Here is a 144,179-nt window from a genome sequence, read left to right on the forward strand (position 1 = left end):
CATCAGGGACAGGTGCAGGCAATGGCTGCGGCAGCGGCACACCGTTTGCAGCGGCGGCTACCGCCATGAGCTCGGGAAACAAGGCCCGCAGTTCCCCCTGCGGACCCTCCTCCACCGACCCCGCATCCCTCGCATACAGCAGGCTGCGACTGGTCAAGGAGCCACAATCCGATGCGGCTGACAGTAGGGCATCCTGTCGATGAGGCCAAGGTGGTTCCCCGACATCCTCGAACAAGGCGCCCCGTGGAGCCATTTCTCCCCCCTCCGGGGTCTCCGGAGGAGGGATACTCCCCTCCACGGGACCATCATACAAGAACCCGTCCGCCTCCTCCATGAAGTCTTCAGTTTCCATCAGAAATCCAGAGTCGGACGCGGCCTCGCTGGTCTCCAGCAATTCCCCAAACCCAGGCCGTTCGCGTCTGCACGCCACCATGTTACGACGTGAGCGAGCAGACGCAAAAAGTTTTCGTCGCAAATCCTCTGGCTCTAAGACAATCCCCCGTTCATCAACGGGCGATTCCCCAGAAACAGAGGAACCAGAGTCGAGATCAGGCCATCGCCGGAGCGACGGCACCGAACCCTCGGCTCGTCGGTGAGAAAAACTATCCACCGGCAGTCTCCCGGGCTGGGTCGGCAACCACGAGAGCGGCAACAGCCCAGCACCGGAACGCACGACGGAGGCGGGAATGGAGAATCGGTGGTGAAGAGTAGGTCTAGCGGGTCTACTCTCCGCGGAATACATTATGACCCAAACCTTTTTCTTATATAAACAAGTGAGAGAAGAAAAAGGTTAGGCACAATGTAAACCTAGTCACAACTCTTTTCAACTATCAACGACACGTCAAGTGGGGTACTACCGAGGCACTTCCTTGTGGTGAAAGCGAGAAGGAGGAGAGCAGGTGACCACACACCTGCTTATGAAGGTAAGCTGATGAGGGGTGTGGTCAGACTAATACTGGTATTAGAGGTACATTTGTGGTTTATTCAGTACGCGTGCACGTACGCGAGATAGTGCAGTAGGTGATGCCAAGCTAAGCCACTAACGATACAGAACCTCACAGTTTTAGATGATAGATATATGTCCTGTATTTGTAGTTTCTGTATATTTATATTTTATTCATGTTTTATATACATAAAGTTATTTGTTTTAGCATAACTCTTTGTATACTTTAACATATATTTTTCAACATTTCTGTCATTTTTCATTCCTATTTAGGAATTAACGTTTCTTTTTGATTATTGTACCATCTTATGAGAACATTTTTAAAACAGTATAGCATGACATTCCATTTAGGTAATTGTACATGTATTAGTCATGTTTAACTAGTTTAACCTATTTTCTAGATGGCACAAACAAGCAAACAGAAGACTGCTCACTACAGACAGCGGGTCAATGCAGACTATCTTGCCAGGAAAAGAGAGAGGTAAAAAAAACTATAGGTAACGTGCAGTATATCTTTCTCTGGTGTCTTTCAAACTGTCATGTTAGAAGGATTAGGAATGACCTTTTCTGTAATATCTTGAACTTAAGTTTGTATGTAATTTAGCCCACCAGAATTAGTATCACATTATACACTATTGTTTCAGTGAGAAGAAAACAACAGGGCAAGATTCCATGTGAAGTCAGATGAGCTATCGGAGAGGTAGAAGGCTGCATCCAGAGGTTACAGGGAGAAGGAAAAAGATGGAAAAGGCGATGCTGGACCTGACACCACCATCCATGGAGAACACTCCACCAGTTCTGGCTGGTGTAGAAGTAGAGAAGAGCAGCAGAGCAAGCTGTGGTGGATCCCCTACCTTTAAATGAGGATTTGAATCACTAACATTTACTTTGATTCTACAGTAGGTTTAACATCCCTTGAAACCATAGGTTATATATCCAGCTCATGATCAACAGTGACATATTTCAACAATAAATGTTCAGTGGATTGCACTGTGCAACATCTCCATTATAATCTGATCAAAGTTTGTTTCGTGTTTGATATATCTTTGGGGAATGTTGACTGTAGGAGCCAAAGCTATATTGTATTGTATGAATGTTAGAAGATGTCATAATAGAAGATTTTGATGTCATGACCGAACGTTCTAGAACATTTGTGATGTCATGATCGAACGTTCTGGAACATTTGTGATGTCACAGTATGATGTCATGACCGAACGTTCTAGAACATTTCTGATGTCACAGTATGATGTCATGATCGAACGTTCTGGAACATTCATGATGTCACCGTATGATGTCATAACCGAACATTAATCATTTAACTAAATGTAAAAAATATCAGTGTTTTGTTTTTTGGTGTGCTTCTTATTCTAGGTGTTCAGGTTGACTGATTTGTTAAAACATGCACATGTACCTCAATTTGAAATGCCTGCAGTTTACCATGAGATAATATAAAAGGAACTAGGGATTGCACCAATCCGATACTCAGTCTCGGTATTGGTCCGATACTGGCCAAATTCACAGGATTGGATATCGGAAAAACAGGAAGTATTTTCCGATCCGATACAGGCCGTATAGCATGCCATCACGTGAACAGTAGTAGCGTGACAACAACGTTAGCATTAGCTAAACGTAAGTCAACTTGTTAGCAGCGCGCCGCAATCATGTCAGCTGTGTGGAGTTATTTTAAGCTCAAAGAAGAAAAAGGCAAAACAGCCTGTGGTGTTATGCTAATGTGTGTGCATTAATACGACACAGACTACAGGCCACCATACTGGGGTCACAGACAGGTACGCAGGGCAGAGTAGACTAAGAGCGGATAATAACGGACCTGTATGGTGGAGCTAACAGAATGAAGACACGCACAAACAAATACAGAGGGTATACTTGTGGAATAACACGACACACAGCCAAGTGTAATATCTGCGACGCAAGTATTTCTAGGGGTGGCAGCAACACTGGAAACTTCAACACCACACAACACTTGCAGATTAATCATGGAAAGGGAGTATGCAGAGTTCAGTGCAACGAATGCCAAGAGGAAAAGTTTTGTCGCAGCAGCTAACATAGCTGGAAACCATTCAGAAGCGAGAGAAACTCTCTGCAGACAGTAACAAAGCAAAGCTGAAGAAAACCGAGAAAATAACCACATTTATTGTGCTGGACGACCAGCCCCTTTCTGTTGTTGAAAATGTAGGTTTCCGACGCTTAGCCTCACTTCATGTTGCCAAACCGTCATTATCTCTGACACGGCTATCTCAAATAAGTACAATGTTGTGTTTCTTTTTCAAATGTAGCCAAGAGTAAAGACCCTAACCCTATCAAAACAGCAGTCAAAGTGTATATTTTCAGCACTATGTTTGTTTACCAATGATTGGAAACTCTCCACGCATTGTACCGGTAAACAGACGTTTTAGACGTGAGGACAGGAAGCCGTCATGAAATCGCTGTAGTCTTATTAACGTATTAACTAAATAATTTGAACAAAATAAAAAGCAGCAGCACTATTGCATAACTGAGTCATGTGTGGTATGTATTTCTTCCTTTAGGGGAGTTTTTGATGTTTTATAGATGGCTAGGTTAAACACAGGTTTTTGTTTTTTAATGGAGTATCGGATGGGTATCGGTATTTGACAGATACTCAAGGCTGTGATATCAGTATCGGATATGAATAAGTGGTATCGTGCCATCCCTACAAGGAACTGATACAACTGTGTTGTAGTTGTTTAGCGTTGATTTCATCCATGCAACTATGTTGGTGGTTATTGTTTATTGACTATAGAACTGTGTTGGTGTTTAATTTTTATTCCATACATACAACTCTGTTTACCTTTTATTATTGACTTAAATTGTTAATCCCTGTCCAATGTGACTACCATCACAAAAGTGATGCTACTTAACCCACCTTCTCATTCTCATACATTGACAAAACCAATGATAATATGAGGACATGAAAATGGACATTTGTGAAATGTTCAAGTTCCTGAAGCATGTAATGTGTATTGCACTGTAACCAGTGATGGGCAAGCTACTTGGAAAATGTAGCAAGCTACACTACAAGTTACTCTCGATTAAATATAGCTCAACTACAATGGAAGCTATCCCCAGAGAAATGTAGCAAGCTACACTACAAGAACATGGCAAAAATAGCTAGCTACATCGGCACTACTTTTTTTTTTTTTTTTCTTCTTCGTGACCAAGTTTCCACCAAACAAATAGGCAGGAAAAAAATTCTCAGTTTGATTGTTTATTATAAAACTGAAACAAGCCCTCGGTCTGGCTTTTTGTGTCATCCTTTTAACATGAACTTGTATTACACACTTCTTCAATATCTGAATTGTTTTACTTCATTTTACTAGTATTATGCTACCATGTATATACTACTACCAACTATGCTAATATGTCTATACTACTACAGTATGTACTCAGAGTATAACACTCAAGCTTGACACTGACAAACAATACTACTTATCCTTGGCTGCTAGATATGTACCACTCCTACTGACTTGTTGTACACAATTTGTAAGTTGCTTTGAATGAAAGTGTCAGCTAAATGACCAAATGTATTTAAATATGTAACTCACAAAACATTCCATGGCCCCAAAATCATGTGGGGACCCCCCCCCCTGGGGGTCCTGTCCCACAGGTTGAGAACCACTGCTTTTCCCTCTTTTTTTCTTTTCTCCACCCCAATAATATTGTTCATTTTCTGCCTACAGTGAAACATCATGATAGCAGCTATCTTAGTTAAAGCTGTTGACAAAGTGTACTGACTTGTGTGCTGTTTGGGAACAGTTGATTTTCATCAGCTCACCTGAATGTGTCCTCAAGTTAGTGCTGGACGTGTTGAGAGAGCAGCATATGTTTTAGCCGTTTTTTCAGTCAAACTCATAAATGTGTCCCAGATAGGGCCATGGAGTCATTGTTGTTATTGACATCATCATCTTCATCAATGCCCTCTGCCATTTCGCGCAGACTGGTTCATGTAATCCAGTGGTCACCAACCCGTCGATCTTGATCGACTGGTCGATCTTTGAGACTGTCCCTGTAGATATTTCCATGAAAATTAAAAATTAAAAAAAAAAAAAAAAAAATTTAGATCTTACCCTGAGAGTCCACATTACAGTTCTACCTTTGTTTTGATGTGAAAAGTGATGCTGCACTTAGCACTGACTGAGAAAGTACACATACAGTTCTACTTTTGTTTTGATGTGAAAATGATGCTGCACTTAGCACTGACTGCACTTAGCACTGACTGAGAAAGTACACATTACAGTTCTACTTTTGTTTTGATGTGAAAAGTAATGCTGCACTTAGCACTGACTGAGAAAGTACACATTACAGTTCTACTTTATAAAATGCTAATTGTAAATATGTTTGTCGATGTTAATAATATGAGAAAGTCCACATTACAGTTCTACTTTTGTTTTGATGTGAAAAGTGATGCTGCATAAGATGACTGCACTTAGCACTGACTGAGAAAGTACATAATAGTTCTACTTTTCTCTCAACGCTTCAATAGGTAGATCTTGCCTTCACCAAAAAAAAAAGTGATCGTGGGCTTAAAAAGGTTGGTGACCACTGATGTAATCCGTTAAATTGCATTCATTCAATACGTCTGTGTTTTGATTTTCACTTCCTGCTTTGCGGCTGGAGTCCCGCCCTATCCTGCCTCTGATTGGCCTACCCGTAATGTTTTGGCCTACCATACCCAATCGTGAGTCGTCACTCATATCTAAACAAACCAACCAATCATAGTGGGTTTTTTACGGGGAGTTTTTTTTTCTCCTCGCAGATCTTCTAGTCTAGACTGTTTCTCCCGAAAGTAGCGTGTAACGTTTCTCGTCGCTATGTTACTACTTCGTTCTATAAATAGCTCCGCTACAGAGATCGCTACCCTGGTTAAAAAGTAGCGAGCTACCAGCACGCTACTGAGAATTGTAGTTAAGCTATGTAGCGTCGCTACTTGTAGCTAGCTACTGCCCATCACTGACTGTAACTTTTTGAATGTTTAATGTTTTTAACATTTGTAATATTTGAATGTTCCTGACGAAGCTTGTAACCTACCGTGCCAAATGATTGACGGAGCTAGAGCCCCGGGAGTCGGTGTTGTATTTGTACAACACTGTGTACTTCGGCGCACACCTCACATATCGGCATGTCACTCAAGAACCGCTGAACGGATTGTGTCACCTGAAATGGCTATCGACAGGCAACAAATAGGGCTTTAATTCGATCCATATATTGTATTAAAATATATGCACACCCGAGCCGGTAGAGGTTGCCAAAGTGCTGGTGGGAAAATCTTCCTCAAGAGGGCCCACATGTGGGCCCTCGCATGTTAACATGTTTTACTTTTGTGATATTTGAATGAATTGAAGAATATTTTTTTTGACCACTTGAAAAGATTGTAATAAAAACATTGTTCAGTTTTCTTTTGTCTGAACTGCATTGTGTAACATTTTAAATAGACTTTTAACTACTCTCATCATTTGGGGCGACCATTTGTCATGCAGGGTAACCAATGATTGTCAATAACTGTACTAAATTCAAAATAGAATATCCATCAGTTTTGGCTCAAATATTAATCACTGGTATACTATGCTTAAGTGGATACTATCTGTACACATTTTAAATCAGTTTTATGGGTTTTAGAGCAAATATGGGTATTGTAACTGCATTACGAGGGAGACACTGCCATTATAGAATATTAAACTTGTGAAATCATGGTTTACAAAAAATTTAAGGGCACACAAGCCTGTCTTTCTTAAGATGTATATTTAATTACTGATACCTGTTAAAATATTAGTAATGTTAAGGAAATATATTAATTTTGAGATAAATTACGGTCGCCCCAAATGACTTTTATTAAGGCCATGTTGTGAGGTTTGGTCCGCTCCCCACCCACACGCTCCGTTCCTTTAAGGTACTTTGTTGATTAATTGCATTCCCCGCCACACGCTCCGTTCCTGTAAGGTGCCGTGTTGATTGGTGCTTTCCCCGCCACACGCTTCTGGAGCAAGTATCAATTTCATCCCGCAGCTGTCACAGCTTGTAATCAGCGCCCTGTGGCTTTATATACTCTGATCCCCCTACTATCGATGTTGGATCGTTCTGAATTACTCCTGCATTTGCCTGCCTTCCCCGTCGCTGTTTCCTGTCTTTTGCTCTCCAGGGCCCTCATTCATCAACGTGGACGTAGAAGATGTTCTATTTCCACACGTAAGCACAGAATTTAGAATGAGTGTACGCACAGGAAAATCGGGATTCACCACACGTGCCTACGCAGGTTCTACGCACACCTGTCATGATGAATATGACTTTGATCCTACGTTTGAGCTCGTGCACTGTTTTAAGTATTTGCATACCAGAACCGCCCCGATTAACCATACGGTAATGGTATACGTATACCCCCATGAAATGTGGAAAAATGGACTAAGCCGAGGGAAGCGTGTTATGAGAACGGTGATGTCGGATATGATATCTATTAACCATTGCTGCCTGGGCAGCGCAAACACTAATAAAGACCGCGCTGGAATATGACTGCCTTTTCCCGTGTTGTTTGATTAATACCCAGGGATTAAAGTTCTCATCAATTTTATTCCAAATCGCGATGGATCTCCCGTCAATTTTCTACCTGCTGCATATGATTTCTAGAGGCATACTACAATCTATTTTGATGTCAGTATTGGGTAGCCTATATAAACAATAATACGAGAGCATATACAAGAACAATGAATCTCACTGCATGTATGATGTAGCCTGCCTTTCAATACATGAACTTGAATTCCATCATGTTTGTGTGCGGGACTCACAAGGCTGTTGTCACAATGGGTGGTACCGGTACAGTAATAATAACAGTCCACACAATATCACGATGGACCATGCCATAGCCTATGTTCTATTAGGACATGATCTGTGACGACAAATGTTCTAGAATGTTTGATTAAGATATCATACTCTGACAGCATGCCTATGATCAACAAAAACGCGAACTTGAATCCCATCATATACATAGTCTGTCCACTATCTGGTGTCATTGCAATGCGTTTTCTATTCTTTCTTATGCAGTAAAAAGGGGGAAGAACACTATATCGTGGGTGTTCATATGACTCTGCTTACAGCTTCGAAACTCCACTTGTTTCGTTTAACGTAAAGCCTTTTAAATATAATCAAAACGCTCCCGTGTTTCTGCGGTCTGTGCGCAAAATAATAACGAGTTGAGATACGCGGAGCGCAGTCAGTCAGTAGCCTACACCCCGTATATTCCGATAACGCTATAAACCATGCTGCATTCATTCTGAGAGAAAGATCTATTATTCCAAATGCTATTTATAGGGTTTTGACCATAATTACACTACTGTTGCTATTTTACAATGAACTATAATGAATTACGGTTCATACAGAAGTTGTATGAACCGTAATTCATTATAGTTCATTGTAAAATAGCAACAGTAGTGTAATTATGGTCAAAACCCTATAAATAGCATTTGGAATAATAGATCTTTCTCTCAAAATGAATGCAGCATGGTTTATATAGCGTTATCGGAATATACGGGGTGTAGGCTACTGACTGACTGCGCTCCGCCAGTGTTGAAACTAATGCACAGAAGCTCATTTCCTTGTTGTAATAATATATTCTACCACTGGGCGTCAGCTAAGTGTGCTCAGAGCTGTGCGTAGACATAAGCACAAAGTCAAGTTCAAGTTGAAATTGATGAATCCCACTCTTTGCTTAGAAATGATCGTACGCACAGGGTAAGCACAAATCTGTGCGTAAGACACGTTGATGAATGAGGCACCAGGACTTTCGTGGAGAATCCCTGTGGAGAACCTGGTTCCCCGTTCGGAGCTGCGCCTCGTTATCTGCCCGCTTTACGCGTTGCGCTCTGGTGAGTTTTTGGAAACAGTTCTTTTTGGATCATCAGTTTTTTGTGTGTTTGTGAAACACCGAAGATATCCCGTTTTTGTTTGTACTGTTCTCACCTATTTTTGTGTTGGATTTACACTTTGGATTACCGTATTGTTTTTTCTCTGGACTCTGCTAACTTGTGTGTGGTACACCGAAGATCAAGTCACTTGGATATATACTGGATCAGTCACCTCTCTGCTTCTGTTGTGCGCTGGGCTAACTCTGATTTCTCTCTCTCTCCGTTTCCACCGGGAGTGAAAGCTGGGAGGATCTGCAGAGCCGCTTCAGACATCACAAGCCAATTCCTCACCACCACCTACTGGGAGTATCTGCAGAGCCGCAACAATCTTCACATGCCAGATTCCCCGTTTGTTCGGTTGCTCAACTTCATTCCATCTTGTAACTCTGAAAATAAATACGCCCTTGCTTTGGCTAACTCTGAACAACTCTCTGTGCCGTTGCGTTTGAGGTCGGTTACAAACCCTAACATTACGATCCAACCATGACGACCTCAGCCGACACAGAGAGGGTCAGAACAGCATTGGCGGTCCAGATAGAGTTAACCAACGACCACAGCCTACAGCTAGATGCGGCTGCTGTACAGGAGCTCCGAGAGCAGCTCCTGCCTATTCAGGGGTCCCTTGGCTCTCTGGCTAGCCAGCAGTCTAATATTCTCCTCCACTTACAAGCGCTGAGTGAAACCGTTAACACCTTGCTTGTAACCCCACTTCCTTCAGGAGCTTCGGCTGGAGCATCACCCGCAGCCCTGGCAGGCCCCGCGCCTCCCGATCCCGCACCTCGGGAGCCCCGTCTCTCCGAACCACAGTTGTTCGATGGTAACTTCGAGGATTGTGCCACATTCATCATGCAATGTGAGTTGGTTTTTCGTCATCAACCCAGTCGATTCACTTCAAGGGGAGCCCAAGTGGCTTACATGACTAACTTGCTCTCAGGCCGGGCAGCCCAGTGGGTCACTGCCTCCTGGGCAATGGGGGCAGATTTCTGTTTTTCCTACCCAGACTTCGTGGCTGAGCTCCGCAGGGTTTTCCACCACCCAGCCCGTGGCCAGGACCCTGGAGCCCGGTTGGGTACCTTCCGGCAGGGCAGTGGCGGGGTCACCGACTACGTGCTGGAGTTCAGACTGGCGGCAACGGAGAGCGGTTGGAACGATCAAGCACTTCGTCTCACCTTCATGAGGGGGCTCAACGACGCAGTCAGGGACCAGCTCGCGACCCGTGAGGAACCTGAGTCCCTCGAGGATCTGTTCAGCCTCGCCATTCGCATCGACAGACGCCTCCAGGAGAGAAGACGTGAGAGAAACCGACAGGGACCTCCAGAGGTACTCCGGACCCCCCGTACTCGTGACGGTACTGCGGGTCGCCCTGCTCCCAACACGACTGGTGGCTCTTTCCCCTCCCGTTCGGTGCCCGGGGAGGAACCCATGCAGCTGGGACGTTTTCATCTTAGCCAAGCTGAACGGGAGGCGAGGTTCAGGTCCGGCCTTTGCCTCTACTGCGGTCGGGATGGACACCGTATCGTCAACTGCCCCACCCGGCCAAAAGACCAGGCTCGCCGGGACCCCGGGAGATCCTGGTGAGCCGTTTTTCTCGTTCCCAGAACCGTGCACCACCTAGCCGTCTGATGAGCGTCACCCTGGCCTGGGCGGACCAACGGGCCACGGTGGAGGCACTCATTGACTCGGGGGCTGACGAGAGTTTCCTAGACTTCGAGTTTGCTACCCGGGCCAACATTCCACTTGAGGACCTAGTGAGGCCATTGGAGGTATTCGCATTGGACCAACACCGCCTGGCTGACATCACTCAACGCACCTGCCCTGTCCTGCTCACCATTGCTGGTAACCACGTTGAGAGACTCCAGTTTTTTATCACCAGATCCCCTCTTGTCCCAGTAGTCCTGGGCCGGCCCTGGCTCGCGCTGCACGAGCCCCACATCGCCTGGTCCTCCGGTACCATCAAGGGGTGGAGCTCCTCCTGTCATGCCCAGTGTCTTCAGGCGGCGTCCTGTCCCTCGCCCCGGAGATCCGTTTGTGAGCCGCCTCCGGACCTCTCGACCATACCCCCCGAGTACCACGACCTCATGGAGGTTTTCAGTAAGTCCAGGGCTCAGGCCCTTCCGCCTCACCGGCCTTACGACTGAGCCATCGACCTCCGCTCAGGGGCTCCCCTTCCCGGCAGCCGCCTCTACAGTCTGACCGTCCCGGAGAAGGCAGCGATGGATCAATACATCTCTGAGTCCTTGGAAGCAGGACTCATTCGGCCTTCCTCCTCTCCTGTGGTGGCCGGTTTCTTCTTTGTTGGGAAGAAGGACGGAGACCTTCGACCCTGCATCGACTATCGCCAGCTCAACGAGATCACCATTAAGAACAAGTATCCTCTACCTCTCATGAACTCCACCTTCGAGCCTCTCACCCAGGCTACCGTCTTTACCAAGCTGGACCTCCGGAGTGCCTACCATCTAGTCCGTATCCGAGAGGGCGATGAATGGAAGACCGCCTTCAAGACTCCCAGGGGCCACTACGAGTACCTGGTGATGCCGTTCGGCCTCACCAACGCTCCGGCGGTATTCCAGGCGCTCATGAACGACGTCCTTCGTGACATGCTGGAGGAGTTTGTGGTAGTATACCTAGACGACATCCTCATCTTCTCCAAGACCCTCGAGGAACACATCCAGCATGTCCGCCGTGTGCTGGAGCGCCTCCTCCACAATCGGCTCTTCGTCAAGGCGGAGAAGTGCCGATTCCACTCCGACTCCGTTGATTACCTGGGCTTCATCGTGGAGAGAGGCTTGACCCGAGCTGATCCTCGCAAGATCCGGGCCGTGGAGGAGTGGCCGGAACCCACCTCTCGGAAGGAGTTACAGAGCTTCCTCGGGTTCGCCAACTTCTACCGAAGGTTCATCCGGAACTACAGTCAAGTGGCGGAACCGCTTACCAGACTGACCTCTCCCGCCCTGCCGTTCGACTGGTCCCCAGAGGCGTGTGCTGCGTTCCGCTCCCTCAAGAAGAGGTTCACTTCCGCCCCGATCTTGCTCCATCCAGACCCCAAGAGACAGTTCATCGTAGAGGTGGACGCCTCGGATACTGGACTGGGAGCTATCTTGTCTCAGCGGTCGGCAACAGACCAGAAGGTACATCCGTGCGCCTTCTACTCGCGTCGGTTCCTCCCTGCCGAGAGGAACTATGACATCGGCAATCGGGAGCTGCTGGCGGTTGTGGCTGCCTTGGAGGAGTGGCGTCATTGGCTAGAGGGGGCCGAGGAGCCATTTACCATTTGGACGGACCACAAGAACCTGATGTACATCCGTGCTTCCAAGCGCCTCAATGGCCGGCAGGCAAGATGGGCCAGCTTCCTCAGTCGGTTCGACTTCTCGCTGACGTTTCGCCCTGGTTCCCGCAACACGAAGGCCGACTCCCTGTCCCGGTTACACTCCAAGGGGGCTCCAACCACTGAGGACCCAACTCCCATCCTCCCAGAGGCCAGGGTGGTAGGAGTAGTCACCTTGGGCATCGAGGGGGTGGTAAGGCGTGCCCTACGCTTCCATCGCGCTCCAGGCAATGTACCGGTTCATCGTCTCTTCGTCCCCGACTCGGTCCGGTCCCGGGTCCTCCAGTGGGGCCATACCAGCCGGTTCGCCTGCCACCCGGGCGTTCATCGCACGTTCTCCTCCCTGGCTCGTCGATTCTGGTGGCCCACCATGAGGAACGACGTCAAGGAGTTCGTACTGGCCTGCGCAGTCTGCGCCCGCAGCAAGGCCTCCCACCAGGCACCCTCCGGGCTATTACAGCCGCTTCCCATTCCGAGCCGTCCTTGGTCACATGTGGCGCTGGACTTCGTCACGGGTCTTCCCTCCTCCCAGGGGAACACGTGCCTACTGACTGTGGTGGATCGGTTCAGCAAGGGGGTTCACCTCGTGGCCCTTCCCAAGCTTCCCTCGGCGGCCGAGACGGCGGACCTCCTGACACGGCACGTGTTTCGCCTCCATGGTTTTCCCCAGGACGTCGTCTTGGACCGGGGGCCCCAGTTCACTTCCCAGGTATGGCAGGCTTTTTGCAAAGGATTGGGGGCAACGGTCAGTCTTTCCTCTGGTTATCATCCCCAGACTAACGGACAAACGGAGAGGATGAACCAGAGTGTGGAGTCTGCTCTTCGGTGTGTGGCTGCCGAGAGACCAGCTTCTTGGAGCCGTTTCCTTCCCTGGGTCGAGTACTCCATCAACTCCATGGTCAGTTCCGCCACCGGCCTCTCACCCTTTGAGGTATCCCTGGGCTACCAACCCCCTCTTTTCCCTGCACAGGAGACGGAGGTGGCAGTTCCCTCCGTACAGGACCACCTCGACCGGTGCCGTCGGGTCTGGGAGATCGCCAGGACCGCGCTGCTCCGGTCATCAGAGCGCGCCTGTCGTGGGGCTGACCGGCGCCGGGTTCCTGCGCCGACGTACCACCCTGGGCAGAGGGTGTGGCTTTCCGCAAGGGACCTTCCACTTCGGTCCTCGGTCCGAGTCTTAAGCTTCCTGCGTTCATGCACATTCACCCCGTTTTCCATGTGTCCCGGGTTAAGCCTGTCTCTCTCAGTCCCCTGATGCCTCCTGCTCCGGAACCACCTCCTCCCGAGATGGTGGACGGTCACCCCCAGTGTCAGGTCCGCCGGTTGATGGGCGTTCGACGGCGGGGTCGGGGGTTCCAGTACCTGGTGGACTGGGAGGGGTACGGTCCGGAGGAACGGAGCTGGGTCTCCCGCCAGCTCATCGTGGATCCCGGCCTGATCACCGACTTCCATCGTGCCCATCCGGGCGAGCCGGGTCGGCCTGGTCGCCGGGTGGCTCCCGTGGAGGGGGGGGTACTGTGAGGTTTGGTCCGCTCCCCACCCACACGCTCCGTTCCTTTAAGGTACTTTGTTGATTAATTGCATTCCCCGCCACAAGCTCCGTTCCTGTAAGGTGCTGTGTTGATTGGTGCTTTCCCCGCCACACGCTTCTGGAGCAAGTATCAATTTCATCCCGCAGCTGTCACAGCTTGTAATCAGCGCCCTGTGGCTTTATATACTCTGATCCCCCTACTATCGATGTTGGATCGTTCTGAATTACTCCTGCATTTGCCTGCCTTCCCCGTCGCTGTTTCCTGTCTTTTGCTCTCCAGGACTTTCGTGGAGAATCCCTGTGGAGAACCTGGTTCCCCGTTCGGAGCTGCGCCTCGTTATCTGCCCGCTTTACGCGTTGCGCTCTGGTGAGTTTTTGGAAACAGTTCTTTTTGGATCATCAGTTTTTTGTGTGTTTGTGAAACACCGAAGATATCCCGTTTTTGTTTGTACTGTTCTCACCTATTTTTGTGTTGGATTTACACTTTGGATTACCGTATTGTTTTTTCTCTGGACTCTGCTAACTTGTGTGTGGTACACCGAAGATCAAGTCACTTGGATATATACTGGATCAGTCACCTCTCTGCTTCTGTTGTGCGCTGGGCTAACTCTGATTTCTCTCTCTCTCCGTTTCCACCGGGAGTGAAAGCTGGGAGGATCTGCAGAGCCGCTTCAGACGTCACAAGCCAATTCCTCACCACCACCTACTGGGAGTATCTGCAGAGCCGCAACAATCTTCACATGCCAGATTCCCTGTTTGTTCGGTTGCTCAACTTCATTCCATCTTGTAACTCTGAAAATAAATACGCCCTTGCTTTGGCTAACTCTGAACAACTCTCTCTGTGCCGTTGCGTTTGAGGTCGGTTACAAACCCTAACACATGTCCTATTAATTCAACTAAAAACACTAAAATCTCTTAATTTTTTTTTCATAAATGCATGTATACACTAAAAATGGCCAAATATATCCTTATTTTTTGTATTTTAAAATTGGCCTATTTAAAAGTCTTATCCGTCAATGACCCAAAAATGAGGTACTCAAAAAACTGAGCGCCCTCCAACCAAACAAGGCCACTGGCCATGACAACATCCCCTCCAAATTCCTCAGAGACTCAGCAGCAGCCATCACCCAGTCATCACACACATAATAAACCTCTTCATAAAACAGGGACAAGTCCCCAAGGACTTCAAAATTGCGAGAGTAACACCCCTGCACAAAAAGGGCAGCAAATTAGACCCGGGCAACTACCGCCCTGTTTCTATCCTTACATCCATCTTGAAAGTCATGGAAAAAATAGTATACGAACAGATCGAAAAGTACCTCACGGAAAAAAATCTAATCTACGAATTCCAATCTGGCTTCAGAACATCCCACTCCACTGACACATGCCTTCTCTATTTGAACGACCACATCAAACAAGAGGTGGACGCGGGCAAATACTGCTGCATGGTCATGCTGGACCTACAAAAGGCCTTCAACACTGTCAATCACACCATTCTGATTGACAAGCTAAAAGAAATTGGTTTTGATAGTCTATCAGTGAGCTGGATACAATCCTACCTGGAGGGGAGAGAACAGATGGTGGAGGTAAACGGTACCCTATCCCCCCCCCCTCACAGTGAGCTGTGGTGTTCCACAAGGAAGCATACTAGGACCGCTACTATTCCTAATTTATGCAAATGACATGTCGTCAGCTTGTGACTGCAACTTGTTCCTGTTTGCGGACGACTCAGCCCTGCTGGTCTCTGACAAGAACAAGTTACAGGTTGAAAAAGCCCTCAGCTCGGAACTAGGCAAAATCTGCATATGGCTCGCAGACAACAAACTATCATTACATGGGCAAAACAGAGTCCATTCTCTTCGGTTCAAATAACAAACTCAGCAAGACCGACGGCTTCTCGGTTACAGTGGGTGACAATATTGTCACAAGGAAAGATGAAATTACCTACCTGGGTTCCATCCTAGAGGCTAATCTTTCCTGTGACAAAATGGCATCCAATGTAATAAAAAAAGTCAACCAACAAACTCGATTCTTGTACCGGATCTCCTCTCTGGTAAACAAGAATACCCTGAAGACTCTAGCAGGATTACTCATTCAAGGGTACTACGACTATGCTTGCACCTCATGATACCAAAGCACCTCAAAAGCACTAAAAAACAAATTACAAACATCTCAAAACAATCTGGTCAGACTACTGCTTGACCTGACTCCTAGAACCCACCTCACCCCTGCCCACTTTGACAACCTAGGATGGCTTAGAGTAGACGACAGAGTACAGCAACTTGCAATGGGCCTGGTCTACAAGATACACTACGCGACCAAGGTACCCATGTACATGTCAAAATACTTCCCAAAGGTCAGTGAATACCACGATCACAACACCAGAGGGAGCTCCACAAATCATGTTGAACCCAGATTCGGCTCAAACAAGGGACTAAACACGTTTCGCAATTATGCCACATCAATGTGGAACGCCCTACCCAAAGCTGTAAAGGAATGTGAATCACTACCCACTTTCAAAAACACTCTCAAAAAACACCTACGGGAGACTGCAATTCGAAACTGGCCCCTACAAATGTCCTAACCTAGTTGTACAGTAAATGACCAAGTATGGCTTTGTCAGTATTCCAATGTACAGTGTACAATGTGTGTGTCCCCCCTACCCAACCCCCCCCCCCCCCCCCCCCCCCCCCACCTCCAATGTACAGCCCCCACCCACCCACCCAACCTCCTCCAATGTACAGTTTCTACGTCAAATGTATATACACTCTTTTTCTGGACACTTTTGTATCACAAACAGTACTGTATTTGCAAATCTGATTTGTCATAAATGTATAGATGTAGCAGTACTGTCTATCTGTATGTCATGTATGTCATATATGTTATGATGAATTGAAAATGGGGGACCCTGATGTAAACAAGACGAAAGTCTTTCTCTGGTCTGCATCCCCTTAACAATTGTATGTATTGAGCTGTACTGTACTGTACCCATTCTGCAATCTGTTAATAAACTTTTCAATCAATCAATGTCTTGTTTACATCAGGGTCCCCCATTTTCAATTCATAGTGATAGTGACAGTGAGATATCAATAGGATAAACCGACAAACCTTGTGACAAACGAACCCTACATCCACGTGAAGAAAAGTGTGTTGTTGGAAGAGAATGGGACGAGGCCGGGGGAGGAGGAGTCTAGAAGGACTTTCGCATCCATTCAGCCCTGTTCTGCTGCAGCATTGAACTTGCAGAGAGACCAGACCAGAGGGGAAAAACACACCAGACAGTCGCGTGGAAAATAGCACGATGCCATCTCCGTTTTTTGATCTCATTCGAAGACGACGAGACATATGCAATGTATGATATCAAACGTGGATTTCGTCCCCGAGATATTACCAAGACTGCCGATGAAGAGGAGGAGTGGTCCAGGGCGGATTTCTGTTGCAACACTTTGAGTTCGACGTCGCCTTGCGCACAGTAGAGAACGCAGTGCTTGAACGTCGCAGAATCTCAAGTAGGATAAATCCCCGAAGTTCCCTTTTTTTTGCTCGTTGCATCAAGTATACACCGTTAACGAGATTGTCAGAACCTGTAGGTTATCAATTGTGACAAGACCTTGACTCCTGCACCGGGATTTCACAAGCCACCCACCCATAAAGAAACATGTCATCTCACACGAAAATCAAGAAGGACAAAGAGATTATTGGCGAATATGAGACTCAAGTGAAAGGTTGGTATAATTGCATTGCTATTCGGTGTGTCCGCGTGCTGTTGCGTAGCCTAATAACTTATAGTTATAACTAAAGTTATAACTGTCAATGCACCCCCCCCCCCAATGCTGTGGGTGGGACAGATTCTGTCTTAATAGATCTTTAGCCGATCCCTCCGATATAGTCGCACTATATATATATATATTATATTCTAATCAGAATCAGAATCAGAAAGGTATTTATTGCCAAGTAGTTTCCACATACAAGGAATTCGATTTGGTCGTTTTTGGTGCGACAGACAATTACAGTAGAATACAATACAAATGTGGAATAGAATATAAAATGGAATATAACTAAATTAGAATAGAAGCATCAATAGAATAATATACTTGTAAAATAAAAAAGAAGTGCTTTCTATTAAGTTCACATTTCTCTCCCTTGCAATGTGCAGTTTAGGAAAGGTAGGCATTATTATTCCACAAGGCTGCAATTGAGACATTACCCCGACTGTCATAAGGCGTTTTATTGGCTCTTCTCGTGTGCCCAATGAAGACACGGGCATGATCTGTGACTGATAAGAGTATTAACCTTCAGCGAGAGCGAGCGTAGGCCATATGGCCACATGAGTTATTGGGGATGCATTATTTATTACAAGGCAATGTCTTGAGGAGCAATTCCAGGTAGTATATCTCCACAGACAGTTGTCTTTTGGACACCGGTGAACTGGTGGGTCACCTTGGGCAATGCTGTCACATAATGGATCTGGAGACATTGATTTGGATTGATGTGTCCAGAGCTTAACATACATATTTTTGTATAATGTGTATTAAGTGTATAATAATGTTAGACCATATTATTACAGAGTGTATATATACTCTCTTTTCAGACTCCTTTTGTACACATGATACGCAGACAGTACTGTATATTTATAGATCTGGTATGTCATAAATGTCTAGATGCAACAGTACTGTCTACCTGTATGTCATGTATGTCATGTCATATGTTATGATTAATTGAAAATGGGGGACCCTGATGTAAACAAGACAAAGGTCTTTCTCTGGTCTGCATCCCCTTAACAATTGTGTGTATTGAGCTGTACTGTATTGTACCCATTCTGCAATCTGTTAATAAACATTTCAATCAATCAATCGATCAGTATAATCAAACAATAATAATCATATTTGATTTCCCCAAACCCATCAGAACAGATCGCTGGGGGCGGGAAGGGACCGTTGGGAAGCTCTCACAGCAAATAGTACAGCAAGTTCATAAATAATCTACGCTGTCAGTATGAATTATGAACCATGAAAGTAGTTTACTGTCTGCTGCTAAATATGTGACTGAATGAACCACCCGGGGAGGGAGAGAGGGGCCAGGAACGACACTGTATTGGAACTGACATTGTGAAATGTTGCCACGACAAGGTGCCCTGCCTACTTGTAGAGACGTTTCTCACCTAACTTGTGTTTCCTGTAGTGTTACCATATGGTCTCATGTAAATCCATAAAGGTTTCGTAGACTGGGACTGGACCTATACTGAAAAGGCCAATTTTAGGCTGGACTAACTCCATGCTGTCATAGACAGCTTAACCCTTGCAGGGGTTCTGAAACCGTGTGAGATTAGAATTGTGGGGGACTGAAAATTCCAACGGTGATGTCACAATGGCTGACGGCCATCAATAGCTCCCAGAGTTGTATTTCATCTATATTAGGAGGTGGTGGGTTTAAAGTTAAACTCCACATGTGCTACTCTTATGATTTCAGACAGTTGAATCAATGATCTGTAAACGCAACTAAAGCTGGGACACAGAACACCAAGACACTAGAGACGAAGAAGAACCTAGCGTCATTTTTGTGGATTCCTGTGTTTGCTTGAACTTAACGTCCTCCCAAATTAGCTAATTATGCTAATTAACCATTGGGAACCATAAAATGTGCCCACGTTTCAGAACATTCTTCAGAGTACTGACATTGGCCCAATTCTCAAAGCCCATTTCTGGCTCATTGTCAACAACCCTGTTCCAGGCGGCTCCAGCCCCCCCCCCCCCCCCCCCCACAACATCATGGATCTTCATCCTGATCTGGTTGTGTGGACGTAAATCGGGCATGAAATAAATTGGCCTTTTTTAAGCATGACTCAAATCAGGCTCCACAACATTGGGTTTAAATAGTCCTGCTAGCTTTAACCTAGTCCCTAATTTAACTAATCTGGTTTCATGCAGGATAGACTTCATGCAATTTATATCCTTAAAAGGGGGGAGGGGGGGGACTCTGTCTTCAAAATACAAGCAAGTGTGAGTGAGGTCACTACGGATACCCAGAGTGGCCAATACTGGTGGTTGACTGTTTATGAACTCACAACGGGGCACACTCCTATGCAGAGCTGTCTGTACTCTATGCCTGTACGTCACAGCCTGAAAAACAGCTCTGCCCCAAGTGCCTTATAACTGGACCAAATCCAGACATTCGTGACCAAATCGGTTGAAGGAAAATATACACGGTTATAACTTTGAATTGGGTGTATGCCGAATATCACAAATAACCCGGAATGAAGCTCGCCTGAACATTATAAGTTACGCAGCCAGTGATGTAGAAAAGTAAACAGACTATCCCTCCTGCATAAGGGAACCGTACCTTTATGGCTGCGCTCATCATCGTTTCCATGGACACAGTGAATAAACAAGGCTGCACAATATCAAAATAATACGAGCACAGGTAGCATCGGTTTGTTTACTCTCTCTTCGGGGCAGAGATGTTTTACAGTGGAATAGCGTCCAACTTTCTGGGTAGGAATGTGGTAATGGCAGTATGTTCTTAAATTGAATACTTGTATGCATGGAATGAAGAGTATGACCGCATTAGCACAACACTTTTCTCTACTCTCTCTCGCTCCCCCCCCTGCTTCTGTGTGTGTGTGTGTGTGTGTGTGTGTGTGTTGATGCTTGTCTCAGTTTCAAGGAAAGCTTTTAAGCTGACATCTTAAGCTCATTTGCAAGCTGGGCTGAGATCAGTTGGGAGCTGTAAGGGCTCACTCTGGCGCTCACCAATAATGCTGAGTCGCTGACTACACAGCAGTTCAATCAGGCAGAGGCCCAATATGCTTTAGGCACAACAGAGTATTTCTCAACATGCAACTGTCGGCCGAACGGTCGGGCCTCGTTGGTGTATTTGTACACTGAGCTTCCAGTGCACACTAATGATAGGGGGTGTCCCGGTGACGCGGCGGCCGGGGGTCTGTAGTGTGTATCCTGTGCTATCAACATCATGGGTTCAAGTCCGGCTCATGAACTTTGTCACATGCCCCTCCCCTTCCTCTCCTATTTGTTGTTGGCGCTCCCCTGATCAATACAGCAGTGATAAACAGGATTCCCTGATATGACGACGATTCGTTCACGGACATGAACCGTAGCTCGAGAATCACAACCGTACCTCACTCATCATGATGTCATTATTGCCAGTTAAAGTACAACGTTTTTGTGACTTTAGTCTCGGTCTGTGACCACAAGCTTATGAGCACTTAGGCCATTGCCTAATGTTCCCAATGTAACCTGTGGTTATGCGGCTGGAAATAAAGAGCCTGAATAAAGAAGTCAGCCCAGCGTAGTTGAAATGTGTGGAAAAGCTTTTATTTCACATTTCAGGAAGCTGTTCGTTAGACTGGAAGTTTACCTTTTATAATAACCTTATTACGTGGCACCTGTTTTGTGGGTCTGTCCATATTTTTGTTTGCATTCCAAAGAATAAACCAGCCCTGACTGCAAGAATCACAGACCATTAGGGTGAAAGGCGCTAGTGTCTCTATTCCTACGCAGAAGGAAACCAGGACACAGCAGCAGAGCGAGGGTTGCCCTCATGTTTCATCATAACCCCAGCTTCAGGTCACATTGTAGTCTAGATTTGGGTCTTATGCCCTCAATAATGAAAATCCATTTCTTCCAAGTTATACTCTTAACATGAAAGCTCTGTGTCTTTTTTTGTGGTCTCGCGGTACATTTTCCCGGTAGAGAAGTATGTTTATATCAGGTAGCCACGAAGACCGAATCCCCCCCTAGGGGGGAGTGAAACTCCCTCCCGGGGTTGAGCGGGAAGAAGCCTGCTGAGCTGTCACTCGGAGCCTTGACACTAAGGGGGGGGGGGTAGTGCAGAGGGGGTAGTGCAGAGGGGGTGTTGGTGGTGAGGGGGGGAGGGCATGGCCTCGAAAAGCAACCTAGAATGACAGCAACGCATAGAAGGTATATGAAGGCCCGCATAATACATCTGTGATTAGTTCCCGTGAAGGCACGAGAGGAGGCGTGTCTGAGCTAGGCTCACCGATTGGGTAATTAGATAATATGCGGCAAAGACCAGTGAGTTAAATTCATCTCCCCCAAGTTTAAACTGATTGGATAGTGAAGTATGATGCAAGGTAGTCTTCCCTGATTGAACCTTTTCTGAGCTCTGTTGTGTTATTGCAAGTGCTGGTGTGCTGGTGTGTGTGTGTGGCCACTGCTCAAGGTACACAGGCCTTTTATTCCCTGTTTTGCGCCTGTTTAAAACGAAGGCCATTATTGAAGCGTTGTTTGTTTACATCATAGCCAGCGAAGGAGTGTAAAGGAAGAAGCGTCCTGTAGCCTGTGTTTTCTTTTCTTCCACCCTGCCATTTATTTTACTGCAGATCTGCATTCCATGAGGACTGGCTGGCCACGCCCCTCTGTGTGTGTATTCATCATGATGAAAGAATGCTTTGAGTGACTCTGTTGTGATGTCAGGGTTTCATCAGAACAGTGGAACAAGACTATCTCTGCTGCTCTTGTCTCGAAAACATACTGTAATAAACACGGTATCATCTTGCGTTTGCACTCGGCTATATACTGTATACACTACAGTATATATATATATATATGGCCATATATATCATATAAAATTTGTATATGAAATAATTATGGCCATTATATCTGGGATGTTCTTGTCCTGTGGCTGCCCAATGGGGGATGCCTCTCCTTGTTAAAAGTATTTGTTTCCAGAGACAGAGAAATGTGAATTCAAGCAAAGAGTGGGTATGAGGTCTACCATGGTCATTACTGCTCTCCCATAGACACGTGCTCACAGGGAACTGCCCTGATTTGTGCCAAATGATGCCAGCGTGTCAGGCTGGGTTAAGGCGACATGCCACTAGTCACGCATGGCTAACTACGGAGAGAGAGACCGTCCGGGAGACGGTGCCACTGGCTACTGCACTAGCTGGGTTGTCTGTCTGTCTGTCTGTCTGTCTGTCTGTCTGTCTGTCTGTCTGTCTGTCTGTCTGTCTGTCTGTCTGTCTGTCTGTCTGTCTGTCTGTCTGTCTGTCTGTCTGTCTGTCTGTCTGTCTGTCTGTCTGTCTGTCTGTCTGTCTGTCTGTCTGTCTGTCTGTCTGTCTGTCTGTCTGTCTGTCTGTCTGTCTGTCTGTCTGTCTGTCTGTCTGTCTGTCTGTCTGTCTGTCTGTCTGTCTGTCTGTCTGTCTGTCTGTCTGTCTGTCTGTCTGTCTGTCTGTCTGTCTGTCTGTCTGTCTGTCTGTCTGTCTGTCTGTCTGTCTGTCTGTCTGTCTGTCTGTCTGTCTGTCTGTCTGTCTGTCTGTCTGTCTGTCTGTCTGTCTGTCTGTCTGTCTGTCTGTCTGTCTGTCTGTCTGTCTGTCTGTCTGTCTGTCTGTCTGTCTGTCTGTCTGTCTGTCTGTCTGTCTGTCTGTCTGTCTGTCTGTCTGTCTGTCTGTCTGTCTGTCTGTCTGTCTGTCTGTCTGTCTGTCTGTCTGTCTGTCTGTCTGTCTGTCTGTCTGTCTGTCTGTCTGTCTGTCTGTCTGTCTGTCTGTCTGTCTGTCTGTCTGTCTGTCTGTCTGTCTGTCTGTCTGTCTGTCTGTCTGTCTGTCTGTCTGTCTGTCTGTCTGTCTGTCTGTCTGTCTGTCTGTCTGTCTGTCTGTCTGTCTGTCTGTCTGTCTGTCTGTCTGTCTGTCTGTCTGTCTGTCTGTCTGTCTGTCTGTCTGTCTGTCTGTCTGTCTGTCTGTCTGTCTGTCTGTCTGTCTGTCTGTCTGTCTGTCTGTCTGTCTGTCTGTCTGTCTGTCTGTCTGTCTGTCTGTCTGTCTGTCTGTCTGTCTGTCTGTCTGTCTGTCTGTCTGTCTGTCTGTCTGTCTGTCTGTCTGTCTGTCTGTCTGTCTGTCTGTCTGTCTGTCTGTCTGTCTGTCTGTCTGTCTGTCTGTCTGTCTGTCTGTCTGTCTGTCTGTCTGTCTGTCTGTCTGTCTGTCTGTCTGTCTGTCTGTCTGTCTGTCTGTCTGTCTGTCTGTCTGTCTGTCTGTCTGTCTGTCTGTCTGTCTGTCTGTCTGTCTGTCTGTCTGTCTGTCTGTCTGTCTGTCTGTCTGTCTGTCTGTCTGTCTGTCTGTCTGTCTGTCTGTCTGTCTGTCTGTCTGTCTGTCTGTCTGTCTGTCTGTCTGTCTGTCTGTCTGTCTGTCTGTCTGTCTGTCTGTCTGTCTGTCTGTCTGTCTGTCTGTCTGTCTGTCTGTCTGTCTGTCTGTCTGTCTGTCTGTCTGTCTGTCTGTCTGTCTGTCTGTCTGTCTGTCTGTCTGTCTGTCTGTCTGTCTGTCTGTCTGTCTGTCTGTCTGTCTGTCTGTCTGTCTGGGGGGCGTTTTCCTTAATGATAAGCAAGCAGTGCAAGAATGCGGAAGCATTCTACCGTAGTGTCGTGCGGTAATGCGCCTTTCATTTTCCGCCGCCCAGCGCCCGTGCGTGCACCGGCGGCGGCGGCGTGCTCGCTCAGGTGCGTGCGTGCGCCGGCGTGCTCGCGCGAGGTGCCCGCGCATGCGCATGAGATCCCGCCTTGGTTCGACACGAGCGGAGCTCAATATATATAAGTCACCGCCCCTTATTCAGTATCTAGAAATAGCTCAATTGGCAAGACTACATGGCTGTGGATCCTATGGCTCGTTTGCTGGCGAGTTCGAATCCCATCGAATATTTTTTTTTTAACGTGATTTTTTTTTTAACATGTATTCTTTCGCCGGTTAAGGTTAGGCATGGTTAAGGTTAAGGTTAAGGTTAGGCATTGTTTCGGAGTTGGTTAAGGTTAGAACGGTTAAGTTTAGGCGCTGTTAAGGAGCTGGTTAAGGTTAGAGTTTGTCAAAGAGAATGGCAATATAATTTCTATGGTTAAGGTTAGGCATGGTTAAGGTTAAGGTTAAGGTTAGGCATTGTTTCGGAGTTGGTTAAGGTTAGAACGGTTAAGTTTAGGCGCTGTTAAGGAGCTGGTTAAGGTTAGAGTTTGTCAAAGAGAATGGCAATAGACAGCCTATTTCCGCGCGACAGCTCCCAAAGCGGGCCTGAAAAGAAAGGCGCTTTACCGTAGTGGCGTGCAGTGACGAATGCTTCCGCATTTTTGCACTGCTTGCTTATCATTAAGGTAGACGCGTCTGGGGGAGGCTACCACTGCACCCTCTCTTCCTCCTCACTGGATGCGGTGTTTACTGCAGCAGCATGGCACCGGGGCAGAGCTGGCAGAGCTGCGAGGCAGCGGTGAACCCTAATGTTTGTTCACATTTCACCACATTTACCACACAGAGATCCAGGCAGGCGGCCTCCACAGACACCCTGTGTTTGAAAAAAAAAAAATTACACTTCTCCTCCCCATTCATCTTGGGGGAAGCCGGGGGGTGAGGGGGGGGTGAAGAGGTCGACTGCTTAGCAACTGAGCTCCGGCAGGTGCACGGCTGGAACAGGACGGACCTTTATCTAAGCCGGTGTCTGCGGCTTAAGACCTTTCAGACGGTACCGAAAACACCAGAGGCTGTTTTGAGCAATCCAAATTTCCTGGGGGAACCAACGGCTGCGATTGGAGGATCGAGAAAGGGGGGGGGGGGGGGTTGATGGATCAGTTTTTGAAAGCGCTTCTTTATTTGGGTTTGGCGTTCGTTTTTATTCTTTGTTGTTGTTGTTGTTGTTGTTGTTGTTGTTGTTGTTGTTGTGATTTCCCCTGCTGCTCGCTGCGCTTCTGTCATTGGGTCTCGGAAGACGTGGATGTCTGTGTGTTTGACTGTGGCTCTACAGCTGGAGTTGTGTAATAGCACTCCGTCATCCCAAGTGGCGTTGATTCAAACCAACCGGCGGAGCAGTTTTTTTTCTTCTTTTTTTTTCACAGTTTACTTTAAAGTTCCCCTCAGGTCTCTGGAAGTCATTAACTCTTGTTTAGTTTAGTACCAGACCAGACCGGGCTTTAACCGCGCTAGGGAGAAAATAAACAAGAGTAAAAGAAACTCTCATTAGTGAAATTTCCTCATGCCATGGGGTGTGGAATATCTGAATAACCCCCCCCCCCCCCCCAAAAATAAAAGAAATGCACAAAGTAGAGAGTTCGGTTTGGAGTGTGATTTAATGAATTTAATTTGAGGGGAGAAAAAAAGGGGAAATTCTTAGCGTTGCATTGTTATTAAACAGAGAGGACTACTATTAAAGCTTTCGCGGTTTTCCAGCATAACGATGCGCTGCTCCACAAAGGCCTGAATCATTCATCGCATGTAGTACACAGTCCCCCCTAGTAACCATTTATGTTCTAAAAATAGCCAGCTCATAACGCAGGGGAATGAAAATAATATCATAAGTCCATTCGGTGACTTGACGCGAGCCGCTCGTTTTGGATGTCCTCCGTGCAATTTTAGATTTGTATACTTTTCATTCGCACAGAATATCACATCACGGAATAAAAAATAAATAAAAAAAACATTTGAATACAGCTTGTGTCGCTCTCTGGTCTGTTTTTATTTATTTATTCACCCCCCCCCCCCCCCCTCTGCAGGGCCTCGCTGTTCAGTGTAATTTATTTAAATTTCTTGAACTATGATTGCCACTCAGCTTCAGCGCAGGGCCGTTAAGGCCTAACAAAAATAATGGTTGGTTTCAGGTTGCCGACCGACCCTGCCGATTTAGGTGCGACCCAATATATTTTATGAGTTTAAAAAAAAAATTATATATTAAAAAAAAAAAAAATCATTTTTTTTTTTTTTTTTTTTTTTTTTTTAGAATAAAGTTTCATAGAAATCTTAGTCAAACATTTAGTATTATGGATATTAAACATGCTGGCAGAGTACATGCATCCATGTTGTTGTGAACATTTTAACCCTTTCACTGCCACACGACAGCCGGTTAACCCTTTCACTGTGACAATACAGAAGGTTAGCCCTTTACTATCACACAACCGACGGCGATGCTCCATCATTAGCATCATTAGCTCCGCATCCGCGGAGCTAATGATGCTAATGATGGAGCATCGCCGTCGGTTGTGTGATAGTAAAGGGCTAACCTTCTGTCGTGTGGCAGTGAAAGGGTTAATTAAATAAAGAAATTCCCTATCCATAGTCGCCGTGGGAAAGAATAAAAAAAAAAAAAAAAAAAATCCCTACCTACCCATGGCCAAACTGACAACCAACCTGAAACCAACTATTATTTTTGTTAGGCCTAATTGTGTATTGGGTGGAGTGGAGGAAAGTTGCGTTTGTCCTCTCGGCCATTATGCTAAAACACGCTGGCTGGCTCTGTCAGAACATGAGACTGTGGCCTGGTCCTGCAGAGATGCCTCTAGAGGCTCGTATCCTGGCAACCGGGCAGCTATGGAGACGATGAGGGATACATCTATAAGCAGCAAGTGGCCGTACATTCATTCTCTCTCTCTCTCGCTCACTCTCTCTCTCTCTCTTGCTCCCTCCTGCTCCCTCTCTCTGTGTCTCTCTCTCACACTCACACCACATGCATGCACACACACTCACAGATTAATGAGGCATGTTTGCAATCCTTTTATTCATCGATACAGAAACGCCATTCATTCCGGAGTGAATAAAAGGGCTCTTTTCTTCTGCAGAGCCATCTTGCCCATTGATACGTTTCCACAGGCTTCCTCTCAGCCCATAGGAGCTGGATGCATGGTTGGAACACATTTCTCTGCCCGGCGATAAGAGTCTCTTCGAGGGTCTCTGTGTTGCTCAATCACTTCCTCTTGTGTTGTAGAGAGAGAGAGAGAGAGAGAGCTTTAGTCTTCTTCCCCTGCCGTGGCACGCGCGTGTGTGTGTGTGCGTGTGACACGTGCAGGCTCTGCATACTGTAACCGAGGTACGGTAGTAGGAAAATGTGAGGTCATTCACGAGTGGAGGCTGACTGCAGAACAGTACTGTATATCTGCCCCCCCCCCCCCCATCTTCAATACCGTTATCCTTGTTCAATTGTCACCCAGTCATTACTGTCGGGTGAAAATGTCTTATGTCCACTTTTTTGGTAATCTTTTGTGTTTTTACTTGAATTGAAAGTCTACATGGTTCTCTATGTTGAGATGACGTTTTTTTGTGACACCCGTTAAAACGCACTGTAGAACTTCAAAAATACCTGATTATCTCTTTTGGAGATATGTAGGTTTTTGCCTGACTGCAATGCTATGTATCAGTGTTTCAGAGATGAACATGTACTGTACGTGCATACAATGCTCAAGTGACTTGATGAACTACATATATACAGTATACTATATATATATGGTAATTCTCATATATGTGGTATTTCTCATCTCTTTCCTATGCAGCTTCACGTTCAGCGACTATAGCATTACATGTATGTTTAGTCTAGGGATGGGCACAAGTAATGTTTTCCCAGATCCAGTAGCTACTTGCATGAATTACTCGAGTAGCGCTTGAGTGTTCAGGGAAATCCATTTTTAGAATGCATCTTACTGTAAAGCGCATGGCAGCAGCAATAATGAGATATTGCGGGGAGTCACACACACACACACACACACACACACACACACACACACACACACACACACACACACACACACACACACACACACACACACACACACACACACACACACACACACACACACACACACACACACACACACACACACTCCGCTATCATAACAAGCATTATGCACAGCGACATACTCAATGCTTAATCCGTATTGTCAGTCAAAACAGTCAGTCACCATTTGCAACAATTCCATTAGCTCCACTCTGTCTGCGGCAGGTCTCTCTCCGCTCATGTCCGCATCAATAGGCCACGGATGCAAAGTGGGCGACATGTTGTTGGCACAACCTGGAAATGCATGAACTGAACTGAAACATGAACTGCTGCCAAGCTAGCCGTATTCCAACCAGGGTTTCCGTTAGAATTTTTTTTGCAGGTCTGAGTGTCCGGTAGATTTCAATTTTTTTGTTCCACCGAAACGGAAATCTCGCTCTGAGATCCCACGAGTCGTGAGTTGTTGCAGGAAGATGACACTGGAAGCGGCGGAGCATGAGAGCGAAAGGTTTGTTGCGTTGGAATCAGCGTTTCCGTTAGCCGGTAATTACCGGTATTTCAATCTACCGGACAAATGGGATAAATTCCGGTCAGAGTTTATTGAGCTTAAAAACAATTGATAGGCCTATATAAAGAATGACATCATCAAGGCATTTATAATATTTTAACTTAAAACTAGGCTACTTTTGCGTATACAGTCATTAATATATTCCAAATAAAATAAGTCCCTCGAGACTTCGTGCTGCTGCCGACTTGAGGTGTCGGTGGGCAGTCTGCCCGACATTAAACAGCAGTCTGTTATAATCACATTTTTATGAGCTAACGAATTCCGTTATATTGGACATTTGTATTAATTATATCAAGCGAAGAACTGAGAAATTTGGCAGAGAGAGACGGCAACATTATCGTGGGTTTGCGTGATGACTCCACCTCCCAACGACTTGGTGCTGGTCATAATGTCCTGTGAAAATAATTCCCTCTAAGCACAATTTGATTATTTGAATTGTATTAAAATAGACTAAAATTAAATAGCCTATGCGATGAACGAAACAATCATTACATTTGTTTCATCGTTGCTTCACCAAGCAGCCGGTCTAATAATGACACCGCTGGCTGTTAGATTTACGTGATGCATGGAGCTGCAGACCGACAGAGCAGCAGTGTTTTTAGGTCCGGTCCGGTCTGGGCTCAGCAGCGCCGCCCACCCAACAGCTGAATTGCCAATGGCTGGATTGGAGTACTGCATTCTGTGGGGCTGCAGATGGATGCTTCTCACAAATCTAGGAGCAGCAAGCTCGCGCTGACACAGTGGTGTCATTATTAGACCGGCTGCTTGGTGAAGCAACGATGAAACAAATGTAATGATTGTTTCGTTCATCGCATAGGTTATTTAATTTTAGTCTATTTTAATACAATTCAAATAATCTAATTGTGCTTAGAGGGAATTATTTTCACCGGACATTATGACCGGAGAGATTAAATATGTCGGACTTCAACAGATTTTGCCGGTCAAATACCGGTAATTACCGGCTAACGGAAACGCTGATTCCAACGCAACAAACCTTTCGCTCTCATGCTCCGCCGCTTCCAGTGTCATCTTCCTGCAACAACTCACGACTCGTGGGATCTCAGAGCGAGATTTCCGTTTCGGTGGAACAAAAAAAAGCGCCCCTGGTGGACGTAAACATTTTAAATAAATACAAATCGAGCACCCTCAAAAACCACTCGAGTTCAGTTGAAACGGTGAGTACTTAAGTCAAGTGATTGATTACTCACACCCATCCCTAGTTTAGTCACTTAGCTGACACTTTAATCCAAAGCAATTTGCACCTGTGTATAACAAAGCCAGCAAAGTGATACGCTCCCGGCGGTCAACGATAAGTGGTGTTGTTTGTGCCAATCTCCAGTGCTTCACTTGGAGTGCATATTCTACCTACCGACCCATCTATCTGTCTATCATGACAACTGGATCTGGTGGAGAATAGCCAAAGCTAATAACTTAGCACTCAGCCCAAAGAGACCTGGTTAATACGATGTAGGCCTATTAACTCAATCAAAGTATCAATACAAAATAGTAAGAGTTAGGCTGGATGACTCTCAACGAGGTGTTTAGCTAAGACACCAAGGGAAGAGAGCCCCCTCACCGGATCTTGAAACAGTATACAAACTGGAAAGAGTGGGGGTCACAGGAATACACGATTTATAGGGGTGTCGTGACATTTTGTGGACATATGGAAAGGTGGGGAAGGGGAATAGGAAGGAATGCGGGGAGGGATGGGGGTTGGAAGGAAAGATGGGTAGAGGGAGATCATCAAAGAGCTGGGGAAAGGGGTTCCACATGGATCACTCACAGACCTGCAGTAGATACTGTTGTAGGTACTGTACTATGCACTGACACAAATGATTGCATCAGATATTGGGGCGGATAACCTACCTATCTAAAAAATTTAAAGGGGAATTGCAGTATTTTAAAACCTGGACCCTGGATCATTTAGGACAGGGGTCAGCAACCAGCGGCACCGGAGCCGCCAATCAGCTGCGTCTCCCTGGCCCAAAAAAAATCTATTTCTTTTCTTTTCTTTTTTTGTTCTCTTATTTTGGAGATCGATGTCATACTGTGACACTGAAATGAAAAAATATTTCATCAACAAAAATATTTAGTCAACAAAAATATTTCATCAACTAAAAGAATACAGTACGTCACACCCCGCGCCTCTCCCTGCCGTCTGCAAGTGGCTAATCTTGAGTTTCCGACCCCCCCAGTAATCTAACCATGGATAAATCCAAAAAAAGGAAAGTCTGAGGAAAATAGATTAATTTGTTTTCACGACTAACGATGCAGGCTTACCTGTATGCCTGATATGTCGTGCGAAATTTGCGAACAATGAAACATTTACTTTTTATTTTATAGATTTTCCACAAATAAGGGAAGGACTCAAATAGAGCTGCATAGTTCAGGGTTTTATTTCAAAGTAGGTCTACAGATGCCAGTGTTTTTTCTCCTTTTCTGTGTTTTATTTCAAAGTAGGTCTACACAGCCAGTATTTTTTCTCCTCTTCATAAGAGTTTGAGGTTTTCCTTTGTTATAACAGGTAAAAACAGCAATAAAAAGTCAAAATCTTTCTTTTTGTTGCTTTATAATCCCATTAATGCAACAAACTGTGTGCTATAAGTATAAAGTATAATAAATCGCAAATTACTTTGGGTATGCAATTGTCAGGCGTTTTATGCTAAATGTGGTGTATGCTTGGGGATATATAAAACGTTATACACTGTGTTATCTTCATTTTAAGGGTAAATAGGTTGTGCGGCTCCCTGAGCATTTTATTTTGTGGGAGGGGGGGAAAGTGGCTCTTTTGATAGTAAAGGTTGCTGACCCCTGATTTAGGGTCTAAAATGAATAATACAACATTTTTTGTAATAAGTCCAGTATTGAAAATAATATCTCTTTTAGTGGACGTGCTTTGACGTCCATGAATGTCTCATGCGATCACATTACAGCATGTTTTGTGGCTGCTGGCTAAAGCGATCTCTATCAATACTGGACCAATTATAAAAATAGTTGTCCCTATTATTAATTTAGACCCGAAATGATGAAAAAATATGGTCCAGGTTTAAAATGACTGGAATTCCCCTTTACGTGGTATGAAAACCTTAGCTAATTTACAATCCAAGATGGCAGCAAGTGTGTTTTGTCCTGTGTCTCTGTTCAGTGTTTGTTTTTAATATCTTTTCTGTGTGCAAATGTTTTATCTGACCATTTTGTAACCATTTTATCTGTAATGTTGAAACGTGTTGCTGCTATTCTTGGCCAGGTCTCCCTTGTAAAAGAGATCCTGGATCTCAATTGGGACAAACCTGGTTAAATAATATCCCTTGCCTACTCTTACTAGTTACACTGCTGGCCAGTATGACTGTAGTATGACTGTCTTCATACCTGCATCACTATTAATACTACAACTGATTGTACAACTGTACACATCTGATTAGCGCTACACTCAGTAGTACTAATTTATATATTTTATAACCAGTTTAATCACCTGTACATTGTATATTGCTATTGCACTTTACATTAGCACTCTGGTTGGATGGCAAACTTATTTTCGTTGCACTGTACTTGTGCTGTATGATGACAATACATTTGAATCTAATCTAGATTTAGTAGTGTAGTTGATGTAATGCCATGAGCATGGAAATGCTTCAGGACCACAGACTGTTGTTGTTGGTAACTGAAGTTTCCGCCATTGTCAAGGCGTGGATTAACACTTTTCTGTCTCGTGACCTCATTTCTTCGCCTCTTTTGGCGCTCCCTTGCTCGTTCTGAACCAGGCGGCGGGCCAGAACCCCCGACCACAGGACTCGGCGAGAAAGCTAACGGCCTGGCATCAACTACACAACTAGATCTAGATTAGATTAAAATGTATTGTCATCATACAGCACAAGTACAGTACAACAAGTTTGGCATCCAACCAGAGTGCCAATGTAAAGTGCAATAGCAATATACAATGTACAGGTGATTAAACTGGTTATAAAATATACAAATTAGAGTGTAGCGCTAATCAGATGTATGTACAGTTGTACAATCAGTTGTAGTATTCATATGTACAGTCAGTGATACAGGTATGAAGACAGTCATACTTAATGTCCAAAATCCAAAGTATACCTTTAATAGAATAGTTGTCCTCCAATAATGCAATAATGTTGTAATGAGTGTTATGAAGATAAAAACTGAAAAATCTCATTTGTGCCCAGAGATGAGTGTGTTAGTTAAGAAAACCCCCACCTCCTGAACCACATGTCCCTCTGCTGGCCTGGGATCAGATCCCACCACAGCCCTGTGTCTCCCCGACTCTGTATCTTAAGAAGACCCCCACCTCCTGAACCACATGTCCCTCTGCTGGCCTGGGATCAGATCCCACCACAGCCCTGTGTCTCCCTGACTCTGTATCTTAAGAAGACCCCCACCTCCTGAACCACATGTCCCCCTGCTGGCCTGGGATCAGATCCCACCACAGCCCTGTGTCTCCCCGACTCTGTATCTTAAGAAGACCCCCCACCTCTGGAACCACATGTCCCCTGCTGGCCTGGGATCAGATCCCACCACAGCCCTGTGTCTCCCCGACTCTGTATCTTAAGAAGACCCCCCACCTCTGGAACCACATGTCCCCCTGCTGGCCTGGGATCAGATCCCACCACAGCCCTGTGTCTCCCCAACTCTGTATTCTACTATTCTATTCCTATTCTACTCTTTCAATGATTATGTTTCAAAGAATGTGATGAGAACGACAAGCGTTTCTTCCACGACTCTCGGGGCTGTGTATATGAGCAGTGAGTTTCCAAGCCCTCCTAAAGCACAAACCGCAGTGATCTTGTAATCCAAAGAATGCCTGCTATTTTTTCCTTCCCTTTTGAAAACAAACTTCTCTTGTGTGTAGGCCCTCTCTCTCTCCACACAATGCTTTTTGAGAAGCTGACCTATTTAATATTTTCCGTGCTGTCTGCTGCAATCAGCAGACGTGCGTCCTCGCATACACATGTGCGCTGCGCTACCACATCGCTTATGCACGCAGTCGCACACGCACACACACACACACATACACACACAAACCCCACACCACAGACATGCATGCACACACACACACACACACACACACACACACACACACACACACACACACACACACACACACACACACACACACACACACACACACACACACACACACACACACACACACACACACACACACAAACCCCACACCACAGACGTGCATGCACACACACACACACACACACACACACACACACACACACACACACACACACACACACACACACACACACACACACACACACACACACACACACACACACACACACAACCCCACACCACAGACATGCACGCGCACACACACATACACACATGCACACAAAATAGACAAATCCACTCTGACATCCAGTTGAGTCCAATTATGACGACTTAGTTTCCTGCATCTTAAGTGTCTGTTCGTGCTCTAATTGTACCATCGCATCACCCAGTTAATATTGTATTGTCTGAATTCTCAATACATTCCTCTCTGTAGGACTGTGCAGTATGGATATACTGTATTATCAGCAGATGATTAATGGGTATATTGGCCGATATATGGGCTTTGAAAAGCAAATCAGTATCAGACCAATTGGATTATTTTATTTTTACAGCTGGGAGAGTTGACATTTTTATGAGCTATTCACTGGGGAGGGGGGGGGGGGGGGTGTTGCTTAACTCAATCAGCGCCAGACCCGAGTATAGTCAGGTTTTCATCGTTATTTCTTTTATTCAATATTTCTATTCATTACAGGCACACGGACTCTGGGTTAACATGGGGAGATCATCCTGAGATCGTCAAAGTGCAATACCGGTCGCATCCTCCCAGGTGGCAGTATCGAGCACTAGGGATGGGTACCGAATTCGGTACTTTTGAGGCACCGAACCGAAACACGTCGGTACTACCGAGTATCGAATCAAGTTTTTTTTACTTTTTTCTTTTCATGTCAACGTTCACACGCACAATATATGCTTACCTAGGATTTGACTTGATTCAACAACAAAGCAGTCGGAGCAATGACAAGCCGAAAACTGTCGAAATTGTAGTTATTTGAAGTTTGGATTTCTTTTTTTACGACTGAGGTAGGTAAATTAAATTTCTTGAGACTAAAGTACAGAAAAAAGGTACCGTTGTGTACCGGTATCGATTCACAGGTACCGGTATCGGTTCAAATGTGAAAGGTACCCATCCCTATCGAGCACCCTTTGAAACCTTATATCTTGGCCTGTGTAATGTTCAAATGTCTCCGGGCACAGTTTTCTTTGTCAGGCGAGTGGAGCGGTTATCCCGATCGCATTGAGAAGCGTCAAATGCCCCCGATGCATCTGTTGTGGTGGATTATGTTGGCGACACGATGGACACCAATACTGGGACTCGCGATCAGACAATTGGAATATTCTTTTTGGGGTACCTCCTAGTGAAGGTAAGGAGTAAATGATATCAATCCTGCTTTGATCCAACCATGATTTCACATCGATCGCAACGTGTGTGTGTAGCGTTACTCCACAACGTATGCCGTTGGTGACGATCAAAGCATCAAAAAACGACCCCCCCCCCTTTCATGCATTCATGATGAAACATAATACCTATTATATACATTTGATTTGGAAATAGTAGCGTGTCCAGGCGATAAACGCCAACGCTTTTAGTGAAATTCACATATTGCTGCATATCGTCGTTTTCTGGGATTAGACAGGATCACTCTAAAACTATACTTATATTCACCATGGTATAACACGCGAACATATGGATGGAAAAATTCATTCTTTTTCACATTATTGAAATTATTGATAGTTGATGTCAAATGGGCCATAGTATTGTATCCATAGCTATGATATATTTTTCACATATTGAACGATAGATAGTTGATGTCAAATGGGCCATAGTATTGTATCCATAGCTATAATATATAATATACATATAGCCCTGCAAACACCGCCACTTATTCCTATCTCTTAGAGCGTTGGCGTGGTAGGAACAAAAGATGCTCAAGTCCGTGGCGTCCAATGAGTTAATACAAATGGACAGCAAGGTAACATTACCAAGAAATCTATTTCAGTTATTTTCTCCATTTCTTTTACATGCTTGTGTCCTTTATTTGTACGAGGGGGGGGGGGGACTGTCTTGGTCGATATGGGGGGTCGGATGTCTTAACTCAATGGCTGCCAACAACGAGTATACTCATTATGATCGTTATTTCTTTTATTTGCTATTTCCATTCATAATTCATCCTGGAAGGCTATGGTACTGTGTGGCAATGTGTCTGAGATCGCAATGGTCCGATACCGCCACCTGGTGGTAGGGCTGCACGATTAATAGATTTTAAATCGAAATCGCGATTTGGAATGATGCAATTATCAAATAGAAAAAAGAAAAAAAAACGCATTTCTTTTACATTGTTTACATTTAATTTTTTTTTTTTAAATTTATTTAACCAGGAAGTCCCATTGAGATACAAGATCGGTTTGGGAGAGGGAGGTAAGGGGTTTTAGATTGTGTGTTGTGACGTTTAGACTTCAGAGAGGGAGAGTAAAGTACAGGGGAAAAAAGTACCGTTGGGTACCGGTATCGATTCCCAGGTAAAAAGAAACATTTTCAGGCTCGGTGTCTTGAAAAGACCCACACGTAGGCCAGATGCAAGCCACATTTTACAATAAACCTCTGTGGGGCTGCTTTAAAAATATATATATTATAATCGCAAATTTAATCGCAAACGCAATATCTGTCAGAAAAATCGCAATTAGATTATTTCCCAAAATCGTGCAGCCCTACCTGGTGGTATGCGGCCGATGTCGCACTTCCTTTCTGACTCTGTGTATGTGGCTGTGCGTCATTGAAAGTCATCCGGGTGGAGTTTTCTTGTAACGTGGATCAAGATATTCACCCGATCGCATTGAATCGCCTTCGGGACGCCAGATTCATTATGCTGTTGGGGGTTATGGCGTGGGCCAAATGGACAATCCAGATCCAAAATGGACATGGCCAGATGGCAATCAAATAATTGGAATATTCTTTTTGGAGTCTCATCGGCCATAGGTAAGAGCAATTTAACGTCAATTTCAGCTTGGTTGTCCATTGTTTTCATAGCCATCGCCCTGATCAGCGTATGCTGTTGTACCAGGGAACAAAATAAGTACCAGCCAACCGCCAATGGCTGGTAAAAAATCTGCCTGGCTGGTAGTTTTTTAAATCTACCAGCCAAATGGCTGGTAAGTCAAAAAGTTAAGTTTGTTCCCTGAGAGCAGAGCTACACAGCAGTGCGCCTATTTTGCGAGCCGAAATAAGTCTGTGGTTTTTTCTTCTTCTCACAACGGGTCAAATGCATCTAACATGCATTGCATCGTCGCCATTCCTTTATGCCCACATCGCCCGAAATGAACGTTATGTTAGCGTAAGCTAACAAGCTAATCCTGATCAGCGGCAGAGCCATAGAGAACAGCAGACAGTGTGGACTGGGGAAAGGGAAATGGGGGGGGGGGGGCACTCTCCCTTTCTCTGTGTGTGTGCGTGCGTTTGGAAAGACGATGAAGTCACTAGTCAGGACTCAGGAGAGGAGTATATTGTAGTAAACTGAGGATTACTGAGGATGCACAGATAATGTTGATATTCAAATATAAAAAGGTTTCGAGAGGAGTGGAAGTTTGAAGACAGACTAGACTACAATATGATGCGGGGTGGTGAGTTGAAACAGTGTGTGTGTCCCCGACCCCACTTCTATGTTTCAATAAATTATTTGCATTTAAAACTATTAACGCTGACTCATTCCTTCAGTCCACTCAAAATTATGCTAATATTCCTTATGTTGTTTATGATATTAATTGAAAATATCATATGAGAGTATTATATAGTAATAATAACACATGGCGATATACTAAAAAGCAATTTTTAATTTTTGGCTGGTAAAAAATCTGCCTGGCTGGTAGTTTTTTAAATCTACCAGCCAAATGGCTGGTAAGTCAAAAAGTAAATTTTGTTCCCTGTGTTGTACTAACGAATGCTGTTATTGACAATCAATTAATCAGAAATGACCCCCCCCCCCCTTTCATGCATGCATGATGGAACATAGTATACCTTATCCATTTACATTTTTTATTGTAGCATGTATAGGGACGAAATGCCAATGGATTAAGTATAATATGCGTCACAGGCTATTACTAGCCTCCCAGGAATTACCCTAGACCACTCTAAAACTATACTTATATTCACCACGGTATAAAACGAGAATGTATGGATGGAAAAAATATTACCTTTTCACATCTTGAACGATAGATACTCGATGTCAAATGGGCCATAGTATTGCATATATAGCTATAATATTTAAATAGTTATAGCCCTGCAAACAAGGTGAGCGACTCCCACCGTTTACAGCGCTGGCGGTAGCTACTACAGGATGAGGCTGATGCGTTAAATGAGTTAAAGGGGCAGTTCACCCAAGATTAAAAAAAAAAAAAAACAGCCAGGTCTGTGGTTTATCTTGAGCACCTGTGTCATGGTTTCTGGAAGGTGATAGTAATGTTGTTGGGTTTTTCACATGTATTTAAATTTTATGCTTTAATCGACACAAACCCAGTGATGTTCAGCTCCAGTGTATCGGAGTTACGGCAGACATCTCTACAACGTATATCTCCAACACTCTGCAAATCACACTGTCCGGGTGGCTAGATAGCGCTCTGGATAAGAGGAAAAACTTGTTTCTTTTCGTTTATTTATCTTTTATTTAGGGTGAACTGCCCCTTTTAATTGGGCTCCCTAGATTGCAGCGTTTGTTTTCTGCTGAGTTCTAAAACGCCTCGGTCTTGGCACGCAGCTCCCCGAGCGAGGCCCAGCTCGTTAGCCCCGTCCCACAGCGGGGGGTCGCGTCCCCCTGTCTTTAAACTGAAGGTGTCCTCTCTGGTTTGGCAGAGATCCGTAACCAGCTGGTGGAGCAGTTCCGCTGCCTGGAGCAGCAGTCCGAGTCGCGGCTACAGCTGCTGCAGGACCTGCAGGAGTTCTTCCGTCGCAAAGCCGAGCTCCAGCTGGAGTACTCCAGAGGCCTGGACAAGCTGGCCGAGCGCTACTCCGCCAAGATCCGCGCCTCCCGAGAGCACCAGCACTTCAAGTGAGTTCACTCTGTTATCTCTCTCTGTGTGTGTGTGTGTGTGTGTGTGTGTGTGTGTGTGTGTGTGTGTGTGTGTGTGTGTGTGTGTGTGTGTGTGTGTGTGTGTGTGTGTGTGTGTGTGTGTGTGTGTGTGTGTGTGTACTAGGGCTTTCCCGAATACCGCTTTTTGAGCTTTAAAGCCTCAGGAGTAATTACCAGCGAATAATAGACGCTTTGGACATACTACCAGTGCACTGCAAGACACAACACAAATATGATACATACGCACTTTAATATGTAACCTATGTGCCTAATGTCACACCGTGATGCGCCTAATGTCACGCAGTGATGTGCCTAATGTCACGCATCGATGTGCCTAATGCCACACAGCATTGTGCCTAATGTCACACAGCATTGTGCCTAATGTCACACAGTGATGTGCCTAATGTCACACGGTGATGTGCCTAATGCCACACAGCATTGTGCCTAATGTCACACGGTGATGTGCCTAATGTCACGCGGCGATGTGCCTAATGCCACACAGCATTGTGCCTAATGTCACACGGTGATGTGCCTAATGTCACACTCACACCGTCCCGTTCTTCCTCTGTGCAAAGTTTTAATGTCGTGAGTGGATGAGAGTAGATACTGTATGTTTTTTGTATGTTAAGACTTTCAAAAGGCATTATCATTTCCATCAACTGTTTTATGCTGATGTAGGCTTTCTTTGGAGTGGCAAAACTAAATAAAAACAACCAAACTTTTGAGAAAGCATACGATTATTTTTTTCCCCATCGTCGAATACCACGGCAGCGGTTTGAAGCTTGGGGAACCGCTGTGGTTCAGCTCTGCAGTGTGTACGCTTACACACGTCCACATACAATATGGCTGAAACGGTAAACATATTTTAGAGCAGAACGCTGTGGCAGAGTGTGATGGAGAGACACAGACCGAGAGGGAGAGAGAACGACGGGGGGGGGGGGGGGGGGGGGGGGGGGAGGAGAAAAAGAACAGATGAGAAGAACATGAAAGAGAGAAATGACCTGAACTGAAACCGGGACGTGGGGCCAAGAAAGCCTGTGGCCCCGGGGTCTCGTGTCTCTCCCAACTAGGTCAGACTCTTTATCCAAACCCCCCCCCCCCCCCCCCCATCTTTTTATATGTGGCTGTCATTTCATTTACATTCATTTCCAGTCTCGGCCGCTACCCAAATATTCACATCACCACCTTGACGGGGACACAGGAAATGACCCGGAGGGCGTCACGTGGGCGAGATAAACAATGGTTACGCTTCTCTCGGGTGTTTGCTTTCCTACACACCTCAACTAGAAAACCGTCTGGACTTCTTTTTTGGGGGGGGGGGGGGGGGGGGGGGTAATGAGATATTTTTGTGGGGATTCTGTGGAATAATAGCGTGCAGGCGGCGTGCTGATGGAATTGTTGCTGCTTCAATGTGCAGCAGACCAGACTGCAGCCTGTTGTGACCATCAGACCGTGTTTATTGATGTCACGTCCCTCTTCTTGCCTCTCCGTGTCCTTTTAGACGAGTCTACTGATACTTTGCTCTGCGCTGGAGGGGAAACCCCGGCCACAGCTCACGAGACCTGGAGGTCTGGCTACGCGAGACTAACGGTTCACATGGCCGCCGTACTGGTGCCTATTCACCTCACCGCAAGGACAGGAATAGGCAAAACGACTAGAATACACTAATTGACTGACTCACGACTACCGGACTGTTTTTAATTTGACTGCATTCAAAGCAAACATTTCAAATAAAAAAATTTAGTGGTATGAGTTGTGTGTGGAATGGAATTTGTAGCAGTCATGACATCTTCCCATCCCAGCTTCATCTCCATTAAAGATGGCAATGATGTGAATAAGACTATAATAGTATTAATAGTTAATTAAGGATTAATTAAAGGTGCTATAGAAGATAACATCCAGTCTCTAGACGTCGCAGTAGAGTGCCATCATGTCATTTATCCAGACGGGTGCATTCCACATGGGGAAATGGGAAGTAGGGAAGGGATACATCCACGCAACATGTAAACAACAACAATCAATATTGATGAAGACTTTATTTCAGACTCAAGGTCCATATTACACATATACAAAACGACAACAAGAATACAATAACAAAAGAAACAAGGCCAACACACATAGATTAAAATACATTAAAATACATAAAGGCAACAGTTCCAATGTTTCCACAAATCAGAGGAGTACCTTGTATCACTTCGTTTTACATCACTAATGGCACCTATTATCTTGTTTTTTGACTCTAATAAACGACACATACATTTAAACATCAGGTTCCTCAGCAGAGCATGGAAGGTAGGGACATTTGTAGTTACAAACAAATGGCTTGCACTAGTCCGTTTTGGGAGCTTAACACATTCAGTGCCAGAGGTTGCTGTGTGCCATATGGCCGTGTGTGCCAGCGCTTTAATGAATGGTGATACATGCCGGTGTTTGCAGGGCTAAAACTATATTAAATATCATAGCTATGGTATGGATATAAAACTATTGCCCATTTGACATCGAGTATCTATCGTTCAATTTGTGAAAAAGAAATAATTTTCATTCATCCATACATTCCCGTTTTATACCATGGTGAATATGAGTATAGTTTTAGAGTAATTCTGTGTAATCCCAGGAAACGCCGCTAAGCAGCGTTTATTGCATTTCACTAGAAACCGTGCCATTCCTCGCCTGGATAAACAATCATTCTGAAATCAATGCTATATTATCGGTATTATGTTTCACATGCATCCATGAAAGGGTGGGGGGGGGGGGGTTCTTATGCTTCGATCGTCACCAACGGGCATACGTTGTAACGTTACAGTAACACTTTCGGATCACAATGAAGGCATGCTCGGATCAACGCAAGATTGATACCATATAGCCCTTACATTGACTAGGATGTACTGCAAAAAGAATATTCCAATTATCTGATCGCCATTCCAAGTATTGATGTCGATCGTGTTGCCAACATAATCCACCAAAGAACATAAATCGGCGGTGCTTGATTCTCCCCAATCCATGTGTTATAAACGTTACTCCTGCCCGACAAGGAAAACCCGGACCGGACTTTTTAGATTGACGTACAGGCCAAGCCAGAGAGATTCCAAGGATGTGCAATACCGGCCGCAAGGCGTTAGGCGGCGGTATTGGATGTTTGCGATCTCAGACCCATTCCCAATGATAACATCAGGCTCCCTCGATGGATTACGAATGGAAATAGCGAATAAAAGAAATAACGACCAAAACCCGACTTTTCTCGGGGTTTGGCGCTCAAGCGATGGCGAGTTAACCCGACTTATCTCGGGTCTGGCGTCCAATGTGTTAACACATTGGTTGCCAGCAGGGGGTGCGCTATTTATCGCTTGAGTGCCAGCGCTTTAGTCAATGAGAGGACGGGGATATTTGCGAACGCATAAACTATATCTTAAATTATGGCTATGTGTCTAATACAACCGTCGCTTATCAATGACTTGCTTGCAGTCCACTGATCCACTGATGATGCGGTCTCCCAAGTACTGCACAGCACCCTCTCTCACCTAGACCGTCAGAAGGGGGGCTATGTGAGACTGTTGTTCATTGACTACAGCTCAGCGTTCAACACCATAGTCCCCACCAGACTGGTGGACAAGCTGATCGAGCTGGGTCTGAGCTCCGCTCTGAGCGCCTGGATACTGGACTTTCTGAGTGAAAGGCCCCAGGCGGTCAGGGTGGGGGGTCAGACCTCCAACACCATCACCCTGAGCATCGGGTCCCCCCAGGGCTGTGTTCTGAGCCCCCTGCTGTACTCACTATACACACATGACTGTGTGGCCAAGTTCAGCTCCAACTCCATAGTGAAGTTTGCGGACGACACAGTGGTGGTGGGGCTGATCTCGGACAACGACGAGAAGGCCTACCGGGAGGAGGTTGAGGTACTGGAACGCTGGTGCCAGGACAACAGCCTGCTCCTGAACATTGGTAAAACCAAGGAGCTGGTCGTGGATTTTAGGAGGAGACAGCAGGAGACACACACACCATTGAGGATAAACAGGGATACCGTGGACAGGGTGAGCAGCTTCAAGTACCTGGGGGTCCACATCTCAGAGGATCTGACATGGACAACACACATAGACTCAGTCGTAAAAAAGGCGAAGCAGCGCCTCTACCACCTGAGACAGTTAAGGAAGTTCAGAGTATCTGGAAAGGTACTCCAGTCCTTCTACTCCGGAGCTGTAGAGAGCATCTTGACTGGAAACATCACTGCCTGGTATGGAAACAGCACGGCACAGGACAAGAAGGCCCTACAGAGAGTGGTGAGCTCAGCCGAGCGTACCACGGGTATTGCACTACCACCCCTGCAGGTCCTATACAACAAGAGGTGCAAATCCAGAGCCTGCAGAATAATGAAAGACCCTCACCACCCCAACAACAGCCTGTTCGGTCAGGCAAACGCCTGCGAACACCAGCAACTAGGACAGAGAGACTTCGGCTCAGCTTCTTCCCCCAGGCCATCAGAGCCTTGAACACTGAACTCTCCACACACAACCACACATGAGCACACACAACACACACACTGTACACGCTCACACACTAGCAGCCACTTTAACATGAGCACACACACTCATGCTGCACACGCTCACACTTATGGTCACTTTACAAAAAGGAAAGGTCACTTTAAGAATAGTATAGTATAACTTGAGATTGTATAATATAGCATTGTATAACAGTGTACATAAAGACCCAGTGCCTCATCCGTAGCTAACAGTGTATTGCACTACCACAGGACCTAGCATGTCCTACCATGCTCTGTAAATAACTCATGTACATATACCGATATGCCCTACTTTGTTTACTTGTTTTACTGCACAATGTCGTTCTATTGGATTCTTATTATATATTACTATTGTATTATGCACATCGTTGCGGGCAAGACCCCCCGCATTTCATTGTATACTTGTATGCCGTGACAAATAAAATTCTTGACTTGACTTGACTTGACTTGACTTGAGATTTCTAGTGATTCCACAAAAATCCATGAAAATAGCCCTTTACTGGAATACACAAAACACGTTGTAATTTTTCGGCCTATTTATGAATAGTTTTCAAATAAACGCTAGATTATCGATAGTATATGTGTACTTATGCACGCTAGAGAAGCGGGCTGAAAAATCTATTATCTATGCCCTGTCTGGCGCTAACGTTACGCACACACACATATACACATATGAGACACGTTGTGAAATCTGTGAAAAAACATCTGATTACCCCAAGACTGGTAAAATAAAGTCCTTACCTCACATCAGATGTTCTGCAAAAAGATTAATCCAATTCCTGATAGCCATTCCAAATATCGATCGCGTTTATTGATCCAACGTTAGACCTCGAAACAGATAATCCACGCTGCTTTCGGTTGCCTCAATGAATGCAATAGTCTCAGGTTACATGGCTCAGAAGTAAAATGTGGAGCCCGGATTTTTTTTTCTCCTCGCATTTTCATTGACTCCAATCCAATCGGTGCAATACCATCCGGGAGACGATAGGGGGCGGTATTTGCCCTTTTCGAGATCAGAGCCAGTCCCAATGATAACGTGAGGCTGGATGGATGAAAAATGAATGGATATCGCTGATAAAAGAAATAACGATTAAATAGCGAGATTTCTCGTCATTGGCACTCAACGCATGGCGGCCAACAACGAGATTTCTCGTTGCTGGCACCCAATGTGTTAACACATTCGGGGCCATTGGGGGCCGTCAAATCTCACGCTAAACGGCTAGCATTTCAAAACAGACTTGCATTGTATGTGAGGCTGTTTGTAGAGCTAAATCTATACTTTATAGTATTGCTATCTGTCCATTATCATTGTCAATTGAGACCATAAACCGTCCCTTCAAAATGGCTTAAAGAAATAATTTTTTCATCAATACGTTCTCATTTTATAGCAATGCCTGATCACCGTGGGCCGGTTGGATCCCCAAAAGGATTTCCCAGTTATCGATCGCCATCTGGTAGATCGATATGTCCATTGGCTGATGATATATTCCTTTACTGCATAGTGAATTCGGTGTCGCAAAATGTATTCCAAGCTACAGGCTACACATATAGAAGCTAACTGGAAACTCCATTGAAAGTAAAAAAAAAAAAAAAAAAGGCACCGTTCTGCCACAGGGAACACAGCGCCCCTAAGAGGATCTGGCCGGTAATGCACTTTTCAGAATTCGAAGAGTGGGGTAAATCTGCAGTGCTGCTCGGTGACATTGAGTAGGTCAGGGTTATTCAACTAAATTGTCCAGGGGGCCACATTGTCAGAAACCCAAGGGGCCAGGGGCCGGACTGCCACGGCGCCTCCCCGTGCTATGAATATATGTACACTTGACACAACACGCAACCACATTTTCACAACTTTTATTTAACTACATTGCAAAAGTAGTATACTTTTCAAAAAAAGTGCTTCATTTATGTGCCACATCTGCAACATCTCCTGCAGAAAGTGCTTTATTTATGACTGTGCAACAACTGCAACATCTCCTCTTCAACATTTCAATATAAAAATTAAATAAAAAACAAACAAGTGCATGATGTGCATCTGAACATTCTAACATCAACACTTGAACAAAAAAACACATTTATAGTGCAGCTGAGCTTATGAAAAAGTGCTTCATGTCTGTGCAACAACAGCAAATCACAGCATCTTATTAGCACTTATTGTCCACTCTTAACTCTCAAACATCAGGGGGGTGGGGGGCAGACAGGCCTAGCCTACATACACACATCTAATGAGAGCGATTGCACTTCTTTGACTGGGCAATGGCAGAGAAAGAGGGTTCATAGGAAGTGAGGGCTACCCGCAAACAGTGATGCAAATGCTCATTTGTCAAGGAGGCACGTTGCTTGTTTTAATGGCATTCATGTGAGAGAAACTGGATTCACAGGTGTATGTTGAGCCAAACATTGTTAGCACAGATATTGCCAGCGTTTTTATTTTGGGGAATGTCTTGACATGAATACACTTTATCCAAAATGTTGTGGTGGATTCATTCTCAAGTGCCTGCTTCAGAGCAGATGATGCTTGCATGTCAATTATTTCAAGTTGCAGGAGACCTTCATCAATGTGAAGTGATGCAAGGAACCTCTTGTCCTTTTGTGGAAATAGCAGCTACATTGGCAATGGGTTGCTCACAAAATGCATCAATTCTCTGGACATGTCAAATTCATCAAATCGACTTGCAAAGTTTTCCCTCAATTTATCAATGAAATCTGTCATTAATTGAGTGACCTTTGGCTCAATTGTGCGTGTTAACGTGGACATGAAAAGAAAAAAGTAAAAAAAAATATGATATATATATATTTTTTTATTATTATTATCATGTAATCTTTGGCGGGCCGGTCAGAATCATCCCGCGGGCCGGATCTGGCCCGCGGGCCGCCAGTTGAATAGCCCTGGAGTAGGTTATTAAAATGGAATAAAAGCCAAAACAACCTTGCCGGCCCTTTAAGCATGGCGCCGAAACATGGACATCTCCGTGGTCGGGCGGGAATGTGTTAACACATTCGGGGCCAACCACGTATATATACGTGGCAAGGTTTTTTTGGCTTTTATTCCATTTTAATATCCTACTCAATGTCACCGAGCGGCACTGCAGATTTACCCTACTCTTGGAATTCGGAAAAGTGCATTACCGGCCAGATCCTCGTAGGGGCGCTGTCTCAATAATGCATTGTTCCCTGTTACAGACCGTTTTTTTTTTTTTTTTTTTATTATTATGAATGGACTTTTCTGTTAGCCTAAAGCTATGCGTGTAGCCGATGGCCTGGAATAGTTTTTGGGATGCTGAATTCAGTATGCAGTAAAGGAATATATCATCAGCCAATGGACATATGGATCTACCAGATGGCGATCGATAACTGGGAAATCCTTTTTGCAGTCCAACCGGCCACAGGTACGAGCGATTTGATGTCAATTACAGCCCTTGCTCTCATAGCCATCCACCCGGTCAGCAAATGAGGCAACTTGGGCTAATGCCGTTATTGGTAATAAATAATCAGAAACGACGTCCCCCGTCCCCCCTTTCATGCATTCATGGTGGACCATGATACCGACAATATGCATTTTGAGTTTTAACTCTAGCTTGTCTATAGCCGAAACGCCATTCGATTTAACGTTATTAGCTTAGCACCCTATATCTCGCGTTCCAGGAAATACCCCAGAACATTCTGCTATAACGTTCATATTCAAGACGCTATAAAATGGGAACGTATTGATGAAAAGATTATTTATTTAAGGCATATTGAAGGTACGGTTTATAGCAGGGGTAGGCAGCCCTAGGCACGCGTGCCTGCATAGGCACGCGGGGGCATTTTCATAGGCACAGGGGGCAGCATAAAAATAAATAAAAATAAAATAAAAATATTATAAATGTTTTCTTTTTTTGCTTTGAAATATTATAGTGAAATATTTTGCACTGTTGTCGCATTTATCTTGTTGAAATCCTCCCACAGGTTCTTTTTACTACCACATATTTAATTGAGACCCTTTATTTGTTTATTATTTCAATTTAGCTGGAAATACATTGCTACATCATTCAGTAACATTTGCAGAGCCTTATAACAAAAACATTATTACGGTCACCATTGTGACCAGTGGGATTAATCAACAAATTTTATTATTTATTTTTCTATTTCATTGAACATTGCACATGTTAAAAGCAATTTTTTTTTACTCAAAATGTGAGTATTACCAAGTCAACTTGTGTTCTTAAAACAATGACAATAAACATAGTTTTATTAAGTTGAAATAATGTGGTTGTGTACTTATTTTTCTGTTAACTTATTATGGATTGAAAACTGAAAACCTTAATGCACAGTAACTGAACTCAATATTTTTAAGTTCTGGTAACTTATTATTATTATTTCTTTTACAGTGTAGTCTTGCGATCAATCAAAACTTATTTACACAATATACCTCACATTCACCCTCCATTCACATCCTGGTGTTCTCCTGGTGTTCTCCATTAGGCCTGTAGGTGGAGCTATGACAGCACACGTACAGTACACACACTGATGGTGTGTGATGTGTCCAAAAATGAATGGGCAAATGTGAGTGAAATGGTCTGTTTGTCTGCATTGCATCCCCCCCCCCCCCAACTCAGATTTAGGGTTGATACAACCATCATAATAATATTGTTAATAATAACAATAACAATAATGATGTAATAATGTAAAAATTATCATTAAAAATACCTGATTATGAGAAAAAAATATTACGATGCATGGAATATTGTTGAGGCACACTAGTTACAACTATATTTCAAACAGGCACTCCATGTCAAAAAGGTTGCTGACCCCTGGTTTATAGTGTCAATTGACAATGAGAATGGACAGATAGCAATAATATAAAGTATAGATTTAGCTCTACAAACAGCCTCACGCTCAATGAAAGGTTGTTATGAATAGCTGGCCGTATAGAGTGGGCCCCGTCTAATCCCAATGGCCCCGAATGACATCTCCGTGGTCGGGCGGGAATGTGTTAAGGAGGATCCTAAATGCATCATTATATGCTACCTGCATTTTTTTTTTTTTTTTTTTTGCTGTGCTATAATTACACCATAGGTGTGCAGTATAAAATGGAGTACAATAGGCTCTGAAGAGGATTATTGTTACATTGTCTCTGTTAGTGTTGTCAAAAATATCGAAAAATCTATACATATCGATTCTGAATATTTAAAACGGTTTCAATACTCATTTCCCGAAATATCGATATTTAATTATTCATAATTTTGTATAAGGAAGTTGCATTGTTCATTTCAATACCTGTAATAGTACAGTAGTCCACACACACACACACACACACACACACACACACACACACACACACACACACACACACACACACACACACACACACACACACACACACACATTGCATTCAGTTAAGTCGGAATATGACTGTAATACAAACAGTTCAGTTTGTCAGGTACATGCAACTGTCGGGTACATGCAACACAGATTACAGTGTTTACATCTGTCTGCTTGAGAAAATACCATGTTCTGCAATAAAAATTATTGAAGTGAGATGAACAGTTATTTTTAAATGTGTGATCTAAAGATAAACAAAGGGTTTTAAAAGTGTTATATTTATCTTCTCTTATAGTACCAGAGAGAAGCTGAGGAGAATCAACAAGCAACAAAAGTAACACGTATAAAAAAAAATAAAAAAAAATTTACATTTTAAGATTGAACAATTTTCCCTGTGGTATCGAAAATGGTATCGAATATCGATACTTTTCAAGGTATCGTATCGAAGTTCGAAATTCCAGTATCGTGACAACCCTAGTCTCTGTACACATATACAATTTTCATGCCAGCATATTGGCCTGTGCATACAGTTTGCAGCACTGGCGCTGCACATCAACATCATCACACATGTCATCAGTGATATTGTGACCCAAATATCGCATACTCTTCACCACATCTAGAGCGCAGTCAGACAGCAAGAAGGAGGGACACTTTTGCTTCTGGTCCTCCTTAGTTTTCACTATCATAACAACACTCTTTTTAGGGTTGAATTTGATATCATGTTGTATACACAGAGCAGATTTTAAGCAGTTGCTGTAAACCAGCACTATAGGGGGACAGTATGACTAAGTCATCAGCATAGATCAGATGGTTGATAAGGCTCTCCCCCACCATACATCCAGTCTTACATTCCCTTAGTTTAGTGGAGAGGTCATCCATATATACATTGAACAATACTTTTTTGGGGGGGGGGAAGCAATACTTTTATCCCGCACCTTTCTAAAAGTTCTGTGGATGTATTATTATTTTCAAACGATTACTCAACATAATTTTTTTTTATCTATATCACCTCTAACTATTAATGAATAAATGAATGAATTAGAGGTAGAGTGTTCATCTGGTAATCAGAAGGTTCCTGGTTCGATAAGCAGGTTGCCACCTTACATGGTTGCAATTGTTGTGTGAATGGCTGAATGTGAGGCACAAGTTGTAAAGTGCTTTGGATAAAAGCACTATATAAATGCAGTCAATTTACCAATAACATCCAGGAGGGTGTAAGCCCCACGCTGGAGGAATATTTATTTGGTTCCTTGAAGACTACAGTACCAATTCACTTCCGATTCAACATGGATTTCCTTTCAAAATCAAATAGTGGAAAAACAGGCCGGCATGAGAAGATCATCTGATCCGTCCGATTTATTGAACGATGACAATGGATGGTCTGTCATGAGGAAATACAAGTCAAGTCTTGCATGTCTGTACCCGGGGTCACTCCTCCCCTCAGGCGCCGGGACGTCGATAAATGGAGCGCTCCCCTCATGGCGGGGAGAGAGACCCCTTTCAGAGGATCAGAATGCGGCTCGTTCTCCTTTCTGCACCCCTCCCTCGTGCGTCTGTCCCAGTTTCTCTCTCTCCTCCTCACATCAGATAGTCATCACTTTTAGATAGCGATCACAGTTGTCCCTGTCTTTGGAAAAGGGCTAGATTTACGTTCACTGCACTGGGCTGACTGACTTCAGGCCCTTATCGTTAACAAGTGACCTGTCTCAAACCCCTGCCCTATTTTCTTGATCCTCCAATCGGTTTGTCCGAGGAAAGATAAGATAAGATATTCCTGTATTGATCCCCTTGAGGAAATTCAGGCATCATAGCAGCATGGGGGAGGGGCGAGCGGTGGTAGAGGTCTGGGCAGGGTAATAATAGAAAGACATAAATATAGGCAATACAATTTGAAAATATATTATGAGAAAAGTAAACAGTGTAATAAAAGGTGCTGATGAGGGTCTGTGTGCCCTATCAGTTATATTATATGTTACATTAAATATGGGCAATAAAGAATTTGAATCTGAATATATACTATGAGTAAGAGTAAAAGTAAACAGTATAGGCTACACAGGTGCAGTATACACAAGGTGCTCTAACTGGCATGATATACGTCATACGTTGTAGTCCGTGTAGGTTTGGTCAGAGTCAGACACACAGGGTTTGAGATAGGTCAATAGGTCAACTCTGAGCTGTTAAAATTATAGTTTTGACTGACGATACGCATTAAGCTTCGGGTATATTGCTGTGCATTGTTATGTCCGCAAAGCCAGACATCGGTAGCATGCACACATGTGTGTGGTACGCAATATCTTGTTATGCTCTTTAACACTTTGACTGCCACTCACGGCTTTTCTCGGATTTACAATAGTTAGGTTGAAAGCCACTCACAAGATTTATCTGATTATTTTTTTTTTGCGATCTGAAATCATATTGCATCACGCGAGCCTACCCTAGCCTACCCAAAGGCGGCCGGCGATCAGATGTGAAAAAAGCGCCCCCTATCGTCTCCCAGATGACATCAGGGATTTTGGAATGGACTCAATGAAAATGGATGGGGAAAAAAATCATTCCAGTCCACATTTTCCAGTCCACTGATGCAGCTGGGGTTACCAGAGTTCATTCTGGAGACTCTGAGCCGCGGCAAGCATGAGATCTACTGTATACACGTTAGATCTATACACTTATCGATTTTTTTGAATGGTGATCAGGAATTGGAATATACCAGTTGGATACCATCTGATGTCAGGTAAGGAATCTATGTTATCAGTGTTAGGATAATCAGACTCGTTTTGATGAAGATATAAGCTTTTGTCTGATATGTGCTCCAGCGGTTTCACTGTAAAATCCATGAGGAAATGAAAACGGCTATTATCAGCGCGCGCCTCGAATGTGCGTGCGTGTACGTATAATATTGATCATCTAGCGTTTATTTGAAAACGATTCATAAATAAGCCGACAAATATCAACGTTCTGGAATATTCCAGTAAAAGACGATTATCACAGAATGGCCCAGAATGGGCTGTTTTTTACCTCAAAACGGGTGCTTTTCAAAATGCTCTCAAACGGAAATTAAGCGATAAAAAACCAATCTGCCTCTAACCTCGAAGGTTTTCTCGTCAGCCTTGCTGCACTACTTCTAGGGGTGGGGGGAAATATCGATACGTAGTAGTATCGTGATACTTTGCGTGGCGATACTGTATCGATACAGGGACGCCAAGTATCGATATTTAATTATTTATAAAAATAAAAATAAATTGTATTTTTTTATTTTTTTGTATAAGGAAGTTGCATTGTTCATTTCAATACCTGTAATAATACAGTAGTCCACGCACACGTGTGCATTCAGTTAAGTTGGAATATGACTGTAATACAAACAGTTCAGTTTGTCAGGTACATGCAACACAGATTACAGTGTTTACATCTGTCTGCTTGAGAAAAGACCATGTTCTGCAATAGAAATTATTGAAGTGAGATGAACAGACTGAACTTTATTTTATTAGATAAAACATGTTGACAAAGTTTTACTTTGCAGTTGAAAAAAGGTAATAAATCTCAATATATCGCAATATTAATATCGCAATACTCAGCATATCACAATATATTTAGCATCGCAATACTATCGTATCGTGACTCAAGTATCGTGATAGTCAAGTCAAGTCAAGTCAAGAGTTTTAATTGTCACGGCATACAAGTATACAATGAAATGCGGGTGGTCTTGCCCGCAACGATGTGCAATACAGTGGTACAACATATAATAGAATCCAATAAAAAAAAAAACATTGTGCAATAAACAGGTCACAGGTAACATGGTGTGACATCTCGGTATCTGTACATAGTTATTTACAGAGCATATAGGACATGCTAGGTAGCTTTGGTAGTGTAACGGGTGTAAAACTCACTCCCCAGAGGCATCCAAACTGAGCGCTTAGGAGGGAATTCCTTTCTTGGCGCAGCGGTTTGTGATGTCGCCCGCAGTGCGGACGCCTGGGGTTCGACTCCCACTCAAGGCATGGTCGAATTCGTGGCAGGGGCGAGTTGCCTCTGTTACACTGGTGCCGTGACCCGGATGCCTTGGGTGGTGTGAGTTTAGGGGGGGTGAGTGTAACGGGTGTAAAACTCACTCCCCAGTAGGGATGGGAATTGATAGGATTTTATCGATACGATTCCATTATCGATTCTGCTTATCGATTCGATTCTTTATCGATTCTCTTATCGATACCTGATCAATTTATAATTTAAATAAATAAATTGGAAATGCAACAGAACTAAGCTGGTTAGAATAACAACATGCAACTTGACATTTCTGATTGTCATTTATTGTTGAGCCCCCATGTCAGGGGCGACAGTGGCTCGGGAGGTAGAGCAGTCGTCTGGCAATCCGGAGGTTCCCGGTTCGATTCCCGCTCCTCCCGGGCAGCGTGTCGATGTGTCCTTGAGCAAGACACTTAACCCCTAACTGCTCCCGATGAGCAGGTTGGCACCTTGCATGGTTGCCTGCGCCGTCGTTGTTTCAAGTTTCAAGTTTCAAGTTTCTTTAATAGTTGTCATACAGAAGTACAGAATACTTTTATACAAAATACTTCTTACTGTTGCGCTCCAGAGACTGTGCAAGACAAGATAAGTATGAAATAAAATAACATAGTAAAATTAGAAGTAAAAAAATGAGGTCACAGTGTTCAGTTTAGACATATGTACAATGTTCGATGCAGAATAGACATAGTTACCATACAATATACAATACTGTGCAGTGTACTAATATACAATACTATATAGTGCAAGGCAGAAATGGAGAAATGGGACGAGGTGCAATTTAGGTACAATTCACAGTAGGTGTACGAGTTGTAGTGCAAATCCTTTATCAATAAATATAAAGTGTAGTTGTGAGAATGTGTGAGTGATTGGGTCAAATGTAAGGAACAAATTGTAAAGCGCTTTGGATAAAAGCGCTATATAAAAAAGCAGCCATTTACCATGTCAGAAAAATACAAAAAATAAAACATTAACTATAGCCTACACTTAAATAAAATAATGTATTTGAGATTCTCTTAAAATGTATTTATTTTTTTATTCTTAAACTAATTTAATCTATTGAATAACAGTCGTTATTCCTCTTGACTTCTGTCTCACACACACACACACAGACACACAGAGCTCCCTCCCCGGGCCCCTGTCCTGTAGGTATTGGCTTGTGTTGCTACACGGACACATTTGTATGTTGCACCATGGTACTTCCTGTCTGACGGACTCAGAGTAGGGACTTAGTAAATAAACAATCCGGCTCTTATTATATGTGAACTAAAGAGTACAATGTTTACACAACAGTCCCCACCCACTGTTTTATTGTATTTGTACCTGTACTATCCGCTGTCAGCTGTTTATCTCTCTTTGTGAGCTTGATTAAATAGCGTTAGCTCACGTTAGCTAGCGATAGCTCCGCGGCTAATTTGAGCTCACCCTAAACTAAATCAATGACCATGTTCTAAAGCATTCAAGTAGTTTTCACTGCACATAGAAGTAGCCAAACAGCGGGAGCATTTCGGGAGCATATGACCAAAAGCCAGGCAATTTCGAGCCCTTAAGGAATCAAATAGAGTCTGCCATGGCTACATGCTAACGCGCGCAACTGTAGGAAAAACCTGGCAGCGATAAGGGAATCGAAAGTCACAGGAGCCACACGGTTCCAGGCATCGGCCAATTAGGAACCGGTTCCCAACGGGAACCGGTTTTCGATTCCCATCCCTACTCCCCAGAGGCATCCAAACTGAGCGCTTAGGAGGGAATTCCTTTCTTGGCGCAGCGGTTTGTGATGTCGCCCGCAGTGCGGACGCCTGGGGTTCGACTCCCACTCAAGGCATGGTCGAATTCGTGGCAGGGGCGAGTTGCCTCTGTTACAGTAGTGCAATACACTGTTCCTGTTATACTAATTTAAAGTGGCCTTTCCTTTTGGCCATAAGTGTGCGTGTGTGCGGCATGAGTGTGTGCCCGCTCATGTTAAAGTGTTAAGTGGCTGCTAGTGTGTGAGCGTGCACAGCGTGCGTGTCGTGTGTGTGCTCATGTGTGCTTATGTGTGGATAGTTCAGTGTTCTGTGGTACTCAATGTTCATTGTTCAAGACTCTGATGGCCTGGGGGAAGAAGCTGAGCCTAAGCCTCTCTGTCCTAGTAGCTGGGGTTCGCAGGCGTCTGCCTGACCTCAGCAGCTGAAACAGGCTGTTATTGGGGTGGTGGGGGTCTTTCATTATTCTGCAGGCTCTGGATTTGCACCTCTTGTTGTATAGAACCTGCAGGGGAGGTAGTGCAATACCCGTGGTGCGCTCGGCTGAGCGCACCACTCTCTGTAGGGCCTTCTTGTCCTGTGCCGTGCTGATTCCATACCAGGCAGTGATGTTTCCGGTCAAGATGCTCTCTACAGCTCCTGAGTAGAAGGACTGGAGTATCTTCCCCGATACTCTGAACTTCCTTAACTGTCTCAGGTGGTAGAGGCGCTGTTTCGCCTTCTTTACTACTGTGTCTATGTGTGTTGACCATGTCAGATCCTCTGAGATGTGGACCCCCAGGTACTTAAAGCTGCTCACCCTGTCCACGGTAGCCCCGTTAATCATCAGTGGTGTGTGTGTCTCCTGTGATAGTATCGTATCGTGAGGCCTCTGGTGATTCCCACCCTTAACTACTTCACCTTTCATGAAAGAGGCAGGCAGGCGGCAAGTCTCCTCCCATTATTGACGAGACACACTCCACCATCTCCTTTTCTCTGTGGCACGCCTGCACACCAACCACCCTGTCAGCAGAGCAGCGTGCGCGGTACAGTAGACTATGAACGAGTTCCGAGAGGAACTCACTATACGGGTTAGCAAACTCTGTCATTTTGCCAACAACATGCATGCTCCCTCTCCTCTTCCTCCTGCTTCAATGGGGATGAAGGGGGGGGGGGGGGGGGGGGCGTAGGCGTATGCACCTCTGGCTTCCTGTTGAGTACCTAGCATAACACGGCCATCTAAATGATTGGCCCTTGGGATAGCTTGTTAAAAGTTTTTATCAAAGGAATATGGGATGAGAGAGAGAGAGAGAGAGAGAGAGAGAGAGAGAGAGAGAGAGAGAGAGAGAGAGAGAGAGAGAGAGAGAGAGAGAGAGAGAGAGAGAGAGAGAGAGAGAACTGCCATACCTGGCCGCAGCAGCGTATCTCCCCCACGTCTTCAGCTCGCTGGAAAGCTGGACTTTCTCTCCTTCATAATGTAACAGACGTCTCAGGCTACAAGGCACTCCTTGTGTACTGTCTGACCTGTATTGTTTATTCCATTAGTCAGTGATTTATAAACAATCTCCAGGGCCTACATGGTAACTAACCCACAGGAGAAGTACCTTTAGCCAAGATATATTTCCACGTTTTAGATAGATAGATAGATAGATAGATAGATAGATAGATAGATAGATAGATAGATAGATAGATAGATAGATAGATAGATAGATAGATAGATAGATAGATAGATAGATAGATAGATAGATAGATAGATAGACAGACAGACAGACAGACAGACAGACAGACAGACAGACAGACAGACAGACAGACAGACAGACAGACAGACAGACAGACAGACAGACAGACAGACAGACAGACAGACAGACAGACAGACAGACAGACAGACAGACAGACAGACAGACAGACAGACAGACAGACAGACAGACAGACAGACAGACAGACAGACAGACAGACAGACAGACAGACAGACAGACAGACAGACAGACAGACAGACAGACAGACAGACAGACAGACAGACAGACAGACAGACAGACAGACAGACAGACAGACAGACAGACAGACAGACAGACAGACAGACAGACAGACAGACAGACAGACAGACAGACAGACAGACAGACAGACAGACAGACAGACAGACAGACAGACAGACAGACAGACAGACAGACAGACAGACAGACAGACAGACAGACAGACAGACAGACAGACAGACAGACAGACAGACAGACAGACAGACAGACAGACAGACAGACAGACAGACAGACAGACAGACAGACAGACAGACAGACAGACAGACAGACAGACAGACAGACAGACAGACAGACAGACAGACAGACAGACAGACAGACAGACAGACAGACAGACAGACAGACAGACAGACAGACAGATAGATAGATAGATAGATAGATAGATAGATAGATAGATAGATAGATAGATAGATAGATAGATAGATAGATAGATAGATAGATAGATAGATAGATAGATAGATAGATAGATAGATATATAGATAGATAGATACTTTATTAATCCCCTTGGGGAAATTCAGGTATCCAGTAACCGCTCAGGCAGTTAACAGACAATTAAGCATTACATCACACGCAGGAGTGGTTTGTGACCAATAAACCATGCCTAGGGGTGGTTGTTAGGCCCGAGGCGCAGCCGAGGGTCGTTAGACCCCCCTAGGCATGGTTTATTGGTCACAAATCACGACTGCACGTGGTGTAAAGCTTTTATACAACTGCCAGATTCATCCAACCTTATTTCTATACAATAAACACACATTAATCGAAGATTTATTGAAAAAACCATCCGCCAGAAAAAGTAGTTCCCACAACTCCATGTGGAAGCAGCTTGAAGTGCATCCAACCAAACTAACACATCCAACTGTGTATTATTGGAATGATTGAGAGAAGTTGCCTCATGTGGAAGCAGCTTGAAGTGCATCCAACCAACTAACACATCCAACTGTGTATTATTGGAATGATTGATTGAAAATTTATTAAAACGTTTTCTTTGCCCTATAGGAAAAAAACGTTTTCTTCGCCCTATTTTTTTATTTATTTCTTTTAGCCTAAACTTAACCAGTTGGAAACCAGGGGTACAGTAATAAAATTAGCAATCAACCAATCAATCAATTCAATAGACCATGCTCACTTAAAACAGCGCTGCTTCTCTCTCAGTCTGACTCCCCCGCTGTTGCAGACAGGAGTGTGTGTGTGTGTGTGTGCGTGTGTGTGTGTGTGTGTGTGTGTGTCACAGTGTGTGTGTGCGTGTGTGTGTGTATGTGTGTGTGTGTGTGTGTGTGTGTGTGTGTGTGTGTGTGTGTGTGTGTATGTGTGTGTTTGTGGGTACGCCAGCGCCGCGTCGGACAGTGTGAGAGAGAACGCTGCAGTCGGAAAGTAGGAAGGAAGAAATTTAAATCAATCAATTAATCTATCAATCAATCCGCGATTTTTCTTTTGTTCTAGATTGAGTCAAGACCCATCAATTACATCATCCAACATTGTTTAAAATACTAACACGTTCCCCTTGACAGAATCGCTTTATATTTAGTCGTTATGACGCTATCAACATATCCATTTGTTAAAGATTATTGTCCGCCATCTTGTTTTTTCCGACGGAGTGATCCGGCGGAGTGATGTGATTCGGTGGTGGGCGGGTCCTGGGACCAGGAGCGTGGATTATGAAGGATACATACGTGTAAATGGACTGTTTCAGCCAATCAGAATAGAGAAATTTGCATGCCGTTGTATAATAGAGCAATAAAAAAGGACAACCAATACAACAAACAAACAATGAAGGTCAGCGCTGAGGTACAAAGTTGTTAACTGTCTGCAGTATGTTATTGGTGGTGGTTGCAGGGGTGAGAGCGTTCATAGTGTGTTTGGACAGTGGGATCGTTGGGATGGCTAATGGAGTGATCAGAGCATATGTACCTTGCAGTCCACACTGTAATCTAGGGGTGGGAATCGCCAGAGACCTCACGATACGATACTATCGCGATACTTGCGTCACGATACGATAGTATCGCGATACTAAATATATATCGCGATACGCTGAGTATTGCGATAAAATAAAAATTTGATCCAATTTTGATTTACAATTTTATCCTTTTTTCAACTGCAAAGTAAAACTTTGTCAACATGTTGTATCTAATAAAATAAAGTTCAGTCTGTTCATCTCACTTCAATAATTTTTATTGCAGAACATGGTATTTTCTCAAGCAGACAGATGTAAACGCTGTAATCTGTGTTGCATGTACCTGACAAACTGAACTGTTTGTATTACAGTCATATTCCAACTTAACTGAATGCACATGTGTGTGTGGACTACTGTACTATTACAGGTATTGATGAACAATGCAACTTCCTTATACAAAAAAAATAAGGACTTTTTTTTAATTAATAATTAAATATCGATACTTGGCGTCCCTGTATCGATACAGTATCGCCACGCAAAGTATCGCGATACTACTACGTATCGATCCCCCCCCCCCCCCCCCCCACCCCTACTGTAATCCATGTCCTGGTGTTTAATGTGGGGAGACGGCCGAGACAGGGAGGTGCTGTTCTCCTGATCCTCACGTCTCCTATCGTTGATTTCATCTGAACCTTTTTTTTCCTTTAATTTTTGCAGTCATTCCAAGGTGTCCAAGCCAATGTTCTCTCACAACTAATCTCGTAGCATCTTGCACATCTTTATCTCCACCAGGCAGAACACCTGGGGGGAGATCATGTATTTGTGATGTACATGTGTGTGTGTGTGTGTGTGTGTGTGTGTGTGTGTGTGTGTGTGTGTGTGTGTGTGTGTGTGTGTGTGTGTGTGTGTGTGTGTGCGTGTGTGTGTGTGTGTGCATGCGTGTGTGTGTGTGTGTGTGTGTGCGTGCGTGCGTGTGTGTCTCTCTCTCTCTCTCTCTCTCTCTCTCTCTCTCTCTCTCTCTCTACCTGGAGCTAATCTCGCGAACTAGGCGATGGGATGAAACATTGCCTCACAGGCTGACAGCAGGCCAGGGACGTGAATGTCTCAAATATTTTTCACATTCGTCAACAACAAGTATTTCATTTGAATTAATTTCCATCATTGTCCATTGAAATACATATTCAGGAAAAGTTACACCTTTTGAACATGAGAGAGGGTGTGGTACAGATTCGCTGCTCAAAGTCTCCGGGAATCAGCTTTCTGGCCCCTGTTTACAACAGGGAAATGCCATAATGAACCGTTTGGCATTGATATACCTGTCTTTTGTATGTATTAATAAATTAGTGTCATAGTACATCTGTTTTTTTTTTATACTTGTTGTTTATCTTATTCTTTTCTTAACCTTGTCTTTTAACTGCTTTGCTTACTGGGCATACTCACTATAACTGCACCCTGTGTGCCACTGCTTTATATCTCATACGTTTACATTGTTTGTCTTGTTTTTAACTCCACTGACACTTTTGCCAAGATCATTGTTTTAATCTTGACTGTTCTGTTTTTATGCCCTGTAAGGCGACCTTGGGTGTTTTGAAAGGCGCCTCCAAATAAAATGTATTATTATTATTATTATTATTATTATTATTATTATTATTATTATTATTATTATTATTATTATTATTATTATTATTATTATTATTATTATTATTATTATTATTATTATTATTATTATTATTATTATTATTATTATTATTATTATTATTATTATTATTATAGTGTAATAGTGTGCTGATGTAATAATGTGCTAGTGTAATTGTGTCATAGTGTAATAGGAATAATGCGGGGGGTTTGCCCCGCCCCCTACAATTAAGCCTCACCTAACGTGTGGGCTACTAGCAAATAAATGGGTGGCTGCCGCCTGGTGGGGATTTGCACTCTACTGGCCACACCTTTCTAGTTGCAAATTATATCATAATGCAAACTCATCCAGTCTGCCAGTCTGCTCCACATGAGAGCAATGCTGTCTTCACACACATCAAGATAAATATGGAAATGTGTGGCTCAAGGCAAGCGGGCCATTCACATCGATTGGGGTCGCCCTACACGTGGTTACATTCTGGGCCTATGCCAGGACCACAGACACCTATGGTGGAGCTCCAATGACAGTTTGATGTATGCGCAGAAGTATAGCTTTAGCATTAGCAAGATCAATAAGGTCATTCTTCAAGATGTCAATCAATTATTATTAACATTATTATAATTTTTCTTCTTACTGTAAATAATTTTTTAAATAAAACTGCATTGGTTGAACATAAACAACAAAATTAACAAATAAAAAACAATATGTCCGGTAGCATGGTGAAACTGAAAGAAATGAAACTACCATGATACTTTTTTTGTGAGGGCAATCTACAAGCTAGGGTTGTAATCAAACCACTTGAGTGAAGATGTTGAGCACAATGCATGGTGATGTCGTGAACACTGTTGTAGTGTTGGCCTGATTGTGTGACATGTATGGTAAGAGTATGGTAAGAGGTTTCTCGTTAGTTAGGTCTTTGCCTGTAAATTAGTAGGTGTGAACTCGGTAGACAGATATAGTTAACCAGCTGCTTATCAGCTGGTTTAACTTCCCCTTCCTGATCAACAAGTGTGAGAAAGTCTAATTTTCACTCTTCAGTTGTCTGTTCTACATCTTTCTTTTGTTTGCAATTGTGGTGGTGGTGATGGTGGTTGTTGTTGGAACAGTCGATGAACAGTAGAATAAATAAACAAGGGCGTGGTATAATTGTCTATTAAAACAATGGCAGTACAGTACAGTCAAACAAACACTTTGGTGCAAAGATATAATCACATTCACATGCGCCCCCAAGCACCACAGGGAAGGAAACAATCAATGTGTGTGTGTGTGTGTATTTGTGTGTGTGCATCTCAGGGAAGTGAATGTGTGTGTGTGTGCATCTCAGGGTGCATGTGTGTGTGTGCTTGTTTGTTTTTCTGTCTAAATGTGCATTTGTATTGATCACAGACACCATCACTGGACTGGTTTACAAGAAGCAGTGGAACTTTAAGAGACCACATCCTAATGTGATTTTAAGCTTTGAGTTAAGAGTGCATACTATTAGTTCATCTTTAGACATATTGACATTACAATATAGTTACATCTTACAATGGCCTGTAGTTACATCTTACAGTGGCCTGTATAGTTACATCTTACAATGGCCTGTATAGTTACATCTGACAATGGCCTGTATAGTTACATCTTACAGTGGCCTGTATAGTTACATCTTACAGTGGCCTGTATAGTTACATCTGTTTTTACCACTTTCTGCAAAACTTGGCCACACACAAACAACATCCAGACATTTCCAGCCAACAACACTGGCGCGGCCATTTGGAATGCTTGGAATGTGACAGCGTGGAATGTGACACCGTGTCTGTGTAAAATCTTGTACACGTTCTTTCTCTGTGACAGAGAGAACATTTGCCAAATGTTTGGTAGCAATTAGGCGTTTGGGTTATTAAAACATTTTTTACATTATATTACGAAATCCCATAATGTGCCGAATGTGGCCACCTCCCCTGCTATTCTACCTGGTCGGTTACCTGGTGCTGGGGATCCCTGGGACTGGTGTCCCTGCTGACGCGGAAGATCCACAAGACACACCGCTAGATGTGTGGCCTACCCCAGGCACCATGGATTCCCCGGATTCAGTGAGAGATCCTGCCATGAAAACCCCGCTGCTCGGGGAGGACTTTATCTCATGGACGTCTCAACTACTCGGGGTTCTGCCGCGAGGACTACGCTGTCTGTGGGCCCAGGGAAATGGGAGACTTTCCCCCTATGCAGCGCGCACTTGCGACGGCAAGCCGAACAGCCCAGCGAGGAGGACCTGGCTTCTAATTCTCCTACTCCTGATGTCGGGTAACGTACAACCGAATCGAGGCCCAGAACTGTCTCAGCCGACTCAGCTGCAAACGCCAGAGGAGATTAGGGTGCCCTCCGTGGGCTCCTGCTACAGCCCGTCGGACACAGCGGACGAGGGAGGCAGCGCGGATCTTCTAACTACCGCAGAAATGGACAGTGTATTCTCTTCCAGAGGACTCCATATCACTCATCTCAACGTAAGAAGCTTAATCAATAAAATGGACGAAATCAGAATAATGTTTGGAAACGGCAAAGCCGCAATACTAACTTTCTCTGAAACAATGCTGGACAGTTCCATAAATGACTCTGAGATTGAAATAGAAAATTACACTGTCATACGTAAAGACAGAAATAGAAATGGGGGGGGTGTATGTGTTTATGTCCGAGCGGACATTTGTTTTAACATGAGGCCCGAGTTAAATCACAATGATATCGAAGCAGTGTGGCTTGATATAATTTTTCCTAAAACAAAACCTCTCTTAATCGGTGTCCTCTACAGACCTCCAACTCAAAATTCATTTTATGATTTACTGGAAGAGAGCTCAGTGGATCTTTGTAAATCTGAGGTGATTTTGATTGGAGATTTTAATACCAACACTCTTAAAAAAGATGCACCAATCTTTAAATCATTCAGAAATTACTGCAACATACATGACTTAAATCAGCTGATCACTCAAGTCACAAGAGTCTGCTCTTCCACACAAACCATCATTGATCTAATTCTGACATCAGACCAGACCAAGATCTCTAGAAGTGGCGTGATAGAATGCAGTCTAAGTGACCATCACATCATTTTCTGCACTCGTAAAATTCACAGACCTGTAATAAATTGTCACAACACAATCAGATTCAGATCTCTGAAAAACTACACAAGTGAAGCCTTAAAAACAGCTCTGGACAAAGTAGATTGGACAAATGTACTAAACTGCACATCGACAGAAAAAGCTTGGTCATGCTTTAAAACCACCTTCCTTTCAGTTATTGACACGCTTGCACCCTCAAAGGTGACCAGGGTCAAAGCCAGAACAGAGCCCTGGGTCACTGCCGAGATTCTAAAAGCCATCAGTGTGAGAAATGAGAGCTTCTCTAAATACAGAAAAACTAAAAATGAACAGCTCTTTGAGACATGTAAAACACTAAGAAATGGAGTAACCAATATGATCAAAAAAGCAAAACTGAACTATTTTAACGAAAAAATTGAGGAAAATAAAAATAATCCTCAAAAACTGTGGAAGTCTTTAAAAACACTGGGTCACAATAATAGACTCAAGACTAAAACCACAAATCTCAACCTGAAAATAGATAACACGATCATCTCTGACAAATTGAGCGTGGCAAATTGTTTAAACACCTTCTTCACAACTGTTGCTACCACTTTGGTGAACAAACTGCCGATCCACTCTGGCCGATATGGCATACAGCACATCCAGGCCTTTTATAAGGAACTGGGTGTACGTGAAAATGATTTTAAATTGACTGAAGTAACTACTGAAGAGGTTATGAAAAAGCTCAGTATGCTGCAGCCAACAAAAGCCACAGGCCATGACAATATTCCCACCAGATTTCTCAGAGACTCTGCTTCCATCATAGCTCCCATTGTAGCCCATATCACCAACCTCTCCATCAACCAGGGTCACATCCCGCAAGAACTCAAGCTTGCTAGGGTAACCCCTCTATTTAAAAAAGGAAACAAACTAGATCCAGGTAACTACCGCCCCGTTTCTATCCTTTGTTCCATATCAAAGGTAATTGAGAGGCTGGTATATGAGCAGATAGACAACTACCTGACTGAACATAGACTATTGTACCAGTTCCAATCAGGTTTCAGAAAATCACACTCCACTGACACCTGTTTACTGTACCTGACAGATTATATAAAACGGGAGATGGACAAGGGGAACTACTGTGGGATGGTAATGTTGGACCTGCAAAAGGCGTTTGACACGGTCAACCATTCCATCCGACTAGAAAAATTGAGAGCGATAGGCTTTGATAGCAAGTCAGCCAAATGGGTCAAGTCCTACCTGGAGGGAAGAGAACAGGTGGTAGACATCAATGGCACCTTGTCCTCGTCCCTTCCAGTGACATGTGGGGTCCCCCAAGGAAGCATTTTGGGACCTCAACTGTTTTTAATATATATTAATGACATGAAATCGGCATGCGATTGCAACCTGTTCCTGTTTGCTGACGACTCGGCACTCCTGGTCTCAGACAGGAATAAGTCTAAAGTGGAAAGTGTCCTGAGCAGTGAAATGAAAAAAATCTGCTCCTGGCTCAGTGACAATAAATTGTCTCTACATCTGGGAAAAACAGAGGCCATACTCTTTGGGTCAAACGCCAACCTAAAGAAATCCCAGGGTTTTAAAATTAGAGTAGGTGAAAACATTATTGAGGATAAAGAGGAGGTCACCTACCTGGGCTTTATTTTAAATAACAAACTTTCTAACGAAAAAATGGCACAAAAAGTTATTACTAAGGTCAATCAAAAAACCAAATTTTTATTTAGAATTTCCTCGTTCATAAATAGGAACGCTCTGAGGACCCTAGCTGGAGCCCTCATCCAATGTCACTTTGACTATGCTTGCACTTCATGGTACAGCAACATATCAAAACAAATGAAGACAAAGCTCCAGACCTCCCAAAACAAACTAGTGAGACTCCTGCACAACCTTCACTTTAGGACTCACCTAACGCCAGCCCACTTTAGCAGGCTGGGATGGCTTAGGGTTGAAGAAAGAGTACACCAGCTTAAAATGCTACTGGTTTTTAAAGTACTAAAAGAAACGGTCCCCAAGTACCTAGTCAATTATTTTAATAAAGTAGGAGATGTCCACAAACACGCCACAAGAGGAAGCCCCACGGACCTGGTCCCGCCGAGAGTCAGGACATGCATGGGGAAAGATGCATTTTTTTACTCTGCTACGGTAATGTGGAATGCCCTGCCAACATTTTTAAAACTCCTGAACTCCCCTCTCGGATTTAAATCCGCCCTAAAAACATGGCTCAGCAGCAACTCAAATTGGTCTTAAAATGTTTTTTTTATCTCTTTTATCATAACTTGGCTTTTATTTCTTTTATCATGAGTTGCTTTTAAGGGTTTGCAGATTTTCTTTTAACATTAGTTAACTGTATGAGTTGTCAGGTTAGGTGTTTTTATAATTTTTTTTTTAGAATGTGTCCTGTCAGTGTACATGTCCATTTGTGTTTCTGTGCCTTTTTATGTTCCATGTATGGACCACAATGGAAACAAGCCTTGGCTTTATTGTGTTTTATCCATTTTTGACCTGCGTTATTGACACTGTTATTGTCTTGTCTTTTAAAATGTTTTTTTTGTCATACGATTTGTGTCAAAATAAAGTATTCAATTCAATTCAATTCAATCTTACAGTAGCCTGTATAGTTACATCTTACAGTAGCCTGTATAGTTACATCTTACAGCAGCCTGTATAGTTACATCTTACAGTGGCCTGTATAGTTACATCTTACAGTGGCCTGTATAGTTACATCTTACAGTGGCCTATAGTTACATCTTACAATGGCCTGTATAGTTACATCTTACAATGGCCTGTAGTTACATCTTACAGTAGCCTGTATAGTTACATCTTACAGTAGCCTGTATAGTTACATCTTACAGTGGCCTGTATAGTTACATCTTACAGTAGCCTGTAGAGTTACATCTTACAGTGGCCTGTATAGTTACAGCTTACAGTAGCCTGTATAGTTACATCTTACAGTAGCCTGTATAGTTACATCTTACAGTGGCCTGTATAGTTACATCTTACAGTGGCCTGTATAGTTACATCTTACAATGGCCTGTAGTTACATCTTACAGTAGCCTGTATAGTTACATCTTACAATGGCCTGTATAGTTACATCTTACAGTGGCCTGTATAGTTACATCTTACAGTGGCCTGTATAGTTACATCTTACAGTGGCCTGTATAGTTACATCTTACAGTAGCCTGTAGAGTTACATCTTACAGTGGCCTGTATAGTTACATCTTACAGTGGCCTATAGTTACATCTTACAGTGGCCAGTATAGTTACATCTTACAGTGGCCTATAGTTACATCTTACAATGGCCTGTATAGTTACATCTTACAGTAGCCTGTATAGTTACATCTTACAGTGGCCTGTATAGTTACATCTTACAGTAGCCTGTAGAGTTACATCTTACAGTGGCCTGTATAGTTACATCTTACAGTGGCCTGTATAGTTACATCTTACAGTAGCCTGTATAGTTACATCTTACAGTAGCCTTTATAGTTACATCTTACAGTAGCCTGTATAGTTACATCTTACAGTGGCCTGTATAGTTACATCTTACAGTGGCCTATAGTTACATCTTACAATGGCCTGTATAGTTACATCTTACAGTGGCCTGTATAGTTACATCTTACAGTAGCCTGTATAGTTACATCTTACAGTAGCCTGTATAGTTACATCTTACAGTAGCCTGTATAGTTACATCTTACAGTGGCCTGTATAGTTACATCTTACAGTGGCCTGTATAGTTACATCTTACAGTAGCCTGTATAGTTACATCTTACAGTGGCCTTTATAGTTACATCTTACAGTGGCCTGTATAGTTACATCTTACAGTGGCCTGTATAGTTACATCTTACAATGGCCTGTATAGTTACATCTTACAATGGCCTGTATAGTTACATCTTACAGTGGCCTGTATAGTTACATCTTACAGTGGCCTGTATAGTTACATCTTACATTAGCCTGTATAGTTACATCTTACAGTAGTCTGTATAGTTACATATTACAGTGGCCTGTATAGTTACATCTTACAGTAGCCTTTATAGTTACATCTTACAGTGGTCTGTATAGTTACATCTTACAGTGGCCTGTATAGTTACATCTTACAGTAGCCTTTATAGTTACATCTTACAGTGGTCTGTATAGTTACATCTTACAGTAGTAGCCTGTATAGTTACATCTTACAATGGCCTGTATAGTTACATCTTACAGTAGCCTGTATAGTTACATCTTACAGTAGCCTGTATAGTTACATCTTACAGTAGCCTTTATAGTTACATCTTACAGTAGCCTGTATAGTTACATCTTACAGTAGCCTTTTTAGTTACATCTTACAGTAGCCTGTATAGAGTACTTCCATACCTGAGTTCCTTTGTAATGGTCAGAATCAGAAGTGACATTGTTACTTTTATTGTATTTCTATTAAATTTTTTTATAGAGTTTTTCTGTTGGTTCAGTTTTGTGATCATGCAGGTCAGTTGACAACATGTATAATGAAAATGAACCAACAGGATCTTGTTATTTCCACTTGCACACACGGCACAATGCTATTTAGGTTGTCCAATTCACCGCCAGTAAACAATTGTACACTACTGTCTACTGTATCCACGATTATGCATACAATTTGTCATGCATTTATTATAATGACATTATTTGGCTATTTTGACCAGACTAAAAGCAAAGCTGATGATCTTGTATTGTGGCAAAAAAATTGCAAATTTTGGTGAAATACTGAAAAACGTCAACACAAAAACGGGCCATTATTAAAACCCTTTGGTCCGATTGCGTTCTCGCTTCAATCAAACGGGCGCCAGGGTTCAACACGTGAGCGGATGGAGACCACAGCGGGCTGAGCGGGATGTTGTCACTGGGGGGGGGGGGGGGGGTAATGGTTCCGTGGTTGGATCTAACCAGGCGGGGCGAGGCAGGTGTGGATGTGCCCTCGGAGGAGAGGTTCACCTTGGATGCACCACAAAGCGTCCAGCCAAACTCAGTTTTTCTTTCCGCCCCTAACCTCCTCTAGCTTTATTCCAGTCCCGTCACTTTGAAGGATAACTCTGGCGAGGGTGAAGGTTAAGCCCACTCTCCAGAGTCTCCTCTCCCCCTCATGAAGTCTGCAGACGGCATTCTCAACAAAAAAGCTTTTCCGTTGATTAATTGACCCGTCCTCCCGTTACACTGAGATGCCACCCACTCCCCCGTTAAAGCTCAACGCGATTATCACAATCAAAACGTCAGAGATTCCACACTCTGGGGGGAGATTTGTACGTCAGCGGAATCGTGGCGTCGGCCTCGCCTCATGAAGCATTAATAAGCGACTCCTGTGTGCTGCGTCTGTCCGGCGGGGTCTCGCCTGAATGCGCTCATTGAGCTGAAAAGGCTCATATCTTGCAACTAGTTTTCATTCACAAAACAACAATTGCCTTTTCATGCTTCAGAAGGCGAGGTCATGCAGAGGTTCCGCTGACGCACGATTACATTGGGAGTCGGGGGGGAGGAAGCGGACGGCATCTCGGAAGACGGTGGAATGAATCACAATACCCTTCTTGGTGATAACGATGTGTGCAAATGTCATGAGGGGAGAAGGCGACTCTAGAAAGTGCACTTAACTTTTCACCCTCGCCAGAGTGATCCTTCAAAGGCACATGTCGGCTGTTCTCGCCCCTCGCTCCACAACGGGGGAACAAACTTCCCACCACAGTCAGGAGACCCGACCCATCTTTCGCCTTCGACTAAAAACACACTTCTTCAAATAATATCTAAAAAAAAAAAAAAACACTAACCTTCGTACTACTACAGTACCCTCGTCTTCTACTATCATGCACTTTTCCACTAAATAATCTTCCTTGCCTATATTACTACCTACTATGCTAATATGTCTCTACTACTATGCACTCAAGACTGCAGCACCCCAAGTTTCAACACTGTTTTATGAAGTTGTACCCTTCCTACTGACTTTGTACAGAACTTGTAAGTTTTGGATACACGGCTAAATATCAGCTAAATGACTAAATGTAAATGTAATGACATGAGTGACATAAAGGTATATTTGCTTTGTCTAATTGCAGTGGTTGTTTTGTTTAGGTGTGTTATTTCTTTATGTGTTTTGTCAATATATTGTGATGAGTGTCAATGTATATGTTTGTGTTGTCACCATGTAACTTATTGGACCCCAGGGAGAATAGCTGCTACTGTGCAGAAGCTAACAGGGATCCTAAAACAAACAAACAAACAAACAAACAAACAAACAAACAAACAAAGATTCAAAGGCACTATATCCTACTTACCAATGATGCTGTGGATTGATAGGAGTTCTTCTTACTGGATACGTGCAGCTCTGGCTAGTTAGCCACAAAACAAATGCAAAGTCAATGGGGCCACGCTCCAGTCTCTATGAGCCCTGGAGTAAACGCTGAAACCTACTTCACAGTGCCCCTAAAGTAGGTTTCAGTGTTGGCCCCATTTACTTCGGCTACATTTTGTGGCTAATAGCTGGATCTGCAGGTACCCAGTAGGAGGAACAGCATGTATTGTGCTGAGAAAGGACTACCAATGCCATATGGACAGCATCCTTAATCAGTAGCAAATAGGGCTACAGGTCCAAAATCCCAAACATATCCCTCTGATGTCTACCTATAAAACCTGACCTGTACTTATTATCTGCCATCTTAAAGAACTAGCTAACTTCTACCTTGGCTCTTTCAGAAAGGACCAAAACCTCCTCTCCACGGTGAACTGCTGGTACTTGGTGCTGAACCAGACCAGGCGTGAGAGCAGAGACCACGCCACGCTCAGCGACATCTACAACAACAACGTCATTGTCCGCCTGGCCCATGTGGGCGAGGACGTCATCAGACTCTTCAAGAAGGTTAGGAGCGACTCACTGCGGGATTCATGACGAGAAGGAATGTTGACGTTTGAACTTTAACTTGTGTGATTAATGCACACGACCACAGAACTCCCCCAGCAAACATGAGTGCATTTTAGAAGTAGAAGTAGAAAGCTTTATTGTAATTTTATGCAGTTTAGCGGCCACCCTGGTTTAAAGGCTGATCTGAGACCATTTTGCCTCTGAGTTCATTGACCAGTAAATCCTAGATCAGTGGTTAAATTCTTCCAAGCTTTTTGCATACAAGGTCTCTTTACCGTTACAAAAAAGTACTGTGGTATGTCCAAAAGGGTATCATCGTATTTCCATAATTACTTGGTCACTGATGGTAGTGACCAACTATATCACATCACCATCAGTATCATGGTTTAAATTGGATTATACCGTAGTGTTATTACAAACGTGCAAAAGTGGTACCATGACAATACATGGCTTTTACCATGGCAATACCATGGTAAATTATGTATACAATGGTTGGTGCCATAGTAAAACACGGTGAAACCACCATCAAACTACCTTGATACTTCTTTTTTAACACTTTGGGTGCCGGGAGCCGTCTTTAGACGTCTTTGCTGGCCATGCTAAAGTTGCCGGGGGACGCTGTACGTCGTCTTTATATCAATATTTCAAAAATCTGCGATCGGATTCATAATGTCCCTCCGCTGGCCTGAGATCCACCAGCAGGACCCACTGAGCTCTCTGGCGGTTCAGGAGCGCCATCTGGTGGCCGATCGGCGCAATCGCTTAACAGGAAGCGCACTAGAGGTTTTGCTAGACGTCCGTATTGCTTCCGGCCACTCGGTACATGTCCCGTGACTCTAGCTTGTCACTCTACATAGCGATCGATTGCCAATAACTCGATAAACAACATGATTTGGACGTATATACCATTATACAAGCTGGAGATGGACCGGGTAATAATATATCCCATAATGATAAAATTTCTACTCGACGATGATCGCCCAACGGCGCGCGGAGACTGGGGTGAGTTTCAGCGTGTAACGTTACCGTCTTCGATAATAACTGATATTATCAACATTTGACCCACATTAGATGATTGGTATAACGCTGCCCACGGAATTATAAACGCCCCCTCGCCCATCCGGTCAACATCAGATGACGTGTAGTAACTTCTAGAAGTACGTCTAGTTGGAATTTTTTATATCGCGCTGATTGCCATCAAACTGTATTTCATCATCAATATAATGCATTTGGGGCTATATATCACGTTCTGGAGAAAGCTGCAGAAAGAGATGAAAACATACTTATACATTAGACCATACTTTACTATGAATATGTGAATGAAAAAGTTTAACGTTGCTACACAATGAACAATACATATAGGACTTTGAATGGGCCCTAATAATGGCAATGTAGCAATAGAATTTAAAAAGTTATAGCCCTGCAAAGAAGGGGACTTTCTCCATAGACAAATAGCGCTGGCAATCTATGGTATATCATTAATTTAACCTTAGGCAACCAAAGTGTTAATAAGGGTATTCATGATGTTTTAAAACCCAATCTGTTAGCTTGTTGTACATAAGACCATCAGCTCAGCATCTGTTACCAGACTGAACCAGCGTGAGTGTGGCGTCTTACTTGTGAAAGGTGACTTTTAACGGCTGCAGAACTCGAGAACTATTAGGAACGTCTGACCACTAAAAGTGTGTCTGACTCTTAACCATCAAAACCTGCACGGACTACAACGTATATCATGCCAGTTAGGGCACCATACCATGCTGCTATGATGCCCGAATTTCCCCAAAGGGATCAATAAAGGAATATAATATCTTATCTTATCTTATATAATATGTATATTCAAATAGGTATTTTTGAATGACATGAGGGACGATGCAATTATCTGGAGTACATCCTGGTTTTCCCAGCTCAGCCTCAACTCAGCTAAGTGAAGAACCCCACCCCCTGTCCCCCACAGCCCCCGTCCCCCCACCCCCCCTGTTCCTGCTGATGGCGTCGTTCTAACCTACATTTCATATGTCAATTCTCTGCACATTTTATGCCTGTCTATATTTATGCAAATCTTACGTCTATTTTATGTCCATTATGTCTACATTACTGCTGTGAAGCACTCTGGGCTGCAATTCTTGTATGAAAGGTTCTATACAACGTTTATTATTATTATTGTTATTATAATTTCAGGCCACTTTCTCTTTTTAAACAGAATTCACAGTAATTCAGAACTCATTGTGCACTAACTCACAGAGAGCATTGAGTCGAACATCTGCCTGTTGTTCTGCATTTTCAGTACACAAAATACCAGATTATGCCGGTTTAAGAGTTGGCTTGCGGTCTTTGCGCTGCACCGCTACTCGCCCAGGGCGTCTGGAAGAATAAATACAGCGTTCAAGAATGCAGCACATACTGCACAAGAATGCAGTGCTCGGACTAGGGATGCACCGATCTGACTTTTTCAGTCCCGATACCGATCCCATTGTCCAAATTTCTTTTCCAAAAAAGTTACAAAAAAATGAATTTAATCCACGTTTATTTTTTATTAAAATATATTTAGTTTTTAAGAATTGTAAAGGATCACAAGTGTGTTTTTGATTTGTTGTAAACAAAGACAGAAAATAAACTTCATTCATTCAATTAATAAACTGTGTGCCTCACTGTCACTGTGTGGAAGAGACTGCGATCATTCTTTTGTGCAAGGCAACATCAGGCTTGACTTAAAACATTACTTTCCTAACTTAGTGAAACTAAATGTAACAAATTAACACATAGATATAAATGTACTGAATGGTTATTTCTTATTTTATTTATTATATATAAAAAAAAAATCAGATATATTTTTTACCGATACCCGATCCAGCTATTTTACTGATATCGGCGGCCGATACCAATACCAATATCGGATCGGTGCATCCCTAGCTCGGACCATCTTTTCTCTTTAAAGGTATAATATGTAATGCCATCAAACAGCGACCTGTAGGCAAAAGAGCACCGCTTTGTTTACTACTTTTGTTTTGGTTGGACGGACGTGTGGGTTGGGGTTTAGTAACTCATTATACTGTGAATATCTCCAGACCTCTCCTGGTAGAGCCTGAGGTATGGCCTGCAGCTGAATTACATTGATCTATTGATCATATCGATATTACCGATAATAGTGTTTTGTGAGCGTGCAGCACAGGACAGACTCTCGAGACGATAGCTACACGTTGCACGTGCGGCAGAGTTCCTGCGGTTCGGTGGATTATGACAGAGCGGCGCGCCTTAGGGAGCTCAGATCGATATCGATCAACAGCACCAGGGGCGTCTCCCATGATTTATGCCCCCTGGGAAGCCCTGTGCTGTGGAGCAGGGGGGAGGATGAGGATGGGTGTGCCTGCGGTGGCCACAGCACAGAGAACACAACTAATAACCGCTGCCAGAGAATCTTGTCTCCCTCAGCAAGAAGTTAGCTGGAGTTGTGACAAAAAGAAAAGTTTCTCACAATAGCCGCCCTGCTATGCGGAAGCCTACTGCACCAAACGCCAATACGATGTTCCCTAACGATGTCCACATGCTGAAAGGGAAATTAATCAACTGTGGTGCCTTTTTTGACTGAACATTTTTAATTAGTTTAGACATTTCGAAACCACACAATCAAAATCACACCCCTGGCTCCCCGAGAAGGCCCCCTCCCCTTCCTGTTTTTAAAAAGACAACTCCGTGGAACCCTCTGCTTTTTGCAAGTGTGTCACTATATCTGAAGTATCAGTGCCTACTTGCTATGAAAGACAATTATGCGGAATTCAAACAAAATGTAACACTTAGGGCGGCTGATTGGCGCAGTGGGCAAGGCGCTCGCCTCTAACGCAGGAGACACTGGGTTCGAGCCCAGCTCTCGGCGTTGCTACCGGCTGGCCGGTCGTTCATACTAACACAATTGGCAAGTGTTAGAGGGTGGGAAAGCCGGTGGGTGGGGATTGGACGTTTTGGACAGCAACTCCTACAGGTCGGTTTGGTGACGCCGGTGCGGCGGAAACAGGAAATAGCGGGGGCAGCATGAGCCTCCCACGCGTTACTCCTCGCCACTGAGAGTTCGAGCTGCTGCGGTGAAAAGATGCGACAGGCTGCCTCGTGTACCGGAGGGGACACGTGATGCAAGGCTTCTATCCTCACTACAGCCGACCAGTGGGAGGCATAGTCTAGCAACGTTCAAGACAGGGGAGGGAAGAATTGGATAATACGAAATTGGGATGGGAGAAAAATAGAAAATGGGGAGAAAAAGTGGATCACAAAAAAAAGAATGTAACACTTACAATGTTACGGATAGCAGCTTTACATTTTAAGGAGAACTCTGGTATTTTCTTTTTTTTTTTATATCCTGGACCCTATTTTTCTATAATTTGGAGTCTAACTGACTGATTACTTGAATTGACACACACACACACACACACACACACACACACACACACACACACACACACACACACACACACACACACACACACACACACACACACACACACACACACACACACACACACACACGCACAATGGCAGCTAGACAGAGACATAACTCTTGTAACCATCTGAGCCTGTCTGTCCCAAAAACCATCTCTCTCGTTGGAGACAGTCGTTGCGCACTTTCATGTGTTTTTTTCCTTCCGAAAAACGCCATGTTGCTGTTTTGACGACCAGTCGTCCAGGGAGAGACACAGAGACAGGACTGATTGGACTCCACCTGCTGTACGCCCTCTGCGGCAACATCACCAGAGCCACCCTGCGCTGCTTGTCCTGGGCTAGATAACCCCTCATCATTGGACATGTTGTCCAATCCATCAGAGGCTCTCAGCCCCTGGAACTGTGTTTCAGGCCCCTGACTTGATGCCTCTTGAGGAATGTTCTGCACTGGATCTATTTTTATCTGTTTTACTCAAAGCATTTTCATTTGACCGCTTGCTTTGCAGCGGCAAATTAGAACATTTCAGAGAGTGCTGCTGACATCTCACACACACATATCAGGGCTGTACACTGCGACGAGATGATCGCAAATTGCCCCTTAATTTGGCCCGTGCGAGTGGTAAATAATATTTGGGGGCAACCTTGCGAGTAGTGATTTCAACCCTTCATTCGCATTTCACTCCTAAATTAATTAAAAAAAATAGTAAATAGGGCTGTACAGTGCGACATAATGCCGCACAGCGGTGCTATGAAAAAATGTGTGTGGAAAAAAAAGATTTGCGTGTGAAGTTAATCTGGGTCATGTAACCGGTCTCGTATTGCTCTGCGTTGTGTTTCAAATTCCGATTCGACGCCTGTTAAGGGATTGCCCTGAGTGGGAGTTGCACCCCGGTCTCCCGCACCGGGGCCGACATCACAAACCGCTGCGCCAAGAAAGGATATCCCCCCTAAACGCTCAGTTTGGATGCCTCTGGGGAGTGAGTTTTACTTGCAGTACCGCTTAACATCCACAGCCACCGAACTACTTGTACCACGTGACTGTGGATAGACTGCGGTACCTCTGTTACACTCACCCCCCTAAACTCACTCCACCCAGGGCATCCGGGTCACGGCACCACAGTAACCGGTCTCGTATTGCTCTGCGTTGTGTTTCAAATTCCGATTCGACCCCTGTTAAGGGATTGCCCTGAGTGGGAGTTGAACCCTGGTCTCCCGCACCGGGGCCGACATCACAAACCGCTGCGCCAAGAAAGGATATCCCCCCTAAACGCTCAGTTTGGATGCCTCTGGGGAGTGAGTTTTACTTGCAGTACCGCTTAACATCCACAGCCACCGAACTACTTGTGCCACGTGACTGTGGATAGACTGCGGTACCTCTGTTACACTATATACTTGGTAGTTGTAGTCTATCGTGCGATTAAATACCATGTCCCCGTCTGGTAGAGTCCATACAACCAACACCAAATCCCATAATCCGAATCGAAACTGAATGTGAACTTCATTTCAATAAGTTTAAGCCGGTAATTTTGCTCTGCAAGAACAACGGAGCGGATATCAGTCCATCTTATGACAACCACGTCCGATGTGGAGAGATGATAAGAGACCATAGCCGATTAAATTAAGTCGGACCTGGCAGTGATGAATGACGGGGACATGGACACTTCTAACGTTCAGCCGTGAGTAGCCCACTGGTGTTAGGACGTGAAATACTTTCTTCTTAAATTTCCCTCCAGGGATCAATAAAGTATCAACCTATCTATCTATCTAATAATGAGACAATATGCAAATAAGATAATACTAATAATTGTCACAGCTCCCCGTATGAAAGTGGCTTCCAACTTACTGCTGGTAAGATCACTGTTTATTTATCGTTTTGCATAGTATTACATTCATAGAATAGAATAGATAGATAGAATAGAAATACTTTTATTATCCCGTGGGAAATTTGACACTGCAAATCGCTCAACATTTAAACATTTAGACAGGACAGGTCACGAATTAGAATAATAACACAAATCAATCAAGTTGCCTAGGATAAGAGTAGAGTAAAATAGAATAAAAATTTAATAAAATATACAGAAATAAATACAGTAAAAATACACTGAGCATGGGGGAAGGGGGGGGGGGGTACAGGTAGTAAAAAAACAACACAGCAGTGTAAACAATTTGGTCAATATAATTTAACTATCTAACTAAATTAAATATATATTCACAGTGTCACATAAGGTGCAGTATGCTTCAGGTAGTGTAATATCCTCCTTGGGTTCCTATTAATCCAAGGTCAATGTCTGGCAGCTGTTTTGGAGCCTGGAGGCTGCTAGTCTATAAACATAAACAATCAAAGTCCTACCGTAAGAGCCTCATACGGGTCAAATAAACCTTTTTGATTAGAGTCTTTCCTTCGAGCTAAGTTGAACTGAACATTTTACAAAAGCGCAAATGTAAATAAGGTTGCTTTGCAACACAGTTTTCAAAATAAAGGTAACATAACAAATACCGTAGTAGGCCTCTCAATTATTACAAAAAGTGATGTATACATAAACATTAATTGGCATAGATCTCTATAAATGTCCCAACACATTGATCACTTTAGGCACACCCTGAAACCAGTAACATCACAAATATGAAGCAGGTAATTACCCATAAAAATAATAAACCTTTCATGGGGTTATTTACAATAATAATAATTAATTTTATTTATAAAGCACTTTTCATTGTGAAACAAAGGTATGCCGAGTTTCTTGTCCTCCTGATTAATGCAATGGTGTGTGTGTGTGTTGTGATGATCTCATTCAAGGAGCACTACACAAGCGTGCGCACACAGTTTGTTGTTTTAGTTCTATTAGTGATTTACACACTTTCTTAGTTGGTTCATTATAAAAGATACAAACCTGAAAACAAACGCACTTAAATGTTAAATAAAAGGACCACAGTAATGAGGCAGGAGGAACATATTTATATTTTTTATATTTTACTATAATGGTAAAATTGTTATTTAAAAATGTGCCCCTAAAAAATATTCTGTGCCCCTAAATTTCTCATTTAGGGGCAAGTGTGCCCCTAGTGAAAAGGCTTAGTGTACAGCCCTGCATATACACACACACACACACACACACACACACACACACACACACACACACACACACACACACACACACACACACACACACACGTATACACACACACACGTATACACACACACACACACACACACACACACACACACACACACACACACACACACACACACACACACACACACACACACACACACACACACACACACACACACACAAATGCACAGACAGACACACACAGACAGACACACTTAAACACACACACACGCATCCACAGACAGACACACACACACACACACAGACAGACACACAGAAACACAGACACACAGACACACAGACACACACACAGACACACACGTCACACACACGCACACACACACACAGACAGACACACAGAAACACAGACACACAGACACACACACAGACACACACATACACACACAGACACACACACACATGTTAAAAGATATATGTACAAAGGAAGATAAGTCTGCTCACGGGAAATGTGTCTTATTAAAAAACCCAGTTCCTGGCCACCGAGGTGTTGAAATATGTTCTTTCATGTCTCCTCTACAGTAAATGTGCTGCTCCTGCTGTTTTTCTATCAGCTTGTCACCCGTTTCTTTCCTTTTCCCCCCTGCAGAGCAAAGACATCGGGGTGCAGATGCACGAGGAGTTGGTGAAAGTCACAAACGAGCTCTATACTGTGAGTAGGACGCCTAATTGGTCTGCCTGTATGTCTTATCTGGACTGTACCATCTCACTGTAGCATCTCACTGTAGCATCTCACTGTAGCATCTCACTGTAGCATCTCACTGTAGCATCTCACTGTAGCATCTCATTGTAGCATCTCACTGTAGCATCTCACTGTACCATCTCACTGTACCATCTCACTGTAGCATCTCACTGTAGCATCTCACTGTAGCATCTCACTGTAGCATCTCACTGTAGCATCTCACTGTACCATCTCACTGTAGCATCTCACTGTACCATCTCACTGTAGCATCTCACTGTAGCATCTCACTGTAGCATCTCACTGTACCATCTCACTGTACCATCTCACTGTAGCATCTCACTGTAGCATCTCACTGTACCATCTCACTGTAGCATCTCACTGTAGCATCTCACTGTACCATCTCACTGTAGCATCTCACTGTACCATCTCACTGTACCATCTCACTGTACCATCTCACTGTAGCATCTCACTGTACCATCTCACTGTACCATCTCACTGTACCATCTCACTGTACCATCTCACTGTAGCATCTCACTGTACCATCTCACTGTAGCATCTCACTGTACCATCTCACTGTAGCATCTCACTGTAGCATCTCACTGTAGCATCTCACTGTAGCATCTCACAAGGCGTTTATACTTTTGAGAACTGAACATTATAATGATGATGTAACAATGTCTGCTGGTCATTGACACCACACTCCTAGGCAGAGCTGTCTCTACGCCTGAGAGGGCAGAAATCTGTGCCAAATCAGGAGATCCGCCACCAAATGAGTATAGTGTGTGGCTATAGCGTTGCTTTGGTAGTAGCACTAATAACCAACAATTAAGCTTGTCTGAACATTTATGAGTTATGCAGTGATGTAGTTATCAGAGAAGTAAACGGATTTTAGTGCTGTCTTTTCTGCATAGGAAACATACCGTTATGGCTGCATCGTTTCCATGGACACAAGGCTGTACAGACGTTAAATTATTAAACTTTTTTCAGCTAATTTTTGGTTTTTAATTATGAATAAATAATAATAAAACAATTATTCTTTGGGAACAATAATATAATATTATTCATTCAATATGTTAATGGTAAATAATATGAGCTATGGTAGCACCGGTTTGTTTACTTCCTGTTTGGGCAGAAATGTTTGGCAGTGGAATGTTGTCCAACTGACACCTATGGAGTTCTATAATTCCAAGATGCATGTAGATTTCTGAGAAAACATTCCAAGAAACGTGCACCTGAGAGGGTCAAACGAGCTACAGTAGGAAGGTCGGCACATTTGGGGGTATAAGGGTGACACAATAGAACAGCAATCTCTGCAGAGGACAGCGCAAGAAGAGACATGAAACCCATCCGCATCTTTTATGAATCACCCTCCCTCTGCAGAGTAGAAGGGGGAATGACTGTCCCCGCGAAGTTATCGCTCAAACGCCGCCAAACATGACTCACCGTATCTCTGGGGGGAGATCCTTTTCGAGATGAGCCATAATATCACTCTCTCCTCTATGCCTCCCCCCCCCCCCCCCCATCAGCGGCCCCATCTCCAGCATCTGCCTTGAGTCGGCCCGCCTCACTCCTCGCACCATGAGGTTTGGCGACAGCTAGCCTGTTGCCTGCACTGGAGGAGCTGTCCACAGCCCTGTGTACACTGTGCGTCTTATCAGCAGGGCAGCAGCCTCTTAACGGGTCATTCTCCTCCTGCGCACGAGGACGCATGAAAGGGGAACATTAGCATTTCTCGTCCCTCTCCCGCTGTGAAGTTGTCCGGTACTGTTGAAGGAGAAAGTGTTCTTGCCTCTGGCGCTCCCCCAAGCGAACTCAGCAGTCTGTACTGCAGTAGTTACCCCCACAACCCACACCACCCACCCACCCAACAACCACACACACACACACACACACACACACACACACACACACACACACACACACACACACACACACACACACACACACACACACACACACACACACACACACACACACACACACACACATATATACACACACACACACACACACACACACACACACACACACACACACACACACACACACACACACACACACACACACACACACACACACACACACACACACACACACACACACACACACACACACACACACACACACACTCATTACTTTGCTAGTGTCTGTCTACTGTTCTAACAAGTTTACCCAGAGGACCGAGCACATCTGTTGGGAGGGTTATGGTAACAGTTACACGTCTGTCCATCACAGCTGTATTTACATACTGAACATTCCGACATACACACACACACACACACACACACACACACACACACACACACACACACACACACACACACACACACACACATACATACATATACATACACACATACATACGCACCCACACGCACACCATGCAGGAAGTGCGTGGATGAACTTATTAAACTGCTGCGTTGCTGGTGCTGAGTACTGATTACTGCTGGTGTAGCTTTATGTGGCTGGCTGTGAAGACCGATATGACCTGAGACGTGTGTGGGGATGACTGCTGTATGTCCCAGGACTGTAGGACACCAGGTCCTTATTGTTTGATTGTACAATGGCATAGTAGGGCAATGTGGTCAAAATATCATATCACAATATTGTTCTTATTTTTGAGGATAGAACAATATTTGACGGTAAATTCCAGTGACTCTTTCATCACAGTTCTTTTGTCATTCACTTCAGGGTATATTTGAATCACATTATCCCCAAATATATACTGCACTGCTGAAATTGATTTTTTTTTTTTAATTAATTTACAAGTACATATTTACATATATTTTGTACATATCATTGATGACTGTGTGGTTGTATGGATCCATGACAGTATACTTTAATGCTCCCAGCCCTAGTAGCATGACATCATGAGGTGCAGTTGATATTTAAAGTAAACGTTATTATTGTAGAAAGGTAGTAATTCTGAAACAATACATGGGTTTTGTCACTTACTGAAGACTCCTTTATTGGTCCTTAACGATGAGCCAAAAACAAAGCTGGTTTGCGAGCCTTAACTGGGTCAGGGTTGCCAATAGCAACAGTGGAAGTTTGAGAAACATACTCTAGTCTCCATGGATGAAATATTATTTAAAGGGCAACATTGTGATGTTGTGTAAAAGCAATAATATACTGAAGGTCACGCTACAGCTTATGGTTTATGGGAATATTATGTGCATATTTATTTACTGTGACTTCAGATCACCCGCTTCAGTAACTACACCATCTCTGTTATTAAGTAAATAGGTTATTAATCAACAATACCTCAAGCGATTATGGGAACTATTAGGTCTGCATTTGTAAATGCTAAGTGTAGGAATCCTTTTTAGTACATTGACGTGAAATTAGTGATGATGACACATTCTAATTAGGACTGTCAGTTTATCGCGTTAATTAGATTAATTAATTACACAGCAAATTATCGCGTTATGAAAAATTTACTCAAAATTAATTAAACACTTTTTTTACTTTTTTTTATTGTCATTATTTCTTTTAATTTCAATCATTCCATAAGACCGTAGAATAAACATTTAATTTTTTTTTTAAATGGTCCATTTGCATGTTCTTGGTATCTGATTCTAGGGACATCTATGGATCTCAGGGAATGTATTCCCAGTGTCAGAAATACTGTGTCTGTTACTAGGCTTGAGTAAATTGTAATGAACCAAATGAGAATATCAATTCAATTTTTATTTTTATTTTTTTTACTGTGAATAACACCATGCTAAAATTGACCAGCCCTGAAAAATCTAAGCAAATGAATAAAGGGAAGATGATTAAACAGACGGTTTTGTAGATACAGTACTGAATTCTGCCATCCGGACACATGCAATTTGAAATATAATTATAGAATATAAAATATCAGGGCTAAAAATGGTTTTTCGATTAAAATGTGATTAATTAGATTAATTAATTACAAATCCTGTAATTAATTAGATTATTTGTTTTAATCGCCTGACAGCACTAATTCTAATGTTGGCAAACAAATGCAAATGATGTTGTTGTTCCTGTTGTTGTTCTTGTTATACACAGAAGCTCCCGTCATCTGCTTCATGCTCTCATTTGGTCCAATTTGGGAATTCTTGTGGTTCCTTCATTGCAATAATCTGTTTCAGTAGACTGGTATTGTTTATGAAAGCAGTGGGACGTACCAGTGACATATGCCACATAGAAATCGGCTCACAGCGGCGGTACAGTCCCTCTAGGATTTTGCAGATGTTATTTTTTCTGCAATTACCGCATGACCAAAAGCACTTAAAGGGGAACAGCACTCAAATAAAAATTATAATATGTTATCTCCACGGCCTGCGGCAGCTCAATCAATATCTGTGAACATGAGCTACTCTTCCCAAAGCCAGAAACCAGAGAAGTAAGAATCACACGTGTGATGCCATCAAGTATAAGTCTGGAGCTGCTCCATAGCTACACAATGAATGGGAGACTGACTTTGTGGATCCACAGAATGTTTCTTTTGTATATATCCAAATGAGCTTTATTCTATAGTAGTATTCTCAGTTCTGAAACAGAAAATGCACCTATGAACTGAGAACATTCTCCTGGGTGCTCTCAGTGTCATCTTTCCCAATGCATTTTCTATGGAGCAGCTTCAGACTTTATCAGTGGCGGACTGGCCATCGGGACGTTCGGGACGAATCCCGATGGGCCGGGACCAAAGTGGGCTGGTCCAAAAAAAAATAAAAAATAAAAAATTATATATATTTTTTTTTTTTTTTTTTTTTTAACTTTTTTTACTTTTTTACTTTTTTTTTTTTTGGGTCAGTGTGTGGGCCAGTGTGTGGGCCACTAATGTGGGCCGATGTGTGGGCCAGTGTGTGGGCCAGTGTGTGAGTCGGTGTGTGGGCCACTAATGTGGGCCAGTGTGTGGGCCGGTGTGTGGGCCAGTGTGTGAGTCGGTGTGTGGGCCACTAATGTGGGCCAGTGTGTGGGCCGGTGTGTGGGCCGGTGTGTGGGCCAGTATGTGGGCCGGTGTGTGGGCCGGTGTGTGGGCCAGTATGTGGGCCAGTCTGTGGGCCGGTGTGTGGGCCAGTGTGTGAGTCGGTGTGTGGGCCACTAATGTGGGCCAGTGTGTGGGCCGGTGTGTGGGCCAGTATGTGGGCCGGTGTGTGGGCCGGTGTGTGGGCCAGTATGTGGGCCAGTGTGTGGGCCGGTGTGTGGGCCAGTGTGTGGGCCAGTGTGTGGGCCACTAATGTGGGCCGGTGTGTGGGCCGGTGTAGTGTGTGGGCCGGTGTAGTGTGTGGACCAGTGTGTGGGCCATATGTGGGCCATTATGTGGGCCGGTGTGTGGGCCAGTGTGTGGGCCGGCAATAAAACAATAAACAAGTTGCATAAACTAAATCAGATTAAAAATGATCACAGTTCTGGTTTGCCTTAAGATGCAGTTTAAGATGGGTCTTGAACATGGAGTATGTAGGGCACTCTCTAATCACAACTGGCAGGCTATTCCAGTAGTTACCACTTTTAACAGAGAACACAGTTTTTGCAATGGTAGTATACCGAAAAGGCACCTTACAGTCCCCTCTACTGATGGCCCTGGTGGTAATGCCAGTGTCTGCTTTCTGTTGGATGAACTCATTCAATGGGGGAGGGGCAAGTCCATGCAGAACCTTGTACATGAAGCAAGTATATTTGAAAACTTGGAAATTCTCTAAACTTAGCATGTTATGTTTTTCTAAAACATTACAGTGATGAAATGAAATTGGTTTCCTATCAAATACTTTTATGGCTTTTTTGTAGAGTAATTATATTGGTGTAAGAGTAGTGACATATAAAAGAGACCAGTTGATAAAACAGTAGGCCTACTCGATGTGTGATAAAATCATTGAATGCAGAAACATCCTTGCAGCATTAACTGGCAGGCAGGGCCTGATCTGCCTGAAGTTTTCGATGTTAAACTTGACTGTTTGTCACTTTCTTCACATGACTTTTTGAAGGTCAATGTAGAGTCCAATGTGACCCCAAGATACTTGAATTAATGTACAATGTCCAGCTCCGCCTCTCCCAGAAACACATTAGAGTGAGTGACCTCTACTGGTGACTTTGTGAACATCATACACACTGTTTTCTTGGTGTTAAGTGAAAGACATGCTTTTGTTAGCCAGTCTTGAATGAGACATGAGACATCAGTGAATGAGCTTCACGTTTCCTCCCAACCGCGAGTAGGCCTAGAAGCGCAGAAATGGAGAATGCAAAAAAAGAAAGGGTGGAGCTGAAAAAGCTAGAATTAAAAAACTAAAATTGCTAGTAAAAGACGCAGAACAATGTTCTAAAATTACAGACATGTTTACCCGCTGCTGCTGCTAATGATAATGAAGTTCAAGTGGAAGGAACCAACAGTAACATGACAGGTGCATGCAGTAGCCTAGTGCATATTCTACTGTTGGTGTCTGCCGGTTCATGAGGGCTAGCTAGCCTATACTAGCTCTTGCAGTGATTTCAGTCATTCTATTACAAGACAATGTGCTTTCCGTATTCCTGATTCCTTACAGCACGTGGACGTAAATAGTTGTGACTTGTGACGTTTTTTCTCTGACTAAAAGTTTAGTTAGCAATGTTAGGACTAGTGCCCACCACAGCATCAGAAGCTAAAGTGCTAACCTAGAGAGCCAATCAGAACCTAGGACGGGCTGCAAATTAATCGGCTACTAATATTATAATAGTAAATACTAAAATAAAATACTATTATGTTCCCTTCCAAATTTTCATGTTGATATAATATTGGTAATCTAATTGATTGAATTGATTAGTTGCCATTTTACATGCTTAAATAAGATGTACCTTAGAATTCCCAACTGTTAGCCATGTTCTCGATCTGTATATGATTAGTCTCATCTACATGTTTGTAAATAACCACAGCTAACTAGCTTAAGCTAACAACTAGGTCAACTACTACCCCGTAGTTAAACATATGTGATTGCATATAACAGCTAACTGCTACAGCTAAGTTGGTAGTTAGCCTATTCCATTAATGTTGAATGTATTTATGAAGGTTGTTGATGGTGGTTGGCGCTGATTAGCAGACATGATTCCGTCAGTCTGCCACAGGGCAGCTGTGTTTGCTGATGCTGCTCACAACCACCAGTAGTGTATGACTGTGTGAGTCTGAATGCTTGATGGTTTCTGTGAAGCGCTTTGTGGAACAATGCTGATATACAGTTAAGAATGAGTAATTCGCTTTTGGTTTTTAAGAAAAATCTGTAAAGCTATTTTTGAAAACTACAGGGGTGAATAATACTGTTTTCTTTTGCTATTTTCTTTTAGAATACTGTTTTGGAGTCTTAATTTTTTTAATTTTTGTTTTTTTTTTATCCACTTTTTCTCCCATTTTCTACATTTTCTCCCATCCCAATTTCGTATCATCCAATTCAACCCTCCCCTGTCACGAACGCTGTTTCTTGCCTCCCACAAGCCGGCTGCAATGTGGACTAAGTCATACATAGCACAAGTCCCCTCCGGTACTTGAGGTAACAGCAGTCGCATCTTTTCACCTGCGCAGCTCGATCTCTCAGTGGCGAGGAGTAACGCGTGGGAGGCTCACGCTGCCCCCGACACTTCCTGATTCTACTGCGCAGGCACACCAACCGACCTGTAGGAGTCGCTGTCCACAACGCCCAATCCCCACCCATCAGTTTCCCACCCCCTAATACGGCCAATGTGTATTAGTATGAATGACCAGCTAAACTGAAAGCAATGTGGAGCGCTGGGCTCGAACAGGTGAGCCCAGCGTCTCCAGTATTTGTGGCGAGCGCCTTGCCCACTACGCCACGTAGCCGCCAATTTTTTTTTAATTTTTGTTAAGAATATAGGACAGGCATATATAAGCATTATGCTTCAGTCTGTACCTTTTCAGTCACTGTAAAATCAAATATTGTTAAATGATGGGGTATATTGTATTGTGTGAGATGATGACTGAATAAACTACTACTACTACTACTACTACTTTGGGTGTTTTCAAAAGGCTGAAAAACGCAGTTGACTCTGAGGAAAGAGAGGGAGAGAGAGAGAGAGAGAGAGAAAACAGGCTCTTGGAATGGGTGTCTGGGAGGAAGTGGGGGGTCTTTCAATGTTGATTAAACGGCAAGCAACTAATGTCATGAGTGCCAAATTAAAGGACAATAAATCCAATAACTGAAATTGTGTAGCACAGACCTTTCTATTAGGGATGCTCGATATTGGCTTTTTTACTGATACCGATATACCGATATTGTCCAACTCTTAATTTCCGATACCGATATCAACCGATATCAACCGATACCGATATATGCAGGGTTTCCCGCCCCAAGAAATGGAATAATTTCAGGTAATTAACATTACATATCTCTTGTTGTGGAATTAACACAACATTATGCATACTTTTGACAATAAATAAAATCAGAATTGGTTCTTACTTGCTTGCCTGGGTAAATAAAGGTTATAGAAATGTAAATAAAATATTATTTCTTTAAAACCGATACCGATATTTTTCGATATCACATTTTAATGCCGATATCGGCCGATAATATCGGTAGGCCGATAATATCGGACATCCCTACTTTCTATGGATCAAAACCTCAATATTATTATGGTGTAGTTAATACTTCATGTATCCTTAATCCCTAGGCTAATGAGGCACTAAGATGTTAGTAAAAAAAAACATATGCCAATGACGGGAAGTAACGGTATATGTATGTGTGTGTCTGTGTGTGTGTGTGTGCACTGTGCATGAGTGCACATCTAGGGGCGGTGTGTAGATTTGGTCTCCCTGATGTTGACTCCTTAGCCACAGCCTTGGGTTGTTTAATACTGGACAAGTGTTTCATAACGCCCGTTGTGTGGGCCGGTTTCGGGGCCGGTGCGTGGGCCGGTGCGTGGGCCGGTGTGTGGGCTGGTGCGTCTGAATGTCCCGGGCTGAATTTGTGTCCCAGTCCGCCACTGGACTTTATACCTGATGACATCACAGTCAATGATGCACTCTTCTTTTTGGATTTGAGAGACAGTGGTTCATTTGACTTTGTACTGTCTTAGACCAGAGGCATAACATGTATGAATTTGTGACGTTTTCAATCTTTATTTACTGGATCTTCTGCAAGGATTATGGAAAACTGCGAGTCAGGGGGCAACGTTTGAAATGTTCTGCTTGTTGACAAATCTTTTGATTGGGCTTTTATTGCAGGAAAAGTGATGCTCTGTGGAAGTTGCTGCCCAGTAGTTTTTTTTTCAAACGGGATATGGGAGGATTTGTGCAGCAAGAAGGTCAAAATTGCAATCCGTTGCGATATTTACAGGGAACCTGACTTTGCAGAACCTCTCTTATTTGTGTAGGAACTGTGTTTATAGAATACAGAGTGGGTCGAGTTGACATCACTTCACCACAACTGAGCTCAACGCACACAGAGTATCAGATTTCCCACCAGGCGGCTAGATGAGACTCGTTAGATTTGCGTAGAAATGGTTTAGAAAGGGTGAGAGTTGGATTACGATGTTTAGCTGGTTCATTACGCTAGAAACACTGAATTGAATTAGAAGCGGAGTGCAGGGAGCTGCTCACCTACGAGATGCAGCAGAAGACTGTTGACAACATGTAACATGATACACGATGCCATCATTGATTTTTCCTGTTTTATGCTCATGCATTATTAACCGTCTCTCTCCAGCTCCCACGCATACATACTACAGCATGCGTGTGTAGTACTACTACTGTACTGCTTGTACTTTACATATTGCTTACAGTACATGTACGAATACTATACTGTAATACTGTACTGTACTGAATCCAGCCCAATATGGTCAAATCTGTTGAAAGTTGTGCATGATTGTTGTGTAAGTATGTTTTCCGCTTCTGTGCTTAATGTGAAATTTGAATCCCCTTTTTCTTTTTTCTTTTTTTTTTTACGTCTGCCGGTCTGCCATTGATCTGCTGTCTGCTTTGCGTGGAAATCAAATAGTTTCTTGTTTCAAGTATCAGGAGAGGTTGTTCGGTGTCACTTCATAGTTTCCTTCCTCTAGCTGATTGATGTCGCTTTTCCTCTATGCACATCGACTATTTCAATCAGGGTTGCTAGGAAACCTGGAAGGAGAGTGAGAGTGGGAAGGTGTCGCAGGCTTAGTTTTGCAGTTCACTCTCAGTGTTGTTGAAGCTTACAGATATGCTTGTTCTTTCTTTTTTTATACTCGGATCTCATTTTATTGCCTATATTTATATCTTTCTACTATTACCCTGCCCATACCTGTACCTCCCCTCCCCATGCTGCTATGGTGTCCCACATTTCCTCAAGGGGATCAATAAAGGAATATCTTATCCTATCTTTTATTATATACATTTTTTTTTTATCCACTTTTTCTCCCATTTTCTATTTTTTCTCCCATCCCAATTTTCATATCGTCCAATTCAACCCTCCCCTGTCTTTGAACATTGTTTCATGCCTCCCACAAGCCGGCTGCAATGTGGACTAAGTCATACTGTACATAGCACGAGTTCCCTCCGATACTTGAGGTGACAGCCGTCGCATCTTTTCACCTGCGCGGCTCGATCTTTCAGCGTCGGGGGTCTGGGCTTTGGAGGGGCCCCGCCCCCGTCGCTTCTTGATTCTACTGCGCAGGCGCACCAACCGACCTGTAGGAGTCGCTGTCCACAACGCCCGATCCCCACCCATCAGTTTCCCTCCCCGTAATACGGCCAATGTGTATTACTGTGGACGACCAGCTAAACTGAAAGCAATGTGGAGAGCGGGGCTCGAACAGGAGGCATCCTGTTCGAGCCTAGTCTCCAGCATTCGTTGCGAGCGCCTTGCCCACTGCGCCACGTAGCCGCCCTTAATATATACATTTGTATTAAACCAGTGGTTCTCAACATAGGGTTCATGCAGGAACCCCCAGGGCTCCTTGAGGGGGTTCCAGCGGATCCTCAGACAATTTGTATAGTTTAATCGTTTTTAATTTCACAATTTCATTCACTAGAAGTTAGCCCAAAAATAATATACAGTATATTGTTAGCTCCTTATAATGATGTAAATCTAGTGCTGTCAATCGATTAAAATATTTAACTCGATTAATCGCATGATTGTCCAAATCGCAAATTAATCAAATTTTTCTACCTTAAACGGATCTTTTTCAAGTTCCAAGTTTTAATACTCTTATCAACATGCGAGTCAACAAATGCTTGCTTTATGCAGCCATTTAACACAAAAGGATGACCCTCCTCATGCATTGCAAATTTGCATCAAATTCAAAACAGAGTGACGCACAAAATAACTTAAAAGAAAATAATAATTTAAAACAATGAATAAAGTGTGCATGAAATAATAGGGGAAAGAAAACATTAGGAACTTGTTACATTCACCCACACAAGGGCTGATTAATTACCCCCCCCCTCTCTCTCTCACACACACACTCTCCCAGCTCTCTTTCTCTCTTGCCCCTTCCTCATCTCTCTCACCCCCCTCTCTCTCTATATCTCACACACACACACACACACACACACACACATGCACGCACGCACGCACGCACGCACGCACGCACACACACACACACACACACAGCACGCACGCACGCACACACACACACACACACACACACACACACACACACACACACACACACACACACACACACACACACACACACACACACACACACACACACACACACACACACACTTCAGAAACAAACATAGTATCAATGAGAGCATCAATAATACACCTGAGGGAAGTCTAGTTAAAAAAAAATATATATATATTTTTTGTATATTTTTTATTTTTATTTTTTTTTCTTAAAAGTTAATCGTGAGTGCAAAAAAATAGTGGCGTTAATAGAATCGGGCGATAACGCGTTAATATCGCGTTAACTTTGACAGCCTTAAAATCTATATGGAATTCACTTTGTGGTCCCGAGAGGCAATGATTATTAATTATTGATAAGAAAGATTAATATAAAGGAGACAATTATATAAGTTCAGTACGATCGTTTATTACAACATGGATCGATCCAGTTAGTAGCTTACAGTGTGGTACAATTGTTACAAGATAAAGAGAAAGAGAGGAGAGGGGGAGGGAGAGAGGAGAGAAAAGGGGAAGAAAGAAAGGAGAAGAGAGAATGGGAGAGAGGGGGGGTGGAGGAGAGGGAGCAGGAGCAGCTAGGCCAGAGGAGACAGGACAAGAGAGTGAGGCAAAGAGAGTGAGCGAGAAGATGGCAGTTCCGTATAACTACAGTACAGCCAAAGAGAGTCAGGGGGCACAAATGCAGGCAGAATCAGGCCGTATGCCCATTTTAAGGTAATGTTTGTACTGTGAACACAATGTAAAGAATTTGGCCATAGGATGTTTAAGATGACTTCCCTTAAATACATTACAGACCATTGTTGAATGCTGGACTATCTAATCTAACAACAATAATCTGCTCAGATGGGGGTACCACATTAATGCCCCTTTTCCACTGCATGGTACCTACTCGACTCTACCCTACCCGCTTTAGGTACCTGGTACTTCGTTCCTTTTCCACTGCAGGTAGTACTCCGTTTGTCTCCGTGTGGGGAGGCGGGGCCGCTGGTGTACAGCATGAGAGCTCCGTGAGCATAGCTATGTCCGTGAGGGCTTGGAGCAAGCCAGAGTAAAACACAGTTTTCAATCAATCAATCAATAACAACATTAACCAGACTCTCGTTGTGTCTATTCTGCTATTGTTACCTCTCGTATCGATTCTGCTAACGTTAACATTACCTCTCATTGTGTCTATTCTACAAGCTTTAACTTTACCTCTCGTGTCTATCTACTAACATTAGCATTAGGTAATAACCGGTTTAAAATGGATGGTGATTACCTCACGTTGTGTCTATTCTACTAGCATTAACGTTACTAGTACAAACAATCAATAGCGAGTTATATTGATCACGCTATGTATGCTAGCCATGCTAAAACGCAAGCACATTAGCACCTAAGCTAACAACAAGCTTAACAAATCAGCGATCTTTTTGTGAGAGTAAACTCTCCGCTCTGTGGTAAATTGTGTTGATGTCGGTTTTGTTTCATCAATAAATGAGGCAGAATACACAGTGAATGTATCCTTTTTTGTTTATTGCACTTGTTCCTGCTGCAAACAAATAATGAATCCTAAGCGAGGCATTAAAGATGGCGGCTTTCTGTTTTTGTGCAGACGCTCCAACGTGTGACGCTTCTCTCTTCTGACCAATCAAGTCTAAATGTTCATAAGGGTTTGTGGCACAATGTGTATCAGTTTGGCGGTCCTTCACATGAAAACGGTTGAGAACCTCTGCCCTAGTCCATCAAATTCACATCTGTCTCAAGAGGGCATGGGAGAACCCCAGCATCAAGTCCTCCACGCCAGTTTGACTTTGATCTGACCCCTGATATACTTGAGTTTGATGTAGGGCTGGGCGATTTTTTCAATATCGATATATATCACAATATCTCTTCTGCTTAGGTGTGGAAAATTATATGTTCATTTGTGTTTATCATAATATGATAAACATCAATTGGACAATCGAACATATCGTTTTCTATATCAATGTTTGATTGCAGGGATGTGTGATATTGTCAAACTGAAATAATTGTCATTTCTAAAATATTTCAGATGATTTAGTTTTTTAGCGTTAATGTAGGCAACACAATTGAGTGTCACGATTCCACCATGATACGTTAACACAGATAGATGATGATCATGATATGAATAGTGATTACGGCTGTATTGCCCGGTCCTAGTTTGACGTTTGAGGTGTGTGTGTGTGTTTGTGTCCTCTCAGGTGATGAAGACGTACCACATGTACCACACTGAGAGTCTCAGCGCCGAGAGCAAGCTGAAGGACGCGGAGAAACAGGAGGAGAAGCACATCGGCAAGGCCAATGACATCACCGTCACCAGCCTTCTGCGGGCGCACAGTCACGACGACCGCCCCCAGCGACGCAGCTCCGTCAAGAAGATGGAGAAGCTGAAGGAGAAGGTCCGTCTCGGCTCGGTCCGCAGGGGGGGGTTTGTGTGTAGACTCCGGGTTCTCAGAATGGGGCAGTACAAGTTTAAAGATCATGGTTAAAAGGCAAAAAACTAGCCCTGCTTGTTATTGCACTTTGTTTACATTTGTTTTTGTAAATTTCCGGGCCACACCTCAGGCTCTGGCAAGAGGTGTGGCCCGGAAATTTACAAAAACAAATGTACAAATTATATTCCTAATACTATATTATAACTACCGGTATGTAATGTAGTATAATGTGAATTTCTCCAGACCTCTCTTGGCAGAGCCTGAGGTGTGGCCCGGCAATTTACAAAAACAAATGTAAACAAAGTGCGGCCAGCAACTCATCCCCTCTCCACTCACTCCCATCAGACCAAAAACTAAAAAAATATATAAACAAAGTTGAATATCTAGCAGGGCTCTTTTGCCTAGAGGTCGCTGTTTGACAACATTTACATATTCCACCTTTAACCATGAAAAGAACACTCTGAGCACACTCGTATTCTTTGCTTCTTCATCTTTATGTGTAAATAAATACGCCAACGTTTCAGTCAACAGACCTCCTTCGGGGCATTTTGATGGCATAGTTCCAAATGCCCTGAAGAAAGTGTGTTGACTGAAACGTTGGTGTATTCCATGTCCATCCATTATGCCCAGATGACTGTAAGCGCATGGACTACTAAGGTACATTAGCCATCAGAAGGCCCATCAGTTACAGTGACAACAGAGAGAGAGTTTTATCTTGTTGCAAGACTCCTTTTACCATATTATACAAAATATCACATTTAAGAAAGTGTTTAGTAATACGATTAGGCACCTCTTAGATTGAAAAAGCATGGCATCATTACTGTAGAAATCCACTTAGACATTGCGTATTGATGTGGCTTTCTCTCCCTCCCCCTCCCCATCTCTCTCTATCTCTCTCTCTCTCTCTCTCTCTCTCTCTCTCTCTCTCTCTCTCTCTCTCTCTCTCTCTCTCTCTCTCTCTCTCTCTCTCTCTCTCTCTCTCTCTCTCTCTCTCTCTCTCTCTCTCTATCTCCCCCCTCCCTCCAGAGACAAGCCAAGTACTCAGAAAACAAGCTGAAATGTACAAAGGCCCGGAATGACTATTTGCTGAATCTGGCAGCTACCAATGCCCTGGTGGCCAAATATTACATCCACGACGTCTCCGACATGATAGACGTGAGTTACATTCAGCTACAAAGCCAAGAAACAATACACATATTGACAAAGAATCACTTCCTTGACCTCACAACACTTTTTGCACACATACCGGCAGTACGTTGCTTTCCTCTCGTTTCTAACGACTCTCTACTTCCCTCCCGCCCAGTGCTGTGACCTGGGTTACCACGCCAGCCTGGCGCGCACCTTGAGGACCTACCTGTCGGCGGAGTACAGCCTGGAGACGTCTCGTCACGAGGGCCTGGACCTGTTGGAGGGGGCCGTGGACTCCATGGACACCAGGGGAGACAAGCTGAAGGTCATGGACATGCACAACCAGATCTTCTGCCCGCCGGCGCGCTTTGACTACCAGCCACACATAGGGGACGAGGCGAGTTGAAGTGTGGGGGGGGGGGGGGGGGGGGGGGGGGGGGTGATGTAATTATGTCAATCTAATTATGCTCTCCTCTTAGTGATTAGAAATGCCTTTTATTGATCTGGGAGTGCGATGGCATGTGGCCAAAATGCGTCTCTTCTTAACGCTCAGGAGAACCATACCGTACCAGATCAATAAAGTTCAGTAGAACCATGCCAGATCAATAAAGTTCAGTAGAACCATGCTAGATCAATAAAGTTCAGTAGAACCATGCCAGATCAATAAAGTTCAGTAGAACCATGCCAGATCAATAAAGTTCAGTAGAACCATGCTAGATCAATAACGTACAGTTGAACCATGCCAAATCAATAACTTTCAGTCCATTCAAGATAAATAATGTTCAATAGAACCATACCATATCAATAATGTTCAATAGAACCATTCAAGATCAATAACGTTCAGTAGAACCATACCAGATCAATAATGTTCAATAGAACCATACCAGATCAACAATGTTCAGTAGAACCATACCAGATCAATAATGTTCAATAGAACCATACCAGATCAATAATGTTCAGTAGAACCATTCCAGATCAATAACGTTCAGTAGAACCATACCAGATCAATAACATTCAGTAGAACCATACCAGATCAATAACGTTCAGTAGAACCATACCAGATCAATAACGTTCAGTAGAACCATACCAGATCAATAACGTTCAGTAGAACCATACCAGATCAATGAAAGGCATTTCTAATAAAAATGGAAGAGTTCGTTGGTCCTAGTCTTTTTGTTTGTTTTGCAGCACATCCCTGTCTGTGCCGCTCTACTCTGTGTCTCCCAGCGTTCCCTGCTCCTCCTCTGTTTGTCCTCTGATCATGTATGCTCTCCTCTCAGGTGTGCCAGGTGAGCGCCCAGCAGCCGGTTCAGACGGAGCTCCTGATGCGGCACCACCAGCTGCAGTCCCGCTTGGCCACGCTGCGGATCGAGAACGAAGAGGTCAGCGGGGGGTCGGCTGTCTCCTAACCTTGGGGAGGGGCTGGGGATGAGATGAGAATCCATCTGTGGCCTCTCTGCCGCGGCCTTCATAGTAATATCTCCTCCCTCCAGCCCCGTCAGCATGGAGGACGTATGAGTTCTCTAATAAAGAACAGAGCTGTCAGTCCCTCCCATCTCTCCACAACATGTATTCACAGCGGGCTGCATCTTCGCCGGGTGACTCCCTGTAACACACAAGCTACGAACACACGACTAAATAATACAGTATTACAATGCTGATATAATTTGGATTAGTATTTAAATTTGTAATCTGGTACATCTGGTGAATCAGGATGAGCTCCTATAATAGATTGAGCGATCTTACAGACAGCAGTGCTCAAGCTGTAGAGTGTAATATGATATATGGTGTGTATGGCATATTTATCTGCAGGGAAGATCATTTTAAAGTATCGGTATTGGTGCATCCCTATAAATCAGCGGAGGTATCGCCAAGCCCCTTTTGTACCAACATTCTGATCAGTGTTATACTGTGGTTCTATTGTTTCTCATTACTAGCTTCCAGTGGATGACCCCCACCATCCGGCCTACACCCTACATTCATATTGACTGTGGTGATTCTCTATAAATGATCCAACTCAAAAATATATGCACACACACCTTGAATATACAGTATATATTATATACATATATATATAATATTAGATTCTTTAACACAATGGACGCCAGACCCGACATAAGTCGGGTTAACTCGCCATCGCTTGAGCGCCAAACCCGAGAAAAGTCAGGTTTTCATCGTTATTTATTTTATAAATAACGGCGTGCGAGCGGGGTCTAAATACTCGGGCAAGACAAGCGGTTATAACGGATGCATCGACAAGGGCCCCCCCCCGTTCATGTTCAATGCTGGATTACGTTGGAAACACGATCGCGATCAGTATTTGGAATGGCGATCAGATAATCGGATTATTCTTTTTGCAGTACATCATAGACAAGGTAAGGGCTATATGTTATCAATCTTGCATTGATCCGATAATTCTTTCCCCGCGATCGGAGCGTGTGTCTGTAATGTACTGTGTAACGTATTCCGTTGATGGCGATCGAAGCATAGAACCCCCCCCCCATCGCCTCCCCCACCCTTTCATGCATGCATGATGAAACATAATACCGATAATCTAGCGTTGATTTCAGATTGATTATTGATCCAGGAGGAATGGCACGATTTATAATGAAATGCAGTAAAACGCTGTTTGGCGGCGTTTCCTGGGATTACACAGAATCACTCTAAAACTATACTCATATTCACCACGGTATAAAACGGAAATGTATCAATGAAAAAAGTATCAGTTTTTTGCATCTTGACCGGAAGAAACTCAATGACAATCGACTATGTTATTAGATCCATAGCTATAATATCTAATATAGTTTTAGCACTGCAAACACTGGCATTTATCCCCATTGAACAAAGCGCTGGCACACACGGCCAATGGCCATACGCCCACAGCGACCTCTGGCGCTGAACCTGTTAACACTATGGTCGCCGATGACGTGTTTAGACGTCATTCCTAGCCATGCTCATTCTGCCGAAGATGCCGTAACTCGTCTTTGATATCAATATTTCAAAAATCTGTGATCGAAATCATATTTCCCCTCCGGAGCCCTGAGATACACTGCAAAGCTCCACTCAACTCTCTAGCGGTTCAAGAGCGCCATCTGGTGGCCGATCGGCAGATCGCCAACAGGAAATGACCCTTTGAACCGGAAGTGCTCATCCATATGTCGTCCGGGCACTCGCTATCGTTAGAGAGACTCCGTCTTGACACAGTGAACATCGATCGGTGCAAATAACTCGAAAAAACAACATGATTTGGACGTATATACTATTATACAACCTGGAAATGGATCGGGCATTTCTCCATCCCATAATAGAAAAGATTCTGTTCCACGCTCATCTGCCAGCGGCGCGAGGAAGCCACGGTGAGTTGCAGCGTTATATTCTAACGTGTTCCATATAAACTGCTATGATGACCATATGACCCACACTGGATGAATCATCTAACGTTGCCCACGGAATTATAAACGCCCCCTCGCCCATCCGGTCATCATCAGATGATACGTAGTAACTTCTAGAAGTACATCCAGTTGAAATTTTTTATCTCGCACAGATTCCTACCAAACTGTATTTGATCATCAATATAATGCATTTAGGGCTATAAATCACGTTCTGAAGAAAGCTGCAGAAAACGATAAAAACATACTTATACTTTAGACCATATTTTAGTATGAATATGTGAATGAAAAAGTATATTGTTGCTACACCCTGAACAATACATATAGGACATTGAATGGGCCATGGTAATGGCAATTTAGCAATAGAATTTAAAAAGTTATAGCCCTGCAAAGAAGGGGAACTTCTCCATAGACAATAGAGCTGGCTAGGGATGGTAAATTATGAATTTGAACCATGGCGATCAAAGTGTTAATGACCACACAGCCAGGCTGGTGGAATTTGTTTATTGTTTATATAGAACAACAACAACAACAACAACAACAACAACAACAACAACAACAACACCAACAGCAACAACAACAACAACAACAACAGCAGCAACCACTCCTGGCCCTCAGCTCTGTCAACCTGCATTCAAAGTCATTATAATTAATTCAATACTCTTGACAGTGGGTTGAGACACGGGGTGGGGGAGTGTGTGTGTGTGTGTGGGGGGGGGGGGGCAGGGTCTCTCACCATGGCGCGCAGGGGGGACTGCCATTGCACCCAGCCAGGCATGCTGGCCTGGAGCCACCTAGGCTGCCATGTCTCTCACAGACCTGCTTAAAGGTCACATCACACGTGTACGTGCATGTGTGTCCGTGTGTGTGACACTCGCGTCTGTCATGAATATGGAGATAGCCCACTTCCTCTCTTTCTGTCTGACACATATGGGTCATGGTTTTATCTTTCTCTCGTGGATTACCCTGCAGGAGCCAGGTTGCTCATAATGCTTAACGTCTATAATGCTTTGGAATTCACCTACAAGGCTATAGCTTATCTATAGTATTACATGTAGTATGTACGGTCTTATATACTATATGCATATTGCTTTACACAGATCAAAATAGAAATGCCTACCACTGGCATGATGTAAGCGTGAAAGAGATCACGGTCGAGTCTCGTCCCTCGTACGACATGCACGGTGTGTATTTTGTACTGGTTCATGTTCACAGTACCGGTATACTAATGTCATGTTGACAGCTGTCGTTTTGATGGCATTGGTCCGTGTTCCAACGGTCTTCCTCTCCCGCATGCTGGAGGTGGGAATCACCAGAGGCCAGACGACAGGATATTATCACAATACTAGAGTCACCATATTGTAATATATTTTTTTTTTCAAATGATGTCCGTAATGGAATAAAAATATATATACACATCATGTTTTATCTAATAAGATACCGTTTTCAGTCTGTTCACCTCATTACAATAATTTGTATTGCAATACAATTGGTAAAGAAAAGATATATATATATATATGAATACTTAATTTTTATAATCAATACTACCTCACTGTATTGACATAATATCAGCAACCAAAATATGATGATATACTAATGTCTATAGTTTTGTCGGCTTTGGTCCATGTTCCACCAGTCTTCCTCTCCTGCATGGGCAGTATACCAGTGTCATGTCTATATGGTCTTAATGGTATAGGTCCATGTTCCACCAGTCTTCCTCTCCTGCGTGGGCAGTATACCAGTGTCATGTCTATATGGTCTTAATGGTATAGGTCCATATTTTAACAGTCTTCTTCTTCATCTTTGTCTTCTCCTTCTTTTCCTCCTTCTTCCTCGTCTTCTCTTCTCTTCCTCCGTCCTCCTCGCCAGGTGAGGAAGACGCTGGACGCCACCATGCAGACCCTCCAGGACATGCTGACGGTGGAGGACTTTGACGTGTCGGACGCCTTCCAGCACAGCCAGTCCACGGAGTCGGTGAAGTCGGCCTCCTCCGACTCCTACATGAGCAAGGCCAGCGTCACCAAGAGACGCGCCAACCAGCACGAGACCGAGGGCTTCTACTTCACGGTGAGGCGCCCGTGACCGAGTAATGTAGACTCCGCTGCAGTGTTGTAGCACTCGAGTCCGAGTCCTGGACTGATTTTCAGGACTCATGACTCGACTTGGACTTGAGCACTGATGACTCGGACTTGGACTCGAGCATTGACTGCATTCGGACTCGGAAGGTGCAGACGAGGATTTCTTTTTTTGTAATAGGCCCTAATAATTTGGCATAAGATATTGATGGCTATATTAATGACAAAGAAAATAAACTCCCTTTGAAATGGTGACGCTGTGTCATTTATGTTTAATGTAGACCTTGTATTTGTGTGTCAGCTCTTTGACTGCCAGAGTGGAGTGGACTCAACCTTGATGACTCGGACTCAGACTCAGACTAGGGTAATGGGGACTCGACTCGGGCTCTTCTTTGGTGACTCGGACTCGAACACTGGGGACTCGAGATTTAGTGACTCGACTACAACACTGCTACACTGTACCGCGTATCGTGCCATAATCATAATCATAATCTCTCTCTTCCTCTGCATCATCCGCTTCATTTCATTCCATCTCTTGCAGAAGTACAAAGAATACCTGAACGGCAGCAATCTCATCATTAAACTCCAGGCCAAGCATGACCTTCTTAAGCAGACGTTGGGAGAAGGTGAGACTGACTAAGCATTTTGATTTTAATTGGAGGAGCTGCTATGTACAGCCGGGAGAGAAAGAGGAGGGGGGGGGAGGGGGGTGTACAGAAGAGGAAGGTGTAGTGACTTGACATTGGTTGGAGACTTGAGAGGAACATACTGGTGTTTTCGACATGTGGTTCCAATTCGAAGGGGAGCGTCTTCCTCTGCAGCTGTATTTTGGGGCAACAGGAAGTTTTGATACCCAGTACGTGTCACACATGCTGTGGTCTTTATAATCTGAATTTACTAAAGCTATGATATCCTATCATTTCCCATTACAGTACGATATGCAATGCATTTTATCCGGAGCCAAGAGGAGTGAATAAGGATGTGTATAATTAGAGGCGTTAAATCGGCGCGTTGAAAACGATGTAAGCATCTGCTTTTCTTTCCCCCCCCCCCCCCCCTTCTCCTTCCTCTTCTTTGGGGGGATTATCCGCGGTTGACGAGAAGCGTGCTTTTACACATGACATGATCTTTGAAGCGATATTTCCGCGCCGCCGATCAAAGTGTGGCTCGTCGTTTTGCGGGGAGTACAGTGTTGGGATACGAGTGTGGTGAACTATGTGAGATTATCGTTGGAAAAATCATCCTACTGTACAAATCAGCCCCACAAACAACCGCGCCTCTCCCGTTGCCCTGGGATACGCTTTCACTCTGCAGAGAGAGAGAGAGAGAGAGAGAGAGAGAGATAGAGGGAGAGAGAGAGAGAGAGAGAGAGAGAGAGAGAGAGAGAGAGAGAGAGAGAGAGAGAGAGGAGAGAGAGAGAGAGAGAGAGAGAGAGGGAGAGAGACCATCCCTCCTCCCTCCCCTCGGTGGCTCTTGTGCTGTTTCTAGGGCGACCGCTGAATGACCGCTGCCTGGCAGTGAGTGGGAAGCAGCCGCGGCCACTCGCACCACTGAGCCCGTCTGAATAGGTGCCCGCGTTCTCACAACGCCCCTCTCCTTCCCCCCCGGCTGCCAGGCCCGAACACCCGGCCCCGCACTCCACCCACCGCGCCGCTAAACCGTGTTCATTGTGTCACACTCGCCTACACCCACTCTGTTCTCTTCTCTCTCCAGGGGAAAGGGCCGACTACGGGACAACGAGGTAAGGCGTCCAGTGAAAGGAGGTTCGAATAAAGTAGGCAACTGTGTGTAAAATAAATTCCTTCCTGTGTGCCTAGAAGTGACAGACACGGCGTCACAAATGAATGTGAATAGTCTTCAGTCCCCCCCCCCCGCCCCCCACCCTCCCCATCTGCCAAGGAAAAAAGGGGTTGAATTAACAATGAGAAAAGGGTTCTGCTAATTTGGTATTTCCCTACAACCAATCCACAGGCCATACTGTATTGAGGGAATGAGATGCTAGTGATATTATGGAGCGTTCTCGCACATTGCCCAATAGCACCCTCGGGTTGTTTTGAGTCACGGAGCACTCTGTGAGCATAAATGAATAGTCACGGTAACAACAAGACTGGATCCACGCCGATTAATATATTATATGTTTATTTGATTTACAGTGTGACTCTTCATACCCAATTCAAATGTCTTTTTTATTAAGTCGTGTTTTTGATAATGCTTAGGAGTCATGATCATCATCATCATCATAGCAGGGTTTTAACAAGGTTTGCTGTAGCAGCTATAATAATATTATCGCATGCCTACTCTTGTGTTTTTAAGATAATGTTCGATTTTGGTAGTGAGTAATGATTGGGGTAAGGAATGGTATTACTGGTAGCTTCGATACTATTTCAATGTCAGTATTTCAATGTCTTACCTATTGTATCGTTCTTTCATAACTGCCTTGTATCTGCCATCCACCTCCACCATCTCCCCAGGCCCCCCACTCTTCCCCCTAAGCCCCTGAGAATGCGGAAGTGTAGACCTCGCTCCATTTTTAAGCGTAAGCTGTTTAAACGGCAATATGGAGGCCTTCATTCAGGTACTGGCCCATCTGTGCTCTGTTCTCTCTGTGTGTGAGCTCAGCTGTCTGGCTGGCTAGCGGTCCTCGGGGGGCGCTCTTGCCTTTGACCACTCTCTTTTACCAAAACATTGGCTGACTTTCTCCTTTCCTTTATCGCTCTGAGCAGTCAGTCACCCCTTAGAGTGAAAGGAACATTAGTCTCCCGGCGTTAGACGAAGGTAGAAGCTCCTCGACCGGCTTTGGACACGGTTTGTTTTCAAGCGTGGGGGGGGGGGGGGGGGGGGGGGGGGGGGACCGGTGCGGAGTTTGCTTTGACTGCTTGTACTTTCGGTACACTTTGGCCTCGAGACGTTTAAAACAAATCCTGGCCCCCCCACCAGCCGGGCCAAAACGACCACCGTGTATGGCTACTAAAAATAAACACATGCGTGTGGACGACGGCACCCGCTCTCTCCGTGGCTGGATCAAATGGGGACAGGCAGGGGAAATGTACATAGGCTACAGCAGTCGGAGACCCGATAACCTCAGCACTCGGCACAATTTATCTGGGTCAGAGAAATGCCTTTGCGTAGTCATCGTTTCTCCTCTCCCCTACCAGCTCAGACCCAGTAGCCTTCCCCTAACCATGTCTCACACACAACAAGGCACTGATGCTTTGGCTTTTCTCTCAGGCCAGGCCTCCTCTTTTCTGAAAGGTCTGTGTGTGTGTGTGTGTGTGTGTGTGTCTGTCTCTCTCTCTCTCTCTCTCTCTCTCTCTCTCTCTCTCTCTCTCTCTCTTCTCTCTCTCTCTCTCTCTCTCTCTCTCTCTCTCTCTCTCTCTCTCCCTCTCTCACTAACCTGTTGTGGTTCTTCTTGCTTCTCTTCCTCTCTCTGTCCTCTCACGGCTCTCTGACCCCCAGGGGAAGACGGAATGTCCGTGCCAGGAGTCAGGTACTCTGTCTTTCAGAGCGGGTGGGGTGATGATGTGTGAACTATCCTAACCAACATTCTCTTGCCTCCTCTCCCCCCCTTGGTATTTCTCACGTGTGCTGTGATGTTACTGTACTAATACGTTGTGGACCTAACACGGCAAAATGTTTCCGTTTCTCACACGTTTTTCTGGCTCAAACACACAAGCACCCATTCAGTAAAAAAAAAATTACGCAGTAGCTTAAATGATTAACCGGATTTTCTCATCTCCGTTAGGTTCATATTCATGCTCTATGCTGATGACTTCACTCTCTGTTCTGCTGGCATGATCATTTATTATTCAGTTCACATGTTCAGTTCATTTATTAATGTGCTTTAAAGCTGGGTATTATTTGAGGGTCACCCCACTCTCTTTACCCACGTTGACAGGACTCTGGTCAGGCCATACCGGTGGTGGTTGAGAGCTGTGTTCGATACATCAATCTGTATGGTATGTTTGCTCCCTTTTTGCTCCCTTTTTGCCCCCTTGAAGCTATTCTGCTCACATGTATCTGTAATATATAAAATCTTTGCTATGAATTATTGTGAACTTGCCTCTTTGCTTTTGGAAGGAATGATAAAAAAAAATATATATATTATAAAAAAAATTATTTACTAGGAGGTTGGCAGTCGACTACGGCTCCTTTCGATCGATTAGTCGACTATTCGACTAATCGGGGTCAGCCCTAGTACCGATGGTGTATTTTTATTTCCCACTCACATTTTACACAGGTCTTCAGCAGCAGGGCATATTCCGAGTTCCGGGATCTCAGGTCGAAGTCAACGATATTAAAAATTCATTTGAACGAGGTTAGTCCCACCGCGTCGGCCCATGCTCCCTTTGATTGTTTTTAAATTGCATTTTGTCCGCCTCAAAAGCCACAGGCTGTCCCTCAGGCTTCCATGAGTGCAAATAAAGAACACATTTGTCACAGGTGACATGAATGGACAGCCATTTTAGATGTACAAATACAGTCTATAGGACCATGTGTTTGGACTGATGATAATAATAGCAACATTATTAATGATAATCATAATGATAATTATATCAATACAAACCTACTGTACCATTGATGAATCCTATGCACTTTGTATCTGTATCTGATTACCGGCCGACTGAACAAACGACAAAACAATCTTCTTGTTTACACAGCCGGTTAGTAGATTAGATTAGATTAGATCAGATTAAAAATTTATTGTCATTATACAGCACAAGTACAGTAGGCTTACAATGAAAATAAGTTTGGCATCCAACCAGAGTGCAAATGTAGCAGTAACGTGCAACAGTAATATACAATGTACAGGTGATTACATGTAATGTACAGAGTTGTAATATTAATAATAGTAGTAGTAGTAGTAGTAGTAGTAGTAGTACTAATAGTAGTAATAATAGTAGTATAGCAGGCTACATCTTTCACTTGGACCTCAGTTATTCTAGTTTACACAGCCAGTTAGTAGTATAGCAGGCTACATCTTCCACTTGGACCTCGGTTGTGTCTCTGCATGTTAATGTGTGGCGGTGTGTAGCGGAATGATTGGCAGCGGGAGTGAATGTATGCTCTGCTGTGCCTGCAGGAGAGGACCCGCTGGTGGACGATCAGAGCGACCATGACATCAACTGCGTAGCGGGGGTCCTCAAGCTCTACTTCAGGGGGCTGGAGAACCCCCTGTTCCCCAAAGAGCGCTTCCTGGACCTCATATCCACCATCAGTGAGTAGAATGCACCACTTGTCTTCCGTATAAATCTTGTATGTGTTTCTATTAGATTAGATTAGATTCAAATGTATTGTCATTACACAGCACAAGTGCAATAGTAATATACAATGTACAGGTGATTAAACTGGGTATAAAATACTATACTATTAGATGGGGGGGGGGGGGGTACAATATTGTGATTCGATACCTCACAGTATTATATCGATATCATTTTGTATAACTTTTTCACTGTACTTTTTCAAGTCTGTTAATGGAAGGTATTGGATAATTCTCTCTCCCTCTCTCTCTCTCTCTCTCTCTCTCTCTCTCTCTCCTCCTCTCTCTCGCTCTCTCTCCCTCCCTCTCTCTCTCTCTCTCTCTCTCTCTCTCTCTCTCTCTCTCTCTCTCTCTCTCTCTCTCTCTCTCTCTCTCTCTCTCTCTCTCTCTCTCTCTCTCTCTCTCAGAGCTTGAGTCAGGTGCAGACAGGGCCCACCACCTTCAGCAGATCATTGTGACTCTCCAGAGGCCAGTGATCATCGTCATGAGATACCTGTTTTCATTTCTCAACCAGTAAGTATCATAATTAAGGCTGTCAAAGTTAACGCGGTATTAACGCATTATCGCCCGATTCTATTAACGCCACAATTTTTTTTTAACTCACGATTAACTTTTAAGAAAAAAAACTTTTTTTTTTACTAGGCTTCACTCAGGTGTATTATTGATGCTCTCATTGATACTATGTTTGTTTCTGAAGTGTGTGTGTGTGTGAGATATATATATATAGAGAGAGGGGGGTGAAAGAGATGAGGAAGGGGCAAGAGAGAAAGAGAGCTGGGAGAGTGTGTGTGTGTGAGAGAGAGGGGGGTGTGTGATTACTCAGCTCTTGTGTGGGTGAATGTAACAAGTTCCTAACGTTTTCTTTCCCCTATTATTTCATGCACACTTTATTCATTGTTTTAAATTATTATTTTCATTTAAGTTATTTTGTGCATCACTCTGTTTTGAATTTGATGCAAATTTGCAATGCATGAGGGTCATCCTTTTGTGTTAAATGGCTGCATAAAGCAAGCATTTGTTGACTCATGTTGATCAGAGTATTAAAACTTGGAACTTGAAAAAGATCCGTTTAAGGTAGATACATTTTTTTTGTATGCGATTAATCACGAGTTAACTATGGACAATCATGCTATTAATCACGATAAAATATTTTTATTATTATATAATATTATGTCATACCAGATATAATGACCAGTAAGTATCATACTATAATATTATGTCATACCAGATATAATGACCAGTAAGTATCATACCAGATATAATGACCAGTAAGTATCATACTATAATATTATGTCATACCAGATATAATGACCAGTAAGTATCATACTATAATATTATGTCATACCAGATATAATGACCAGTAAGTATGTCACCAGTAAGTATCATACCAGATATAATGTCATGGTACAACCCTGAAGTCTACTTAATAAAACGTTAGTATTATGTAATAAAAGTGGGAAAACACAAGATGAGATGTACAGCAGGCTACATGGTGTGTAGAGCATACAGAAATGTACTAATATACTGTAGTCTACAGATTCACAGCTACAAAGTAATGTGCAAGAGAGCATAAGCACATACAGTAGTTATATGGGCAATAGAACATCATAAGCTATTATACATAATTATGTATGATACGGTAGCAACCCATTGGAACATTATGCCTTGGTATGGGATACTGCATAATACCATGAGTACACTAGCATAGATAGGTGGGATACGGAACTGCATAATACCATGAGTACACTAGCATAGATAGGTGGGATACAGGACTGCATAATACCATGAGTACACTAGCATAGATAGGTGGGATACGGGACTGCATAATACCATGAGTACACTAGCATAGATAGATGGGATACGGGACTGCATAATACCATGAGTACACTAGCATAGATAGATGGGATACGGAACTGCATAATACCATGAGTACACTAGCATAGATAGATGGGATACGGGACTGCATAATACCATGAGTACACTAGCATAGATAGATGGGATACGGAACTGCATAATACCATGAGTACACTAGCATAGATAGATGGGATACGGAACTGCATAATACCATGAGTACACTAGCATAGATAGGTGGGATACGGGACTGCATAATACCATGAGTACACTAGCATAGATAGATGGGATACGGAACTGCATAATACCATGAGTACACTAGCATAGATAGGTGGGATACGGGACTGCATAATACCATGAGTACACTAGCATAGATAGATGGGATACGGGACTGCATAATACCATGAGTACACTAGCACCGATGGCAGAGGTGACATGCAAGGTGCCAACCTGCTCATCGGGAGCAATTAGGGTTTAAGTGTCTTGCTCAGCGACATGCTGCCCGGGAGGAAGAGAATCTAACCAGGAACCTCCGGATTACCAGACAACTGCTCTACCTCCTCAGCCCCCACTGTTGGGCATAGATAGATGGGATACGGGACTGCATAATGCCATGGGGTCACACTAGCATAGATATATTATGGGATAAGCGACTGCATAATGCCATGGGTACACAAGCATAGATAGATGGGATACGGGACTGCATAATTAGGGTTGGGCACCGAAAACCGGTTCTAATAGGAACCGGTTCCTAACTTCCGGTTCTGGAACCGGAAGTAACATATTTGAATTTCGATTCTAAATTTCAATTTTTTTTTTTTTTTTTTTTTTTTTTTTATATACTTTAATACCCTAGTTACAGTACAGCAACCAAATTAAACTGTATCAAGTCAACTGAAAATGTGAATAGTATGATTTTCTTTTTGAAATAAAAAAAAAATAAAAAATCTCCTTCGAAATAAGCTGTGACCTGTTTTGACCTGCACCTCAAAGAATCGGAATCGAGAATCGTTTAGAACAGGAATCGATATGGAGAATCGGAATCGGAACCGGAATCGTTCAAATCCAAACGATGCCCAACCCTATGCATAATGCCATGGGTACACTAGCATAGATAGATGGGATACGGGACTGCATAATGCCATGGGGTCACACTAGCATAGATAGATGGCTTGGTACGCTGTGCACATGGCAGCAGAGCCCAAGAGCAGTGCTCATGCTTGAAAGTCAGGATGTCGCCATACAAATGTCAATTTTTCCCTTCAACTGCTGCACAACAATTATCTCAAGCTTGGGTCCTGAATTTATATTTCCAAGGTGTAAATAACATCTTAGCCCAATTGGAACCCAGCAGTTTACTGCAATGCGTTCCAATTTCATTAGCCGTCCGTACCTTCTGTAGCTGTTCCAAGCAGTTTCCTTTATGGCTTGATTTAGTATACTTTGACACAACTGACCAGACTCTGTCCCCGCCCGTCTGCCACTCCGAGCGGGTCGAAACAAACACTGAAAACTCTCAGTAAAGATAAAGCGGCTTTGCTAGCGTTCGTCAGTGCTAAGTAGGGGTGGGTACCGAACTCTGTACTGGCTGAATTACATCGACGCTGGATCAATCTGTACCAAATTTCGGTAACCTTTACATGTTTAGTATAAGAGTGTAATATACTAAACAAGAGGGAGCCTTTTCCACAAATACATATACAGTATTACTGTCCCATCTCTTGGGTCTTTGGATGGCCAGATAATGTTTATGTAAACATTTAAAAACATAATACATGATCATGCAATTTAATTTTTGTGGTGTATAATAACAACTATAAATAAGAAAATGTTCTTAATAATAATAATAATAAATTTTATTTGTATAGCACTTTTCAATGACCCAAAGACGCTGATAATAAATAACAATGTTGAAATTGAGAAACTTGGACTTTTTTACAACTGAAATCAATTTATTTGTTATTACAGCAAGATTTAAGTACCCGAAAAAAGGTACCGCTGAGTACCGATACCGCAATCCCAGGAACCGGTACTGCCACCTGTGCTAAGGTTGTGTGTTTCTGAAGGCCGTCTCACCCAGTGCGTCTCGTCTCCCGTGTCTTCCCTCACAGCCTCTCCCAGTACAGCGACGAGAACATGATGGACTCCTACAACCTGGCCACCTGCTTCGGCCCCACGCTGATGCCCATCCCGGATGACCATGACCCCGTGTCCTGCCAGGCGCAGGTCAACGAGGTCATCAAGACCGTCATCATTCACACCGAGGTCATCTTCCCGAGCCACCGCGAGCTGGAGGGACCCGTCTACGAGAAGTGCATGTCCGGAGGAGAGGACTACTGGTAGGCGGAGGGCTGTGTTTACTAGTGTGTGTGTGTGTGTGTGTGTGTGTGTAGAGCAGGGGTAGGCAACCCTAGGCACGCGTGCCTGCATAGGCACGCGGGGGCATTTTCATAGGCACAGGGGGCAGCATAAAAATAAATAAAAATAAAATAAAAATATTATAAATGTTTTCTTTTTTTGCTTTGAAATATTATAGTGAAATATTTTGCACTGTTGTCGCATTTATCTTGTTGAAATCCTCCCACAGGTTCTTTTTACTACCACATATTTAATTGAGACCCTTTATTTGTTTATTATTTCAATTTAGCTGGAAATACATTGCTACATCATTCAGTAACATTTGCAGAGCCTTATAACAAAAACATTATTACGGTCACCATTGTGACCAGTGGGATTAATCAACAAATTTTATTATTTATTTTTCTATTTCATTGAACATTGCACATGTTAAAAGCAATTTTTTTTTACTCAAAATGTGAGTATTACCAAGTCAACTTGTGTTCTTAAAACAATGACAATAAACATAGTTTTATTAAGTTGAAATAATGTGGTTGTGTACTTATTTTTCTGTTAACTTATTATGGATTGAAAACTGAAAACCTTAATGCACAGTAACTGAACTCAATATTTTTAAGTTCTGGTAACTTATTATTATTATTTTTTTTACAGTGTAGTCTTGCGATCAATCAAAACTTATTTACACGATATACCTCACATTCACCCTCCATTCACATCCTGGTGTTCTCCTGGTGTTCTCCATTAGGCCTGTAGGTGGAGCTATGACAGCACACGTACAGTACACACACTGATGGTGTGTGATGTGTCCAAAAATGAATGGGCAAATGTGAGTGAAATGGTCTGTTTGTCTGCATTGCATCCCCCCCCCCCCCAACTCAGATTTAGGGTTGATACAACCATCATAATAATATTGTTAATAATAACAATAACAATAATGATGTAATAATGTAAAAATTATCATTAAAAATACCTGATTATGAGAAAAAAATATTACGATGCATGGAATATTGTTGAGGCACACTAGTTACAACTATATTTCAAACAGGCACTCCATGTCAAAAAGGTTGCTGACCCCTGGTGTAGAGAGACTAGGGATGTACTAGTACTCAAAATAATTACTCCAGTAAGCTAGCCTAGCTTAGCACAAATTAATATGATATGATATGATATGATATGATATGATACATTTATTTATATTGCGCCCCTCAACCAATACTGACATCGGCCCGGGGCGCAGCCCGGGAAAAAAAAGAAAAACAGAAAGACAGGAACAATAAGAAAACAGAAAAAATACATGCAGGCCAACCAAGCAGACAGAGAACAGACGGACATAATACACCAGTCATACTACAACACAAAACTAGCTCAAGGATGGCGAAAAGGCACTTGCAGATTTTATGTTTAGTGGGAGCTTGTTCCAGAGTTTCGGCGCTGCAACTGCGAATGTCTTGAGTGTGGGATTTTAAGGCAGATTTGACTGTTTGGTCTGAGGGATCTGGAGCTGGCTGATTGGAACAGGAGTTCCTTTATGTAAGCTGGGGCGAGACCATTTAAGGCTTTGTAAGTGAACATGAGGATCTTGAAATTAATTCTTTGTTTTACCGGGAGCCAGTGTAGGGATGCAAGGACTGGGGAGATGTGGTCCCTCATCTTGGTGCCCGACACGAGCCTGGCGGCTGCGTTCTGGACGAGTTGAAGGCGGTTGATGTTTTTGTCTGCCACAGCAGAATAGAGGGCGTTGCAATAGTCCAGTCTTGAGAATATCAGAGTGAGGATGACCCTCTGAAGGTCGCTGGGGGAGAGGAATGTTTTTATTTTTGCGATGGTGCGCAGCTGGAAAAAGCAGGACTGTGCCACTGCTCGCACTTGTTTGTCGAGTTTCAGCTCAGAGTCAAATAATAGAAGCAGATATGGACGAGCTAGCCTTGCTGTTGGCCAAAAACACCCCCTTCGGGATTATTTAGCTACGCTAGTGGTCCGTACCCGCTTCCACTCATTTGTGCTAAGCTAGGCTAGCTTGCAGCCGGATTGCTTTCTACCGAACACACAGAGAGGAAATTAGTATCTGTCTTCTTGTCGGACTCTGGAGAAGACGGTGAGCGCGTTACCCATAACGCTGGCTCGTTGCTTTATTGCTGAACTTTACGCATTTACAGCCAGTCGGTGGAAAGAGTAATGTGCATCAGTAACCTCATACAGATGAAATGATGCACGTAAAAACAGTCAACTGCCCGTACACATTGATAGATTACGGTATCATCTGCTCTTCTCTCTCTCTCTCTCTCTCTATCTCTCTCTCTCTCTCTCTCTCTCTCTCTCTCTCTCTCTCTCTCTCTCTTCTCTCTCTCTCTCTCTCTCTCTCTCCATCCGTCCAGTGAAAGTCCACACAGTGAGCCAGGTGCCCTTGATGAAGTGGACAATGGTACGGGGCCGAACACAAGTGATGAAGGTGAGTTATCAAGCTACAGTACAGACACCCGACTGCCTGAGCTCTTCTTAGCAGTGGCTATAGAAGGTGACAGGAGAAATGTTCAGAATAGGACTGGGCAATATGTATCGATATCTACCGTTTATCATATATATATATATATATATATATATATATATATATATATATATATATATATATATATATATATATATATATGTGTTCTAGACTAGTATTGTCGGATTTTTTTTTTTATATTGTGAATTGAGATACACAGTTTTGTGTATTAATGACATGTAGTTATTAAGAAAAAGTTAATATTGGAGTCAGATATTTCACTAAATGATTTGTGAAATACTTAATATGATGAACATCACTTGGATTGTCGTAATTTTTCCAATCATATAGGTATGGTCACATTGCCATAGTCCTCCTGGATATCATCCAGCCCTGTTACCGACATGTCATGGATTGGACTCGTAACTAACCCTCTCCCCTCTTTCTGTCACAGAACCGGAGCAGATCGAGGCCATAGCTAAATTTGACTATGTTGGCCGTAGTCCTCGAGAGCTGTCCTTCAAGAAGGGAGCGTCTCTGCTGCTCTACGCGCGAGCCTCTGGGGACTGGTGGGAGGGCCGACACAATGGTGTGGATGGGCTGATACCACACCAGTATATTGTGGTGCAAGACATGTAAGAAGAAGTCATTTATTTTTCCATCATGGCTTGCAGAGGCGGGGGGGGGGGGGGGTTGTATGAGTGCAATTGAGTACCTCAGATGAAGAACCATGTAACATCATTTTAAGTTTTCAGAGGAACTGTGTTTTCAAACTTTATTATCTAAAGATTGTAAGTCAGAGTGTTGTGTTCATTCATCGTTAAAGACAGTAGAGGTTGAGTACTTTATTATCTAAAGATGATATGTTAGAGTGTTGTGTTAGATGGCCCTTCTAAGGTTGCTCTCCTCCACATTGCCTGTGGTTCTTTTTTCCTATTGCACCTTCGCTGGGGTATGTCTGGGAATGTTGTTTTGGATTTCATGATGTTTTTAATTTTAATTTTATTTATTGTGATGTTTCTTCTTGACCTGTTTAAAGAAGACTTGTCCAGCCCATGGGGACATTAACGTGTGATTTGTGGGCTTTACAAATAAATTTAATTTGATTTGATTTGTGTTCATTCATATTTAAAGACAGTAGAGGTCGAGTACTTTATTATCTAAAGATGGTAAGTTAGAGTGTTGTGTTCATTCATATTTAAAGACAGTAGAGGTTGAGTACTTTATTATCTAAAGATGGTAAGTTAGAGTGTTGTGTTCATTCATATTTAAAGACAGTAGAGGTTGAGTACTTTATTGTCTGAGCCACGCCGTGGGGTAGAGCGGGTCGTCCAATGATCGAAGGTTTGGTGGTTCGAATCCTGCTCAAGCCCATGTCCATCCCACTGCCGTTGTGTCCTTGGGCAAGACACTTAACCTACTTGCCTCGTATGAATGTGTATGCATGTGAATGAATGTTGGTGGTGGTCGGAGGGGCCGTAGGCGATGATTATTCGCCACGCTTCCGTGAGTCTGCCTCAGGGCAGCTCTGGCTGCAATTGTAGCTTACCACCACCGGTATGACTGTGTATGAACGAATAATGGACTCTGTGAAGCGCTCTGGGGTCACTGGGGTGTCATGAAGAGCGCTATATAAATCCAATCCATTATTATTATTATTATTATTATTATTATTATTATTATTATTATTATTATTATTATTATTATTATTATTATTATTATTATTATTATTATTATTATTATCTAAAGATGGTAAGATAGAGTGTTGTGTTCATTCATAGTTAAAGACAGTAGAGGTTGAATACTTTATTATATAAAGACGGTAAGTCATAGTGTTGTGTTCATTCATAGTGATCACATTCATTGGATTGACTTTACAAGGGCGAAAATATGTCTAAACTGAGTTATATGTTTCTTTAGTGCAAGATTTGAGATGGGAGAATAACTGCGGAAGGATCTGATATTATTCCGAAACGGCATTAGAGTGATGGGGACCAGATGTCTGTACCCTGGCTTCCAGTAGAGGCACCAGCACGGCTAGCTAGGGCTCTGTTTCCCCCCAAACAACATGTATGTGCCTCTTGTGGTATTCTGTCATCGGAATAGCACAAACAGTGATTGTGATCCTGTGATTGATACATTTGGACCTGACATTTGACCCCGATACGTCCCCCTTCAGCCTCACCGTTGAAACGTATCTATCGTCTCTGTTCACAGCCTGTTCGGTAGTCACGTCTAGGTAATGAAAGCAACGCCTTTACATACCCCGCCGCCCATTAGAGTGACCGCCCAGAGACCGTGCCTCGACACCACTGGCAGAGATAAAGAAACCGAAGCCAAGTAAATAAATCCTGATTAACAATCAGTCGAAGAGCCTCGCGGAGGAGTTTCCTCTTGACAAGGACAAATATTAAGGTCATCCTTCAGCTGCGGCCTTTCATTCTGGCACCCTGCCCCCGATAAACCAGTTTTATCATCCATCACAGGGCAGATGGCGTAATTAAAGCCTAATTAAGAGAAAGAGCAAACTCATCTTCGGCTAATCCTCTTGTCTATTGACTAACATCACAAGCTTGCCCTCCGGGGACTCATAAGTGGATTGTTTCGCTGGGAAATAACACTGGGAAGGCCAAGCATGCAGATGGTTAGACAAGCCATGAGTTTCTTGAATTTGTACATTGATAGTCAGGGATTGACTTTTGAAGGATTCCTGGGTCAAGTTAGAGATAAATCAAACTGAGAGACGAACGTGCATTATAGATTGTTGCTAAGGACAGCAGGCCATACATCACAAGACCGTTATTTATTGTATAACCGTCCCCCCGGTGCTCTCCTCTGTGCTCCCTTAGGGATGATGCATTCTCAGACAGTGTGGGCCTGCGGGCTGACAGCGAGGCCAGCAGTGGCTCCCACCCGGACGACAGAGCTCTGTCCAGGAGCGACCGCCAGTCTCCCTGTGAACACACACCTGAGCACCACCGCTTCGCAGCAGTACAGGGAAGGTGCGTTACTTAGTCTAACTCCAAGAAAACGATGTAAAAATTATTCTTTTGTATTTTTTATGTTATTGGGCCACTAATAACAAGAATAAAAAAAATAATTGTATAGACCCGCCAGTTGAGTTTTTTCTCCATGCAAAATGTTACCATAAATTGTCCACTCAACCGTCTGGTAGAGCATCTTTAAAAAAATATTTGACCCTTATAATATTTTTTTGTGTTGCATCAAGTTACATAATTCTGTTAAATAATGTGTTAGATGAAAACTAAGCTTATCTTTGAAAATCCAGCCAAAAATGTGTCACATGTCAGGAGAGATTTCTTCCATCTAGTGGATTTCTTTGGCATAGCATACGTGAACCGAATGGTAGAGATGGCTCAATAAGGCTCAGTTAAGTTTAACACATTTTTCAATGAGAGATGACATAGACAAAAAATGTGCTATTCCAAATGGTTGAGCAGACTATTAAAGGGTTAACACTGTGATTCGTGCCCACATTGTGTGATTTCTTTTGTTTACATAAGTGTTAAATAGCTCTACATTCTGACAGCCATTATTGATCTGTAGTGTTTGGTCAGTAACATGGGTCTCCCAGTCCCTCCGCTCTGCAGTAAACACAAAATACACCCTAGCCTGTTCCCACTTCATCCAATCAGGAGAGAGAACTCCACACGGTAAAACTTGTCTGACAAAAATAAGAAATACAACTTAGTTATAAGCAAATATGTGATTGGTAATCTAAAAGTATAGTAAGCAAATTTTATTTCTTGAAATAAGTGCAAATATCTATGGTTCTCTCTGCTGATTGGATAAGGTGGGAAGGCATACCAGGAAATGTATTTTCTGTTTACTGCAGAGCGGAGGGACCGGGAGACCCATGTTACTGACCAAACACTCTATACCAGTGATGGCTGTCGGAATGTAGAGCTATTATTTTAACATGTAGACCACTTATTTTAACAAGAAAACACCACTTACAGCACCTTTTAATGTTGGGGTTTAATATTTTACTCAATGTGCCATCGATGCCGATGCATTCTCTCTCTCTCCGTGCGTTCCGTACCTCAGGGTGAGGGTGCGTTCTGATGGAGCGGTGATTCCCCGCCACAGGGGTGGCGCCGACCACCACAGTCCCAACAGAGCCATGGACCACCCCCCCAGGGTCATGCCGCGGCCCTGCAGTCCGCACAAGTTGGCCGGCACCAGGGGAGCGACGGACAGTCCGGAGAAGCGGCGCCTCACCACGTTCGGCAGCGCCGGCAGCATCAACCACCCGGAGAGGAGGACCTTCTCCGACAGCACCTCTCAGCGGTCGTCGCCCAGCACCATCCGGCACGCCAGCCTAGGAGATCACAAAGCCCTGGAGGCCGAGGCTCTCGCGGAGGTGAGTGTCAACTGTTAGAAAGACTCTGTAATGGGTGCGGCTGGTGTAGCGTAGAGGTCTAAGCACTCGCCTACCACCACAGAGACTCTGGGGTTGAATCCAGCTGTCAGCGGTACCCCCGGCTTGGTCAGTTGTCCCTACGAACACGGGTAGTGTTCACGGTTGGGAAGCCGGTGGGGTATGTGTCCTGGTCGTTGCAATAGCGACTCCTACTGGTCGGTCAGGGCGCCTGTCCAGCAGGGAGGGGATCTGGGGGAAATAGCGTGAACCTCTACACACGTTACGCTCTCCCAGTGAAACTCCTCGCTGTAAAGAAGTGGCTGGCGAAGTGGCTGGCGACTCCATAGGAGGCATGTGGTAGTTCTACACCCTCTCCAGACCGACAGTATGCGCACAACGACCAGGAAGGGAATTGGCATAATGACTAAATTGGGGGATGGGAGACAAATTATAGAAAAGGCAACATTTATTTTTTATAAAAATAAAGTAATAGTGTTGTCACGATACCAACATTTTGACTTCGATACCGATACCAAGTATCACGATACCAGTTCCAAAACGATACCACGGCAAAAACCTAAATCGGGGCGTAAAGGAATAATATTAGATGACAGAACTTGGGAAATTCTTCATGAAATTCTTTATATTAATAGAATAACAGAAGATATTTTGACGCTGTTGAAACTGCTGCTGAGCTATATAGCTACTGTAGTCTCCTTCTGCTACTTAAAATCAGCTGACACTGTTGACACTACGCAAAGCTTGTGCTCACACACACACACACACACACACACACACACACACACACACACACACACACACACACACACACACACACACACACTACTCCAGTCACTCAACTCATAAAATACATCAAGCTATTATTCTAAAAGTATCGATACTAATCAAATATAATATTGGACCATTTTTAACTCATTTGGCGCCGGCCACGTATTATTACGTTTTTGGATCGTTTTTCCTTTTTTTCCGATTTTAATATCAATATTACACTCACGGACCTATATGTTACCGCTGAAAGCCATACTAAGCGCCAAAAGTGCAGTACCGGCCAGATCCTGCTAGGTGGCAGTATCACCCACCCTGTTCCAGACCCTGTGTTAAATTTAAAGCCCTCTGGGTGCTAAATTTAGACGGAGCCAAGTAAATCGCTTCATCCGACCACTTCGAAACGCATCTAGCACACTCGATCCATAAATTGTGCCAAATTATGTCCGGGACCAGATGGACACCAATACTCGAAATCGCGAGCAGAATATTATTTTTGGAATACCCCCGATCAAAGGTAAGGACTATCTGACATCAATTCTAGCTTGATAGTACAAGGTTTTCAAATCGATCCAGCTGATCAGCGTGTGTGGTGTTCAAAACGAATGCCGTTACTGGCCATCAAAGCATAAAAAAACGACCCCCCTCCCTTGGAAATAGTAGCGTGTCCAGGCAAGAAATGCCAACGCTTATAATAGAATTCACGTAGCGCCCTATATCTCAGCTTTTCGTGAATTAGCCCGGATCACTCCTAAACTATACAATATTCACCACGGGATAACGTGCGGACGTATACATGACATTTTTTTCTCTTTTTTGCATGTTCAACGGAAGAAAGTCACTGTCAAATGACCATAGTATTGTCTCCATAGCTATAATATAGAATATAGATATAGCTCTCCAAACATAGTGACACACAGTGAAAGTAAGCTATGGAAACCTGGCACAGCCATTACAAGGATACGGCTAATGGCTGGCGCCCAATGAGTTAACGGCTGGGTATCACTTTTCTAGTATCGGTGTATCGTGCAACCCTACTCTGTAATGGTCAAATTCAAGGGAAACTCCATTGATTCAACCAAGTCATCCATGACAGAATGGCTTTTTTAGTTTTTATTTTTTTTACCCTGAAACTGCACAGGCATTTTATGGGTTATGCAATAGAGTGAATGATAATTGTTCTCCTCTCGTGTAACTAGTTTTGGAAGCTGGCCATGGCGTTATGAATGAGACAGAAGCAGTGAGAGAGCGGCCATAAAGTAACGTTCAAAGTCAAGATGGACTGGTCTGATCCAGCCCTCTGATTGGCCGATAGCCGCGGGAAGTATCCCATATACCACCGTTTACTGGCCAGTGGACTATGGGAGGTTGTATATCACTCCACTGTGAATAATATATATTTTTTAATCCACTTTTTCTCCTTATTTTTCTCCCATCCCAATTTCGTAATTCCAATTCTCCTCTCCCCTGTCTTGAACGTTGCTAGACTATGCCTCACACTGGTCAGCTGTAGTGAGGATAGAAGCTCCGGTAGACGAGGAGGCAGCCTGTCGCATCTTTTCACCAGACAGCTCGAACTCTCAGTGGCGAGGAGTAACGCGTGGGAGGCTCACGCTGCCCCCGCTACTTCCTGTTTCCGCCGCACAGGCGTCACCCAACCGACCTGTAGGAGTCGCTGTCCACAACGTCAAATCCCCACCCACCGGCTATCCCACCCTCTAACACTGCCAATTGTGTTAGTATGATGGCCAGCCAAGCCGGAAGCAACGCAGAGAGCTGGGCTCGATACCAGCATCTCCTGCGTTAGTGGCGAGCGCCTTGCCCACTGCGCCACCCAGCCGCCTCACTGTGAATAATATTAAGAGCGATGGAATAACAACCTCAATACATTGTAATAATGATAACGATGAACGATGATAACGTTCCTTTTCTGGGCTTTTTGGCCCAATATCAATTTCTGCTGAGTGATAAAAAATTGGCTGAGAGACATTCTGTGCACCTGAAAATAGTTTAATCTCCGGCTACCTTGAAACCACTGTGACGGTCGCTAAGCAGAACAGATTGTTGCTAGTGTCAGACGCCGCTACTTTATTAAAAATGTTAATTGATGATAGAGACAGTGATGGGGAGTGCTGATAATATGTGGCAATAATATAGTTATCGTTACTGTTCTATAAAAGCAATAACCCAGTCCAGACCGTGATATGTGGAAATGATATCACAGCTACAGTGCGTCGTCTGCCTGATGCACAGCGGAAGGCAGCGTCTGCCTTAGCCATGATATGATTGCCTCATACTGTGGCTTGGAGTAGGTTATTTCTTAATTAGCCCTTTGCTCCATATCTTTATTCCCTCCCTCTGAAGCCCAGTTTCAGAGAAGGTGGTGGGTCAGGCTTTCAAGAAGGAACTGTGGATTTACAGTTCCTTGGTATTTCAAGGTTAAGTGTTTCTACCGTTCAGCTACTTTCCAAATGTCAAATACCTTATTTTTCTATTCTGTGGTGTTCGTCAGGACATAGAGAAGACCATGAACACGGCGCTCCACGAGCTGCGGGAGCTGGAGCGGCAGAACGTGGCCAAGCAGCACGCCCCGGATGTGGTTCTGGACACCCTAGAGCCCCTTAAGCACCCCCCCGGAGGAGGCCAGGAGCCGCCCTGCAGCCCCCTCCACACCATGGTGATCCGGGACCCGGACGCGGCCCTGCGGCGCAGCAGCAGCAGCTCCTCCTCCGAGACCATGACCACCTTCAAGCCGTCTATGTCCACGCGGCGGCCCAATGCGCCCCTCAGGCCGCCGCCGGTCCGACCGGTCCGGCCCGCGCCCGTCCTGGGACAGGGTCAGGGGCCCCACCGCTCCAGCAGCTCCAGCTCCTCCGGCCTGGGCAGCCCGGGTATCACCGACCGGGTGTTCCCCAAGGCTCCCTCCCCGTCGCCGTCCAATTCGTCCTCGTCCTCGGACAAACAAGGCATCGCGTAGCCAGCCGCGGCTCAGCGGGTTCCGAGAACACTCCGGGTACCGAGTGGTTGTGATCGCGGTCACAGCGCCTCCCCCGACCCCAGAGAACGCATACTGACACTGTCTGTGTAGAAAAATATTACCACTGTATTCTCCCGGTTCCGCTGGCTTTATTGACGGCTGTCTTTACTCATATTTGACTTATCAGTAAGTGGACCCTTAACAAAGTTATATCACAGAGAGAGATGGGACTCCAATCAATGATAATCACTTTCGAGAATATACTCCTACTATACTGTACTACAGGTTGTTGTAATAATGCTGGACGAGGAAAAACAAGGAATGCACTGGAAAACAAACGTTTGTTTATAGAATCGGCCTAGATCTCTCGTAGATCTCTCGTAGATCTCCCGTAGATCTCCCTCCTGAACGATAAAGACATCTCATTATAGAAATCAGCCTAGATCTCTTCCCCGAATGATAAAGACATCTCATGTAAATCTTATTCCATTACGAAGCTGCTGTGAGTTTGGACTTTTGTGTCCGATTCCCCCGGGAACCTCATCATGAGACATGTACATCCAGTAATTTCGCCCTAGCGAACAACATTAGCTGTGTTACCTCTAGAAGGATACACACCTCTTACAGTTATAGAGACTCAATGCACTTATAAACACATAAGGGGAAATGTTCTACATATGGGTAGATTCTGTGTATCTGATCGAGTTGTACTAGAAACGTAGTACGAGTATCATTGAAGCTCACGTAACGACTATATTGCACACAATCGATTCAGCCTCTGTGTACAATACATAATTGGGATTGCTTGCTTGGTGATGTTTGTCGTCGTATAAGCTATAAGGGATTATCAATATATGTTTAAAAAGTGTAATAGGTACCATTTTGGATTGACAATATGCATACTGCTAAAGATTACTTGTACAAATAACATATATATGATAGGAACAGGATATAATGATCATCTCTAGTGTGGAGGTTTTGTAACTCTTATCCTTGACATTAACAAAACAAGAATAAATACGAGAAAACATAACGGTCTACTCGTTCTTTTGAACTTTGATGTGTCTTGTCTGTCTGGCTCTATCTATATCTAATCAAATCACCCCATCCCTTTTAAGAAGAGGTATAATATATATATAATATATTATGGAGACAGGAAAAGTCACCTCAGTTCAGCATATCAGACAGTCTGCCCCTGTTGAGTCTAACTCTGCCAAGAATAGACAGGGGTTAAATTTGCTCGTACATAATGATAGCATCACAGAACATATCCAAATAGGGTCCTTCCAAGTTAAAGAGCTATTGCAAAGAAGTCTGGGTATATTAGACTGAGGATAGCATTGTGGGTATATTTGATAAGTAAACAGGAGGCGTGAATACTTTCGACAACAAATGTTTGTTTCCGCGAGTTTTGCGCTCTGATTGGCCAGGTCATGTGATGTGCGCCAATCGTGGGACAGCAAGTTCTGCGCCTATTTCCGGGTCTAACAGCCTGCAAACTACCTGGCGTTCTATCGCCATGCTCTAAGACAAACTCTAACCTTAACCAACTTCAAAAGAGTGCCTAAGCTTAACCATCGAAAGAAGGGCAGGCGTTCTATCGCCATGCTCTAAGACAAACTCTAACCTTAACCAACTTCGAAAGAGCGCCTAAGCTTAACCAGTGTAGAAACTTGCGGTCCCACGATTGGCGCACATGTCACATGACCAGAACGCGCGGGCCAATCAGAGACGTTTAGGGTTTCTTGAGAGGAGGAGCTGGAAGTGTTGTCACATTGTTTGGCCCACTTCCTGCGCTGAGCACCTTCTCTAAGTGAGGTTGAAGCTGTTGTCTCTGGGGCCATCTGCTGTTCAACCTGGGAGTTAACTAGGAACTCTCCTGACACTGTTATCTACGTGTCTGTCTGGCTCTATCTATATCTCTGTCTGTCTGTCTGTCTGTCTCTATCTATCTATCTATCTATCTATCTATCTATCTATCTATCTATCTATCTATCTATCTATCTATCTATCTATCTATCTATCTATCTATCTATCTATCTATCTATCTATCTATCTATCTATCTATCTATCTATCTATCTATCTATCTATCTATCTATCTATCTATCTATCTATCTATCTATATGTGTCTGGCTCTATCTGTCTGTCTGGCTATATCTTATCTGGCTTTATCTATCTCAATCTGTGTCTGTCTGTCTGTCTGTCTGGCTCTCTGTCTCAATATATCTGTCTTGTCTGTCTGGCTCTGTCTGTCTGGTGCTATCTATCTGTGTCTGTCTGTCTGGCTATCTGTCTGTCTGTCTGTCTGTCTGTCTGTCTGTCTGTCTGTCTGTCTGTCTGTCTGTCTGTCTGTCATAGTTGGGGTCAAATCAAGAGGTATATGACTTGACCCGGTCCATACGGCACTGAGAGGACTAGCTACATACCAAATAATATAAACTAAAAGCTATTTCATTCACATACAGCAGGTGACTCTGATCAAGTGATCAGTAATGAGTAATGACCAATGACCAGTGTACGGTGACACTGCGCCATAATGGCACCACAGAACCTAATGGAATTGTCCTTTTCCTATGGTAATCTCCTTTGGTAGAGCCAAAATGGCTGCCATAGAGTTCTGATCCTGGTGTAATGTTAATGAGCATTGCATGTGTGCGTAATGCATGAGACTCTGAAAGTTGGGAAGTTCAATGCAACTTCCACTGAAATGTTTCTTCATACCGTTGCCATGGCAACACATATATATATATATACTTTTTTAATTGTCTTATGAGCCAAACCAACATTGATTTCCATGATAACATAGAGTCTATGAGTCAACTGTCAACTGTTCATTTCTAACAACCAAATCAACAGTAAGTGGGCATTCACATTCTACCACTTACCACCATTCCTATGAATGGAACAAAGATAATTATATAAATAGTATCACTGTACTGTTGTGCTGTAGTTTTTGTTACACTGACACTTGGTGGTGAAAAGATGCATGTGCATCTACAGTCTGACCTATAGCAACAGCAGACATACAGTGGTTTTGTACTGCCACCTTGTGGCCAAAGTGAGACCCTGACTCAACACCCTGGTTACACAGGATCTAGCTGCAGGATGGAAATGTTCTGATGGTGACCTTGTCCTGCTAACATTTTCTAAGCCAATTTTACTTCAACACTTGAGTATACTTCAATATTTTTGCCAGATTTCTCAAGTGGTTCCCTGTTGATACTTTGGTTGTAGGTTACATCATTGATCTCAAAATCATTCAGCATGCACGCACGCACGCACGCACACACACACACACACTGTTGGAGCTGAAATCATTTATTAGATTTATTATGATTTATGTTATGGTTGGTGGTTATATCTATGGGGGAAATTTGTTGAATGTATGGAATATTGAAAGAAATGATTTATTGTTTTATATATATATATATATTTTAACCTTTATTTAACCAGGAAGTCCCATTGAGATACAAGATCTATTTTGCAAGGGAGACCTGGCCAAGATGACAGCAATAACATTTGCAATATATCAGACAGCAATAAAAATGTGGGGTACATCACACAAGAACATAATAAAAGTGCATGTATACAATATACAATAAACATGTAAACACAAAAACACAAAACAGAATAGTCTACATAATAGTAAAAGTGTATGACAGTATAATACAGGGTAATACAGTAATTTGGCAGTTGGGACCCGACTACAGAAAGCAGCAACATTCTTCTTGTAGGAAGTTATGTAATACAGATTTAAATTTGCAGAGAGAGACCAGGGTATCTAAGTGGATATGGTCCTGACTATTCCATGCCCAAGGTGCGAAGCTTGAAAAAGCTGTTCTTCCTAGTTTAGTGTGTATTCTTGTTTATTTTTTATTTTTTTTTAAGTAGCCATCTTGTGGACCTGGTATGGTAGCTGCTAGAGGCAAAGCTAATTAGATTGGAAAGATATAGGAGAAGCATGGTACACAATGTCTAGCTTTTTTAGCAGTGAAGAGGTAGCATGCATATATATTATGTCACCATAGTCAATTACAGACAGGAATGTGGCTTGAACAAGTTTCTTTCTGGCCTCAAAAGAAAAGCATTGTTTGTTTCTTTGTGAGGTTTCCAATATGCACTTTCAAAGATAGCTTTTCATCCAGCCATAGCCCAAGATACTTGTAGGATGAAAAATGTCTATGGTTGCTCCCTTTAGCGTAACAATATGAACATGATTCACTGGCTGTGAGCAAGCCCTTGTGAACATCATGGATTTAGTTATATTTCGTATCTGGCTTATCGCGTCCCGCTCTTAAGCCTATTGAGATACCCCTTATCTCCTGTACCTACTGTACTCCACCACGAAAACAACTTGTACACCCACACCTGACCGGGTCCCGCCTCTATGGAGGCGTAGCCTATAAGACCATGGCCATGGTCACCAACACACCCTTCCTCTATTTTCGTTCCATCATATTGGATGCAGTGCACCTTATGTAACTAGTAGTATGAAAAAGATTGGAGGAATTGCGTAATGTTGAAAGCTTACCGGAGGTTTGTTGCCCCTGGCATCTTCGAAGCATGTTCAGCGACACGACGGGCCTATGTTGATGTTTCCTCGTCTGACGACAGCAGATCGAGGGGCAGCGTACATGGTTTGGCTATCGGGCCGGCTTGTACAACGGTGAGCCCTGTGTCATCAGGCACGGGTATTAGTGTTAGTAATGCTGGGTTGTTGTTACACAACCATGTTGTGTGTCGGCGCCAGGGGGGGATGGTTTGGTGAACGTTCACTGCGGTGAACGGGTTCCAAACGGTCCTGCAAGCGTGCTGTTAAACAACTAATGCTAGCTACATGCTAATACTAATGCTACATGCTGAACACTACTGCTACGCTGTTCTAATGTCTCCGCCGTGAGATGTTGTCACTTCTCCCTCCTCTTGCCCGGTTCATCAATGAAGGTCAGTCGGTAGCTGTTGTGGGGGTTTTGCTGAGTCCTATTTACCTTTTTACGGGTAAATGGGTTGACAACAGGGTAGGCCGTGGCTAGGTAGCCTAGCCAGGTACGTTACCTTTGTGTTCCGGCGGGGTCTGTTGTACGGTGTCCCCATCTGGGAGCCGATGCGTGAGCTCGGCGGTGTAGCAGTAGAGCTATACTACTGCAGGATGGGACTTAACGGCGGGTTATGGCTCAGCTGGCTAGTTCCTATCCACATTGGCGTCAGGTAGTGGGGCTATGGGTCCAGCCGACATTGTTTTTTTTTTTATCAATTTTTTTTTATTATTAATCACATGAAACAAGACAACACAATAACCACAGTAACAAAAAACATAACTTCACAGGAGAATAACCACCAATAATAATACAGAATAATACAGAATAATAAATTACAAAGACAAAAAGAAAAAGAAACAGCGTCCAACCTATCAATATAGATGGCTATTTCAATAACAAAAAGGTTTTCAAACATGCCAACCTTTCCCCACCTTTACAAAGTGGAGTGACTTCACAGATTGTTTACGAGAGTGTTGCCGCAGATTTACTGTAGATAGCCTAGGTCCCTTACACATGTTCAAGACTGCCAAACTCGCAGAAGGTAAAGTGTAAGAAGAAAGAAAATCTTCCTCCAGGTTGGTTGACAGGTCAATCAGTCTGCCAATATTAGTCCCTTGGGGAGATGGCATGTGAATTGACATATAGCGCAGAGTAGCTAAATATCAACCCCCCCTAAAATTCCCCCAGTCAAAGTTAAGAAGGACAAGACAAAAACCAAGACAGACAAGACATTTCCTCCTCCCCCTCCCCAGAGACCGCCGGACCCCCCCGATCAAGCGCCCCAACCCCGCTCAGCCGCACACGGCGGTCTTTACCTTCTCAGCTGCTGCGAACCACAGGTCAATGCCAGCCTGCCCTACCCCAATCACCCGAGCCGTGGATATCTCAAGATAAATCACATCCAATAGAGTTAGGGACCGGTCCAGCCGACATTGTAAACATGTTGCGTGTTTGTGCGCAGGCGGTTGTTGATCTGGGTTCCACATCGCCTCACGCTAGGCTGTAGTAGTGTAGTGGGCTACTGTTTTGTTCTGTCACTCTGCTATGAGAAGGTCTGTCTATGTTACAGCTTTCTCTCCTCTCAACCATTCATGCTGACGGTCAATCAGTGTCTATTGGGGGAGTATGCGGGGGGGCTTTGTTTACCTTTTTTGGTAAATGGGCTAAGCTAGGGCTGGTGTGCTGTTGTGAATATTTTGAATGAAGGCGGGACTAGTTCGGTCTGGTCCGCCTCCCCTTAACGTGTGTATATGGGCTTGCTCATTCTACAGTATTTTGTGGTTTAGTACTTTTATTCATTTAACCCGTTCATGGTGCACACCACAGTGGAGGTTGCTGTTTGCAACCACCAATGGTGCTCCGTGTTAACATCAGTCCTTTGCTTTTGACATATTGAAACAGTGCCCTGCCCGGCCAACGCCATGGGTGGGTCGGCCTGGCGAGTGGCTGGTGGGCTGCTAAAGCCTGTACCGCCACGGTATGGAATTGGCAGCGATTAGAACTGTGTTCGAATTGCTGTTTTTTCTATAAAAAAAATGGTGTCTGGTGGCGGGGCCTTGAGGGCCAGCCGACGTCGACACATCGCGCGAGGTTGTTGACGTTATTAGCTTTGACCTAGCCGCAAGCTATAACCGCTCAGGGTTCCCCTCTCCGCAGGGGATTTTGGTCTTCTGCTGGAGCGCAGGCGGTATTGTCCTAGGCCCCACACCGCCTCACACCGCGCAGCCAGAAGAAGAGAGAGCACGGCCTCGTCAGCGGCGATGACGAGGCCCTCGACAGGCGGCCATGTTTTCTCCCGCCAGAGGTATCCTGGGCGTTGATTCGACAGGTGTCCACAAGGTTGACAGCCTTGGCGGCCGAGGGATCGGCCATGTTGGATGGGTTCGGCTTGAACAACAAGCCGTCACCGTCCTGCCTCGAGCAGCCCGCTCTCCGATCACTCCCTTCCCCAACACCAGCGGAAAAAGTGGGCTCTGATTGTTTCCTTTGGCTGCGGGCCGCGTGCCTTCGTTGAAGCGCGGGCGGCCCCACTTTTCGCTTCTCATGGGGACAGGGGCTGACACCCAGTTGATGGCTGAGCCTGGGTCTGTCCGTGAGAATGTGCTGTGAAGCGGCTCCCACACCATAAGCTGTGTTGGTGGAGCCTGGTGTAATGTTACGTCTGTCAACTATAAGTGTTGTCAGCAGGGGGGCTCGAAACCTTTTGAGGCACACAGTGCGGGCTTCCCCGGCCTTGCCTTCGCCAGGCCAGGTATCATGTTGGTGCCTCCCACTCCTGAAAGATTGGCAGTGGTCTCGCAGGCACGCGTGATTTGGGTGGTAGTAATATCACTGCAGGGCTACGGTGTGTAGGAACCCATGGGGTCCTTACACCTTGCATGTCCGGCTGCAGAACAACTCCTCAGCATGTTCTGGAGGGGTGTTCAGTGGGGGGGCTTTTTTCACCTAGAAAGCCCCCCGTATTAAACCGGCCCTATTAAACCGGCCCTTTCTGTCGGGGTCCCCGCTTGGGTGCGATTGCCTCATGGGTGGTGTCAGGGTCAGATGTCCCGACACGGAACGCTCTGCTCGCATGGTTCCAGGGTTGGCTATGCACAGCGGGTGGGACAGGGCCAACTATCTACAGTTCCTGGCGGACCTGCGCCACATGGCGGCGGGTGCGTTGGGAGTGTCATCACATATGACTACGGCAGTACCATATGTCGAGGTGGATGGAGAGAACGCTGAGGCGGGGACTTGTGTTTACACAACCCCACCCGTTTTCGGGTTTGGTACAGACCCTATTGTCAAGGTCTCCAGCAGTGACAGCTCTGGTCAACGAGATCCAATCTCTGTGGACGAAGCAAGCCATCGTCGTGGCGTTCTCCTCCTGGTGTTCTCTGGTGCCTGAGAAATCGGGAGGGGGGGGTGTCAGACCCAGGCTGGACCTGTCCCATGGGAAGGTTCAGCCTTTTTTGGATCGTCTCCTACCTGTTGAACACTGTCAGGTGGGGGTCTGGTTCTCCTCCATAGACCTGTAGGATGCGTATGCGCATCTCCGATCTTCCATCCTAGGGCTTACCTACGCTTCCTTTGCAGGGTTAGCGGATGAGTACCAGAGGCTGCCGTTCGGTTTTCTCTGGCTCCCCGCATCTTCACCAAGTGCGTGGAGGTCGCACTGGGGCCTCTGCGTCGTCAGGGGTTACGGAGTGTATTCTGCCCTGACGACGTTCTGGTCCTTCGCGGTCAAGGTGGATCGTCAGGTCTCGTACCAGGCAGGTCCCTACCAGCCTGGGGTTTGCTATAGACTGGAAGTAGAGTACTCCTCTTCCCAGTCAACGGTTGGAGGGCTATGGGCATCCCTCTCAGAGCGTGTTGTCAACACGCTCGGGAGGTTCTGTCCTAGGATGGTTACGGCGCTGTCTCACGTCACGTTTTTCACCGACGCCTCCCTCGCTGGTGACGCGTCGGGCCAATGCAGTAGGGGGCAGCTGGCAAACCATGCTGCCCGGTCTGCGCTACGTTCAATGTGTTGGTATTGAAAGCGGTCCTTCTGGTCCTCAAACGGTGTTGATCAGGACGGACAATACGACATCAGTGTCGTATATCGACAGACAGGGAGGAGTACGCTCCCCCCGTCTGCACCAGGCGGCGGGCGGCTGGCTATGGGCGTCCTCCATCTGCGCGGCCTGAGGGCTCCCCACATCCCCGGCAGGGAGAATGTGGGTACAGGTGTACTGTCGCGGGGCGGTCCTCATCCTGACGGGTGGGGATTACGTCCGGACATAGCCAGGCAGGTCTGGGACCGATGCCGTGCCGCCTGGGATTCTTCCCCATACATCTGTTAGGTCAGTTGTTGGGACGGGTACGTTGAGGGGCGCAGGTTCTTGATCCTGATGGTGTTACCATCCGGAATGCGCATGCTCCCTCCACTGTCGCGCTTTACGCGGGCAGATGACGTATGTTCCAAGTGTGGTGTAAGGCGGGGGGCCGGGACCCAGTCTCCTGCCCCCTGGATGCTGTCCTTAGTTACCTCCAGTCTCTCCTTGATAGACTGTCGGCTTCGACGGTGAGGGTATATGCAGCAGCTATATCCTCCTATCATGAGGGATTTGAGGGGATGTCTTGTTCAGCCACCCTCTTGTGAAGCGTTTCCTGCTTGGCGCTCGACGCGTTAAGCCGGTGCAACGCTCCTTGGCTCCGACTTGGGATCTTCAATTGGTCCTCGGTCAGTTGTCCTTGGCCCCGTTTGAGCCGCTCGAGCAGGCGCCGTTGGAACAGCTGTCGTTCAAGACCGCGTTCTTGCTGGCCGTCACCTCCGCTGAACGCGTGGGTGTGCTTTGTGCTCTCTCGGTACGTCCAGAGTGCCTGTCTTTCGTCCGATTGCGGTGCCACTCTGCGGCCTAATCCTGCCTTCGTGCCTGTAAATATCCGGAGTTCTTCCGCTCCAGGGATATTGTGGTTCAGGCGTTTCATCCGCCTCCTCACGCTAGTGAGTTAGATCCGGGCCTTCACCTGTCATGTCCGGTCCGTGCTTTGGGAATTACCTCAGCCGTACTCAGGACCTCGGGGTCACCGTTCAGCTTTTTGTCTGTCACGGTGGTTCTCATGCCGGTAAGGCACTATCGAACAACGCCTGTCCCATTGGTTGTGCGAGGGCATTGCCCTCTGCTACACGTTGGCTGGGCAGGATCCCCCTGGGAGCGTCAGGGCGCACTCCACTCGTGGGGTGGCTGCCTCTGCCGCTCTCCTGGGTGGGGCTTCGGTGGAGGATCATGGTCCTCCCCGGGCCCCTTTGTAAGGTTTTACCTCATGGACATGACCGGGGGTTCTGTCTCCCAGGCTGTTCTGGGGTCTGTGGCCTTTCCTGCTTCCCGTCCTTTGGTAGGGTAGCAGGAGTGTGTGGGTATGGGCCACAGTGTGTTAGGTCACACGTGGTTCCGCCTGTGCTGTGTGTTCAAGGGGTTCTAGTTCCCTCTTGCTCGCACTCAGGTGGAGTTGACTGCGCCCTGTCACCCATGGGGTGACAGGGCTCCCCGAACCCCTTGATGTGGGCTTACGGGTCCTCAGGGGGTACATCTGTCGGGTCTCGCGTCCGCTCTAACCCATATCTCAATAGGCTTAAGAGCGGGACGCGATAAGCCAGATACGAAATATAACGATAGGTTATGTATATAACCTAGTTATATGAGTACTGGCTGAGCGTCCCGCTCTTAAGCGGCCCTGAGTTCCCTTTTGAGGGATCTTTTACTGGAACGGGATTTTGGCGAGGAAGGGTGTGTTGGTGACCATGGCCATGGTCTTATAGGCTACGCCTCCATAGAGGCGGGACCCGGTCAGGTGTGGGTGTACAAGTTGTTTTCGTGGTGGAGTACAGTAGGTACAGGAGATAAGGGGTATCTCAATAGGCTTAAGAGCGGGACGCTCAGCCAGTACTCATATAACTAGGTTATATACATAACCTATCGTTTTATTTGCATTTAAAACTAGTTTAATATCAAAAAGGGAGGTTTGAAAACCATTAAACGCAGCCTGGAGGTCCTCGATCACCTGAGTAAGGGAGGGAGCACTGTATCGTCCGCATAAAGATGCAGCTTGGCTGTATGGATTTTATTTCCCAGGTCATTTATAAAGATAGAGAATAAAACTGGAGCCAAAATAGATCCTTGGGGAACACCTTTGTTGATTTCTAAAAAAAACTTGATTTGTAGTTATCTGCAAATATATAGAATTATATAAGTTATGCAAAGCAGACAATATTATGCTATGGATAAATATGAGTTATGATTGCTGTGGGTTGATCTAGGTCTGGTTCCCTCTTTGGGTCAGCTCTGCTATTACAGAGCCAGCTAGGATCCTTCAATTAGGGGGACAGCTAGCTTCCACCTGTGGGAAAGGCCTGAATTTAAAATGGAATACCTGGTTGGGGATGCCGGGGGAGACTGGGGAGTGGACACAGTTTTTCTATCGCAAATATAGATTTGAATCATTGTTTACTTTAGTTGGTTTTGAAGGCAAAAGTGGCCCATATCCTTATTTAAATATTTTGTTAATAAATTCCTTTGTTAATGGTAACGTTGGATTTTTAGTTCTTGGATTGCGTGTCGTCAACCCCGCTCAAACAGTGGCTGATTTGTTAAAGCCACTACACAAGTAGAAAAACTCTGCCAGGACGAAGAGAAAGGCACCTTCTGCAATGGAAAAGAGACACACCGGAGTGGACAGATCATGAGTAAAGCAATGAATCTGCATACTATGCCATGAATGGAATGTTCTAACACACATGAGCTGGCAAATGGCAATATGAGCAGGCTGCGGAAGGAATAAAAGGAGATTGTTTGACGAGTAAAGGTGAACCTAAGACTGCTAAGGAGGCAAAAGCAAGGGGAAGTTGGGATCATGCACAAGAAAAATCTTTTTTGGTGGATGGTGGAGATATTGATTATGTCAGTGAGTGTTTGGAGACATTTAAACAGGCTGTTGGTGGCTTCACAAATGTTCATCAATCTGTGCAAGCGCTCTTATCAGAGGAGGAGAGTAAAGAGGATTTTGTGGACTGGTATGAGCCAAAAACGGCCAATTTTACATGCTTTCGGGTGGAAGTGGAGGCATGGAAAAGAGACCAAATTGCACAGGCTAACATTGGTCCTCAGGACAGCATTTCTAATCCGTCACACAAAACCAAAGGGTCAAAAGCCTCCTCCTCAGTTTCCTCAGCAGCCAAAAAAGCAGCTGCTGAGCATATGCTGCCCTGCTAGCCCGAGCAGCCAGTTTCGGCGATCCGGGACCTATCTCAAGAGAAGCAATGGAGACATGTGGGCTCAAAGGACAACCCAGCCGATGACGCTTCACTGGGGTTGCACATGGAAACCTTTCTGAAATCAACAAGATGGCTGAAAGGTCCTAAATATCTGGAAAGGGAGGATACAGATTGGCCAGAGATCCCTAAGCTGGGACAAATTCCTCCCGATGATCCAGAGGTAAAACAGGAGGTGTCTGTTAACATTGTGAGCATTGGAGAGAAAAATCCAACCAACCAAATAATTGAGTACTACTCATCATGGAGCAGACTGCAGAGATGTGTGGCTTGGATACTATAGTAAAGACTAACATTTCTGTTAATCCAAAGAAAGAAAAGTGCAAAGGCTGACCTAAGCTCAGGGTGGACACTCCTGAAGACCTTAAAGGACAAAATGGGTCAGCTAAAGGTGACATGTGGAGCACAAGTTTTGTCCATGGAGGACTTACGAGAAGCACAAAAGTCTATCATCCTCTTCGAGCAAAAGCGTTACTTTTCACAAGAACTTGCACTCTTGGAGAAGGGGAAGCAAGTGAAAGTAAGTTGCTCTATTTGTAAACTAGATCCCACCATGGATGATGGCATGCTGAGGGTGGGAGGACGGATAAGCAAATTAGCAATGCCCATATATTTGGAGAATCCAATCATCCTCCCCAAAGATTCCCAAAGATAATTTGTACTTATTTGTACTTAATTATAACCTAGTAATGGATTTGATAAACAAGTCACAGTGGAACAGTAATATCATGCTTTATCATGGTTTTACCTAGGGTTTTGGTTACAACGTGGTTACAAATGGTTACCATGAGACACTGAGGTTACCCTCATTTACAGTGTCATCTTACAAAACAGACACACAGTGGCGAGACACCGCAGGTGAATAGGCAAATATACTTTTTTTGTTGATTTTGAGATTTTGTTATATTTTGCTTCCTAAACATGTCTTCTATGAAACTAGTGACAATAAAATGTCAATAACACACATTTAGTTGTTTATTTTACTTAATTTTGCCTTATTGCATCCATAAATGTGCACATATTTAATGGGGAAGTGCCTCATTTGCATATATAAACATAAAATTCAGAAAACTTGCAATATATTTTTTCTTAGTTTATATGTACATAACAAAGTGGGAAAGTTTCATAGTGATATCTATTCAAATATGTTTTGCCTATTAGGGGGTACAACACTGTACTACACTGTTTGTAGCCTGTGTGTAGTTCTGTTCAGTTCAATAACATCATTATTATTATTATTATTATTATTATTATTCAGTTATCAGGCATGTGTTTAGGTTGTCTATTACTAATGGTTTGATTAGGTATTGTGTTTGTAAATATCTGTTTAAAAAAAAAGTATGGCATTTTACAATACAGAACTTTGAAGGCGTTTTCCAAAAAAAAAATTTTAAGAGTTTTTCCTCATACTCTGAGCCAGAAATCTCCACTCCAGTAGCACTCACATACACCAAACCTTCCAGTTCTATTCATATCTATGTTCTGAAGGTATTTACAGAAGGGTTTGTTGATATCGCATTCATACCCTGATTTATATCACATTTTATTCCTAAAAACATGGCGAAATATGGAATTTTACCATAGAAATGGACTGAATGGAGTATTTTCTGATTTATGGAGTGATAAAAAGAGATATCCAAAATCCCCTCTGTAATAACATTTGGCTCTAATATGTCAACAAAATGAAACTATAATTTTGAAAATGGCTTTATCCAATGTTCAGATTTCTGTCCTGGAATTATATGCAAATTAGTGCATATTTAAGTAGATCATGCCTCATTTGCATATTTAAACATACAATTTCAGAAAACTTGTAATACAAAAAAGTCTTGTCTTAATATAAGTAATCAACTGGGGAAGTTTCATTGTGATATCTATTAGTTAAATTGTTTACCCTATTCACCTGTAGTGTCTTGCCTTAACAGTAGATTCATACATTAAGCACATTAAATACGAATAAACAATATAAATCAGTTAAGACAGTTGGAGGGCATTCCAGGTGTTGGAAGCATCAAAGGAAAAGGCTATTTTACCTAGTTCAGACCCGAGGAACCCTAAGAACCAGCCAGTCAGTAATACATCTTAGGGCAGAATGATGGACAGGAGGGAGTCCAGAGGTTTAAGAGTTGAAGCATGCCTACATTATTACATTGCAAATATAACTGAGATGGCATATACCCTCATCTTGTTGCCCAAATGCACATGTCCAGAGTTAATAACAAGTTAATAACAAGAATACCCTGAAGACTCTGGCAGGAGCACTCATTCAAGGGTACTACGACTATGCTTGCACCTCATGGTACCAAAGCACCTCAAAGGCACTAAAAACCAAATTAAAAAAATCTCAAAACAAACTAGTCAGACTACTGCTTGACCTGACTCCTAGAACCCACCTCACCCCTACCCACTTTGACAACCTAGGATGGCTTAGAGTAGACGACAGAGTACAGCAACTTGCAATGGGCCTGGTCTACAAGATACACTACACGACCAAGGTACCCATGTACATGTCAAAATACTTCCCAGTGAATACCACGATCACAACACCAGAGGGAGCTCCACAAATCATGTTAAACCCAGATTCGGCTCAAATAAGGGACTAAACACGTTTCGCAACATCAATATGGAACGCCCTACCCAAAGCTGTAAAGGAATGAATCACTACCCACTTTCAAAAACACTCTCAAAGAACACCTACGGGAGACTGTAATTTGAAACTGGCCCCTACAAATGTCCTAACCCAGTTGTACAGTAAATTACCATGTATGGCTTTGTCAGTATTCCAATGTACAGTGCACAGTGTCCCCCACCCACCCCCTACCCAACCCCCCCCCCCCCCCCCCACCTCCAATGTACAGTCCCCCCCCCCCCCCCACAACCCACCGAACCCCACCCCACCTACCCAACCTCCTCCAATGTACAGTTTCTACGTCAAATGTATATACACTCTTTTCTGGACACTTTTTGTATCACAAACAGTACTGTATTTGCAAATCTGTTATGTCATAAATCTATCTGTATGTCGTGTGTGTCATATATATATGTTATGATGAATTGAAAATGGGGGAGCCTGATGTAAACGAGACAAAAGTATTTCTCTGGTCTGCATCCCCTTAACAATTGTATGTATTGAGCTGTACTGTACTGTACCCATTCTGCAATCTGTTAATAAAATTTTCAATCAATCAATCAACTCTCATTTCGGTAGCCGTATCCCTGAGCGGAGCCGGGGCTAGTACGGACATGTCTCGTCGGTACCTTTGAACTTGACGCCAGGGGCTGGTCCCCTGGCGCGTGGTCCTTTTGTCCAATAAGAGAATGAACTATTATGGGCTATAGTAGGCTAAAGGGATATTCCGTGTATATGTACAAGGAATATACAAGGGATATCAAACGATATACAAATACTATTCAATATATATCCATAAATAAATATATATATTCGGTTTAATCTGATCCTTCGTAACAGCCGCCCCCTAATTAGTCCCACCTAATTAGCTAAGCAGAGACAGATTAACCGCACTGTCCACTACTCAATGTCTGCTGTGAGGGTCAGTCAGTTCACAAAGTCATGGGGTCATGGTCGTCATCGATAGTATCGGGGAGCCTTGGCAGTTCTATTAGCCTCGCCACGGGTCGGGTGTAGGTCCGCCCTTGGACGAGCACTTCAGCTGCTCGGACCTTTCCATCGGCACCGGTGATCACTTTGCTTACGCGGCCAGCCGGCCACATAGCTCGGGGTAGTGACTGGTCGATAATCATGACGATTGTTCCTTCTGTCAAATTGTCTCTCTCTTTCACCCATTTCTGGCGGGTCTGTAGAGACGGTAGGTAGTGGAGTAGGAAGCTGTTCCAAAACTTGTCAGCCAATACTTGACTGTACCTCCACATTCTTCGGCCGTTCGCTTCTTCAGGCCTGTACATTGTCTGGGGTAGCGCGGGGTCCAGCCGCGCCATCAAGAGTGTGTTGGGGGTGACTGGGTCGACATCTGCTACATCACTTGAGACGTAACCGAGGGGCTTTGAGTTCAATACTCCCTCGATCTCCGTGAGGACTGTCATTAAGACTTCTTCCGCCACGGTCTGGGCCCCAAGCATGGCGTACAGGGCTGTCTTTATAGAACGTACTTCTCGTTCCCAGGTTCCACCGAAGTGAGGTGCGTTCGGGGGATTAAACTGGAAGTCAATCTGGGATGGAGCGAGGTGGGTCTTAAGTTCTGGGCCCATAGCTTGGAAGCTCTCTCTCAGCTCTCTTTCTCCACCTTTGAAGTTTGTCCCGTGATCAGACAATAATGTAGACGGTTTTCCTTTCCGTGATGTGAATCTTCGGAAGGCCATAAGGAATGAGTCTGTGCTCATGGTTGGAAGGAGTTCGATATGTATCGCTCTGGTGGTCATACATTTGAATACAATACCCCACCGCTTCTCGGTTCCTCTTCCTTTCTTTATATACAGCGGGCCGAAACAGTCCATACCGGTGGAGTGAAAAGGCTTGTCGCCGAGTCGGAGGCGACAGGGAGGTAGGTCAGCCATCCGGGGTATACTGGGCTGGGCTCGCCACTTACGACAGTCTAGACAGGTTCGCTGGAAGCGCCGCACTGCTTCTCTCCCTTGCAGTATCCAATAACGAAGTTCTGCTTCTTCGTAGTCAGCTGCTGAAATGTCAGTCGTGGGCTGAACCTCTGGGTGGTGCCACAGAAATGTCTTTAGCTGCGCACTCTGTAGGGTGAGGCAATCGTCTATGTCGGGGTCTGTGGAGACGAGTGTGTTCAATCCACAGAACATAGGTTTCTTGTTTTCGGCCTCCTCTTTACTCGCCTCCCGTGGGGTGGGTGTAGGCCACTCTTCTTCCGGGAGCTTGAGAAACTCTGGTCCGTCACTGTATAGGTTGTGACGGGTGAGGTCATCCAGGGACATTCCCCGGGTGATGACGTCAGCTGGGTTGTGTTTGGTGTCCACATACCTCCAGCTCGCTACTTCTGTTAACTCTTGAATCTCGGTGACTCTGACTCCCACGAAGACCTTGTATCTGCACGAATCAGACCGGATCCATGTGAGTACTGTCGTGGAGTCTGACCACAAGATTGTTCTTTGCACCGGGATGGTGAGTTCACGTTGGATTAACGTGGCGAGCTGCGCTCCTGCTAGGGCTGCGCAGAGCTCTAGACGCGGGATAGATTGTTGCTTTCGTGGGGCTATTCTTGAGCGAGCCAGGATGAAAGCAGTATGTATTTCTCCTCCCTCCTCTCGGGCACGCAAGTAGGCCACCGAACCGTAGGCTACTTCGGAGGCGTCGCTGAATACGTGCAGGTCCATCTTGCATGTCTCTGGCCTCACTGTGGGTGGGAAGTAGCTGCGGCGTATGTTAACACCTGGGAGTGAGCGGAGTTCCGTCTCCCACTCTCTCCATGTGGATGCAAGGTGTTCGGGTATGGGATCGTCCCAGCCCTGGTCCTTGTCCCATAGCGCTCTTACAATCATCTTTGCCCTGGTGGTGTAAGGTAGAATACATCCCAACGGGTCATATTGTCTGGCGAGTGTTCTGTATACACTCCGTCTGGTGGTCGGTATTGCCGTCGACCTTCCCTGCTCCTTGGTCAGGGGGTTTGTGTCTATAATGGAGTGAGTCTGTTTTGAAGCGCCAGACTAGTCCTAGTGTCATTTCTTGGGCTTCTCCTGGGATGGTCGCCATCCAGGTGTCGCTGCTCGCTGCCTTGTCCTCGGGGGAGAGGCTGCGCAATACTTGCGGGTTGCTGCTGGCCCACTGCCTGAGATCAAATCCGCCTTTGATCAGGGAGGCGCGGAGCTTGAGTAGAAGAGCCTCGGCTTCTTCTGGCGTCGAGGCGCTTTGTAAACAGTTGTCCACGTAGAAACTATTTGTCACACTTTGTCGGACCTCTTCATCTGCTGCTCGGTCCTCTGCGACGTGTTTTTGTAGTGCAAACGTAGCACAGCATGGGCTGCATGTGGTTCCGAAAGGGAGGACTTCCCATTGATAGATGGCTGGGTGCTCATCTCCGATCCTCTCTCTCCATAGGAACCGCAGCAGGGGCTTGTCCTCCTCCACTAGTCTCACCTGCAGGAACATCCATTTGATGTCGCCGCTGATAGCCACCTTGTCCTGGCGGAAGCGTAGTAGCACGCCTAGTAGAGAGGGGCCGAGTGTTGGGCCGGGCAAGAGCTCTTTATTCAGATTTTGTGATCCGATCTGGTAGCAGCAGTTAAACACAATACGATCCTTGCCGTTGTGGTGGACCTTGTGGTGCGGCACGTACCATGATTCGGTCGTCTGATCGGCCTCTTTAATGTCAATTTTCTTTATGTGTCCCGCTGTGATTAGCTTGTTAATCTCAGCGCGGTACACAGTCTCTTGAGCGGGGTCTTTGGCTAGGCGCCGCTCTGTGTTCAATAGATACCGCTCCGTCGCTTCTTTTGTGGCGTGAAAGGTGGGCATTCCCTCTCGCCTCAGGAGTGGAGTTGCGTATCTCATCACTCCGTTGACTGTGACTCTCTTTGTCCCTTGCTCGAGGAGGGCTATAGCGTAAATATCTTCCTTAGAACGAATGTCTTTCTTTTCGTTCTTAAAGGGCATTGTCTCTAGTGTCCATAGCCTCTCGACATGCTGCAGGAGAGTGGTGTCTTCTTCTGTCACTCTGGAGTGGAAGCAGCTAGTGGCTGCTGTTCGGTTAAGAGACTTGGCGAGGGGGCCTTGTAATGTCCATCCTAGGCGGGTCTCGACTGCTGCAGGACAACCTCTGGGTCCTGTATGGACCCGGTCTATCGGGACTATGAGGTCTGCATGGTCGGAGCCTATCAGCAGGGTCGGGGTGGCACCGTCTATGAGCGGGATAGGTAGTTGACGCAGGTGCACATATTTATCCATCAGCTTGGCGATGGGGTAGGTGTACTGCGATAGTCCTATTTCTTGGCTGGTGAAAGCATTAGTAATCCTATACCGTCTCTCTGGCTGCCCGCTTGCTGCGATAGTGAAGGAGACATTCTCGCCCTTTATCGTCTTTAGATCTCTTCTTATTGTCCGAATCGTCATCTGGTTTTCGCTCCCCCGCAGCCCCAGCTGGGCCGCAGCGGACGCGAGGAGAAGGGTCTTCTCTGACCCGTCATCAAGGACGGCGTAAGTGTCCATGACCTTATCTTGGTAACTCAGTGTTACGCGGACCACCTTCAAGAGCACCTGGGCGCCCCCGCTGCTAGCGGGGTCAATGTACATAACACTTGCCTTTGTGCTGCTGGATGGTGCAGGCTTTCTTCTGTTACTGTCGTGTAGGACATCTAGGTGGGCTCCGTCACACCGACTACACCTCTTCTTGAGGCGGCACTCGGCTGCCATGTGACTGCGCGCACATCGGTAACAGCGCCTGTTGGACTTTATCCAGTGACTCACTTCTTCAGCGGTCATCTTCTTGAACAGGTCACATTGTGACAACCAGTGTTCCTTTTCGCAGTACGGGCACACCATCTTCCACTTCTCTTTCATCGAGGGGGTACTGTGGTTCTTGCTGCTCGGTACTGATTCTGATTGGTGCATGACAGTCACCGATCTTCGGCCATCGTTTGCTCTCCTAGGTCCCTCTCTGGAGCTTGGTGTGCTCCGCACGAACGTATCCAACCGTAGGCTGCTGACTTCTCTCGCCAGGAAGTCGGCTAGGTCTAGGAGGGATGGCTCGGGACCGTTAGGATCACGGTGGTCTCTTTGCCGCCTGAAGCGCTCCTGTCGGGCGGGCGGCAGCTTCTCTAAAATCCTCTCGACATTCGAGTTTGCGTATAGTTCGTGCATACCCTTTTCTCGTTGCGCCCCCAGCATCCCTACCAGGGATTGTACTTTGATAGACAGGTCGTCTAGTGAGCGATTGTCTGTTGCTGGGGGTAGGCGGTCAATATGCCTTATCTCTTGTATTACGTAATCCCATATACGTCCATATCTTTGGTCTAGTGCTGCTAGAGCCGCGGTGTATGGGGTCGTAGAGGTGGCATAAGCTAGCGCTATGTTGTGCGCTCTGGGCACTTTCAGGTGCTTCAATAGGATAGCATACTTGTGGCGTTCATCAGCTACATCCACCATCATTGTCTCTAAGCACATCCGTAGCTCCGTGTACTGTGCTCGGTTCTCATGGGTGAAGTCTGGAAACGTCGGTGTGCCAATGTATGACGCCGTGGATGGCTGGCACATCGGTGAGCGTTGGAAGAGAGGCCTCCTAGGCGAGTCTCCTCTTACGCCTCTCGGTGGGCTGGTACCGGCAGGGTACCATGGCCCGCTGGTCCAGGTGCTATTCCTCGGGACTGGTCGTGCGTCATGCTCACCCGTGAATAGAGTCGGGGGTCTGTAGCGCAGAGCCGCGGGGGTATAGCCTGGGCTGTACTGGACCTCCTGGTCCTGTGGAGTACTGTGCTGCTGTCGGGCTTGACTCTCCTCCTCTCCCTCTTCTTCCTCTGTCAGGTCATCTAGATCCTGTAGTCGTCTATTTAGCCTCTCCGCGGTGTACGCCGTTCCTTCCTTGTAGCTGGGTCTCACTGGGACCAGTCGGGGAAGGAGTTCGGAGGGGGGTATAGGCTCTCTCTGGGGTCGGGCTCAGGGTCGCTTAATCGGTTAGGGGAGGGTGCCCTTGACCCGTGTCTTGACGAGGCCCTGGAACCCCGTGTGGAGGGAGGGGGTGTCGCCCTGGCGATCAGCTGCTCCATTAGCTGCGCTTGTAATCGGTCGCGCTCGGCTTCGCGCTTGGTGAGAGCGATGTCGCGCTCTGCTTCTCTTTGGGCACCGGCAGCGGCACGCTCGGTGTCGGCCCGGTCTCTTGCCATATTCTCTTCCGTCTGAAGGCGTCTCATCTCCAGACGTATACGCTCTTCGTCGCTCCGTTGCTGCGCTTGAATGCGTTCTCTTTCCATGGTAGAATGTTCGCGCTCACTAAGCGTCTGTGCTTGGAGCCGATCGCGCTCTGTGGAGGCTGCTAGGCTGGCGAGGAACGCCTGTGCCAGCATCTTGTCCGCCTCGCTGGGGGAAGACGCTGGTTGAGGTGATCCGCTCCTGGCAGTACTCGTTGGGGATGCGTTCCCCTGCGGGGAGTCCTGGAGCTCTATCTCCTCGGTGCTCTCCTCATCTTGTTCCGTGCAGAGTTCCATCTCTGGAGGGTTGTCTTCCTCCCGGAGCTCTTCGGGGACTACTTCTTCGGTCTTGGCGGGGGGTAAAGTCGTGTCAGTTCCCTCCTGGTCCCCACCGTGAGCTTGGTCAGTTACATTAGAACCCACTAGGGCCTCTGTGGTCGGGGTATCCTGGTTGATAGGGTCGGACATCATTTTACTTTCTACTTTTACCGCGTTTACCGTTTGTAGAAGGCTAGGTAGTATACTGGCAGCGTAATCCTCTAAGTACTGAGGTGGCTGCCGTCTACGCTGCGGGCGTTCTACTTTAGGAGGACCGTTTCGTGGAGTGTTCATCATAGGCCATTTCAATATTAATACCACTATATTAATATTACACTACTTACCCTCCGGCTCGAAGGACCAATTGTAACTGAGGGGTACAATTCCCTGACTGTATTGATAAGTATGGTATCATTAAACCACTACCGCTTTATGTACTTTAACTACTGGCCATACAGTACACGATATCTAAATATGATGAACACTTTCCACAATGAAATCGGTTCCAGTCAAAGGTAATAATCAAATATTTAATATAGCAAAAGGTACATAGAATATTTATCTTACATTTATCATTTGAATGCACTTGTAAGGCAAATGAGTACTCGTAGGCAAATCAACACTGAATGTCCAATCTCTGGTTACGCAGGAAGCAAGTATACAACCTGGCTCTTAGGGAATTAGATCTATGGTACACTTAATGATATAGCGGGATATTCTGGAAGGGGGTCCTCCCGGTTGTAAGCCGGTAGGGGGGGTAGGAGAGCCGTCGGTAGTAGACCGTCTGGTCAACGATATCTAGGGAGACTTCAAGTACAGAAGACAGTGCGATAGACTCTTGATCCGCAGATGAATACACCTTGGTTCTCTTGTAGGCTGTAGCTCCACAATGAAGAAGAAGCTAGGCGACCTCAGTCTCTCTGAGCGCCGACTCAACTTGACTCCTCTCGGGGGTAAATCCAACACTCACAGGCGTCTGCGATTATCCACTCCACAAATCACAGTACCAAAGCAAATATATATTCCAGCCGCATAGGGCTCAGCAGTCGTCGGGTAGGTAATCCAGTGTACATGTCCCTCGGTCCTCGCCTAGATCTCCTCGGATGAAAGCGCCATGTGGTCGGCCCAACCTGGATAAGACTCTAGATAACACGAGGAAGCGTTGGAGATGCTGGTCACTTTAGAACTCTAACCGCACGATGCACCATACACGATAGACTATTATTACTTAATAGAAATACGTCGCACTCGACGGTACAGTGCCAAACTCTGACAATTCAGTTATTAATTCGCATTCGGTCTCGATGCTATTCTAAGGCCAAACAGGCCATACTTCACCGCACGTCGTATCGTGGGTGAGGCTTCACGTTCGGTTACTAAGTTGGGAAGAAGGGTAAAGGACTAAGGGACTTCTACATTTACTTGCGCCATATTTATATGCACGGTGAACAAATAGTGCCACTCTCATTTCGGTAGCCGTATCCCTGAGCGGAGCCGGGGCTAGTACGGACATGTCTCGTCGGTACCTTTGAACTTGACGCCAGGGGCTGGTCCCCTGGCGCCTGGTCCTTTTGTCCAATAAGAGAATGAACTATTATGGGCTATAGTAGGCTAAAGGGATATTCCGTGTATATGTACAAGGAATATACAAGGGATATCAAACGATATACAAATACTATTCAATATATATCCATAAATAAATATATATATTCGGTTTAATCTGATCCTTCGTAACAAATACAATTGGCAGTATTAGAGGGTGGGAGAAGCTGGCGGGGTGGGTCCGGGTCGTTGTAAACAGCGACTCCTACAGTTCGGTCGGGGCGCCTGCTAAGCGCGGATAGGATCTAAGTGGGATAGTGTGATCCTTCCACACGCTACGCCCTCTCAGTGAGAATCCGCGCTGCCAGGTGAAAAGAAGCGGTTGATTGGCTGGACGTGTGTCGGAGGAAGCACGTGGTAGCCTCCACTCTCCCAGACCGACTGTGGGGGGTAAGTGCGCAGCGACCAGGAAGGGGATTGGGAATTGGCATAACGACTAACATTGGGATGGGAGAAAATCTGCGGAAAAAGGAGGGGGAAAAAGATTAAAAAAAAGAAGATAGATAATCCTGAAACCAATCACATGCACCACTATCCAAGTCAATACTAGATGATCACCTGTATCAAATACTTTTGACAGATTTATAAAGAGAGCAGCACAGTGTTTCCTCTTATCTAAAGCCATAATGATATCATTAGTATTTCGTGTGGTGGCTGAACATGTGCTGTGATTGGCTCTGAATCCAGATTGATATGGACTTAGTATTGAGTGATTAATTACCAAGGTCTCAAGAACTTTTGTCAAGCAAGGTAGCCTGGGAATAGGACAATATGTCCAAATGATCCCTATCACCTCCTTTGTGCAGGGGAATCACCCTGGCAGATTTCCAAACTAGAGGAAAACTCCCTGTAGCAATGGAGAGATTAAATAGGTATGTTAACTGTTTAGTAATAACTGGGGCAGCCAGTTTTATTAAAATAATTATATAAACATAAAACAATGGTCATTTGTGTTTGGTAGATTATTTCTCTGTTGTAACAATGCTTCTTGGCAATACATCTTATACCATTGCAAAGCCTGTTTATTTACCTTTTTAAATGGTGCCACATTTGTAAGAAACATGCATTTGTGGGATGAGCAGCACAGCTGAGTATGTGGGTTGTGCCCATGAAACATTTGCCAAATCTTATTCAAACAGCTTATTCTGCTGTTGCTATTGACTCTTGTTTGGTGGATTGGATGAGTGAAGTCTATCAGTAACGAGGAAGAAACAAGACATATTGGCAATTTTACAATTTATTAATTTAACAAACAGTCAGGAGCTTCAGTAGCGTGTGGGAGAACCATACACAGCCACAACAGCCTGGCACCTCTTCATGCTGGACACCAGCGTGGTCACTGGTCACACACTGCTGTGGGATGGCATCCACTCCTCAACCAGGATTTGTCGCAACTCTCAAGTCAGCCAACGTGGTTGTGTTGGTCACCCTAGCACGAATAGCACGCCTAAGCTGATCCCACAAGTGTTCAATTGGGTTGAGGTCAGGACTGTTGGCAGGCCATTCCATTCTCTCTACTCCAAATTCTGGAGGTAGTCTCTGATAAACCCCGCTCTGTGGGGGCGAGCGTTGTCATCTTGGAGGATGGAGTTCTGTCCCAGACTGGAGATATGGGGTTGCCACTGGTAAGGGGTAGGTGTGGAAAAGTGACCATAGCTCAGCGTAGGAAGGTCCGATCGAGGTCCATATCTGATGAGGTGCCAGGCTGTTGGCACCTGGCTGACAGACACAATATACTCCACACATATCAAATAATACAGCTACTAAGGACGTGGTGACCAGAGCTGGGATTGAGATTTACCACACACCAGGTACTACTTTGTGTGAAATACGTGTTTTTCACATGTTCTCACGGAAGGCGGCGGCAGGGCTGATGAAACCAGAGACTCGACCTCCAACAGATGGTGCAGCTGCACAGCATTCTCTCCGTGCCTATCTCCAAAAAGGGATGCTGCAGAGCATGTCTTTGGACCCCCGTGACTATGGATGGATGATAGAGGTTCATGGTTATGAGCCAGTTCCAACACTAGACCCCATGGCTCCTGAGGAGCTACTCCGGTTCACAAGCGGTAATTGTAATGGAGATCAGCAACCGGCGGTGCAGCTGCAAGAAGAATGGTGTCAATTGTATCTCAGCATGTGGAAATTGTAAAGGTATTAGATGCAAAAAGTATATTCCCGATGGTGTAGAGTCTGGAGAAGACACATACATTGACTCATGAAGCATTTGACATTGTGGATTAGTGTTTGTTTTCTAATTTAATATTTGAGATATTGAAATAAACAAATACAGCTACTTTTTTATTTACATGTAAAAGTGGGCATGGCTGTTAATTTCCACCAAGGATTGGTTTCAGTACAAAATAAATGTTTGCAATCAATTCAGAATCATGAAAAAACCCTAGTTTGACACCTCACAAGTTACTTATGGCAAAAATGTACATTTTACATTTTACACAAGGTTCCAGGTACTCCAACTTTCAGGAGCTGTCACAGGTTTTCCTATGGCAGTTGAATTTAAATCTTTGTATATGTGTTATTAGACACCTTTACAAACACATTGGTGAAGACATTTCTTGGTAAGGAATGTATTCCAAGATTTCTTTATATTCGCCTGACTATTAAAGCAGTTTGATCATTAAAAAGTCTGAGATATCTCTTTGTAACTGTATGAGATGTAGACCTCTTTAACCGCACACTAACACATACAATCGACAGTGGTCACT

General features: G+C 44.4%; 1 protein-coding gene across 1 annotated transcript; it reads left to right on the forward strand.

The window, feature by feature from the left end:
• Positions 1–16,995: 16,995 nt before the first annotated feature.
• On the forward strand, positions 16,996–119,865 carry LOC311230653 (SLIT-ROBO Rho GTPase-activating protein 3-like). Its single transcript, XM_084317001.1, has 22 exons — positions 16,996–17,452; positions 38,698–38,893; positions 69,779–69,941; positions 78,093–78,155; positions 91,936–92,133; positions 93,196–93,324; positions 93,473–93,694; positions 94,578–94,679; positions 98,556–98,753; positions 99,303–99,387; positions 100,475–100,502; positions 102,218–102,248; positions 102,657–102,717; positions 102,999–103,076; positions 103,842–103,976; positions 104,426–104,531; positions 107,981–108,208; positions 110,603–110,676; positions 111,167–111,347; positions 113,562–113,714; positions 114,781–115,096; positions 118,395–119,865. The coding sequence occupies exons 1-22, from the start codon at positions 17,386–17,388 to the stop codon at positions 118,857–118,859; spliced, it is 3,279 nt and encodes a 1,092-aa protein (XP_084173127.1). The 5' UTR covers positions 16,996–17,385; the 3' UTR covers positions 118,860–119,865.
• Positions 119,866–144,179: the final 24,314 nt, after the last annotated feature.

Source organism: Notolepis coatsorum, assembly GCF_963971535.1.
Source record: "Notolepis coatsorum genome assembly, chromosome: 6".
Lineage (NCBI taxonomy): Eukaryota > Metazoa > Chordata > Actinopteri > Aulopiformes > Paralepididae > Notolepis > Notolepis coatsorum.

Excerpts from the sequence above, each read along its gene's own strand:
- LOC311230653 (XM_084317001.1), top strand. The coding sequence starts at position 17,386 with ATGTCATCTCACACGAAAATCAAGAAGGACAAAGAGATTATTGGCGAA. Across the intron at positions 102,718-102,998 it reads TCGATACATCAATCTGTATG|GTCTTCAGCAGCAGGGCATA; the intron begins GTATGTTTGCTC and ends CATTTTACACAG. Across the intron at positions 103,077-103,841 it reads TAAAAATTCATTTGAACGAG|GAGAGGACCCGCTGGTGGAC; the intron begins GTTAGTCCCACC and ends CTGTGCCTGCAG.